The sequence below is a fragment of the Coenobita brevimanus genome, chromosome 93 (assembly GCF_032717465.1).
Source record: "Coenobita brevimanus isolate Jiangsu-jjx chromosome 93, ASM3271746v2, whole genome shotgun sequence".
NCBI lineage: Eukaryota > Metazoa > Arthropoda > Malacostraca > Decapoda > Coenobitidae > Coenobita > Coenobita brevimanus.
Genome location: NC_137046.1, coordinates 30,322,117 through 30,449,006, shown reverse-complemented (window position 1 = coordinate 30,449,006; position 126,890 = coordinate 30,322,117). Strand labels below are relative to the sequence as shown.

Sequence of the window (126,890 nt, the reverse complement as noted above, 5' to 3'; positions counted from 1 at the left end):
GTGGAAAATAGTTTTATAAGTTACTTCAAGTGACAGTGGATAACAGTGTAAATAAAATAGAAATTCATAATTTTTCCTTTCAGGTTACACTGTGATAGTCTCTATTCTCCTTTCACACTTTCCTGTAAAATGTCCACGCCAGTTTTTCTATATGGCGTGGTGTTCTTTCTGACTTTTTCCTGCCGGCTTCGGCTGGAGGGATTGAAGGGCAGGGGAGAGCCTTCTTCTTTGCTATCCTTATCTCATTCTAGTAGTTCAGTTACTCTTCTAGGAGCTGCCTAGCATGGGCCAACCGGCCTACTGCAGTTATCCTCTCTTCTTATGTTCTTATGTAAATAAAATAGAGAACGTAAATAGAAATGTAAATGAGTGGTATTATAAAGAATACGAGTATATATACTAGAAGTAATGAAAGTGAAAGTTTCACTCCAGCATGTATGAATACTATGAGTTAAGAGAGTGAAGGTGAAAGTGACATTCACTCTCAATGCTAGTAGACAGGACGAGAAAGTGAATGCTACGTATTTTACTGAAAGAAATTGAATCCCTACAGTGACAATAAACTACTATTACTGAAGGAAACTTATGGATAAAGACTGTAAATATATATAAGTGTTATATAGTAACAGAAATATAAAGTGTGTTTTTATGAATGTAATAGTGAAATGCGTGGCTTTAACAGACACACATACGGTACTCCGGAATATTCCGGAGAATACCATAGTATCCCCCACAACGAGGCGAAGCAGAAACAACGGAGTTCGCCCACAAGAATGCCGACACCCCCACTCGGACCCCACGGGGTAGCCGCCACTAGCCACCACCATTCCGGGCAACAACGACGCATGTCAGCCCGGGCCGTGCGCCCCTGTGACATTCAACCACCACGCCGCCGCCACCGTAGGCGAAAGACACTACCTTCGCGTGGCGGAATCACCGAGTTAGCTAGGGGTGGAGTCAGAAACTATACTCCAGGCAGCGCCCCTAAGGTAGAGATGATCTATGGTCGCTCTAATAGTGTCAAGGTAGAGACGATCTATGGTCGCTCCCATCAAAACCCGGTAGAGACGATCTATGGTCGCTCCCATAAAAATCAGGTAGAGACGATCAATGGTTGCTCCCTGAAAGCTCAGGTAGAGACGATCGACGGTCGCTCCCTCAGCACTCCGGTAGAGATGATCAATGGTCGCTCCCATAAAAAAAAGATAGAGACGATCTATGGTCGCTCGCCTAAAAATCAGGTAGAGACGATCAATGGTCGCTCCCTGAAAGCTCAGGTAGAGACGATCAACGGTCGCTCCCTCAGCACTCCGGTAGAGACGATCGATGGTCGCTCCCAGGGTATAGTAAGGAGGAAAGACCTCCCTGTTTCCCCCAGCCTCTGTTCCCTGCGCGAGGCCCTTGAGAAGACCCACCTGTCGGGCCCCCGTGACAGCCGCTGCCGCAGTCCTCCCCTGTCGGCGCCCCTGCTCATACGAGACCGCAGTCCGTCGCCTCTTCCGGCCCGCCCTAGGACACCCGGGCGAGACCTCACCACGCCCCCGCGACGCCGGGACCTGACCCAGAGGTTCCTAGCCCTCTTCGGCCCCAGTCCCAAGGGCCTTACACCGGAGCCCGGTCCGGAAACCCCCGGACGTGAGAGGACGCCCTAGCGAGTCGCCCCGTGCCCTCCCGGCTCGCCCTACCCTGACGACGCCCTCAGTCCGACCGGATCATCACTGAGGTAACCGTGTTTCTCTCCACGAGAAATACGAGTGATCCTGTAATAATCGTGAAGTAGGTTAAGTGTGACTCCTTTCCTCTTAGAATAAGACTAGTGCAGTAATTTCATGTAATTTCCATTGGGGTAAACCAGGACATAATACTCCGTTAAAGGGCGAGAATGTGGGTAGAGACCTCAAGTGAAAATACGTGCGAGTGTCATCCCGAAGTTTTCTAAGGACTTCTCTCTAGAGCCCGAAGAAAGACTAACACATTATTGGAGTGCTATTGGCTAAGCTCTGAGTAATATAGTGGAATAGAATTTACGAGGGTTCCGACTTTGTTACGCGTTGGGAAGTGCGAGTCTACATAACATACCGGGGAGATGTGTAATATAAAAGTCGTGCCGACAGAAACCTAGTGTCACCAAAACAACGAGGACAGCCAGTAATAACTATATTCCCCTGCTCCGCACGCTATCCCTAAAAACTCTCTCCATTCCTCACCCCCGCTCTTAAAGTCCAAATAAGAACCAGAGTTAATTGTCAAAGAATTCTTGCCAACAGAAAACACCTAAACTCCCTTGCTAATATCGGGCCTTATTAAATATTACCATAACTTCCCCCTCGGCGTTCTAAGTCACTCTCCGTGTCTCCCTACTTCCCCTCCTGGTAGATCACAACCCCCCCCCCTTCTCCCCTCACGCGCTCCGCGCGCACGGGTATTTACTGTACTCCTAGTACTAAGATTTGTTGTATTGTCATTAATATCTAGGAAGCTAGTATCCTGCGAGATACACAATATTTTAGATAAGGTTTTGTATTGCTCTATATTGTGATGTAATGTCTACTGAAATGTCTTGTGTCTGACTGAAATAATACACATGTATGGTGTTGCCGAAGGTTTTTATGTCCTGCCTCTCTTCATTGCACTAGCTCCGGTCTCGAAAGAGGACCCCGCTCCGTGTTGAGTTGAATTGGGACGAGAAGTCGAGCCAAATTCTACTCAGCATTACAAATAGACAACACTAGCGGCGAACGATTGGAAGTGGGATGGTCATACGCCGTCGTAATTTTCATTGCTTTCACAGTGTTTTTTTGGGGGAGTATGGATTCCAAACTATTTGAGAATCATAGATTAGTGTTTCTAGTGATAATATCAGGCTGTGGTAATCATATTACGAGTTGTCGGGAAGTGTAAAGTGGAGACTTCGTTACCCAACTTCAGAGGTCTCAAGTCCTACGGTACTAGAAGAAGGCTCAACAAACACCCAAGGAGAAAGCTGAAGGTATGTGCCATAAGTATATGTGATTTTAATATTCTAGGACTAATAACTGATTTTTGGCAAATATTTTTAGAGAGTCTGTCGGAGCACGAATATGCCCGCGGGAGCCGCAAGTCAAAGCAAAACAAGCCTGCGGTGTAAGGGTTAATAACTTATTTTCAGGGGGATCTATCAAAGTCTTTGTTCATTCAAGAGTGTAGGCATTGGATATTGTTTTCAAGTTGCACTTTTAGCCAATAATTAATGTGTTTCTACCTCGCTGTAGTCGACTTTGAATTACATTCTAGCGTCACCCATAGCTGTCGTCATTAATTTTCCTTGGTACTACAACATCCTGGGTACATTTTAAAACGACTCTGAAGAGGTACAAGTATATATTCATCTCAAATGACAATATCCAATGTGTTGTTCTGATCGGCCATAGTGGACGCAAACCGTGGGGAAAGATATGGCTGAGCCTCAACAGATGTCACTACATGTGCTGGCGAAGTGACCGAGATTAATTGGACCAACGGATAAATAACCAGTGGGAGAAGGAAGCAGCTCCATTATTTCTACGTTCTCCTTTGGTGGTGTACGAAAGCAAGCATATATATATATATATATATATATATATATATATATATATATATATATATATATATATATATATATATATATGGCAGCCTCTGTCAGAGATCTGTCTATCTTTCAATCTACTGAGGGCAGATGGGGTAAGGAAGGTGAGGTCACAGGGGAAAGGAATTACAGATCACGGCACAATGACGGAGGGAAAGGAAAGAAACAAGGGACAGGTGAAATGGGGAGTCCTTCAGGAGTGGGAAGGAATGTTGGGTAAGGAAATAGAGGTCACAGGGGAAAGGGATTGCAGATCCCAGCACAGGTGTGTGTGTGTGTGTGTGTGTGTGTGTGTGTGTGTGTGTGAGAGAGAGAGAGAATTTGTATCTGAATGTGTGTGTGTGTGTGTGTGTGTGTGTGTGTGTGTGTGTGTGCACAAGTGTTGTGTAAGTGGGTAAGAAGCTGGGTGAAGAGGGGATTGGGGATGGATCGGAAGGAAGAAGTATCCAAAACACATGTTCTCCAGTGCCAGAAAACATGCCAGGGTTATCAGGGAATGGGCAACGGCTGAGAAATCCAGTGATGTGACACGCATAATCTTGTCCAATAACAGTAAGAGCAACAACATTGCACGGTTTTTAAGAAAGGAACTGAGGTAGCTTTTAAGACATCGTAGACAGTGGGTGATCTGGTCAGACACAAGGTACGAACCAGCAACACAGGCGAGAGAGGTTGTTACTCCATTCCATGTGCAGAATGTGATAAGGTCTACAGTGGTAAAACAGGGCGTGATTTGGAAGAGAGAATAAAAAGATATATGTATGCAATGAACAGGTACAACACCAACAATGCTTGTGTAACACATATTTAATACAGGTCATGTAATGAAACAGGAAAATGCAAAAATTTTGTGCAAGGAAGCAGACTTGAAAAGACACAGATGTCTTTAGACAGCTGTTATAGTATGTTCCAGTACCATTGAACAGAACAACGGATCTTATCACCTATCGAATTCTGTGGTCAAGATATTGTCAATAGGAAATTTTCCTCACACTACCCTCCCTAAACTCAAAACAGCACCCCTCTTTCCTTCCCATCCATCCCCATCCCCTCTCTTCACCCAGCTTCTTACCCATCTACAAAACACGTGTGTGTGTGCGCGCACACACACACACACACACATACAAATTCTCTCTCTCACACACACACACACACACACACATACAAATTCTCTCTCTCTCTCTCTCTCTCACACACACACACACACACACGTGGAGGGATTCAACCGAGTAGGACGTGCTCCGTACCGAATCAACACGGCCAGTGGCATTACCTAAATTAGTATCTTTGCATGAGTCAAGCTCTGTACTAGGTCAGACTAAATGATTTTTCATTATTAAAAGGAAAAAAAATAAGTTTAAACAAGACTTGTTCAAACAGGAAAGAAAAACAAGATGAAAGAATAATGCTGAGTCATCTGAGGTTTGTTTAGACTACAACAACACGGGGATTGTAAGTATATACTTTGCACCTTTAGTATTGCAAAATGGATACATACTTTAGTAAAGCAAATTTGGAAAAGAAAAGGGATAAAAGTAAAAAGCAAAATGATGATTTCTACCAAGAACTGGTTGAAGTGGAGACTCACAATAGACTGGTTGAACGTGTAAACAAACTAGAAATGGCTTTCAAAAATGAAACTGATGAAATAAAGAAGCAGATGCACTTGAAAAAGGAAAAAATAGAAAAACTAGAAAGGGAGGCCAATAAGAAAGACACAACCATCCGTGAACTAACAGTGGAATTGAGTACACTTAGGAAGAAAGTGAGTGAAATGGCAAGTACAGTAGTCAATCACGAGAGTGTTATGGAAGATTTAAAAAATGACACTGTAATGCTGAGTTGAATTAGGCTCGACTTCTCGTACCAATTCAACTCAACGCGGAGCGGGGTCCTCTTTCGAGACCGGAGCTAGTGCAATAAAGAGAGCCAGGACATAAAAACCTTCGGCAACACCATACACGTATATTACTTCAGTCAGACACAGGACACTTCAGGAGACATTACATCACAATATAGAGCAATACAAAAACCTTATCTAAAATATTGTGTATCTCGCAGGATACTAGCTTCCTAGATACTAATGACAATACAACAAATCTTAGTACTAGGAGTGCAGTAAATACAGGTGCGCGCGGAGCGCGTGAGGAGGGAGGGGGGGGGGTTTGTGATCCACCAGGAGGAGGTAGGGGAGACACGGAGAGTGACTTAAAACGGCGAGGAGACAGTTATGGTAATATTTAAGGATGCCCGATATTAGCAAGGGAGTTTAGGTGTTTTCTGTTGGCGAAGATTCTTTGACAATTAACTCTGATTCTTACTTTGACTTTAAGAGCGGGAGCGAGGAATGGAGAGAGTTTTTAGGAATAGTGTGCGGAGGAGGGGAATATCGTTATTACTCGCCGTCCTTGTTGTTTTGGTGGAAATAGGTTTCTGTAGGCACAACTTATTCATTACACATCTCCTAGATATATTATGTAGACTCTCGCCTCACAACGCGTAACAAAGTCGGAACACTCTTAAATACTATTCCACCATATTACTCAGAGATTAGCCAATAGCACTCCAATAATATTTTAGTCTTTCTTCGGGCTCTAGGGATATGTCTTTAGAAAGCTTCGGGATGACACTCGCACGTATTTTCACTTGAGGTCTCAACCCACATTCTCGTCCTTCAACTGGGTATTATGTCCTGGTTGGTCCCAATGGAGATTACATAAAATTACTGCACCATACTTATTCTAAGAGAAAGGGAGTCACACTTAACCTACTTCACGATTGTTATAGGGTCACTCGTATTTCCTCATGAAGAGAAAAACGGACACATCGTCGGTGATCCGGTCGGACTGAGGGCGTCGTCAGGGTGGGGCGAGCCGAGAGGGCATGGGGCGGCTCGCGAGGGCGTCCTCTCACGTCCGGGGGTTTCTGGACTGGGCTCCGGTGTAAGGCCCTTAGGACTGGGGCCGAAGAGGTCTAGGAACCTTTGGGTCAGGTCCCGGCGTCGCGGGGGCGTGGTGAGGTCTCGCTCGGGTGTCCTAGGGCGGGCCGGAAGAGGCGACGGACTGCAGTCTCCCACGAGCAGGGGCGCCGTCAGGGGAGGACTGCGGCAGCGGCTGTCACGGGGGCCCGACAGGTGGGTCTTCTCAAAGGCCACGCGTAGGGAACAGAGGCCGGGGGAAACAGGGAGGTCTTTCCGAGAATTTCCGGAGTGAGACCCCTGGAGTTCAATCTCCGGCCGTGGAGACGTCTTTCTCCTCACTATACCCCGGGAGCGACCATCGATCGTCTCTACCGGAGTGCTGAGGGAGCGACCGTTGATTGTCTCTACCTGAGCTTTAGGGGAGCGACCATTGATCGTCTCTACCTGATTTTTAGGGGAGCGACCATAGATCGTCTCTACCTGGTTTTTAGGGGAGCGACCATTGATCGTCTCTACTGGAGTGCTGAGGGAGCGACCGTTGATCGTCTCTACCTGAGCTTTAAGGGAGCGACCATTGATCGTCTCTACCTGATCTTTAGGGGAGCGACCATAGATCGTCTCTACCTGGTTTTTAGGGGAGCGACCATTGATCGTCTCTACCGGAGTGCTGAGGGAGCGACCGTCGATCGTCTCTACCTGAGCTTTAGGGGAGCGACCATTGATCGTCTCTACCTGATTTTTAGGGGAGCGACCATAGATTGTCTCTACCTGGTTTTTAGGGGAGCGACCATTGATCGTCTCTACCTGAGCTTTAAGGGAGCGACCATTGATCGTCTCTACCTGATTTTTATGGGAGCGACTATAGATCGTCTCTACCAGAGTGCTGAGGGAGCGACCGTTGATCGTCTCTACCTGAGCTTTAGGGGAGCGACCATAGATCGTCTCTACCTGAGTTTTATGGGAGCGACCATAGATCGTCTCTACCGGGGTTTTATGGGAGCGACCATAGATCGTCTCTACCGGGTTTTTATGGGAGCGACCATAGATCGTCTCTACCTTTGCACTATCAGAGCGACCATAGATCATCTCTACCTGAGGGGCGCTGCCTGGAGTATAGTTTCTGACTCCACCCCTAGCTAACTTGGTGATTCCGCCACACGAAGGTAGTGTCTTTCGCCTACGGTGGCGGTGGCGTGGTGGTTGAGTGTCACAAGGGCGCACGGCACGGGCTGACGTACGCCGTTGTTGCCCGGAGTGGTGGTGGCTGGTGGCGGCTACCCAGTGGGGTCCGAGTGGGGGTGTCGGCATTCTTGAGGGTGAACTCCACTGCTCCTGGTCCGCCTCGATGTCGGGGATACTACGGTATTCTCCAGAATATTCCGGAGTATCATATGTGTATCTGTCAAAGCCACGCATTTCACCACCGTGTTCTTGAAAAAAGTCACGTCCCTGTGGCTGGAGGTGGAACGCTAGAGTGTTGGAGGTGGTGTAGACGGGCTGGAGGTGTCGGAGTGTGTGCTGCCAGGCAGCGGTGTAAGAATTTTCCTCTTGTGCTTGGTCATAGGTGAGGAAGAGGGCGGAGGGGGTGGTGGTGTGCTTGAGGATATTTAACAGGTGGTGGGGCCCGCAGAGCCGGTGGTTCTTGGCAAAGGAAGGGGCCCATACAGCTCGCTTAATCCTCATGTTGCTTGGTGTGGTAGTCGGTGTGGTTGGAGGTGGAATGCCAGACGGAGTGGGTGAAGGCCGGGTTTTGTGCGGTAGTAATGCGGCGTTGAGTCTCTGGGGAGTACAGGTAGGAGAGATTTGGGCCCGAGGAAGCTGGACAGTGTGAAGTCGCGGGGAGGTGGGTGGTGTAGGAGTGTTGGAATATCGGGCGGGTGGGCGTGAGAGGTGGCCCGAGCGGGTGGTGGTGGTGGTGAGGGTAGGGGTGGGGGGGAGGGGGGCGTTGGGTGTGGGCGTGTTGTCTTTCGCGCCGCGGGCGTGGTAGAACGTGGTATGGGTAGAGTGGGCGTACGGGTGGTGGGCAGGGGAAGGGGGGGAGAAGGGGGTGGTGGTGAAGGGGTGGCGGTGGTGCGGGTAGGGGTGGGGGGGAGGGGGGCGTTAGGTGTGGGCGTTTTGTCTTTCGTGCCGTGGGCGTGGTAGGACGTGGTATTGGTGGAGTGGGCGTCCGGGTGGTGGGCAGGGGAAGGGGGGTGGAAGAGGGTTGTGGCAAAGGGGTGGTGGTGTGGGCGGAAGGGGTGGTGATGGGCGGGGGGAGGGGGTGGCGGCAGGGGCCGGAGATGGGGGAGTGAGGACTGAGGGGCAAGCCACGGATGGGTGGGGCGAGGGGGAGGGGGGGTGGCTGGGGAGACGTCAGGTGAGGTGCCTGGGGCAGGAGAGGTGGAGGTGGTAGGGGGGGAGAGGGGGAAGGGGAGGAGGAGATGTAGCACTCATATGTGGTTGTAGAGGGTGGAGCGGGAGCCGTGGGGGGTTGGGAGGGTGGGGTCGGGGTGGGGGGAATGGGCGTGCGGAAGGGGCGCACGTGTCGGTTTCGGAGGGTACGGGGAGTGCCGTGGTAGTCCATGACCACCTGGTAAGGGTTGGGGATCTTGGTGATGGTGTGGGGGCCCGTGAAACGAGGGGCAAGTTTATGGGGAGTGGGGAGTTGGGCGATGACTACGGTGTCACCCTGCTTGTAGGGGTTGGCGGCTGTGTCGGGTCCAAGATCTAAGTTCCGCTGTAGGTGGTATACCCGCCTTTTTAGCAAGTGTAGCAGGCCCGTTGCAGGGGCGGGGGTGGGCGGCTGCAGGTGGTGGCGTAAAGGCAGTAGGAGGGGGGTTTCGCCAAAGATCCTTTCGTGGGGGGAAACCCCGTCCTCTTGGGGGCACGAATTCATGCCCCACTGGACGATTTTGACATGTGCTGGCCAATCGTTGTCTTTTGTAGCCTCGATTCTGGTCCGTAGCTGATTTGCCAATGTACGATGGCTGCGTTCACACACCGCGTTCCCTTGAGGCCAATATGGTGAGGAGTGGGAGATTTCGTATCCAAAAATCCTGGCCAGCTCTTCCCAGACTTTCCCGGAGAATTCGGGGGCATTGTCAGAATGGATGGCCTGGGGAATGCCAAAGTAGGGGAAAACGTGTCGGAGTAAAGCATCGGCGACAGCGACGGCGTGATGTTCTTTAGCAGGGCAGGCTATTATGAACTTGGAGTACGTGTCGACAAAAGTGATCACGTACTTATATCCCGATTTAGGAGGGAGAGGTCCTACCACGTCGACTGCTAGGAGCTGCCAGGGTTTGTGGGCGGTGATATGGCCAGAAAGCCCGGCGGTCCGGGTAATGTCTTTCCCGAGCGCGCAGGCGCGGCAAGCTTGAATAATTTCCTTGGCGAGGGTGGAGGGGTTCGGGGCCCAGTAGACGTCACTAAACACCTGTAGCAATTTTTTTGTGCCCAAATGGATGCCGTTGTGGGCGTGTAACTGGCGCAGGGTGTCATGTGCCGCATTGGGGGCCAAGAGGATGTGTCCAGACGGGGTTAAAAGGTGGTCACCCTGTCGGCACAATTTGGGATACAGGTAGGCTGGAATCCAGGGGGGGCGTTCTTTGTGGTGCCAGAGTTCTAGCAGGTCCTGGTCTGGTTGGATCGCGCGGATGGGAAGGCGGGAGAGGGCATCTGCGTTGGTGTGGAGCTTCCCGGGTCTGTACGAGATCTCGTATTGGAATTCCTCTAGGATGTCACGCCATCGGACGGTTTGAGCGTTCTGGGAGTCCGGTTGTTGCAGCCACTGGAGTGATTGGTGGTCGGTTATTATAGTGACTTGGGTCCCGGAAAGGTAAGCTCTAAAATATTGGAGGGACCAGATTATGCCGAGGCATTCTCGCTTGATGGCGGCATAATTTTTCTCGGCCGGGTTCAGTGTGCGGCTGGCACAAGCAATAATGTGGTCCTGACCGGCCTGTACCTGGGCTAGAACAGCGCCAATGGCGTCAAGGGAGACGTCCGTGTAGAGGCGAAAAGGGAGGGCATAGTCAGGGAAGGCCACGATGGGGGCCGAGATAAGCTTGTCTTTCAGCTGCTGGAAAGCGGTTCATCGGTCCTCTGTCCAGAGGAAAGGTTCCCCTTTCCTCATCAGATCGTGAAGAGGTTTAGCAATCTGTGCAAACCCCTTCACGAAGCGGCGGTAGTAGGATGCAAGCCCCAAAAAGGCACGGATGCCGTGGACATCCTGCGGAGGTGGTATGTCCGCTATGGCACGCAGCTTGTCGGGGTCTGGGGAAATTCCTGCTTGGGAAATGGTATGGCCTTGAAATGCGAAGGTTTTTGCAGCCAGGACACATTTGGCTGGATGTAACTTGAGGCCTGCCTGGCGAATTCAGGTGAAAACTCGGCGGAGGCGCTGCAAGTGATCGGCCCAGATTTGGCTAAAAACAATGACATCATCAAGGTAGGCCAAACATATCTCCCAAATGAGGCCGCTTAAAACAGATTCCATCAGCCTGGAAAACGTGGCAGGGGCATTGCAGAGGCCGAACGGCAGGACATTAAACTCATAATGTCGGCCATTACTGGTAGAGAAGGCTGTCTTGCCTCGATGATCCGGGTGGACTGGGACCTGCCAATATCCAGACTGGAGGTCAAGGGTAGAAAACCAAGACGCCCCGTATAGGGAGTCTAGGGAATCGTCGATGCGGGGAAGGGGAGTAGCATCCTTAATCGTGACGTCGTTCACACGGAGGTAATCGATGCAAAACCGCATCGTGCCGTCTTTTTTTTTTCACTAGAACGACGGGGGAGGACCACGGGCTGGTGGAGGGGGAAATAACACCCGCCTCTTCCATTTCGCGCACTTGGCGGTCCTCCTCTTCTCTCTGTCGGGGGTTCTTACGTCAGGAAGGCTGTCGTATCGGAGGGCCTGTCGTATGGATCTCGTGAGACAGGTACGTAGTGTGTCCTATATCTGCGGGCCCTGCCGCAAACAAATCCTGGAACTCCAGGAGGAGGCGGTGTAAGGCGTCTGTTGGTCGGAGAGATGGTCAGGGATGGGGGGAAGGGGGGCGGGGCGTTGGTGGGGGGACGGGATGCAGGGCTCAGCTTCTTCCATCTCTCCGATGATAAGCCCTTTGGGAAGGGTGAGAGGGGATGGTGCGAGATTGGCGATGCGAATGGCAGCGCGGTGGGGGGGGGAGAAAGGTAGGGGAAACGAGGCAGGCGGAAAGGGGTCCGACAGGGAGGAGGGGGGAGAACAAAACGGATGGGCCCGAGGGCCTGTTCAGGGGCACCCATGCCTCGTGGTGTGAGGGGATGGTAACGGCGGCGGAAATGGTGGCAGGGAAGGAGGGGGCAAGAGTGGGGTGGGGTGGCACGGGGGAAGGGGGAGGCGAAGAAGGGGAAAAGAAAGAGTGCGGGGAGGGGGGTTGTGTGGGTCCTCCGGCCGGGGCTGCGGCGTGCAGGTACAAACGGCTGGAGCTGAGCGGGGTGGAGGGTGGAACTGGAGTTGTCGGTTGCAACAGTCGATAGTGGCTCCGAGTTTTTGAAGTAGGTCCAGCCCTAAATATCCGTCATAGCTCCGGCAGGAGGAATAAAAAATGATGAAGGGGTGCTGGGCAGATACTGGCTGGTGGGTGTCGACCCATAGGGCCCGAGTCTCCCCACGGATGGGCAGGGGGCCATCCCCCGCATCTATAAGGTGGGTGGTAGTGGGGCGGAGCAGGCCAAACCGTGATTTGTAGCGGGAGAAATAATGGCTGTAAAGACAGGATCTGGCTGCTCCCGTATCAAGTAGTAGTCTGGCCTTCACGCCGTTGATTTTCATCTTGTGGTATACTGGGGGGCAATACTTAGGGGTGATGGCCCCCGCCACCGTGGGTTGGTGCGGGGGCAGGCCTAAAAATCCAGCTGGCTAGGGCTCTCGTGCTCCTGTTCCTGCTCTAATTCTCCTGGTGGGGGATCGTCCGCTGGCGCCAGCTCGTCCCCTGGGGCTTCGCCTTCTAGGGCGGAGACCTTACGTGAACCCGGGGTTGTGCTTTTGCGGCAAGCAGCTTTCAGCTGGCCCCGTATGTCATGAAGGGGGCAACGGGAGTTGCAGGCTGTGAATTCCCACGGGTTGATCAAAATTAAGTTTGGGTTTTCTCGCGGGGCGGGGTGCTGACGAGAGGGGTGCGCCCTGGGTGGGCTAGGCGTCGGGGTCGGGCTGGTGTGGGGCAGGGGCGGACGTGGTGTGGCTGGGGGAGCTGGGGGCCGGGTGGGGAATTTCTTGACAACATTAATTTGTTGTGGAGGAGGGCAGGCGGTCAGGAGGCGCCGTATCAGCTGTATATCCCTATCCATGTCTCCTGTCGGATCGTGGATAGTAAAGTGTTGCTTCACAACACTTGGGAGTACTCGGAGCAGAGTATTGAAGGTGTGCTGATCCCGGGTTTCTTCGTCTGTTTCCGGGTAGGCAGCAGTAATCAGGCTTCTTGTCTGCAACAGGGTATTATCTAAATCCCCGTCATAAGTAAAGCTATCCAATTTGGATAGAGCCACCACTTTCCCTAGTGATGGGGTGATGGCTTGGACTGCGAACTTGGTAAAGTTCTGCCAGGTGAGTTCTGGGACAATTTTTGGCGCAATATTCGCTGCTGCTTTACCCAGTAGTGGTAGTGTGACTGCAATTTTTTGTTGGTCATTATTGAAGCCAATATCTAGTAAGAGTTTAACTATTGCAAGATATGTGTGTATGTCATACTGGTCAGGGTCAAACTTGGGTAACTGGACGTGCGGTTTAGTTGCCATTTTTCCAAATATTTCCTATTTACCTCTCTTCTACGCTCGGATCTAGAACCACCGCTGGCCACCAGTGTAATGCTGAGTTGAATTAGGCTCGACTTCTCATACCAATTCAACTCAACGCGGAGCGGGGTCCTCTTTCGAGACCGGAGCTAGTGCAATAAAGAGAGGTAGGACATAAAAACCTTCGGCAACACCATACACGTATATTACTTCAGTCAGACACAGGACACTTCAGTAGACATTACATCACAATATAGAGCAATACAAAAACCTTATCTAAAATATTGTGTATCTCGCAGGATACTAGCTTCCTAGATACTAATGACAATACAACAAATCTTAGTACTAGGAGTGCAGTAAATACAGGTGCGCGCGGAGCGCGTGAGGAGGGAGGGGGGGGTTTGTGATCCACCAGGAGGAGGTAGGGGAGACACGGAGAGTGACTTAAAACGGCGAGGAGACAGTTATGGTAATATTTAAGGATGCCCGATATTAGCAAGGGAGTTTAGGTGTTTCTGTTGGCGAAGATTCTTTGACAATTAACTCTGATTCTTACTTTGACTTTAAGAGCGGGAGCGAGGAATGGAGAGAGTTTTTAGGAATAGTGTGCGGAGGAGGGGAATATCGTTATTACTCGCCGTCCTTGTTGTTTTGGTGGAAATAGGTTTCTGTAGGCACAACTTATTCATTACACATCTCCTAGATATGTTATATAGACTCTCGCCTCACATTGCGTAACGAAGTCGGAACACTCGTAAATACTATTCCACCATATTACTCAGAGATTAGCCAATAGCACTCCAATAATATTTTAGTCTTTCTTCGGGCTCTAGAGATATGTCTTTAGAAAGCTTCGGAATGACACTCGCACGTATTTTCACTTGAGGTCTCAACCCACATTCTCGTCCTTCAACTGGGTATTATGTCCTGGTTGGTCCCAATGGAGATTACATAAAATTACTGCACCATACTTATTCTAAGAGAAAGGGAGTCACACTTAACCTACTTCACGATTGTTATAGGGTCACTTGTATTTCCTCATGAAGAGAAACACGGACACATCGTCGGTGATCCGGTCGGACTGAGGGCGTCGTCAGGGTGGGGCGAGCCGAGAGGGCATGGGGCGGCTCGCGAGGGCGTCCTCTTACGTCCGGGGGTTTCTGGACTGGGCTCTGGTGTAAGGCCCTTAGGACTGGGGCCGAAGAGGTCTAGGAACCTCTGGGTCAGGTCCCGGCGTCGCGGGGGCGTGGTGAGGTCTCGCCCGGGTGTCCTAGGGCGGGCCGGAAGAGGCGACGGACTGCGGTCTACCACGAGCAGGGGCGCCGTCAGGGGAGGACTGCGGCAGCGGCTGTCACGGGGGCCTGACAGGTGGGTCTTCTCAAAGGCCACGCGTAGGGAACAGAGGCCGGGGGAAACAGGGAGGTCTTTCCGAGAATTTCCGGAGTGAGACCCCTGGAGTTCAACCTCCGGCCGTGGAGACGTCTTTCTCCTCACTATACCCTGGGAGTGACCATCGATCGTCTCTACCGGAGTGCTGAGGGAGCGACCGTTGATCGTCTCTACCTGAGCTTTAGGGGAGCAACCATTGATCGTCTCTACCTGATTTTTAGGGGAGCGACCATAGATCGTCTCTACTTGGTTTTTAGGGGAGCGACCATTGATCGTCTCTACCGGAGTGCTGAGGGAGCGACCGTTGATCGTCTCTACCGGAGTGCTGAGGGAGTGACCGTTGATCGTCTCTACCTGATCTTTAGGGGAGCGACCATAGATCGTCTCTACCTGATCTTTAGGGGAGCGACCATAGATCGTCTCTACCTGGTTTTTAGGGGAGCGACCATTGATCGTCTCTACCGGAGTACTGAGGGAGCGACCGTCGATCGTCTCTACCTGAGCTTTAGGGGAGCAACCATTGATCGTCTCTACCTGATTTTTAGGGGAGCGACCATAGATCGTCTCTACCCGGTTTTTAGGGGAGCGACCATTGATCGTCTCTACCGGAGTGCTGAGGGAGCGACCGTTGATCGTCTCTACCTGAGCTTTAAGGGAGCGACCATTGATCGTCTCTACCTGATTTTTATGGGAGCGACTATAGATCGTCTCTAACGGAGTGCTGAGGGAGCGACCGTTAATCGTCTCTACCTGAGCTTTAGGGGAGCGACCATAGATCGTCTGTACCTGAGTTTTATGGGAGCGACCATAGATCGTCTGTACCTGAGTTTTATGGGAGCGACCATAGATCGTCTCTACCGGGGGGCCACGGGAGCGACCATTGATCGTCTCTACCGGGGTTTTATGGGAGCGACCATAGATCGTCTCTACCGGGTTTTTATGGGAGCGACCATAGATCGTCTCTACCTTTGCACTATCAGAGCGACCATAGATCGTCTCTACCTGAGGGGCGCTGCCTGGAGTATAGTTTCTGACTCCACCCCTAGCTAACTCGGTGATTCCGCCACACGAAGGTAGTGTCTTTCGCCTACGGTGGCGGCGGCGTGGTGGTTGAGTGTCACAAGGGCGCACGGCCCGGGCTGACGTACGCCGTTGTTGCCCGGAGTGGTGGTGGCTGGCGGCGGCTACCCCGTGGGGTCCGAGTGGGGGTGTCGGCATTCTTGAGGGTGAACTCCACTGCTCCTGGTCCGCCTTGATGTCGGGGATACTACGGTATTCTCGGGAATATTCCGGAGTATCGTATGTGTATCTGTCAAAGCCACACATTTCATGCCCCAACCCCAGGCGTTCAGGGAAACTGAACTACTGTGCGGGCGGGGTAGTGATCGTCAGACCAGGGGTGGGACTGAAAAGAGTTCAGTCCCAGGTAACACTGTATTGACGGTCTTGTTACACCCTCTAGGGCAGGAGGCCCAAGGGCAGGAGGCCCAAGGCTACGGCCTAAAGAAAGAGAAAGTGATAGACACAGGCTACGGCCTGACAGAGTGTGTAGAGGGGAAGGTGACCCCAGGCTCCGCCTTAACACGCTGAGGAGAGAGAGTTACCTGTGTGCATCCCTCTCCATTTGCTCTTTGGCTACGGCCAGAATACGGTCCAGGGTAGAGAGACCCTGCTACCGTACGTGTAGCGCTACCCAATTACAGAAGCGGCGTCCCGGGGTCGGTATCTTGCCGCAACGGACGGGCGAACCAGTTCACCCGTTAGTCGCTTTCCGTACGGGCAGACACTCGGCTCCGGCCGGGGCACGTACCAGGGTGGAGAATTCCCTGAAGGTAGGATCTGTCCGTATTGGAGAGAGTGCGGCCTCTGAGCCCCTCACTCTGGCTTGTCTCCTACTGCGGGAGGAACACCATGCCGGCGGTACCTTGCCACGGTGAAAGGGCGACCTCGATCACCCTATAGGTTTCCCCCGTACGCCGGGCAAGTTCACGGCTACAGCCAAGGTGCACAATAGGGGAAGGAGAGCCCCGACTCAGACCTATAGACACACTCAGGGAACCACGAAGAGCGTGAGTCTCCCTTTAGCCTCTTTCCCTTTGGGGAGCCCTTCGTCGCCATCCAGGCTTATAGGCCCGGAGGAGACACTAGAGCGGTGGCAAGGCCCGATAACGGACTTACCGCCCACACCCGGGAGTTCTTTGTCCTTGCCGGAGCCCTGCAGGAGACGCTGCCGCAGCCCAGCCCTGACGGCGCCTCTCCCCCTGAGCACCCGCAGTCCCAGGACACCCAGGCCCGCCACCGCAGTCTACAACGACGGAGATCCAGGCTCCCTCACTCCCCGGAGGCAGAGGAAGCAGGCTCGACTGCTCCGGCTGTTCGGCCCTAGTCCCGAGGGCCCCCGATCAGGTCGAGGCCCCCAGACCACAGGGCCTCCCTGCACCCCACCAGCGCGGCCCTAAGAAAGGAGCCGCCCCTCAGGTCGAGGCCCCAGACAGGTGAGCCTCCCTGACAGTAAGTAACAGTGATCTGATAACCCAGGAAACAAGGGCAAGACAGTGACAGTGATCCAGAGTACAGTGACAGTACTTAAGCAGAAAATATATTAAACAGTGCAATCAGGGTAAGAAGTGTCAATTGGTAAATAATTCAGTCCCCCCCCGCATCAAGGAACCGGGGAGTTTTCTGTGAAACTGGAGGTAGGTGCGCGAGTGAGCCGAAAGGCAAGTGTATGTGTTCCCGCGACCAGGTGACAGTGTCGGGTGTCACTATCCGCACCCTACCTCTATTATAGTAATATCCCCGAAACAGACTCCCAATCTCATTGATCTAAAGTGAACCGCCCCAGTTTATTATTATCTTAAAGTGACATAATAATTAATTCAGACTAACAACCCCAGTTATGTAATTTCCATCCAAGTGACATTAAAGAATATCCACGATCTCCCTGTGCCACAGTGTTAATATATATGTGATCATTCTGTGCAGTTGAGTGTAATCCTGTATCTCTGTTCCCCTATATGCTAAATATCATTGTATGTACACTGTAATGAGTAGGACCTATGCAATAGATGTGATACGGTATGCTGTCTCTTTTTATGCCCTGTTCCTTTGTTAGTGCATTACATCCGGTCTAGTAAAAGGACCCCGTTCCAGTGCTCGTGTTTTTACGACGAGAAGTCGCCTTAAAAACACAGCATTACACTGGTGGTTCTAGATCCGAGTAACGCACGGAGGAACGCAAAAGGGAACTTACAATGGCAGCCAAACCACACATCCAATTGCCGAGGTTCAACCCGGACCAGTGCGACATAGATGTATATTTAGACATGGTCAAACCCCTCCTGGACATAGGGTTCGACTCAGACAGAGAAAAGATCGCAGTCACACTACCTAACCTGGGTAAAATAATCACTAGTGTCGCACCAAAAATCGTCCCAGAACTGTCATGGGACCAGTTCTCACAAATAGTGAGACAGGCATTCACGCCATCAATAGGCTGAGTTGTCGCTCTCTCTCAACTCGACGCCCTCACCTATGACGGAAACCTGGATGACACATTCTCCCAGGCTAGGCGCCTCGTCAGCGCTGCCTATCCTGAGGCACCACCAAATGCCCGGGATATCCATACATTCAATGCTCTATTGAGGATCCTCCCCAGCATAGTCAGGGAGCATTTCTCAATCTACGACCCGTCAGGGGACATGGAAAATGACCTACAACTCGTCCGACGTCTGCTCGCCGCCCACCCCACACCACAGCCACTCCACGCGGTGACACGTTTTCCAACAAAGCAACACCCCCCCTCCAAACCTAAGCTGCCACCTCACCAGCCAACTACTGAGCCGCCCCCCACAGTCCCTAGAGCTTACCCGCAGAGGAAGCGACCAAACCCCAGGGAACAAGGAAACCTCATCACTATTAACCCCTGGGAATTCACGGCTTGCAGTCGCATCTGCCCTCTACACGACATTAGGGAGCAGCTTAAAGCTAGCAGGCGCAGAACCTTTCAACAAGGGTGCAAGAAAGTCTCCTCCTTAGACTCCGCCGCCCCGGAAGACGACGCACCGTTCAAGTTTACTCGGGAACAGACGACGACGACCAAGAAGACACCACTCCACAACAGATGGATTTTTAGGCCCGCCCCCGCACCTCCCCACGGTGGCTGGGGCCACCTCACAGAACTACAGACCCCCAGTTTACGACAAGATTTGGCTAAACGGGGTCAAGGCACGTCTACTAGTGGATACGGGAGCAGCCAGATCGTGCCTCTACTCCCACTTCTACTCCCGCCACATGGGTGCATTCGGCCCTCTCTTCCCCACCTCAGCGAACCTCGTCGACGCGGGGGACAGCCCCCTGCCTATCCGTGGGGAAACTCGGGCCCTTCAAACCCACACCCATCAGCAAATATCCACTAGCCACCCATTCATCATATTGGACTCAACATGCAGTCAATATGATGGATATTTAGGGCTGGACCTCCTCCAGAAATTACACGCCACCATTGACTGCCATCAACGCCACCTCCACTTCAGACCAGCCCACCCCAACCAACCAGCAGTCAAGAAGAAAGAAGAAAAAAAAAAAAACACCATCGAAGGCACAACAAGAACACCCACCCCCACACACTACCATCAGACACTCACCTGTCCCACACCACAGACACACCTAAACCCAACCCAGCCTCTCACACCACTAGACCCCCCTCACCACCACCCACCACTCATCATCTGCATCCCTCCCCATCTTTTCCTGCCACTGTCGCCTCCTCTATCACCATTCCACCACACCATGAAGCTTGGGTAAACCTAAACAAACCTTCCCATACCTCCGTTCTCTTCTAACCATCCATCCCCACCAGACCACTCTCTCTTCCTGTCTAGTAAGCCCCACCTTCCTCCCCCCACATGCCCATGAAATCCGTATCGCCAACCTCGCTACTACACCACTAACCCTACCAAGAGGACTCATCATCGGCGATACTGAAGAAGCCGAACCATGCCAAACGCCACCCCCAGACCCGCCCACTCTCCCTGCCCTACCATCACACCTATCCCCGACCCAAACCAACAGCCTCCGACAACTCCTCCTGGATTTTCAAGACCTATTCTCCTCCGGCCCAGCCGACCTTGGCCATACCACCTATCTCAGCCATGAGATACACACAACCGGACCTCCAATTCGCCAACCATCGCAACAGAAGAATCCTAAGCAACGAGAGGAAGAAGACCGGCAGGTCCAGGACATGCTAGATGCCGGCATAATCTCCAACTCTTCTAGCCCATGGTCCTCTCCGGTGGTACTCGTAAGAAAAAAAGATGGGACAATGCGTTTCTGTGTTGACTACCGCCGAGTCAGTGATGTCACAATCAAAGACGCCACTCCCCTACCACGCATCGACGACTCACTTGACTCGTTACATGGCTCGACATGGTTCTCCACCTTAGACCTGCAGTCAGGTTACTGGCAAGTCCCTGTGCATCCCGACGACAAACACAAAACCGCCTTCTCCACATCAAATGGCAAACATTATGAATTCAATGTCCTCCCTTTCGGACTCTGCAACGCCCCTGCCACATTCTCCCATTTAATGGAGTCCGTCCTTAGTGGTTTAACTTGGGAGACTTGCTTGGCGTACCTCGACGACGTCATCATTTTTAGTCGTACATGGACCGACCACCTTCACCGCCTCAAGCAAGTGTTTCACCGCATACGCCAAGCAGGACTAAAACTGAAACCAACGAAATGCGTATTGGCGGAGAGATCCGTGTCTTTCCTGGGACATCTTATTAATGCCGAAGGCATCTCACCAGACCCAGATAAGCTTCGAGCCATCGCAGACATCCCACTACCCCACGACGTGCACAAAGTCAGGGCCTTCCTGGGGTTAACATCGTACTACAGGCGATTCGTCAAAGGATTCGCTGACATCACAAAACCCCTTCACGAGCTAACAATAAAAGGTGAACCTTTTGTGTGGACCGAGACAAGAAAAACGGCCTTTACCACCCTCAAATCAAAATTAACCACCGCCCCAGTAGTCGCGTTCCCAGACTACAACCTCCCATTCCGCCTGTATACTGATGTGTCCCTCATCGCCATAGGAGCTGTCCTTGCGCAAGTACAAAATGGGAGAGAACACATCATCTCCTGTGCCAGTCGCACCCTGAACACAGCAGAGCGAAACTACGCGGCCACAAAGCGTGAGTGCCTAGGGATCATCTGGTCCCTAGAATATTTCAAGTCCTACATCTCAGGCACCCACGTAGTAGTCATTACGGATCACCAATCCCTACAGTGGCTACGGCAGTCAAACACCAACAATGCCCAACTGATACGCTGGCGAGAAACCCTCGAAGAGTATGACTTCGAAATCACATACCGACCAGGCAAGCTACACACCAACGCCGATGCCCTATCCCGTCTCCCAATCAACGCCATCAAGACAGAACCCGACCTGGTCCAAATGTGGAACAATAAACAACGCCGAACCTGGATTCCACAGACCACATTCACCAAACTCCACCCACATGGCGAACATCTCTTTGACCCGAACGGACACATTGTCCTCAGCCCAGCTACGGCCCACGACACCATGCTCCACCTCCATGCCCACAACGGCATCCACCTGGGAACGAAGAAGCTGCTACAAGTCTTTAACGATATGTACTGGACCCCAAACCCATCCACCATCGCAAAGAAGATCATACAATCATGCCGAGCATGCGCCCTTGGGAAGGACATCACCCGAACACCAGGCCCTACAGGAAAAGTCACAGCACAAAAACCGTGGCAACTACTCTCCCTAGACGTCGTCGGCCCCCTCACACCAAAAGCAGGCTACAAGTACATAATTACCTTCGTGGATGTATATTCTAAGTTCATCATCGCCTGCCCCGCCAAGGATCACACCGCACTGTCATTCGCCGACGCCCTCACCAGACATGTTTTCCCTTATTTTGGGATTCCACAGGCCCTTCATTCGGATAATGCTCCAGAATTTATGGGAAAAATCTGGCAAGAACTAGCCAGCATATTCGGATACAACATCTCTCACTCATCCCCTTACTGGCCCCAAGGCAACAGCATATGCGAGAGAAGCCATCGCTCCCTTATGAATCACGTCCGCACACGCATTATGCAAACGGGGAACGAAGACTGGCCTGCACACGTCAAGATCATACAATGGGGGTTAAATACGTGCCCAAGAGAAGATGGAATAACCCCACACGAGAGAGTCTTCGGAGAACCACCCCTACTCCTGCCACTCCGCCACCACCTACAACCGCCCACTCCACCCTCCACCACCGACCCTCTCCACCACCTCAAACGCCGCCTCCACCACCTACACTCAAAACAAGACCTAGCACCTGACACAACCCACTCCAACCCATACACACCTGGCCAGTCTGTTGTGGTTGCAAACCTGCCTACCCCACCGAAGACCTCCCCCCGATTCAACGGACCTTACAAAATCGTGCGAGTACCCAACCCGTACCAAGTCACCGTGGATCAACAAGGACAACACCGCACATATAGAAACCGCCACGTGCGCCCCTTCAACCCACCCGACACCACCCACCCCCGCACTAAGCCTACCTCCACCCCGGCCCGCACACCTGGCCACCCTGACCTTTCTCAGCATCACCCCCCAGACTCCTACTACTACTCCTTCTCACCCCCCTCCTCAAACTCTCCAGCAACCAGCCCACCCCCCAATACACCACAACCACAGCCTGATACCACCACCACTACTTCACAACCAGACATTCACCTACCGAACATCCCTCCACCCACCACCTCTCAACCCACTCCACCCAGGCTGCCCTCATCACCACAGCCGCCCACCCCCCCCGAAAGTCACACCACCCCCACACCCACCACCGCCCTTCCTCATGACCACTCCCATTATACACGCCACACCGCACCACCAACCATCCCCCCCCCTCACCACCGTACACCCTCTCCGCCACCAAGCACTCAACCAGCCTCACCACCCACACCCACCATAACCACTACTACCACCAGATCAGGACGACTCTCACGCTCACCTGCAAGATACACCCCGACACCTCCACCCAGCACACACCCACCCCAAAACCCACCATCCCCACCCACCCCCAACACCTCCCCCATAACCCTACCCCTCCACCAAGCACGTTGGAACTTTCCCAACTCCGAATTCCCCAAAGGACAACGCTCCTCCCACCAAATTAGCCCAAATAAAAGCACCAACCTCCCATCACTCTCCAGCATTCAAATTTCATCTCCTCACCAGGCACCATTCCCCGAGATGAAGGTGACGAAAGTCCGATGGCAACCATACAACCACCCACCAACCAGAGTCAAGGCACCGACCACCTGCTACGCCTCCTACGCCGGACCAACCAACCGTCCTCCCTCCACTTCACGCTCAGCCCCCACCATGAGCCCAACCAATTCACCACTCACTGGGTCAACTTCACCCAACACCTTACCCCAGCCTACCAGACAGCCACCTCTACCACCTACCACCTCCAGTCACGGGTCTGTGACTTCAACGATGCGGAGGGTGGTAAAATGCCCGCCGTGCCCGCCGCAGGACCTCCCACCTCACCACCCCCCACACCACCACCGAGCCGCCACCCCACCACCACCCCAGGAGGACACACTGGTGAGGTTAGTAGTTCCGGGCAAGAGGGTCATCGGGGCATCCCGACCCTGAGCCCCTATTCCCCGCAAGTGCCCCAACCCCAGGCGTTCAGGGAAACTGAACTACTGTGCGGGCGGGGTAGTGATCGTCAGACCAGGGGTGGGACTGAAAAGAGTTCAGTCCCAGGTAACACCGTATTGACGATCTTGTTACACCCTCTAGGGCAGGAGGCCCAAGGGCAGGAGGCCCAAGGCTACGGCCTAAAGAAAGAGAAAGTGATAGACACAGGCTACAGCCTGACAGAGTGTGTAGAGGGGAAGGTGACCCCAGGCTCCGGCCTTAACACGCTGAGGAGAGAGAGCTACCTGTGTGCATCCCTCTCCAGTTGCTCTTTGGCTACGGCCAGAATACGGTCCAGGGTAGAGAGACCCTGCTACCGTACGTGTAGCGCTACCCAATTACAGAAGCGGCGTCCCGGGGTCGGTATCTTGCCGCAACGGACGGGCAAACCAGTTCACCCGTTAGTCACTTTCCGTACGGGCAGACACTCGGCTCCGGCCGGGGCACGTACCAGGGTGGAGAATTCCCTGAAGGTAGGATCTGTCCGTATTGGAGAGAGTGCGGCCTCTGAGCCCCTCACTCCGGCTTGTCTCCTACTGCGGGAGGAACACCACGCCGGCGGTACCTTGCCACGGTGAAAGGGCGACCTCGATCACCCTATAGGTGTCCCCCGTACGCCGGGCAAGTTCACGGCTACAGCCAAGGTGCACAATAGGGGAAGGAGAGCCCCGACTCGGACCTATAGACACACTCAGGGAACCACGAAGAGCGTGAGTCTCCCTTTAGCCTCTTTCCCTTTGGGGAGCCCTTCGTCGCCATCCAGGCTTATAGGCCCGGAGGAGACACTAGAGTGGTGGCAAGGCCCGATAACGGACTTACCGCCCACACCCGGGAGTTCTTTGTCCTTGCCGGAGCCCTGCAGGAGACGCTGCCACAGCCCAGCCCTGACGGCGCCTCTTCCCCTGAGCACCTGCAGTCCCAGGACACCCAGGCCCGCCACCGCAGTCTACAACGACGGAGATCCAGGCTCCCTCACTCCCAGGAGGCAGAGGAAGCAGGCCCGACTGCTCCGGCTGTTCGGCCCTAGTCCCGAGGGCCCCCGATCAGGTCGAGGCCCCCAGACCACAGGGCTTCCCTGCACCCCACCAGCGCGGCCCTAAGAAAGGAGCCGCCCCTCAGGTCGAGGCCCCAGACAGGTGAGCCTCCCTGACAGTAACAGTGATCTGATAACCCAGGAAACAAGGGTAAGACAGTGACAGTGACAGTGATCCAGAGTACAGTGACAGTACTTACGCAGAAAATATATTAAACAGTGCAATCAGGGTAAGAAGTGTCAATTGGTAAATAATTCAGTCCCCCCCCGCATCAAGGAACCGGGGAGTTTTCTGTGAAACTGGAGGTAGGTGCGCGAGTGAGCCGAAAGGCAAGTGTATGTGTTCCCGCGACCAGGTGACAGTGTCGGGTGTCACTATCCGCACCCTACCTCTATTATAGTAATATCCCCGAAACAGACTCCCAATCTCATTGATCTAAAGTGAACCGCCCCAGTTTATTATTATCTTAAAGTGACATAATAATTAATTCAGACTAACAACCCCAGTTATGTAATTTCCATTCAAGTGACATTAAAGAATATCCACGATCTCCCTGTGCCACAGTGTTAATATATATGTGATCATTCTGTGCAGTTGAGTGTAATCCTGTATCTCTGTTCCCCTATATGCTAAATATCATTGTATGTACACTGTAATGAGTAGGACTTAAGCAATAGATGTGATACGGTATACTGTCTCTTTTTATGCCCTGTTCCTTTGTTAGTGCATTACATCCGGTCTAGTAAAAGGACCCCGTTCCAGTGCTCGTGTTTTTACGACGAGAAGTCGCCTTAAAAACACAGCATTACACAGCCCTTGAGTGTCCAGGTTTCTCTGTCCATGACTGTACTTGCTAAAGAAACTGGTATGTAAATAAATGACGGGGAATCGTCCTGACGGCGAATTGTCTTGTTATTGTTGAAACCACTGTATGCTACGTGGGAGATCCATAATCCCTAATAAATATCCCACATGCAGATTTGGTTCCTTCAACAGACCCGGCACAGTACATGTGCGTACAGACTGCTATAGATGGACTTAAATGGAGAAATGAATTCCCCGAGCTAGACAACTAAGGCCATATAGCCCCGCTGGGGTTACAGGAGGGAGCTACCCCTCCCGGCAACGGTAGCCCGGGCGAGGCTCGAACTTGCGACCTCCCAATCACAAGCTCGGCGCGCTATCACTGTGCTACCGCGTCCCCCATAGATGGACTTAAGGCACTTTTAACCTAAAGCACATGTCTATTTTTGTTTAGCAGAAAAATAAACAAATTGGCAATACTGATATCCAAACGCGCATGATATTCTTTTGGCACAATTTTTATCCTAAAGCACATCTTAGTTTGCACGCTGTGAGGTAGGGGTCTACTCTGGGGGTGAAGCCCACACTAGTTCAACGACTCCATTGCGTTTATTATTTTAGTTGTGTAACGCTTGAGTTTGTTTGGTGCAGTGACGTCAATAAATACGTCATGTCCAGTCGGTAAGATTGGCAGTCAACACGTTGGCGCGGGCAGCCACAGGGCTTTAGACATCATACAGTAGGTGTACCTCTTTTTCCTATCATGAGTTGTTAAAGGGAGAGGCTGTTGGTGTAGGGTGAGGGATTGCATTATTTACTGATGGAGTTAAGTGTTTGTGTATGCAGTCACAGTATGCCTACAAGCCACACTAACATTGTAGTCGTGATTTTTTTTTTTTTTTTTTTTATAAAATTAATCTGGCACTTCATTCAGACAAGAGCATCATCATCACTATACTGTAGTGTTTTATTTAAAACTAATATTTAATAGTAGCCTATAGCTCATTTCAGGAAAGCACCATCTCTGACAGATGGAGCCAGTTAACCCCATCACTCTCAAGATGTATTTCACATTTTAATTAAAACTAATACTGTAAGTCTGTGTTCTGCCATTCCCTGTGTGAAACCACATATCCACTCACCTACCAATAAAATCCACCACTCCTCTGCCCACCCCTCCTACCGTACCCACCTAATAATCCTGCCCAGCCACATACCCACCCATCCTTCTCATCTCTTCAGGCTTATTGAATTTGATGGAAATGTAGTTTAGATTCATGTGTTGCAAAAAGTTTGAAATGCAGTATCATGTGTGAACACTGTTGGCAGAGTTTTTATTTATTTACTTGAATATACAATATAAACTGAGGAATAAGGTGCGTTTGTTCCCATTACAGGAAAACAGTCACCACACCTCTTAAGATAAAGTAGCAAGTATGAGTGAAGATGAATCACCTGCTAAAAACACCAAAGTGGAGAATGCCACCAGCAGCACCTCAGGCTTACAAATCCTCACGCTCAATACTAACAAGGCTGGAATGGATGGTGAGTTCTTTACAGCTTGTTATTCCTCCTCCTCCTCCTCCTCCTCCTCCCTCCTCCTCCTCCTCCTCCTCCTCCTCCTCCTGGTCCTCGTCCTCCTCCTCTTCTGTTCTTTCCCTGGCCCCCCTCCCCCGTCTCTCTCTCTCTCTCTCTCTCTCTCTGTCCTTGATACGAGACAGTGGATTATGATCAACGGAATTTCTTCTGATTGGGTTTCAGTCACTTCTGGAATTCCACCAGGGGCAGTTGTTGGTCCATTCGTGTTCATCATGTACTGTACAGTATTTCAGTGTCATAGATGTTGGCTTGTTAAGTGTGGTCTTAAAGTTTGAGATGACATCAAACTTGGAGCTAATATGAGTAGTCCTGAAGGGATTGAGAAACTCCAGGCAAACTTATGTAGGCAAGGGAAATTGTCTGAAACATGGCAAATACCATTTAACTTGGTGAGATGCAGGGTGATGCATATTAGCCATGTAAATCCCGGGTCGGATTACAGTAATGTCTCGATTATCTGGATGACCACTACCCAGACCATCCATTACCCGGACGCTGTGATCCGGCTGTTCCAAACCGTTATTCGTACATTTTTTCCACTATCAGGACAAAATGCTTGCATCTGTTTGGAAATTATGGTCGTTCAAAAAATTTTCGCGTGGATGGGCAAGGATAGACTGGTGGCGCCGCTATGTTGGACTGGTTAGTTCCCTACGTCTGTCAGAGGCCCCCTCTCCCCTCCCGCCTCGCTTATTCTCAGTTCCCATGGTAGCTTTCGTGGTGGTTCCCTACCTGCTCGAGGCCGTTTTATTTTTTGCATGCCTCTTCCTAGGGTGTGTGATGATGTCCCCTCCACCAGGGAAGAGGAAGAGGAGAGTGTTGACTTTGGAGAAGAAGCGTGAGATCCTGAGTAAGATTGATGCGGGATGGTTCACTTTCCACATCCTTAAGGAGTACGACCTGGCCCGCTCAACCTTACATGGCACCAGGAAAGCCCATGACAAACTCACCTAGTACATGGCAGACTTTGGCCAGAAGAACAGATGCAATACCAAACGGAAGACTGTGTTTGCCCCGGCATACCAAAGTTGACCATTCAACATTGATCTGGTGCTAGCAACAATGGGCTGCAGGTGTGCTAGTGAGAGGCACTGAGTTGAAGGTGCTGTCGAGAAGTTCACCCACCTTCACAACGTCCCAGACTTTAAGGCATCCGAAGGTTGGTTGTTCAGGTTCAAGCTTCGACATGGCCTTACCAATCTTAAGACCCATGGCGGAGCTTTGAATGCTAGTGAGGAGGGAGTGGAGGGATTTCGGCAGAGTTTGTTAGGCATGATTGAGAAGGAGGGCCTCACTCTTGGTCAAGTCTGTGATGCTGACAAAAGTGACCTCTTTTATTGCTCAGTGTCCACCAAGTCTCTGGTAGATGAGAAGTGTGTGCCTGGCCACAAGTTGTTTAAGGATTGGGTATCTGTTTTGTGCTGTGCTTATTCTAACGGGTCTCATCGACTGAAACCATTATTGTTGGGCATGCAAAACAGTCCCATTGTGTTGGCCCAGCATCAGTCATCAATTTGATGACATGGCTGCTGACCTCAACAATGCCTTTGATGTTGTAGCTCATGACATTATCTCCACATCCTACCCACGTGGCCCCTTCAGCCAGAGGTCCGAGCAGAGTGGGAATAGGGGAAGAGAAGGTATAGAAAGGAGGATCGAAGAATAAAGAGGAAGTGGAGTAGACAGCACCATGGCCAAGGACAGGGAGCAGTGCCAGTTACTCAAAGCAGTGTATAAAACTGTTCAACATAAGCATTGTGCAGAGGTCAGGGCGTGGGCACACAAAGCATAGGACCAAGCAGCACGGGATCAGGCAGAGGAAGCTAGAAGACAACTAGGGTTGGAGAGGATTGAAAAGGAAGAAAGTGAAATACTGTGAGGGGCAAAATGAATGAGGAAATAGTGAGAGAAGGAGGACTCTTAGATGATGGATAGAGAATGCATAGGGCATGGAGTTACGTGAGAGAGCCTTGAGGTGCCTGTGGTGATGAACTACCAGCTGCGAGGGTTAATGTACTCACCATGTACCTTTGGGGCAGACACTCATGGGGTAGGGCTGAAGTGATTAGTGGCTTAGGGATAAGGCACTTCCCGTTGCAAGTGTATATATGCATGCTTATAAGGGTGATGCAGGCAGGAAAAACTAGTAACTGGTCCTAATTGGACATAGGCACAGCCAGTCTGCCTGGGAGACAGACAGAGATGCGATAATGGGCATCGCGGTCATGGTGAGTTGAGAATCATGCGAAAAAGCAAGGTAAAGTACCATAAGTGTGACGTAAAGCGCCAATAAGACTTCCGCTCGGATCCAGCAATAATAATTTTGCTGTGTTTGCCCCTGATTGTGGGGTGAAGTTAGTAGTATAAGTATCTTAAATATAAGTCTTATAGTGTAAAGTGATCATTACATACTCGACAAGTGAATTATTAAGCACCTGGATCGTACATTAAGTGGTCAAATTAAGCTTGTGTATTAAGTGACAGCATATTGGTATTAACTTAGCTGACTTATGTAACTTGTTTGTTAAGCCGTGTAAATGCTCTGTATACAGTTATTCCTATTAAAGTAAAGATAGTCTTTGTGTTTTACAACCTTTGTGTGTGGAACGGCCATTTGTTGTAGTCTGGGAGGTAATTGAGGCAGAAAGAGACAGTATCTTGTTGCCCTAGCTTTAATGTTACACGCTCTCTCTGAACTTGTCTCCGCAGTCCCCACTGCCATTGTCCACACTACCACTATCGATTGATGACAGTCATTCATCATGCTTAATGAGACTGAGTGTCACGTATACCATTGGTTTCTTACGGAGTGTAGGATACGTCAGTTGTCATCATGGGCTATTGGATGTCCTTCCTGTTGTGTGGTACCATTGTGTGAAGGCCTGGTTTACCTGCAAGATCTTCACAGACTGGTTCCACAGACATTTTGTCAAAGAGGTAATCCATTATCAAATGGAGGAACTTGGAATCCTTTGTGGCCAGGTAAAGGCTCTTTTTCTCCTGGACAATGCCCCTATGCATCCTTCCGAGAAAGAATTGGTTGCAGATGATGGCCACATTAGGTGCATTGGACCAGGGTGTGATCGTGGCCACAAAGAGCCTGTACCAACGGAGCTTCCTCGATGAGGTGATGATTGATATTGTTGTCGAGGACAAGGATGAGCAGAGTCGGGGGCTAGACATGCGAGGGCAGAGAACACTGGAAAACCTTCGGTGCTACAACCTTCAGTCTGCTGTGTACAACTGGGCATGTACATGGAAGGAAGTCTCCGTGAAAACCCTTGAAGTGGTCAGTCTTGTCTCCTTCAGGAACATGAGAGCGGACACAACTTTCTGGGCTTTGACTTCCACACTCACCTTCATTTTGCAGGCGAGACTGTGGATGTTGATGACATGTGAGATTGATTAGACGACGATGGGGGCGATCCTGGCTATCAGGTTATGTCTGACTTGGAGATCACCACATCTGTTGCAGCTGCCCAGCCAGAAGAGAGTGATGACAATGTGGATGACCCAGAGTGCAGTACTCCAGCCATCACTTGCCTGAGCACATACCGGGCATATTGCCAGCAGGTGCTTGAGTATACTGAGCACCTGGAATGTGACAGAGAGATGGTGCCTCTTCACCTTGTGGAGGATCCACGTTTTGTGCGGGAGAGATTTATCTGATGCCTGTATCATCTCCTATCACACGTCCAAGATTGACTCCTTTTTCAGGCCTCTGACCCCTGCCCAGTCCACCTCTGCTCTGCCACCGTCATGGCATCAATCCACCCCTTCAATGACAGAGCCTCAACCTAGCACGTCGTCAGCTATTGTGTCTCCTCTGGACTTGAGTTTGTGGTTTTCTCCAGAGTCACCTGAAGTAGGCAGTCCATCACCATGTCCCACAGCTGCTCCCCTGGGCCAACTGCCGAAGATCCACCTTGACTCTGACATGGACTAAGCTCTTCAGACTAAGTCACTAGACCACATGGGATGTACTGTGCAGTGCAACAGCTTTGCCAGCTGCAGTACAACGGTAAGAGTCAAGGAGGTAGTGGGTTATTCAGCATGATGCCCAGTGAGGAATTGTGAGTGTTTATAATGATTTTATGCTAGCTTACTGTACCCTACCATGATTTTGTTCTATTTTACCATTATGTTTTGTGTGCCCATTGCATTTTCTTGTGTAGATGGGTTTCTATGTTACTGTAGGGCATGGCCCTGCCGTGGTAATTGCTTGTCTGTGGTTGATGAGTCTGCTTTGCCATGATAACTGCTTGACTATGGTTTATAGGTCTGCTTGACCAGGTAGAGTAGTGTTGAACGATGTACTGTAGCTAGTGACCTTTTGCACTGGATTTCAAAGTTAGGTCATGTACGAATGGAGGTCAGGGGAGAAGTCCATTATCCAGACGGTCCATTACTTGGATATGCCTTTGGCTCCGTTACGTCAGAGAATTGAGGGATTACTCTATTCATTTTGGGGGAGAGCCTTGAGAATGACTGATTTGGGAAAGGACTTAGGTGTATTGATCAGTAGTGACCTAAAGTATTCCGAACAGTGCATTGAATTAGACAAAAAGGCCCAGAAATTTGTAGGGTACATCCAGAAGCAGTTTCATTGTTGGAGTATAGAGTTAGTTCTTACACTCTGTAACTCCTTATTATGACTACTTCTGGAGTATGCATTGCAGCCCTTGTCAACTATGCTTAGGAAAGAGATAGATCAACTTGAAAGAGCACATAGTCACCACAGTTGTTAATAGCACTGTGGTAGGTAGTTGAAAAGAAACCTCAATAGAATCTTATTCACGCTAGAATGAGTACAAATGAGGCGTCACATGGAGTAGTCAGACAAGCGACAGTTTTTAAAAACTGCAGAAATTGAGTTAGAAGTTTTGCAGACATCAAACATCAATAACTTTGTTAGTAATCAGGTATTAACTTCATTTTTTTTTTTTTAAGCTTAGCTCAAGCTGAAAGTGACCCATATGATGCATTTTAAATAATGGGTTGAAAATTAGCATTAGTATTAGTAAGGTACAAATTTTTTAAGTATTAGAAGTATTAGTGGCAGAATTTGTTGTTTTTTTAGGAATATTAGTATTAGCTGTAGCAGTTGATTTTTCATGTAGTAGTAGTAGGAGTTGTTGTGGTTTTTGTTTTTGTTGTTGATGTTGTTATTGTAACTGTGACAGACTTATTTTAGTAGTAGTAGTAGTAGTAGTAGCAGCAGCAGCAGTAGTAGTATAGTAGTGGTGGTTGTAGTAGGAGGAGAAGGAGGAGAAAAACACTGATTCACACTCATAACAACCCATAAACAATTCCCTCAATGTTCAACAATCCTTAACAGTAGTATTATTACTTAGTAGTATCAGTATTAGTAGTGGTAATAGTAGGTCTATCTATCTATCTATTGCCAGATGCCTCAATCCCGTTTGGGGTGGCCACAAACAAATCGCCTCCAAGTCGCCCTGTCCCCTGCCATTTCACTCCCCTGCTCCCAACTCACACCCACCTCTCTCATATACCTCTCCACCCCATCCCTCCATCTCATCCTCGGCCTCCCCCTCCGTCTTCCCCCCTCCACCTCACTCACATACACTCTCTTCATCAGTCTTTCACCCTACATCCTCTCCAGATGGCCAAACCACCTCAGTGTGTTCCTCATAACGCTTCCTATCACATCTGCATCCACACCACAACGCTCCTTTATATCCTCATTTCTCAGCCTGTCTCTCCATGTGACTCCACAAGCTCCTCTTAAATAACTCATATCCACTGGTATCACTCTTGACTTGTGTCCTTCCAACAACGTCCAAGCTTCACTTTCATACGTTAGAGTTGGTATCACAATACTGTCATGTAGTAACGTTTTGACTTCCATGCTCACTTCCCTGTTTCTTATCACTGCTTTCAAAGAACCAGCAACCATTCTTCCCTGCTGTACCCTTTCAAGCACTTCATCCTCCAAACCTCCATCCTTACTCATCGCACTACCCAAGTACTTAAACGTACTCACATTTTCCAGTTCCTCACTATCCAACCTCGCTGTACATTCACTGACTTCACCTATCTCAAAGACCATCACTTTACTCTTCCCTACATTCTCCTTTAGATTCCGTTTCTTACACACTCTCCCAAACTCATCCACCAAGCCTTGCAGCTCCCCTTCACTCAACAACACAGTATCATCTGCAAACAACAGTACAGGGAGTTTCCAAACACTATCCTCTCTCACCAGGGGCACTCCAACATCCACTACCCTACCTTGTACCTCTTTTATTACCCCATCCATGTACAGATTGAACAACCATGGAGACATGACACATCCCTGTTTCACCAAAAGTGAGAGTTCACTGTGGAGTATTTTTTATAAGAAGAAAATGGAGGAATTACTTGGAGAGGAATAAGGTGACTTTAGAGGGGAGGGGGTGCATAGAGTGGATACAGTAATTTCTCACATAACACCATATTTGTTTTCCAGACAAAATGCATTAAATGAATTTCATAGTGAGTGAGGGTTATGCTGGAGCAAGATTCTGAGATATTGAAAAATAACATTCAAGGCTGCAAATATTTATCAAAAAGGATTTTATGTTGTGAATGACTGTATTAATGCTCAGTTATTGTTAAAATTCATAAGCAGGTTGAAGACCCTGGGGGTAGGGGGGTTTCAAGAATACTCCCCCAGTATCCCTGCTTGTCGTACGAGGCGACTAAAAGGGTTGGTGGTGGGTTAGTGCCCCACCCCGTAAAAAGAACTAACTAAAAAAGCAAATAAAGCGCCTCGGACCCGGACGGACCATACGTTGACGACTAAGGAACGGACAAAGGACATTCTGAGGGTGGCAACATGGAATGTGAGAGGAGTGAATGATGAAGTGAAAGAGAGAGAGATTGTCCAGGTGCTTGAGGATGCAAAAGTGGATATATGTGGATTGACTGAAACTAAATGGAAAGGTGAAAGGATGAGAGAATGGGAATACGGTGTAGGTATATGTGCGGGAGTCAGCGAGAATGAGAGGGCAAGAGAGGGAGTATGTCTGATGATAAGCAAGAAGTGGAAGGAGAATATAAGAGAGTATGGAACAGTGGGTGCAAGAATTGTATGGGTGAGGATGAAAGTAGGTATACAAGCATGGGCGATTGTATGTGTGTATGCTCCAACAGAGGATCGAGTGGCAAGAATGAAAGATGAGTTTTGGGCGAGAGTAGAAGCATGTATGGACAAGTTTGAGAGGAGCGAGAGAGTGCTGTTGATTGGAGACATGAATGGCAAAGTTGGGAATGTACGAGTGGATGGAGTGGTTGGTCAGTGGGGTGTGCCAGCTGAAGTAGATGGGAATGGTAGTGCTTTGGTGGACATCTGTGCTGGTAAGGGGTTGGCAATAGCCAACACCTACTTTCGTCATAAGATGATCCACTGGTATACATGGAGAGTAATGAGGAGGATGGATGGTGAACTTGTTGAACGAAAGGCAATGATAGACTACGTGTGTGTGGATGAGCGAATGAGAAGACAAGTGTTGGATGCAAGGGTGTGGAGAGGGTGGGGGAATGGAGTCTCGAACCATCACTTAGTGATGGCCAAGGTAGAGCTGCAAAGAAAGTGGTTGAGGAGACGAAGGGGAAGACAGGAGGAAGCAGCTCCTGTGAGAAGAGTGGAGAAATTGCAAGATAGTGAGAAAATGACAGAGTATAAGAGCATAGTGGAAGAAAGATTGGGAAGGTATGAGCTAGAGCAGATGGAAGGGGTGGAAGACGTATGTAAGATATTCACGGAAGAGATAAGCGCAGCGTGTGAGGCGGTTTGTGGAGTGAGGAGGAGATGCAAGGGTGTGCAAGGGACAGCATGGTGGAATGATGAGGTGAAACGAGCTGTGGAACAAAAGAAGAAGGCATATGGTGATTGGTTGGCGAGTAGAGGTAGGGAAGAAGATGAGAGAGAGAAGAGAGAAGTATATGTGAGCAGGAGAAGGGAGGTTAAGAGACTGGTGAAGGAGAGTAAGAAGAAAGTGGATGAAGAGTTTGGGAGGAATCTGAGTGTGAAATGGAGGGAGAGTAAGAAATTGTTTTGGAAGGAGGTAAAGAAAGTAAGGCAGTGTGAAAGGGGAAATAGTAGGGGAGTGAAAGATAGGAATAATAGATTGTTGGTGGAGAAGAGAGAGAAATTGAGGAGATGGAAGGAGCACTTTGAGGATTTGTTGAATGTAGAGAGTGAGAGCAGTGTGAGTGTAAGTGGTTGGGGAATGACTGGGAGAAGAAGAGATGAGAGGAGGGAGGAAGAGATCAGTAGGTCGGAAGTAGTGGAAGCGATGAAGAAGATTAAGCTGGGAAAGGCCCCAGGAATTGATGGAGTGTGTGGTGAAATGCTTAGGTATGGGGGTGAGATTGTTGTGGAGTGGATATGGAAGTTGTGTAGATTGGCTTGGGAAGAGGGAAGGGTTCCAGAGGACTGGAAATCAGGTATAATTGTTCCTCTGTACAAAGGAAAAGGGGAGAGAGAAGTATGTGGTAACCATAGGGGTATTTGCCTTCTTAGTGTGACTGGTAAAATATATGGTAGAATACTCATTGATAGGGTTAGGCATATGACAGAGGAGCTAGTTGGAGAAGAACAAGGGGGATTTAGGAAGGGAAAAGGGTGTGTAGATCAGATATTTGTTCTAAGATGTTTAGTGGAGAAGTATCTAGAGAAGGGAAGGAAAGTGTATGCTGCCTTCATGGACTTGGAGAAAGCTTATGACAGAATAGATAGGCAAGGTATGTGGAAGGTATTAAGAATATATGGAGTGGAGGGGAAATTGTTGAGTGCTGTGAAGAGTATGTACGAGGGAGCTAGGGCTACGGTGCGAGTGGATGGTGAGCTGAGTGAGTTCTTTGATCTCAGTGTGGGACTGAAACAGGAGTGTGTGATGTCTCCATGGCTGTTTAATATATATATGGTTGGGGTTGTAAAGGAGGTGCAAGGTAGGGCAGTGGATGTGGGGCTGGCCCTAATGAATGAGGGTGAGATTTGGAAGCTTCCGGTGTTGCTGTTTGCTGATGATACAGTATTGTTGAGTGAAGATGAATGGGAGTTGCAAGGTTTGGTGAATGAATTTGGGACAGTGTGTAGGAGGAGGAAGCTGAAAGTTAATGTAAACAAAAGTAAAGTTATGGTGTTTGAGAGGAATGAAGTCACAGAGTGTGCAGTGAGGTTGGATGGTGAGGATATGGAGAATGTGAGTGCATTCAAGTACTTGGGTAGTGTGATGAGTAAGGATGGAACTTTGGGGGATGAAGTACGTGAAAGGGTACAGCAGGGAAGAAAGGTTGTTGGTACACTGAAAGCAGTGATGAGAAATAGGAAGGTGAGTATGGAAGTTAAGAAGTCACTGCATGATGGTATTGTGATCCCTACCCTGACGTATGGAAGCGAGGCGTGGACCTTGCAAGAGGGGAACAAGTCAAGAGTGAGAGCAGTGGAAATGAGTTACTTGAGAGGAGCATGTGGAGTGACGTGGAGGGACAGGTTAACAAATGAAGAAGTGAAGGAACGTTGTGGGGTAGATGTGGATGTGGTTGAAAAGATTAGGAGAAATACACTGAGGTGGTTTTGACATGTGGAGAGAATGGAGAATGAAAGACTGATTAAGAGGGTGTATGTAGGTGAGGTGGAGGGAGGGAGAGGGAGGGGTAGACCGAGGATGAGGTGGAGGGATGGAGTTGAGAGGTATATGAGGGAGGGGGGGGTGAGTTGGGGGGAGGGGAGTCAAATGGTGGGTGACAGAGTGACCTGGAGGCGTTTTGTCTGCGGCCACCCTTTGCGGGATTAGGGCGTCGGGCTATAGATAGATAGATAGATAGATAGACTTTTGGATAATGAGAAGAGGTATATATAACATGGGTTTTATTGGTTTATGTCAAGTGGTAACAAGAGGTTTACTGTTGTGTAACTTCGTCAAAGCGTATATCCACCTATACTGTAATCATTACACACTCCTAGCAGCACAATACTAGCAAAATAATTTTAATATTCAGTAACATGTGGGTGTAGGGTTATGTCAGGTGGCCATAAAGTTTTACTCATGTGTAAGTTTAGTCACCCCCCTCCCAAGTATCTGTCCATCCATCCATCATCTAATCCTATGCTGCCCCATGAGAAGTGTAGGAGCCCGGGGCAAGGCAGGTTGGTCCTGACATTTAAGATGAGATTGACCAACCTTACTCATCCCTAAGTGGCATTACGTGAGCAATAAGCCCCAGCCACCCCATGAATATAAACCTATACAGGGTCAGTCTGATTGGAGTGCTATAATTACCCACTAAACCACCAGGGACCATAATTTGGTTATATGGTTACCACCCAGAATAGTGAATGGTTTCCTGGTGTACAGAAAACCTTTTGGCTTGCCACTTGGTGTAGAGGCACCCATAGGCAGAAGGAAGAGGAAAGAGTGAAGGAAAGAAAGACAGAAGAGGGAGGGTAAAGTCATCCATAGTCAGAAGGAAGAGGAAAGAATGAAGGAAAGAAAGACTGAGGAAGAAGGAAGGAAGAGAGGAAAGGGCAGACACCCAAAGCAGCACTACATCGAGTGCCCCCACCTACCACTGATCCAGTAATTACTACAAACTGTACTTGAAGAAGCACAATACCTGCAGCAGAACTCAGAGGACACTCAGTAACATATGAGTTATAGGTGGTTATATCTAATGATCATAGTGTGCAGGGTTATCATTTGTTATTTTAGTCCCCCCCCCAAGCACATACCCAGTCATGCACTTACAGAAGCAGAGCACCTGCTAGTGGATTTGGACAACACTTACAATAAAACCTTGCTTTAACATACCTTGATAGACCAGATACTGAATAGGATATAACAGACACTATGAAGCTACCATACTTCCATCGGGTATAACGAATAAGTCCGTTAAATGGGGCACAGTGGGTTGCAGTGTATGTGCTTTATGAAAAAGTGCAAGGACAAAGATTGTGAAATAAACTGCAAAAAAGTTAAAATTATGGGCCAGGTTAGTGTAAAATGGGTATAGTTTTCATTTTTAGCATTAGAAAATGCTGTTGTACTTATTTATTTTCAAACTTGCATGAAATCTCATCTTGAGGGGGGGGGGGGATATCAGGTACTGTAAAACTGATTTTCAGCTTTATCGGATCAGGCTTCTCCCCAGTTAGTCCGTTATGGGGACGTTATATTGTAATAACTCCTGGGTTTTATGTGAGTATATTCAATGCCCCTAGTGCACAGGATTATCATGTGTTGCATTAGTAATCCCCAAAGTACATATCCAGTCATACCTACACACTTTTATACTGTTCAGTAACACGTGGATTATAGGAGGTTTTGTCTGGTGGTCATAGAGGGTTATTCTCAGATACAAAGGAATACAGTACTGATTCAGTTAAAGGGTTTAATGCAAAACATACAGTATGAGTATGCCATCTAGGAGTTGGCTTGGCATTTTCTTTGTACAGTATCTTGCACTTTCTCTTGTTAAAAAAACTTCTCATCTTTTTTTTTTTTTCTAGAGATTCAGAAAAATGGAAATGGATTAAGTTAAAGGGTTTTGGTGCAAAAATGGCAATTTGAGTAATTGAAAAAGTGAGCAGATGGAGAGGACACTTTAAGGAATTGTTGAACATACAGGATGGAAGTAATGCAAGTATAAGTGGCTGGGGAATGGCTGGGAGGAGGAGGGAGGTGAGAAGACAGGAAGAAATCAGTAGGATAGAAGTTGTGGAAGCAATGAAGAACGTTAAATTGGGGAAAACCCCAGGGATTGATGGAGTGTGTGGTGAAATGCTGAAGCATGGGGGAGAGATTGTAGTAGAATGGATGTGGAAGATGTGTAGATTAGCCTGGGAGGAAGGTAGAGTCCCAGAGGATTGGAAGTCAGATATAATTATTCCCTTGTACAAAGGAAAACGTTAAAAAGAAGTGTGTGGTAATCATAGGGGCATTTGTCTTCTTAGTATAATAGGAAAAGTGTATGGGAGGATACTTATTGACAGAGAGAAAGAACAGAGGAATTAGTTGGAGAAGAACAGGGAGGCTTTAGGAAGGGAAGAGGATGTGTAGATCAGATATTCATTCTTAGATCTTTAGTGGAAAAGTTTCTAGAGAAGGGAAAGAAGTTGTATGCGGCTTTCATGGATTTGGAGAAAGCATATGACAGGGTGGATAGACAAGGTTTGTGGAAAGTATTAAGAATATATGGAGTAGATGGGAAGTTGTTGAATGCTGTGAAGGGTATGTATGATGGTGCTAAGGCTGCAGTGTGTGTGGATGGTGAACTAAGTGAATTTTTCTCTTTGAAGGTTGAGTTGAAACAGGGATGTGTCATGTCTCCATGGTTGTTCAATCTGTACATGGATGGGGTAATAAAAGAGGTACAAGGTAGGGTAGTGGATGTTGGAGTGGCCCTGGTGAGAGAGGATAGTGTTTGGAAACTCCCTGTACTGTTGTTTGCAGATGATACTGTGTTGTTGATTGAAGATGAAGGGGAGCTGCAAGGCTTGGTGGATGAATTTAGGAGAGTGTGTAAGAAATAGAATCTAAAGGTGAATGTAGGGAAGAGTAAAGTGATGGTCTTTGAGGGAGGTGAAGTCAGTGAATGTACAGTGAGGTTGGATGGTGAGGAATTGGAAAATGTGAGTACGTTTAAGTACTTGGGTAGTGTGATGAGTAAGGATGGAGGTTTGGAAGGTGAAGTGCTTGAAAGGGTACAGCAGGGAAGAAAGGTTGCTGGTTCTTTGAAAGCAGTGATAAGAAGCAGGGAAGTGAGCATGGAAGTGAAAAAGTTACTACATGACAGTATTGTGATACCAACTCTAATGTATGGAAGTGAAGCTTGGACGTTGTTGGAAAGACACAAGTCAAGAGTGAGAGCAGTGGAAATGAGTTATTTAAGAGGAGCCTGTGGAGTCACATGGAGAGACAGGCTGACGAATGAGGATATAAAGGAGCATTGTGGTGGGGATGTGGATGTGATAGGAAGCGTTATGAGGAACACACTGAGGTGGTTTGGCCATGTGGAGAGGATGGAGGGTGAAAGACTGACGAAGAGAGTGTACGTGAGTGAGGTGGAGGGGGGAAGAGGGAGGGGGAGGCCGAGGATGAGATGGAGGGATGGGGTGGAGAGGTATATGAGAGAGGAGGATGTGAGTTGGGAGCAGGGCAGTGAAATGGCGGGGGACAAGGCGACGTGGAGGCGTTTTGTTTGTGGCCACCCCAAACAGGATTGAGGTGTCTGGCAATAGATAGATAGTTAGATAGATAGAAAATTCAGTCTTTTAATGTTCAGATGGTGGGTATTGGTGCTAGTGTCGGTGTATCTCCTTGGTCCTTGCCAAATGCTCAGTCACCAGGGATTGGTGCTAGTGTCAGTGTATCACCTTGGTCCTTATCAAATGTTCAGTCAGCAGGGATTGGTGCTAGTGTCGGTGGATCACCTCGGCCCTTAACTGCACATCCGGACTGTTTAAAAGTGAATAACAGTGTGTTAAATGAGATGTATTCTTATGTTGATTAACAGCTTCAATAATGAAAAGTATGTTAAATGAAAGCATGTTAAACAAGAAATTAGCACTACTGTATTTATTCTAAGATGTTTGTGAGAAAGTACAGTATTTGGTAATAGCATGTTAAATGAAATGTGTTGCTTTATTGATTAACAGCTTCATGATGAAAAATGTTTTAAATTAACAAATTAGCACTACTGTATTTGTTCTAAGATGTTAGTGAGAAAGTATAGTATTTAGAAAAGGAAAGGAAGTTGTATGCGGCATCATGCGTCAAGGGGAAGCATATGACGATAGATAGACAGGGAATTTTGTAGGTGCTGAAAATATATGGAGTAGATGGGAAATTATTGAATATTGTCAGGATTATGTATGAGGGCATAAGAGCAACCATGTGTTTGAAGGGTACTCTAAGTGAATGCTTTGTTCTGAATGTAGAATGAAGCAGGGATATGCCACTGTCTCCATGACTGTTTACTATATAGCAGTGGATATTGGAGTGTCCCTAGTGACAGAGGGTAGGGTTTGGAAATCGCCTGAACTGTTGTTTTCATGTCTCGGTGAATAAATGTGGAAGTATGCTTAAGAAAGGCAGTATGTAATTGAATGTAGCAAAGAATAAAGTTATGGTTGTAGAGAGGAATGAAGTCACAGAGTACATAGTGAAGTTGAATGATCAGGAAAGGGAGAATGTGAATGCATTCCAGTATTTAGGTAGTGCCATGAGCAAGGACAGAAGTTTAGAGAATGAATTACATGAAAGGGTACAGCTAGGAAGAAAGACTGCAGGTTAACTGCAAGCATTGGTAAGGAATACGGAAGTGAGCATATAAGTAAGGAAGTTACTGCAGGATAGTATTGTTATTCCCACTTTAATATTAGAAGTTAAGCTTGGTCGTGTAGAAATAACACAAGTCAAGGGTGAAAAGAGTGGGAATGAGGTATTTGAGAGTGGCATGTGGAATTACAAGGAGAGACAGACATATAAGTGAGGATTTATAATTGCTTGGCAGTACTGGGAAAAGTACCTTGAAATGTTATGGCCATGTGGAGAGAATGACAAATTAGAAATGGACTGGGAGAGTGTATGTGAGTGGAGTAGAGTTAGGGAGGGGAAGGGGGAAATAGAGGATGAGGTAGAGAGATGGGGTGGAGAGGCATACAAAGTGAGGAGGATGTGATTAGGAGAGAGGACAAGGTGACATGGTGGCGATTCATTTATGCCCGCCCCACATGGGATTAAAGGATCTGGATATAGGTAGATCGAAAGACCTTTGGTTTCTTTCTCATACACACAGTAAGTTACTTACTAACCTTTAATTCCTTTCTTAGGCCTGGACACAAACAAAATCAATGAAATTATAAGGAATGCCTCTGAGGGCTCGCGCTTCTACCTGCATAAGGAGAAGCGGCAACAGGAGCTGGATGTGAAGCTGGCACAGATGAAAGAAGCTGCTGGCAGTTACACTGAGGATCAGATCAAACGAGCCACTCAGCAGGTTAGCACTTTTACTGAAGCACATTTATACAACACAACTTTATATGCTTTAATACCCAAATTTTAGTGTCCTGTTCCTCTGTTAGTTCCACCAGATTATTTGCAGTACCTGTACTTTTATTGACGTATTTGCAGTACTGTTATTGACACAATGTAAATGTGTTCTGGTATTGATTTCTCCTACTGAACCTAACAATTTTTATGCATTGACAATGAAAGTTTTGAGAAGAAAAAGTCACTTTGGATTGTTAGGGCTATTGCTTTGCAGTAATACCTTGGTAAAACTTATAGATATAATTTCCATATTATAACTTGATGGTACTTAAAGTCCTCTCACGTGACTTCAGAAGTGGACTCCTGTGGGAGATGTTGTATGCTGATGATTTGGTGTTGATTGCAGAGACTGAAAGGGATGCACAGGAAAGATTTAGGAAATGGAGCTATGGTATAGGGCACAAGGGCTTAAGAGTAAATGCTGATAAAACGAAAGTGATGGTATATAGGTCTAGTGGCAGAACTGTCAGAGAAGAGGGAGAGTGGCCATATGTGATTTCCTACAAGAGCATGGGAAGTAATTCCATCTTGTGCAGTGTTTGTGATAAGTGTGTGTATAAGAGATGTAGTGGTATTAGAGGTAGACTGTGAGATAATGCTGATTTCATGTGTGCGGTGTATCAGGGAGAGCATGTGGAGATTCCCAGGCGTGAAAGGATTGAACTTGCTGGTGAGTCTCTTGAATGTGTAGAAGAGTTTTATGTGGGAGACATGTTATGTGCTGGAGGTGGGGCTGGAGCTAGCTCTGTGGCTAGAGTGAGGAGTGGTTGGAAGAAGTTCAGGGAGCTGTTGCCTCTCCTGACATTGAGAGGGTTCTCCCTCCGTGCTAAGGGATCTTTGTATGCGGCATGTGTTAGGAGTGTAATGCTGTATGGTAGTGATACCTGATCAGTAAAGAAAGAGGATATTCATAGGCTCAAATGTACAGAAATGACAATGATTAGGTGGATGTGCAGTGCATCCCTGAGTGTGAGGTCTGGGGGGACTAGGTTTACGATTGAAGATTTGAGGGGTAGGATGGAGACTGGAGTGTATTCATGTTATGATGAGGAGAGAGAGATTGAGATGATGTGGGCATGTGGGGATGATAATTGGGTGCAGAAAGTGACAAGTGTTAACGTTAGAGTTAGCGTTGTGAGAGGTAGATTGAAAAGGGCCTGGGACGAATCTGACCTTAGGGATAAGGGACTGAATAGGGAACCTGCCAGAGATCATCCGTATTAAATGCTCTCAACTCTCTAACTCAAATTCTTCTCGCTCCGTCTGGCACCTTGCCAAAAACCTTGCTAACAACTTTACCTTATCATCATTACCTCCTTTTTTCCACTCTGATGGTTCTGTAGCTATTTCTTCTACCGATAAAACAGATCTCTTTGCACAGACTTTCTCCTCCAATTCCACCTTAGACGATTCCAGTGCTGTTCCTCCATCACTTCCCCCCTCTGACTTCCTCATGGTTGATGTTAAAATTTCTTCAGCTGATGTATTTTCTGCCATCACTGGCCTCAATATTAACAAGGCGTATGGGCCTGATGGAGTCCTGTTGTCCTCAAGACCTGTGCTTCTATGCCTACACTCTACCTAGGTAAACTCTTTTGCCTTTGTCTGTCAACTTGTACCTTTCCTTCTTGCTGGAAGTTTGCTTTCATTCAGCCTGTCCCAAAGAAGGGTTACCATTCCCAGCCCTCTAACTATCATCCGATTGCTTTAACATCCTGTGTCTCAAAATTTTTTGAGTCAATTGTTAACAGAAAAATTTTATAGCATCTTTCCTATCACAACCTTCTTTCTGATCGTTAGCATGGGTTCCGTCAGGGACGCTCCACTGGCGATCTTCTCACCTACCTTCGAGACTCCTGGTCATCCTCCTTTCGGGACTTTGGCAAAATTTGCCATAGCACTTGACATCTCAAAGGCTTTCAGTCGAGTCTGGCATAAATCTTTAATTTCCAAACTGCCCTCTTATGGTTTCTATCCTTCTGTCTGTGCCTTTACCTCTAGCTTCCTTTGTGGTCATTCTGTAGCCGCTGTTGTAGACACCCATCGTTCTTCTCCTAGATCTATCAACAGTGGTGTTCCTCAGGGCTCTGTCCTATCACCAACTATCTTCCTTTTATTCATCATTGACTTTCCCGCAATGCCCATCTCAGCAGTTACTTCGACAAACAAGGGCTGAGGCTATGGCACACCTAATGTCTGACTTGGCTCGTATCTCTGACTGGGGTAGAAATAATCATGTTGTTTTTAATGCATCAAAGACTCAGTTTTTACACCTACCAACCAGACAAAATCTTCCACAGGAGTACCCATTAATGTTTAATAATATTCAGCTCAATCCTGCATCATCCTTGAACATGCTTGGGGTTTCATTCACTCAGGATTTCTCTTGGAAAGAACATAGTACATCTCTTGTAAAATTAGCTTCCAAGACATTAGATGTGCTAAGCCGACTCCGTTCCTTCTTTACCCCTGCACAGTTGTTGACTTTATACATGGGTTTAATTGCCCCTGTTTAGAGTACAACTCTCATGTGTGGGGAGGCTCCCCATATACAGCTTTTCTCAACAGGGTGGAGTCAAAGGATTTTTGTCCCATTAACTCTCCTCCTTTTACAGGCTCCCTGCAACCTCTGTCCCTTTGCTGCACTGTTGCATCTTTATCTCTTTTTTATTGCTACTTCAATGGTCACTGCTCCTCTGAACTGTCTGCTTGCATCCCTCCACCTCTACAATGGGTGCATAGCACTCACCTAGCAACAAACTCTCATCTCTTTTCTGTCCAACTCTCTAATGCAAGAGTTAATCATTACTTCCAGTCCTTCATTTATGCAACAGGTCAGCTCTGGAACTTTCTCCCTCTGTCTGTATTTCCTACTTCCTATGATCTCCAGTCTTTCAAACGCAGTGTGTCCAGGCATCTCGAAATGTATGAATCTTGAATTTGGCTTTTTTTTTTTTTTTTTTTTTTTTTTTTTTTTTGAAGGAACAGTATGTGGGCTCCTGGCCTTAGGTTCCTTCTTTCTTACATGAAGAAAAAAAGCAGAAAAAAAGAGCTTGGGGAGCCGCCATTAGGTGACCAAGGCCGATGCTTGCAAGCATGTTGGAGCCTTCAAAAATGAAATTAACAAAACTCATTATATCCTGTTTACATTCATATTTGGTAAACTTAATTCACATATACTGTAGGGTGCACAGAGTTTGTGCCTTGTGTGGCAAGAAGAGAAGGCATCATGAGACATGCAAGTCACAAGTTTCACTTTTATTCTCCCTCATGACACAAGTTTCACTTTTATTCTCCCCCCCCCCCACACACACACACAAGAAAAGTTTGGGTAAACCATCTAGAAGAACACAATATGATAACAGAAAGGCAGTTTGGTTTCAGAAAGGGAAAATCATGTGTTACTAAGTAATCCCCCCACTATCCGTTGTAATATAGCCAAAGGCATGTCCGGAAAGTGGTCCCATCTGGATAGTGGGCCATAGCCTCCTGGACTTGTACTTATGGACCCTAACCTACTCTGACTCAGAAAAACACCTATACAACTCCCACTGGACATGCATAGCACCTATTTAAGACCCAAATCACACCAATAAAGGACATAAAAGACTTAAATAAATGCAAAAGAACCAGAGAATGAGGTTTTAGAGGTGAGTTTATACAATATTAAACATTTTAGGTACTTACAACAAGTGACTGGCTCCTGGGACTGGATTCACTAAGCATTTAAGGCGCCGGATCTCTTAACGGTGCCTAAAGATACGGTGCTGAGGCAGAATCAGTCATTCACTAAGCATGGGCGCCGCCATCTTGCACCAATATCTGGCGTCTGAAGTTAAGCACTTGGGGGACATACCTTAATCTACATCACGACCCGGAGTCAGTGTGTTTATCAAGTATGCAACCTCTTGCCTGTCGTTTGCCTTTGTCCCTCTTCACATCTAATGTGTCGTAAAAGCAGAAATTGAACAGACAGCAAGATAAAAGATGTGCCATAATTGTTTTTAGTGCTGCTAAGAACTCTGGCAATACTTATTTCTTTGCAAGGTAATATGAATGTTTCAAAAATAAACATGCCACCGGGAAAGCCTCCACTGGGGCCGCTTGGGCAGTCAGCTGCTGAAGTTTACTGTACAGCGATGGAGCTTGTGGCTATGGATTTAGCTCGCTGACGTTTATGTCGACAGAGAAGGTTCAGAGACCCGTTAGACCCTCTCCATGTGCCTGATGAGCATTTGCAACGTTATTATTGGTTTCCACGACATGAAATCGGACTTTTGGCAGTTTATGGGCTGATAATGGATGTGCTAAACAATGACGGTTTGATATACTAAGGTGATTAAACTTATATGAAGACAATAACTTTATTTCAGACATGGCAGTGGCAATAAGGTGTTAAACCTAACAAACAATACCTAAACAAAGCCTATGCGATACAAACCATTTCATGCATCAATATACTGGATAAGGTAACAAGGAAAATCAAAAGGAATGACTTCTTTAACCCCTTAACCGCGGGGCGTCACTTTTGTGATGCTTGGGAGCAAGAGATCATACCGCAGGGCATCACTTTTGTGATTCTGTGTTATTTTGAATTCGCCCGGGCGTTCAAGTGGTGGCTTGTATCATCTATCAGTACTGGCAATGTCCAACACTAGTCAGCACTCCTAATCTCATCTGTACTCCCATCCATTGTTGACAATTTAGCCATTTCTCCCCGTTCTTGACTCCCCTCCATTACCCTCTCGTCTCGCCTGCCTGGCCGTGCTACTCTAAGTAAATCTTCCCTGGAATTTTCCACTGATTTCATCCATTGAAATAAGGCCTATGCCCTATTCTTATACCAAATAATATATACCAAAAGGAAATAAGGTAAGTGATAGTGCCATACACCTGGAACTGGCTAATTATCACCTGACAACACCTCACGTGCACTCGTTTGCTAATTTTCGCTGTTTATTTCCCCTTGAAATATGCCGTATAATCTATTCTCGTAATAAAAATATATATAAGAAAGGAAGGGAGAAGCCTAAGTGATATTTACATTCACCTGGAACTACCTAATTTATTATGTATTGTCTACTGTAGATTTCCTGCCAATCATTTCATAGCGTATATATTAGCAGCTGTCACCCCGCTGACATTGGCAGCTCCCCTAGGCAGGCCACCACACTGTATTCAGTTTACTGTCGTCTTTCAAGGTGAAAGCATGTCGGATTCGCGCCTGCCCAATTCCTCCGCATTTTAGCCCCATGCAAAGGGCCCTGTGACCTCTACGCCCTACTAAACCTCGTGTGGAAAGAGGTAAAGGGCTAAGTGACTGCTGTGGAACGTGAACTGGCTAATTTGTCAATGAAAATGATAGACAGTGACTACGATCTATCTGGTGAGTAAAACAGTGCAAGTGGAAATGTAAATAATGTGTAAATAATGTGTAAACAGCAAGTGAAAGCAATGAATGTAAATATAAGTGAACAGTGGAAAATAGTTTAATGAGTTACTGCAAGCGACTGCATAACACAGTGTAAATAAAATAGAAATGTAAATAATGTAAATAAAATAGAGAATAGAATATAAATAGAAACGTAAATGAGTAGTAAAATAAGAATACGAGTATATATACTAGGAGTAATGAAAGTGAAAGTTTCACTCTAGCATGTATGAATACTATGAGTTATGAAAGTGAAAATGAAAGTGACAGATTCACTCTCAACGCTAGTACAGTATACAGGACGAGAAAGTGAATGCTACCTATTTTACTGAAAGAGAAATTGAATGCCTACAGTGACAATAAACTTCTATTACTGAAGGAAACTTATGGATAAAGACTGTAGATATATATAAGTGTTATATAGTAATAGAAATATAAACTGTGAATGTTTCTATGAATAATAAATGACAGAACACCATCGGCGAACGATCGCAAGTGGGAAGGTCATACGCCCTCATAATTTTCATTGCTTTCACAGTGTTTTTTTTTTTTTGGAGTATGGATTCCAAACTATTTGAGAGTCATAGAATAGTGTTTCTAGTGAAAATATCAGGCTGTGATAATCATATTACGGGTTGTCGGGAAGTGTAAAGTGGAGACTTCGTTACCCAACTTCAGAGGTCTCCACAAGTCCTACGGTACTCGACGAAGGCTCAACAAACATCCCAGGAGAAACCTGAAGGTATGTGCCATATGCATATGTAATTATAATATTCTAGGACTAATAACTGATTTTTGGCAAATATTTTTAGAGATTCCGTCGGAGCGCGAATATGCCTGCGAGACACGCAAGTCAGGCAAAAACAACCCCGTGGTTTAGGGGTAAACAATATGAATGCTCAACATTAGACCAAAGCAAAATTATTACTGATTTATGGGATCAGTTTTATCCTTTGGGATATAGGAAGTTTTTCTAAGGTAATTGCTTACAATACCGTATGATTCTTAGTCATTAATGCCAAAAACATAACCCACCTCCCTCCCCCCTAAAAAGTGAAATGACTTCTTAGTTTTAGACTTTTATGATCAAGGTAACCAAAGTGTTATAATCAAACCCTACCTCTACCAGTAACGCCTCGTGAATGGGTTAGGTTTGTTTAATATGGTAATTTAGAGCAAACAGCTTACATCCTCACAGGCACTATGTAACTGACAACAGAAATATGCATTTTTTTTTTTTTTTTTTTTTTTTTTTTTTTTTTTTAATACCTAAAGGTTTCTTTGCCTGCCTCATTGCCTTGGCTGCCTTCCCCTTAACTTTTGATCTGAAATCACGAAATTTCTTCCTCACTTCATTGCTCTCTCTTTTCACTCTGCTAACACTATTTACCCTATAGGTAATAGTTTCCCATGCTAGCATCTTTGCTTTTTTTGTAATTTCTAGTGAGGAAAAAAAAATTGTTTTTGTTTTGGAGACTTCATTAATCAAAACTAAGAGGGTAAATATTTCCTTTATTGTCATTTTCTATTTTTGGTGTTTGTTTTTTTTCCCATTTGAGTTATTATTTTTTTTATAGCTCACCTGAGTGTTTTGAGGCCTCATTTGATGTGCAAATGAATAATAACCATAATATGACTATGACAATATGATTGGATTTATTAGTAATTGTGGAAGGAAACAGCCTACTCTAAGTGTTTAACTAAACCTAACCTAACCTAGCTTAACCGTACCTAATAATTTAATCTACCTTGACCTAACCTAACCCAACCCAACCCAACCCAGCCTAACCTAACCTAACCCAGCATCCAGTTGGGAAGTTGGGAAATGAAATCCTTTCAGTATGTTGAGCAAGATTCGGTAATATTCATTTGCACACAATAAAACACATACAGGCTTACACTATATGATAGCACAAATCCACTGGGTATGGTAAGATTGCACGCTAAAGAAACGGCTAGTAAAGGAAAGAAATACCACTGAGAGTTCGTCACTTGAAAGGTTAGGACCTTTCTCATTTTGTTCTGCTGGACTTGGAATTTTTATTTCCACTATATATTTCGCTAAAAGAACTTATGTCGAGTTAGTTTCTGATGTCAATTCCTTCTGTTGGATTGAGGACTGTGTTTTGTGTGTTGTGCATGCTCTCCCCTCTGCGCTTGTGTTTACATTAGGGAGACAAACAGCTGATATGAGGGTTCACTCTGTGATCGGTTGATCATGACAAAGCCTTACTTGTAAGATTCTCTGTCATTGGCTGAGCAGAAATCAGCTGATGACGGCCGATTTAAGGCACGTATAACTTACGACCCGGGTACGGCGCCGTAAAAAATCTTAGTGAATACCAAACTCTGGTGAGAGATGTGGCACCACAGGAGTGGGTAATCTGAGGTGCCAGATCTTGCTCAGGCACCTGAAATTACGACCATGTTAGTGAATCCAGCCCCTGGACTGGTACTTATGGACCCTAACCTAGCCTGACTCAGAAAAACACCTCCCTACTGCACATGCATAGCACCTAAGACCCTGTTCACATCAATAAGGGACATAAATGAGTGAAATGAGGTTTTAGAGGTAAGTATGGAAAATACAGTACAATATGAAACATTCTGGGTACTTACAATAAGTCCCTGGCCATCTCGAAGAATAACCCACCTCCTCTCAGACTCTGACAGTAAAAAGGAGTACCTGAAGCACCTGCAGTACACTGTACATGAAGTCTTGCACTGAACTTAGTCATTTGCACTCAGAATTCCATTTTCTTAATACTACGCACTCTAGTCTTACTTGCGCTCCATTGCACCTTAATGAAATAAGTGTTGCACTCTGCACTTAAGTCTTTGCACTCCTAAATCCATTTGCTTAACATTATACACTAGTCTAATTTGCGCTCCACTGAACGTCAATAAAATCAGTGTTGCACTCTGCACTTTAGTCTTTGCACTCATTGTTCTAATTTCTTAACACTATGCACTGTTTTCTTCACTGCACAACACTGTAAATTCCTGTGTGGTCTAGTGGAGAGTTCTTGCCGTTTAATCACTGTCAGAGTCAGAGAGTAGCTGATACAGGTGGCCTAGTGGTGCGTCGCTGGGTCGTGGTGATGGAGTACCCACTGCATATGACTCTGAAAACAGGTGCAAACTCATGTCCAGTGGTGTCTCCACCGTGCCTGATGTGCTGGGCTGTGGCTCGGAGGATGAGGGCCTGTCTTGGGGAAGCAATGGAGTGGAGCCAGGGCTGGGCACAACAGGGGTCACGGGTCTGAAAAAGCTGTCAGTGGTTGATTGACCCAAGGAATGACGATTTTGGCAATTAATGATGCGCTGCCTGAAAGCGCGCACTTTCTCCACAAGTCCCAAGGGCCCCATCTCCCTGTCGCAGTCCGGGTATTCCAGGTAAAGAACGAACTCTACGTGTTACCGGAGTGCGCTCAGCTTGGGGATGGCTGGAGTAGTGTCACACTGAGAGGAGTCCGCATCATCATCACCGTCCTCATCAGAATCTTCAAGCTGGGTACTGACACCTGCAACTGAAGATGCGATCTCGATATCAGACATGGTCTGATACCCAGGATCGCCCTTGTCGTCATCCAACCACTCATGCACTTCGTCCACATCAACATCGTCACCATGCACACGTAGACGTGCATGGAAGTCATCCACGTCAAAACCTAGGAAATCGTGCTCCACATCCGTTCCGAGAAGCACACGAGACCAACCATTTTCTAGAGTCTTGACAGGGACTTCCTTCCATGCACTGGCCCAGTTGTAGATGGCAGACTTGATGTTGTAGCGGCGAAGGTTTTCCAAAGTCCGCTGGCCTCACGTGTCCCGTCGCTGCCTGCACTTGTCCTCGTCCTCGAGAACAACCATCACCTCGTCCAAAAACTTCCTTCAGTACAGCCTCTTTGTTGCCACGATCACTAATTGGTCCATTGGTTGGATGAGAGCAGTCGTATTAGGTGGCAGAAACATGCACGTAATGCGCCCATTCTCAGCCACCAAGTCCTTGTCACACGGGTGACCAGGTGCATTGTCGAGGGAAAGGAGGGCCTTTACCTGGTCGCGCGGGATTCCCAGTTTCTCTGTCTGGTAATGGATGACCTCCTTGATGAAAAGACGGTGGAACCAGTCTTTGAAGGTGTGGGCAGTGAACCATGCCTTCAAAGAATGGTACCAAACAACAGGAAGGACATCCATCCCCCCACGAAGACACCGAGGCTGCTTTGTACGGCCAACAATAATGGGCTTAAGCTGGTGCATGCCGTTAGATTGGCACAACACAAAGCAGGTATCCATTACATGGAGAGCTTGCGGACAGGTACACGCTTCTCCGTCTCCTCATCTAGAACGTTCGTTGGCAAAGGGCGAAAGAATAAACCAGTTTTGTCAGTGTTGTAGACTTGACCGAGAGTGAGGCCCTCCCTGTCAATCAAGCGCTTCACCTTGTGCCGAAACTCCCCTATTCCATCCTCGTTAGCGTCCAAAGCTTCGCCATGGGCCTTACAGTTGGTAAGGTAATGTCGTAACTTGAATGCGGAGCCAGCTCTTGGATGCCTTGAAGTCTAGGGCATTGTGAAGCCTTGCGAACTTCTCAGCACCAGCCTTCAGGTCCGTGCCACACACCAGCACACCAGCAGCACGTTGCTGTTGATACCAAATCAACGTGGAGCGGTCGACTTCTGCATACCGGGGAGTAAACATCATCTTTCTCTCCACGTTACGTTTATTCTTCGACGAAAAGTCAGCCGTGTACTGCATGAGTTTGTCGCGGGATCTCTTGATATCAAACAAAGTAGATCGGGGGCAGGTTGAACTCATGAAGGATGCGAGAGGTTGACCATCCCGCATCCACCTTGTCCAATATCTCCCTCTTCTTCTCCAGAGTCAAAACCACTCTCTTCCTCTCCTCAGGCAGCAGGGCCATCATCACACACACTAACAAGAGGCAGGAGAGCAGCAGCAGAGCCTGCAGCAGGTAGGGCACCACCACAAAAGCGAGCACGTGGGCGGCCATGATCACGAGCTTGCACTCACAAGAGATGGGCAGTAAGTGGGGAGGATGCAGGGGCACTCTAGCCAACAGCAGCGGAACTATGCACCAAAACACAGCTGGTCCGTGCCGTGGGGCCCCGAGTTCAAATTACGGGGGGGGGGGGTGTCGGATTTTTTTCGAATGTTTTGCGATATTTGGCTCATTTTGGGAGTATTGGATCCCGGGACCAAAATATCTGGTAAGTGGGGATGTCAGGAAAGTGGGCGTCTGGATAGTACGGGGATTACTGTAGTTGCAGCACACGACTCTGAGGTTGTCATTATCATACCCTGGCAACGTACCATTCAAAACTGCGTCCAATTTCGTATCATATTTTACACGAATCATATTGTTATGCACGAATATATTATACATGAATATTATTATACACAAACATAATGTACATGAACCACATGCATCTCATAATATACACCGCTCGCTGGTGCAGCGGTAACGTTCCCGCTTGCCAACTGGTGGACGGGAGTTCGCGCCTCGCTCAGGTTGCGAAAAGTTTCACTGACGAAGTGGATGGTTACTGTCCCCCTTGAGCAAGGGGACGGGTGTGTGCATGTATGAAGGTCACAGCCTTGCTCTTAGATTGGACTATATGAGCTCTCAGCTCCCTTCCGGGAGGGTAAAAGCTGACGATCACGACCATCAAGTGATCCTGACTGACCCGGTGATTTTTTTTTTTTTTTTTTTAAATAACAGAACGGAGGAAGGAAAAACAAATGGGGGAAAAAAAAAAATAATCCATACACCAAATTACTGGTGTCCTCCATTCATAAAATATCTGTAACAGTTAGACTTGAACAGTTGTGGGTTGAAATTTGGAGGAAAACAACTCTGGGGAAGCGAGTTCCAGAGAGATGCAGTTTGGGGAATGAAAGAATTCTGATAGGCAGAAGTTCTGCAATATGGTTGAGTGACATTCCAGTCATGAGCGCTACCAGATGCCCGTGTAGCACGAGGGAAGGCATGGAGAGGTGGCACCATGGATGCAACTTCGTCTGAGCATTTGCCAAAAAAAATCTGTAAAATAATGCAAGGGAGGCAACATTCCTTCTTACTTGCAGGGGAGGTAGTTTATATGTAATGGCAGGGTTGTTAATGATTCTAACAGCTTTATTCTGAATTTTATCTAGTTGTCTTAATGCAACCTCTCCACAACCATTCCACAAGGGTGAGCAATATTCAAGCTGAGAGCGCACATGACTCTTATAAATTATAGCTAACTGCTCATCGGCGAAGAAGTTACGGACTCTGTACAATAATCCAAGTTTCTTTGAGGCGGTTTTAGCAAGTGATCTGACATGAGAGGTCCAGCTGAGGGCACTGTTAAGTGAGACACCAAGAATTTCAGTACTTTTGGAGATGGGAATATTAGTAGCACTGAAGGTAATGTACGAATCTGGCAATATCTGTCTATTAGTAAACTGTATATATTTAGTTTTACTAGCATTAAAAGAGACAAGGTTGTTTTGTCCCCATTCACTGATTGTAGCTAGATCTTGATTTATGGAGATGGCTGTACTGAGTTGAGAGGTAGAGATATTAGACTTTGTAAATGGATGTCTGAGTGTGAATGAACTATGTAGTGTTGAGTCATCTGCATATGAGTGAACAGGATTGTGAGTGACAGATAAGAGATCATTAATATGAACCAGGAATAGGGTTGGGGCCAGAACTGATCCCTGCGGCACGCCGGCGTTAATTGAGTGGAAATTCGAATATACATCATCTACTTTTACTCTTATTTTCCTGTCACTAAGATAAGAAGAAATCAAAGGAACAAAAGACGTTAGTCCATAGCAAGGGAGTTTGGACAGCAGGGAACGGTGCCATACTCTGTCGAAAGCTTTAGAGATATCAAGAGCTACTGCATGAGTTTCTCCAAAAAGATCAATTGCTTGATGGATGGTATGAGTTAAGAGATTGAGTATGTCAATGGTGGATCTTTCGTGGCGAAAACCGTATTGTCTATCACTAATTAAGTTGTTGGATTCAAGATGTTTAACAATATGCTTATTAATTAAAGTTTCAAATACCTTACCAAGAGAAGATGTGACAGCTATTGGTCTGTAATTGGAGGGGTCAGACGAACTTCCTTTCTTCGGAACTGGGTGGATATTGGCTTCTTTCCATGAATTTGGGAATAAAGAAGTACGTATGCATAGTCTGAATAATTTGGCTAGGACAGAGGGAAGTTCAGGGGAACACTTTTTCAAAACTATTGGCGGAATTCCATCTGGGCCTGGAGCTTTGTTGGTAGGTAAATTGTCTAGGATGGATTTTACGAATCTTGTCTGTAGTTTAAGTGGGGCAATTTCGGGAGAATCAAGTTCCAGTACTGAGACATTCTGGCTGGTATCATCTATGGTAGAGTTTCTTGCAAAGGTACTAGGAAAGATATCTGCTTTCCCACGTGGGTCATTTGTAATATTGCCATCTGAAGATTTTAGTGGGGGAATGGAAGATGACTTGTTAAAGTTATTATTGAAAGAATTAAGAGTTGACCAGAATATTCTATTGTCATTAGGGTTGTTAAGTAGTTTTGATGCATGCTTTTGAAGAAAGTTTGATTTAGATAGATTTAATACAGCTTTTGCATGATTTCTAGCAATTTTAAATTGGGAGAGTGATTCAGATGTTTTTGATTTTAAGTAAGAGTTATATGCTAATGACTTTTGAGCTGTTGCTCTGGCACAATTGCCATCAAACCATTTTGGAGAGTTTGATCTTTTAGTGAATTGTTGACTTGGTATGAATAAATCCATACCAGCTAGTATTAAGTTGCAAATGTGGGACTGGGTAGAATTGGGATCACTAGAGAAGAAAGACTGCCATGGAACATCAGCAAGATAATTTCTAAATCCATCCCAGTCTGCCCTGTCAAAGTACCCAGTGAATTACGAAATCTGTCGCACGTTTGAATGGTAGGTTGCCAGGGCATGATAATAACAACCTCAGAGTCGTGCACGGCGACTATAATCTATTAAGCTATTATGACAGAGTTGCAGAAACATTGCAGAAAAGAGAAGAGTGGGTGGACAGTATCTATCTAGGTTTCAAGAAACCGTTTGACAGAGTACCGCACCAAAGACTTTTATGGAAACTGTACCATCAAGGAGGAATCCAAGGCAGACTGTTGTGTTGGATGTAAGATTTTCTCAGAAAAAGGGAAATGAGAACAGTGTTAAGGGGAAGTTACTCATCATGGAGGGAAGTGACTAGCGGAGTTCCACAGGGCTTGGTGCTGACACCAGTTATGTTTTTAGTGTTTATAAATCACATAGACAGTAACATTGGAAATGAAACTGATCTAAATATGTTTGCTGATGATGCAAAAATACAGATGAGAATAACTAGCGCAGACTTGTAGAGAGTTACAAGAAGAATTCAATAAACTTCATGAATGGAGTAATAATGGCAAATGGAATTCAATGTAGACATGTGTCATTTAATCAAGTTTGGGATTATAAGTTAGGAAGTAAAACCCTACACATATCAAAAAGAGAGAAGGACCTGCTGTAGGTGTAATTTTCAATAACATACTATCTCTGGCTGATCACATCAGTGAGAAGGTACGGAATACGTTTACACTGCTTGCAAATATGAGAATAGCATTCACATACATAAATGAAGACATGCTGAGAAAGATAACATCATTCATCAGACCAGCCCTGGAGTATGCATCAATAGTCTGGAATCCTCATCTCAAGAAACACATAGATTGAAAAATTTCAAAGGGCCTCTACAAGATGGGTACCAAGCTTAAGGGATCTAAGCTACGAAGAAAGAAAAACTGAATCTGCCAACACTGCAGGAGAGAAAGGAAAGAGGAGACATGATTATGCTGTATAAATGCATATCAGGGAAGGAGAAAATAGACATAAATGAGTCAAAGGCTTTTCGTCTCATTAACCCTCCTCCTCTTACTGACTCCCTTCAACCTCTGTCTCTTCGCCGCACTGTTGCATCTTTATCTCTTTTCTATCGCTACTTTAATGGTCACTGCTCCTCTGAACTGTCTGCTTGCATTCCTCCACCTCTACGACGGGCGCGTAGCACCCGTCTGGCAGCAAACTCTCATCCCTTTTCTGTCCAACTCTCTAATGCAAGAGTTAACCGTTACTCCCAGTCTTTCATTTATGCAACAGGTCAGCTCTGGAACTGTCTCCCTCTGTATTTCCTGCTGCCTATGATCTCCAGTCTTTCAAACGTAGTGTGTCCAGGCATCTCAAAATGGTCGGATCTTGAATTTGGCTCTCTATTGTATTTTGTTTTTCTCTTGGAGGGAACTGTTACTGCGGGCTTATGGCCTTTGGTTCCTTCTTCCTTGCATAAAAAATATATATATATATATATATATATATATATATATATAACCTGTGGGGAAACATCAGCAAGAGGACACTGCAAAAAACTGCATAAAAAGAGAGGTGATAAGGACGTAATGAAATTTAGTTTCCCAGATAGGGCAGTTGATCATTGGAATGCATAACTAAATGAAAGTGTGTGTGCCAAAACAATTCATAAATTTAAGGATATGTATGATAAAAGTGATTTAATACTCGGGACAGTACGAGCTTGACTCATTCCTGTAAAGATACAGTTAGGTAAGAACTAAGAACACACACACACACACACACACACACACACACACACACACACACACACACACACACACATTTTGGTCATTGTTCTGAAGTCTGTCTGTATTCCTACATGATACTACTGACTCTGTACTTTTTTTGGCTGAAACAATGTTTTGCTCTTGTTTTGTGACCACCTCAATATAGTACACAGGAACACACCAAGGAAATATCACCAATGATGTTTGGAGACTCTGGCATCTTTGTCGATTTGATGGCATCAAACTGACGAACCTGGGGATGGGCACACTTTTCAAAAGTAGATTTTAAATTTGTCTGAGACTGTTTCAGATATTTATTGTGTTATGGTGTTTCACAAACTAATTATAGGTATTACATCCAAGTGGGGGCACTCACCATCCACTCATTTGATGTAATGCTGCTTTGGGTGTCTGCCCTTTCCTCTGCTTTCCTTCCTTCCTCTTCTGTCATCCTTTCCTTTATTCTTTCCTCTTCTGCCTATGGGTAACTTTGTGCTCTCCCTTCTGTCTTTCTTTCCTTCATTCTTTCCTCTTCCTTCTGCCTGTGGGTGACTCTACACTGTGTGACAAGCCAAATGGTTTCCTGTACACTGGGAAACCATTTACTATGCTGGGCGGCAACCATATAACCAAATTATGATGCCTGGTGGTTTAGTGGATAATTAAGGCACTCCAATCAGATTGAGCCTATTTAGGTTTATATCCAAGGGGCAGTTGGGGTTTATTGCTTACATAATGCCACTCAGGGATGAGTGAGGTGGGTCACTCTCATCTTAAATGTCAGGACCAATTTGCCTAGCCTTGGGGTCTTTCGCTCCTCATGGGGCAACATTGGATTGGATGATGGGTAGATGAATGCATCCCAAATCAGGCCAGCATTTCAAATTAACATCCATGTGTTTATTATACTTGCAGTTAAAGAGCATAAGGGGGATATAAAACTATAATGAGCTTTCTTTTACCAAAATTCTCCTAATACTGTACTGAGAGCTAATCAGCTACAGGGGTTGAACACAGGTAGGCTTCAGCTGCAAAGTTCAGGTAAATGGATTAGACTATTCTCAACACCCAAAATATATATAACATCATCATGTGTGTCGTCTGGCTTTTCTCCCTCATAACCCCTAAAGACTGCAATTCTCCCACCCTCTCTAACACCAGAACCGCATTTAGAGTTTGATTTTTGACCTTTCATTAAGGTAAATTTTGATCTTATGGATTTCAAGAGCTTGATTTAACACACCAGTAAAGTATACAGTATTTCACTCAATGTCTAATGGTTAATGCACCATCAGCCGTCAAGGAACGTGAAAAATAAAAATTGTTACCCCTCGCATACAAAGAGAGAAAATGAAATTGCACCAAAGTATATTTTGGTCTCATAGATTTGATGAGCTTGATTTTACACACCAGAAAGTGTACATATCTCTCTCGTATGTCTAATGGTTACCACACTGTCAACTGTTAAAAATGAATACTCGTGAAGGCACCCCTCACTATGAGTGAGAATGGGACGACATAAGGGGGAATAGGGAGTGTGGGGGAGGGGGAGAAAGGGAGGGAATATGCCTGCCACACAAAGTCAATATTGTCTAGAGGGGGTATGGTGGATGATTTGGGTGGGAGGAGACATTGAGGACAGGGCCCAATGGAGGAGAGGGAGGTGGAGAAATGACGGGGAGGAATTGTACTTTCCATTGGCTTGGCTCCATAAATGTCATCAAAGAGACAGGGATTTTGTGTTAGTTTTTGGTAGCTTGTGTATGATCAGTGATGATAGGACTCTACATACCAAGGCCCGAACACATCAGTAGATGTGATGAAGTAGGATTCAGAAAACAAGCAAAAAGAAGTAACAAAATTGGAAGAACTGTCTTTAATATGTCTAGTGAAACAGGCACTCACTTATTCACACATCCCTCGCAGTCCCGGAGACCTGACTTAACCTCTGAAATACCACACACTTTATCACACATCATTCAAGGTCTCAGAAACCTGATCCCATCTCATAGGCTCAGACAGTGTTTATATTTTTGGGATATTTTCCCTTGAGAGTAAATGTAGAAAAGAGTAAAGTGGTGGTTATTGAGAGAGAAGGTGACTCCCAGTGCAATGTAACAGTGAATGGAGAGAGACTGGAATTGGTGAGAGAGTTCAAATACCTGGGAACAGTGATAGAAAAGAGAGGAAAATGTGCAAAAGAAGTTGACAGTAGAGTGACACAAGGAAGAAAAGTAGCTGGTGCAATGAAGGCCTTGATAAGAAACAGAGGCTTGAGTGTTGCAGGTGCACAAGGCTTACATGAAGGAGTGTTAGTGCCAACTTTAACATATGGATGTGAGACTATGATGTGGCATGAAAATGAAAAGTCAAGAGTAAGAGCAGTGGAGATGGGACTGCTGAGGAATGTATGTGGAGTACAGAGGGTGGATAGGATGCGAAATAATGTGATTCTTGAAAGATGCGGAGTGAGGAAGTCTGTGGACACCAGAATTGAAGAGAGTGTACTGAGATGGTATGGTCATGTGGAGAGAATGGATAACAATAGAGTGGTGAAGAAGGTATATCTGAGTGAATTTGAAGGAGGGAGGAGGCGAGGTAGGCCAAGGAGAAGGTGGAGAGATATGGTGGATGAATGTGTGAGGAAGAGAGGTTTGGAAGTTGGTGAGGCTAAGGAACTGATAGGAGATCGAGCTGGCTGGATGAATTTTGTGAGGAGATATGCACGATCAGGGATTTTTGTCACCCCTTTTTAACCCGCCCCGTCCCGTCGACGTATGGGTACGTTGCAACATTTTGCATTTGCCAGTCCCGACGACGTACTGGTACGTCGTGCAATTGCAAGGTCCCTAATTTGCACAATTTTCAATTTTCGCGCGTGATTTTTCGTACATATACACGGGACACCTTCCTCTATTCCTCTACAAGATGCCAAGCAGGGACAATGCCTTACACCGCATAACCTCCCCCTTCCCCCCCTCACCCCATTGTCTCGGCAGTTCACCTGTTACCAGTGACCTGGCCAGTAAAGACATTCAGGGCCAGAGTGATTCCCCAATCGATGACAATGTGGAGGACAAAGTTTACATAGCATTAGAGGAAGAAACAGTCAGAAATAATGATCAGGTAATGTGGCAAAAGAAGGTCAGGTATGGTGATGAGTTAGTGAGTGAAACAATGCTTATAATGCCTATATTACTGTTTGAAAAATGATATACTCTCGTACTACATATAAATTCGTTCCAAGTAAATAAATAAATACCGTTTATGAGGGGTCTGAAATAGTTACCCTCCCATAGAACTCGTTTTCTTTGGTGCCAGCCTGTTAGAAATCCCAGTCAGGTAAGGAGGTACTGGTACCTGTATCGAGTATTTTAAACCTCAGGTGAGCGATTTCTCTATGAATTTTCGGTTTCTCACCAAAAGCGGAGAGTTTAGCCAAAAATTTTTTTTTCTGAAAATACCTCAGGATTGGGGGGTGTCAGAGGTGCGAAATAGCTCGGGACGTGACGAGTTAACGTGGCAGCGTCTGGATTGACTCTTGTCGGATACGATATGTGAAGCTACAGAACGTGGTGAATGTTTTTGGCGTATCCGATAGAGCCAGGATTCCGTGGGCTTGAATGATGAGTGAATGGAAGTGTGGCCCATTGAATTGGGCAATTTTGGGCTGTCTGGACATTGCTACCCCTCACCCTGCCCTTGGGTGGGAAAGGAGGTCCGGATGATGATGATGAAATATACTTTGTATACATCTGTTAGACAGAGTACCTGTGTCAATTATCAAGGGTGCCAGACCTTTGCCATGCTGTCCTCTGTACCAGTCAGCTTGATCTGTCTTATCCTTAACATCGTCAGCTTCCATATCTCACCGTCACACACACTCAATTGTTATTAATTCACCATCTTGGCTTACCATACCTCCTCCTATCTTCAGACTCGCTCACAGTTGTTCTTTTTACCATCCTGTCTGTGACCATACCATCTAAGCACACTCTTCTGCCATATTATATGAGGTGCTACCCAAAAGTTCCTGTAATTTGATTAGAGAGAGCCAGCCATTTGCAGTTTTGCCTTTTGCTGCTAGGAGGAGTCAGCAGCACCCCTTTTCGTCAGTGTGTCAGTGTCTGTGAGCGGACGTTTCGTTGAGCTACGCTTACTATTGTAACGTGGTGTGTAGGTGGTTTGGTGGTTTTGCAATGGCGGACCAATGGTGCAGCAATGTCAAGTTGATGTTGATCGTTTTCATTGATGTCTAAGGGATTGTTCACAAGGGATTCGTCTCACCCAGTCCATCTGTCAGCGGAAAGTTTTACTGTGAATTTTTGCAGTGTCTGAGGGAGAACATCTTCCACAAACATCCAGAACAGTGAAAGAACAAGGACTGGTTCCTGCATCATGACATCGCCCCCGCCCACACAACAATTGTTGTTCGGCAGTTCCTGGCGTTCACTAACACGGTAGACATTCCTCACCCGCCCTATTCGCTGACCTTGCCCCCTGTGACTTTTTCCTGTTTCCCAAGCTGAAATTACAACTAAAATGACATCGATTTGACCCGATTGAGGATATCTAGACAGAATCGCTTGAGGTGCTGAAGACCATCATGCCTGAAGCCTTCCAGGGATGCATGGACTCATGGAAAAAATGCTGGGACCACTGTATACATGCCCAAGGGGACTACTTCGAAGGTGACAGTGAGAACTAGGAGGTAAGATGACTTATTTTCCTACGGTATTCAAAGTACTTTAACTTTTGGGTAGCACCTCGTATACAGGCATCCTTACTCCACATCTTACACCTATATCATTGTTTTTTATCCAGTCCTCATGCAGCACTCCACATGTATATCCCTCAGTAATTCCACTTCCACTGCTCTTACTCCTTTTGCACTCATGCCATGTCAAAATCTCACATTTGTATGTTAATATGGGGAATTTCATACCTTCATGAATCCCCTTGCAGTGTCCCCACACATAGCTCACCTCTCCTACAAACATAAGACATTGTCATAAGGCTGTAAGAACTAAACATTGTGATCAACAACAAAATTAGTTCAAAGAAAATAGAAAATTGAAAGCCCTTTGAAATAACACTTATTTACTCCACGTGTTCCACTCAGCTCTATAAAATACTTGACTATATCACTAAATCACAAACATGTGGTTTCAAGACCAGTGCTGCCATCACCTCCAACACCCAACACATCTATCTATCTATCTATCTATAGCCCGATGCCCTAATCCCGCAAAGGGTGGCTGCAGACAAAACGCCTCCAAGTCACTCTGTCACCCACCATTTGACTACCCTCCCCCCAACTCACCCCCCCCTCCCTCATATACCTCTCAACTCCATCCCTCCACCTCATCCTCAGTCTACCCCTCCCTCTCCCTCCCTCCACCTCACCTACATACACCCTCTTAGTCAGTCTTTCATTCTCCATTCTCTCCACATTCTCCCAACACATACCTTTCCAGAAAAGGACAAACAAGCATAATGATAAGCAACTACGTAAACAAAGTCCCTTAACACTAACACTCACCGAGCCTGAAAAATAACCCTCTCAGCATAAGCAATCCTTTCCACTCGATCGCAGTGCAACCCCATTCACTTCAGAACAAACATGTAACATTATCAAGAAAACAAAGAACTACTAGCACAAGGCCAGATGGTGTCAGCAACCTACATTACAATGCATCCAGGTCCTCACAAACATCACCAACTACTCATATGCACAATGTAACCTGCCAGTATTTGGAAACATGAAACAGTCATCACAGTACTTAAACCACCTCCTGCACATAACATGCCCCCAAATGAGAAAACTCCTCCACACACTCAGGAGACTACAGCAAGATCAATCCTTTTCTTGCCTGACAGGCTCAATGTGCTTTCTCTGACACTCTGTGCTTGTGATGTGTAGGAAGCAAGCAGGGCATATGTAGTATGTTTGAGACCCAGTATTGTTCTCGATGTTTCCAGGTAGTGTGAAAAGCAGGGAAATGACTGCCAAAGTTGTCTCCAACACACCATGGTTGTGATATGTTGGAAGCAAACAGGGCATATTTATTGTGTCTGGGGCCCAGAATTGCTCTTGATGTCTCCAGCTAGTGCAAAAAGAAGGAAAATGACTTCCAGAGAGCAATTTCCCATTGTGTCAAAAATAGCATAGGGAGTAGCCACCCCCACAAGGGAAACAGTGCCTTACCAAACTTAACCGGGGTTCTCCTTGCTGGACACAGGGCAGGGTGAGGAGGTTGTGTTCCCATGCAGGAGTCGCATCTGCTTCTGTTCTGCTGGGGCAATGGGAGCACCATAGGAAGGCTCCTCTCAACTACATTTGTGGTTGCGAAAATATTTTATTAAAATATCTAATATACTATAACACTAGCTGTGTGTGTGTGTGTGTGTGTGTATTTTGGGCAGCCAAAACTACACATTCAAATTGCACAAAAATTGCAAAAAATTTGGTGATGTGAAAAAACTTGGTACCATCATGATTGAAAAATTTTACTATATTTAATGAGCGATCGCATTTTGACCAAAAAACGCCGCTTTCAGTGCCCGGCATAGGATCTCCGTAGAATTTTTTGCCCACAGCTACAGCAGTGCGAGGGGCTCGAAGGGTCCACGAACATTTGTATTATACTGAAGTAGTTAACGCTGATTCCTAAAGAAATACCTATATGCACAGATGCAGACACATGAAACAGAGATGCAGTAAAACCTCAATATAATGGACTTAAATAGACTGGAATTCTCTTTTATCAGAATTAAGAAGTTACTGATCTGAATTCCTATTTATTGGAAAAAGTCTGATAAAGCCAGAAGCAGTCCAGACTGTCTGACCACTTCAACTATGTTCACCACAGTAAGGTAAATAAAAGACATGTTTGTCAGTGTACAGTTCATTATTATTATATACTGTATATTATTATGGACAGAGGGATGGCGTTGGTAATGAATGGTGATAGATGGAAAATCTCAAATTTGTTGTATGCTGATGATGCAGTATTGCTTGCAGGTACCGGACAAGAACTTGGTTGGCCAGTGCAGAGTTTGGCTGATGTCTGTGAGCTTCGTGCCGTGAGAGTAAATGTAGAGAAGAGTAAAGTGTTGGTTATTGAGAGAGAAGGTGACTCCCAGTGTGATGTCACAGTGAATGGAGAGAGACTGGAATTGTTGAGAGAGTTCAAATACTTGGGTACAGTGATAGAAAAGAGAGGAAAATGTTCAAAAGAAGTTGAAAGTAGAGTGACACAAAGAAGAAAAGTAGCTGGTGCAATGAAGGCCTTGATAAGAAACAGAGGCTTGAGTGTTGCAGCTGCATGAGGCTTACGTGAGGGAGTGTTAGTGCCAGCTTTAACATATGGATGTGAGACTATGGTGTGGCATGAAAATGAAAAGTCAAGAGTAGGAGCAGTGGAGATGGGACTGCTGAGGAATGTATGTGGAGTACAGAGGGTGGATAGGATACGAAGTAATGTGATCCGTGAAAGGTGTGGAGTGAGGAAGTCTGTGGACACCAGAATCGAAGAGAGTGTCTTGAGATGGTATGGTCATGTGGAAAGAGTGGATAACAATAGAGAGGTGAAAAAAGTATACCTGAGTGAATTTGAAGGATGGAGGAGGTGAGGTAGGCCAAGGAGAAGATGGAGAGATATGGTGGAGGAGTGTTTGAGGAAGAGAGGTTTGGAAGTCGGTGAGGCTAGGGAACTGACAGATTGAGCTGGCTGGATGAATGTTGTGAGGAGAAGTGCATGATCAGGGATTTTGGCACCCCTTGTGAGCATGGCAGCGTCTGGATTGACTCAATTGGATACGTTTGTATGAAGTTGCAGAATGTGGTGAATGTTTTTGGCGTTATCCAGTAGAGCCAGGATTCTGGGGGCTTGAATGATGAGTGAATGGAAGTGTGGCCTATTTGGATTGGGCAAGTTTGTGCTGTCTTGTACATGTCTACCCCTCATCCTGCCCTTGGGTGGGAAAGGAGGTCCGGATGATGATGATGATGATGATGATGATGATATTATACCATTTTAATTATTGTAGTGAATGTATAATACAGTGCAGTACTGCAGTGTTAGTGAAAACAGTTTAAAAACAGTTGGTGTGATTCGGACTAATGTCTGATATATCGGAAAAAATCCTGGTTAGCAGGAGGAAGTCCAGATGTCGCTTTTATCGGAATTCCACTTTTTTCGGAATGGCTTGGGCCCCAATTAGTCCGTTATAGTGAGGTCCTACTGTACTGTCTTAACCCATATACATATGTAAGGGTTGATTTCTTACTGATGGGTTACAATGGGGAGTGTGATGTAGTATTAGCAAATGGGGTTAAATGGGTGTGATGGTGCTACCACTCTCCCACTGTCCAAACTTCAACTCAGAAATGACCCAGTTTGTGTGTGTGTGGGGGGGGGGATGCTAAGATAGTGTCTCATGTGTCTGCACTTATACCATCAAAAAGAAAACTTTTCTGCTCTTTGTAGTGTGACACTGTATGACTCATGAATCTGGAATTCAGAATTACCAGCATTACCAACTGAACACAAGTTCAGTGTTGTAGATTGCTTCAAAAATTTAAACCAATGGGTGTAGAAAATATTTTTGTCTAGGGTACATTACCTTGTACAATCACACCTCGCTGTACAAGGTGAAAACCCATCGTATAGCAATTTGTTGTATGGTAAGGTTGATATAACATGGGTTCAGTGGGGATAGGGAGAGGGCCTATGACCACATAACCTAAAATCTTAAAAAAGATTAAACTTTTAGGCATGCCCTAGGTGCCCTCAGTGGCACCACACTTTCCACTAGTGGTAGCATCCTTGCCAGACATGATTTCCATGTCACAAGTTTCAGCATTTCACACAAAATAGCTATCTTTTCACTTAATATTGCACACTGTACTGTTTGTTATGCACTTGAACAGTTATTTGGTGATACCATTGGTGTTTCAATGACTTTTCAGACATGATCTGGAGTGAAAGGGAGACGATCACAGGAAATATAAATATTGGGCACTTATCCTGGCTCAAACAGCTGACTGGGAGGCACCATGTATGCATGAGAGATGATTTCCAAGTCACGAGCTTCAGTATTTCACACTAAAACGTTATCACTTCACTTACTGTCACACATTGCAAAGTTTGTTTTGCACCTGCACTGATATTTGGTGATAGCAGTGGTGTTTCAGTGGCCTTTCACACATGAAATGGAATGAAAGGTAGTTGATCACAGTGAATGTAAACACTGGTTAGCCATCTTGGCTCAAACATCTGACTGTCAGTTTGCATGGGAGGCACCACTTATCGACAGGATTGTTGTATGCAACCACCAGAATTGTCATTCTAGTGAATTTGTAATAATTTCACCTTCATCGTAGCAAAACTGGCAGTAACTTTTAGTTCATTGTTTTAGTGATTAAGCACATGGCAAACAATCGTATAGCAGGCCTGACTGTACCGGTATTTATTAATTGTTCTGTTAAAATTGTAATGTATTTAGTTATATGCAACCTCATTGCAAACTGAGGAGTACCATTACAGTGAGTTGTGATTTTGCAGGCAAATTTTTGTAATCACAAGCATGAACTGAACAATTAGAGTTCATGTAATACATGTTATGGAAGCATTCGGATAATGTAGGTATCCTAATAATATTGTATCAGATGGACGAAATGGTGCTTGAACTGGAATCTGAGCGTGACCTGAGGCGCACCGTTGTACACGTTGATATGGACATGTTCTATGCTGCCGTTGAGATGCGGGATGATCCTTCTCTTAGGTGGGTTACAGTTTCATTTGCCTCAACCTTGTAGGTGTTGTATGCACACTAATATGGGTAATGTCATGATCCGGCTTAGAGAAAGTAGTGAGCTGTAGCATAATTCCAGAATGCCAAATATGTAATTTTCTAATGCCAAAAGTCTCATTGTTCTATCTGTTCAAAGTTCTTATCTGTTCACATCAATAATTATGCTTTATGTTTTGCTCCTTTGGTTATTGTAGCACCCAGAAAAGCGGCTTTCAGCTGTTGTGATGGTATTTACTATGGGTAAGGGGACAATCTTCATATAGTCATAAAGTGAAGAAGAGATTTGCATGAAATCTTCTGTGCTTAGTAGAATAATATGGAGGTCACTGATGTTCCTTCACAGACTGAGTCTTTGCTGTCACCCTTGGGCATCATAGAAGTAGATCACAGACATTTTGTATATTATTCATTATTTGCAGACTGGGTTGCAGCCCTTTGATGCCTAGATAGCCAACATAGTTAATCAACCTTTAGTCCATGTACCTCCATTCTGTTGACTGTGTCTGTTTTGTTCATTAGAGCTCCCTCAAAAGGATAACATGTCTATCTTAAGTCTGGATCCTGTCTGCTGTAAAGTTTGCTGGCCTAAGATGAGTAATCTTCAGTAATGTAAAACATACACATCACAGACCGAGGAAATGGATCCAGTCTTTGGTCTTATTTTCAAACACAGGTCCCTAATCTTGGTTGGTGCTCACCATCTGTCATACCTTATGCTGCTACCTCAAGGACCTTCCCAAAATGGAATCAGGTAATCTGTGTTCTTTGCCATAAGCAGTTTATAACCATCATTTGGCTGGTGACCACATTGTATTGCTGAACTTGAGTTTGAGACTGTGTTTATTATGGACTTCTAGGGGAGACTTGGAACCACTCCATGTATACTGTATTGTGCAGTTCATCTGACTAATTCCTACCCTATATTCAGATCATAAGAAATGAATTCAGCCAACTGGCTGCTATACCACCCTTGTTCCTCTGTGTTATATATAATATTATATATATATATATATATATATATATATATATATATATATATATATATATGTGTATATATATATATATATATATATATATATATATATATATATATATATATATATATATATATATATATATATATATATATATACAGTACTCGTCAAAATTATTCAGCGTTGTCTGCCGGGCACGCAATACGTATGGCCAAAAAAGAATCACCCATTTTTGGGGGTAAAAATTGAGCCACAAGTTTGCGCTGCGAGCATGACGTTACGGTAGCCTGAGGCCTTCCGACGTGCTGGTTGGTTCCTGCCTCAGTCGCCCATGGGCTGCCTGAGAGAGAGGAACTCCACCGAGTGTCCCTCTCAAATTGCGCGATTTTTTACCGAGTGTCCCGCAGTGTTTTGGGGTTCACCACTTTGTTATGGCACCTACCCGTGAACTATCGAGTGAAATCATATCCCAGATCATTGCTCTAAAGGAGGCAGGCCACCAGACAAAGGAAATTAGTGACTTGGTTGGTGTGGCACGATCGACAGTGCGTCATTGGTGTGCGCGGTTTCGGTTGGAAAACAGTGGTGAAGTTCCCACAAAGAAACCGAGGTCTGGTAGGCCTAGGAAAACTTCCCCAAGGTCTGTTAATGTTTTAAAACGTGCAGTGGAGTTTAATCCTTGTGTGAGTGCAAGGAAAATTAAGGAGAGCAACCCGGAAGTGTTTGGTGAGGTGTCTGTGAGAACAGTGTCTCGTAGGGTGCATGAGCTTGGTTACACAAGTCATAGGCCTGTGAAAAAGCCTCTTCTCACCAAGAGCCAGAGAATTTGTAGGCTTGCCTTTGCTAATAAATATCTAAACTGGGATGAGGAGCAATGGTTGTCAGTGTTGTGGTCTGATGAGGCAACGTTTAGTGTTACCTGTAACAGAGGAGCACGTGTGTATCGATGCAAAGGTAGTGACCCACTTGACCCACGGTATGTAGAAAGCACAGTTAAACATCCTGATTCACTCATGGTGTGGGCTTGTTTCTCGGGTCAAGGTTTGGGGAAGCTTGTTGTGCTTTCCAAGAATGTTAGAGTGAATCAGGATGTTTACCTGGAGCTTCTGTGTGATCATTTACCAGACTCATTCGAGCTAACAGGTGCATGAGCGTTTCAGCAGGACGGTGCACCTGCTCACAAGGTCAAATCGGTCACCAATTGGCTTCGTGACTGCGAGGTATCATTCATGACAGACTGGCCAGGAAATAGCCCAGACCTCAACCTGATTGAAAACCTCTGGTACCTCGTAAAGAAGAGTCTCCAAGGGAAGGACGTTAGCTCTCTGCCTAAGCTGGAAGCTGCCATTCGTGACTCCTGGGACAAAATACCCCTCCAGCACCTCAGGAGCCTCGCCCTTTCACTTCCAAGACATCTCAGGTCTGTGAAGAAACGTAAAGGCTACCCTACGAAGCACTAAAGGTAAATAAAATGCATTATTTATATGTTTTTTCAATGTTGAAAGGTTTGTTTCTTAGGAGGGACGCAGGGCGCTCAATAATTCTGACGAGCACTGTATATATATATATATATATATATATATATACACAGGTAACTCGCACGGAACACGATCTCACGGAACGCGCTCGCAATTATACACGGTAAGAGCTGGGATACATATAAGACAGTGTAAGATTAAAAAACCATTATGAAAACTACAAATTAACGCAGGAGAGGCCTTTGAAAGATCAAATCCTCGAACGTCACCGCAGCGCGCGGTTTGTTTTGATTACGTGACGATCTAGGCGGGAACTTATTCAGTGAGTGAGACATTCCCGAGTACAGTAGCACAGTATTTGTAAGTTAAATATTTAGAGTACTGTACTGTTCTGGTAAGTTTATGTGCAACTTAAAGTACTATTAAATAACGTTAAAGCAAGAAATAAAGTCTCATAACCAGTTTACCTGATAGGCGTCAGAATATTGCCTTTTTTATTTGTTCGTTTTTTCCACAGTACTGTACAGTATTTGTAAGTTAAATATTTACTGTTCTCGTATGTACTGTACTTGTAAGCACTTAAATAAAGTTAAATAATTAAATAAAGCCTTGTAACCAGTTAACCCGAATTATATGATTACCCATGATCGGCGTCAGAATATTGAATCCCGGAAAGAAAGTATCAGGAAAAAAAGTAACAGTAAAAAACGTAAGGGAAAGAGCTAATCTAACCTAACCTAACCTATAATCTAACCTAACCTAACCTGACCTAATCTAGGAAAAGTTGTTACTTTTTGACTGTTACTTTTTTTCCTGATACTTTCTTTCCGATTCCCCGGAATATTGCCTTTTTTGTTTGTTCGTTAAACTCTTACTGTACTGCTTTTCTACAGTACTGTATTTGTAAGTTAAATATTTACTGTTCTGGTATGTACTTGTAAGCAATTAAAGCATTAAATAAAGCCTTGTAACCAGTTAACCTGATTTATATGATTACCCATGATCGGCATCGGAATATTGCCATTTTTGTTTGTTCGTTAAAGACTTATAATAAGAGAAAAATACAGTACATTTTTGTCTTGGTATCTTTACCTATTTGCTCAGGTTTGCTGTAATGGTTTGGATCATTTGATACAATGCAACTTGTAGAAAACTGTGAAAACTTTCGGGAAGTGAACGAAAATCTGGGACATGAGACTGACCTTGACTTCACCCTCTCATGTATCATCTGTCAGTTCACCACCTGCTATCGTGATGAGTGGATGTACAATTTTTTCGCTCGTGGCCATGCCTAACCACACATAGTTACACCCATGATCACGACCCAGACAGAAAATACAACCTTTTTCCTCCCTTGCAAAACACAAACAACCTCCCTGTTTACGAGACAGCAATATATATTGCGAAAATAACAAGGTAAAATGATAAAGATGAACGTAAAATGATAGAGAAAGATGAACATGTTTTGACGGAAGAAGTACGTTTTCCCTGTCTGTAAACGTATTTATTTCTGCTTTGTATCTGTATTCATAATAATTAGACTTATTGTTAGTTCTGAAACTGCAATACGATTCTATTTTTAGCCATTCTCGTGGTGTGGGAGCTGGAAGTTGTGACACAACTTCCTTATTGCTAATCGGACTGACCCTCCACTTTATTCTCCCGTGGCAGAGTATAGCCTTGGAGGACGTGCAGTTTTCTCATTTAGGACTGAAAATTCAACTCTTTCGCTCCCTTTTCCAAGTATGGGCAGAACGATAACGTAAAAAATAACTCGAAACTACCATAAACATATATCAAAAAGGTGAAAATGTATTCATAACATTTTTTTTTTTTTTCCAGCCATTCCTAACAGATTATGTACTGAAATCCTTCGATATCACAGTACTGCATTTCTAAGTTAAATATGTACTGTTCTGGTATGTACTTGTAAGTTAAAGCACTGGTACCAGTTAACCTGATTTATATGATTACCTATGATCGGCGTTGGAATGTTTCCTTGTGTTTACGTACAGTATTTGTGTGTTGAAGTTTTGCTCTGGAGTAATGTATTTGTGAGTTATAACATTAAATAAACCTTCTAACCACTTAAAGTGCTTTCTCGTGATTACCAGTGACAGATAACAGCAAAACAACACATTTGGGGGGTCTAGGGAGCAAAATACGGAGTAGTTTAAATATACGCGATTTCGCACAAAACACGGCACGGTAGGAACGAAACCCACATGTTCCGTGCGAGTTACCTGTATATATATATATCTATATATATCTATACATATACAGTACCCTTGCGTCCAGCACGGTAATATTGTCATGCATGGGTCATGTGTTGGACCAAAAACGTGTTGGACTAACAATAGAGCTTATGGGGAAAAATGAATTATGTCAGCAACCCTAGGAAAAGTCACCCTAAATACCTACCATATACCTATACATATATTGGTACTATTGTAATTATAATAAATGGTACTGTACTGTGAATGATAACTAACCTTTTAGGATAGTGTTGGTGGGCTTGCTGGGAATGGAAGTTGGTATCCAAGGCTGTAGGTAGTCCTACTGGGTCCCCGGAGGATGGCTGCTGGCATCACTAGCGGGTAATGGCTGTTGCTCCTCCTCAACCTCCCTCATAAATCCTTCGAAATCACACTCAGAATCACTATCTTCGTCCACAGCCATGGAAGGTCCTGCTTCTGCCTGTCCTAGCACTGTAATCCTCGGCAAAGTGCATGCTTCTCACACTGTTGCCAGAGCCCCGTCTCGTGACTGTGGAAAGTGATCGCTGTCGCTGACTCGGTAGAGAATAAGGAGAAGCAACTTTGTTTATAAACTGGTACATACGCCGATGAGAAGGGTTTCAAAACGATGGATATTTATTCCAAAATATTAATATGTATTCAGTGTCAGGCTAAATGTTCAATGCTGTAGTACAATACATTCTCTGTCGAGTCGCCTGGGTTTTGGTCACACTGTTTTGCCCGTCGTATCCTCGGCAGGAATCCATCCAGATGAATTCCAAATGCCCGTGGTATCGTCGGCAATTTTACCACATTACCGTTCCGATTTACCATCGTATCCTCGGCAAACCTGGTATGAAGTGCCGTGTGATAGCCTTCGGCTGCCAGGATCTTGTCTTGGTTTTTTATTATGGTCCTCACGTTGGCTTCATTCATGTTGTAGGCCTTGGCAATGTCAACTTTCCTCTCCCCTTTCTTTTTCCTCTCGATGCTTTCTAGCTTGGTGGCCTGAGGGAGGTGCCAACGCTTCTTGGGGTTCTCAGAAGGCTTCCTAGGCATCGTGAGCAGGGTAAAATGCAGTAACAGGGGCAGAAAATGCAGCAAGAAAAAGCACCTTCCAATGCAATTTATGCGACTGAGTGGCGCTGTGGCGGGAGAAATTTAAACAAAACATCACGTGACAGCAGAAGCGTCTTTAATTGGGCTGCATCACGATCACGTCACGATAGCGGGGGCGGGGGGGGGGAAGGCTACTTGATCAGAAGTTTTCATTGGCTATCATCATCATGGGAATGTCCAGTATGACTGTGTTGGACCGGGGGTGATCGTGCTAGAGGTGAACTCTGCGGATTTCGCCCACTTCTCGGAGCTCTGTGTGTGTTATGCTAATACACTCCTGTTGCAGTAATTAAATCGTATTAAATAATACTAATTATTTGTTCTCCATGCTGGACGTGAATCGTGCTGGACTAACGCGTGTTGGACGCGAGGGTACTGTATATATATATATATATATATATATATATATACTGTATATACACTCACTCAAATTGACTTTGGACCTACACACACAATTGCTATGGGAGAGTTGTCTGTCTTTGCTTTGTGTTTCCACCTCTACCAAGTGAATTTTTTGGGCAAGAAGTAACTGACAACTCCTCTGGTGTTGGTGGGAGCTGGTGAAACACTCAGCACGTCAGTGCTTACCCAGAAGCAAGAGTGGGAGTATGTGTTCCCGTCGCTCTGAGCTTACACCTCCCTCTTTTTTCATATGCATTACTGTTTGCTCTGTTATTTTCCTAGAGTCGAGTTGTCATGTTTGGAAAGTACTGCTCAAGGGATGAGAGGGTCCGTATCACTGCATGGAGGCAGGATAATGACCTTATTAAGACGATTTGTGAACGTTCTGGACGCTCAAAGTTAACCATCATGAAGATTCTTGCTGCAGCGCGCCGCCTGCCACCTGATGTCGTACCAGAGCACAAGCATGGCGGTGGAAAGTAGAGGACGGCTTCCAGAGGTACAGAAACGCTTCTGAAGGGGGAAGTAGTAAAGAATCCTCGACTGACAGCAGCAGAATTGAAGAGAATGCATCCCCAGTTGTTACAAGATGTCTCAATTCGAACTATCCAACACCGCTTGCAGAAGGAGCTGGGTTTGCCAAGCCGCACCGCACCCAAGAAACTGCTTCTCACTGAGTGCATGAAGAAGCAGCGCATTCAGTTTGCCAAGAAATATGCACACTGGACATCGGATGAGTGGAGAAAAGTTATGTTTTCTGATGAAAGCACATTTCATGTGTTTCAGGTGCGTTCTGCCAAGGTTCGTTGCCCTGCCTCCCGTAGTCAATATGACTGTGCTTACACAGTACCAGCTGTTAAGCACCCACAATCAGTAATGGTATGGGGGTGTTCCTCAGGTGAAATGGGAAGGGGAGGCCTCTGCTTTCTTCCTAAGAACTTGATGATGAATGGTGGCCTGTACATTCAAGTTCTGAAAGATCATGTGAAACATAAATTAATTGCAAATAAGTCAGTAATTGTCATGGTTGGAAAAGAATTATATCGCATATATCTCCACTACATACAGGAAAAATAAGAGTCACAACTGGCATGAGGGTTATCGACTTGTGAAATAAAGTAGCGAGTTTTACGTTATTCCGGCTTACTTCGCTGATTCTCTAAAGATGCTATTTTCATAAACTTTCTCAACAGTACACAGCAGAGACTAATCACTCAGGTGTGCTGACTTGTTGATACTGTTGGCCTCTGAGAAAGTGTCCTTACCCCTGACAGCCGATAATTAATACTAATAAAGACAGATTCTTGCTGGTGCCAACTCATGGCTGCCACAAACAGATTTATGAATTAATATGAAAGGACTGGCTTAACTACCAGTTGTGATTGATATAGGAAGTTTGTGCAAACTGGGAGTAGCAAACTAAAGTAAGTACAGTATGGAGAAATGAAACACAATTCATACATTTAATCAGGCCCAAAGAAAAGAACTAATTTTTAATAATTACAAACAAAATAAATTCTTACGTTAGAAGATAACTTAAACAAGTAATCACTCACTCACATCAGACAACTAGTTAATACTTTTCAGCCTAGAAAACACAGAAAGAAACACTCTTCAGCCTGGAAAACACTGTGGAGAAAATAGAGTCATGGCTGCAAAGAGACTGGGTGGCACTGCTACTTAGGCCCCTGCAGTGCACACTGCTGGTGTCCACTGTTGCTGATCACCAATTCTGTGGTGAGATGCAGGAGTCGTAGAACTGCTAGAGACTGGGTGATAAGCTGCAAGATGGGGTCATCACTGCTCAGCACTGTTCTTGAGATCCTCTTCCCGTGGCAGCACTACACCAACTGACTAATGTTCTCATGCCAGCCACAAAGCAATACAGTACATGATCACTGGAAGTAGGCGTGGCTTAGCTTAACGGCTAAAGAGGCAGGGCAGAGGAACGATGAATACACAGAAGTATCTCTCAGTAATGTGCCAAGGGCGTGCATAAAAAGAATCACTAGTGAAACAATAATGAACATTTTGAGAACAATCCCGATTGGAGCACTGTCGGGACGGTTAGCTGAGTGAATTTTTCTGGGTTTTTCATGAATGCATCTTGTATTCCCATAATAATACAATGTCATGAATTTGTATAAAAGAACAATTTGGCGAATTCATGACGAGCCTCAAGTGATATTCCCTCAAGCCTGCAATCTGCAGCTGGGTGCAGGCTTGGAGGGAACTCTCTGTATGCACACATGAGAATAGTTGGAACAAGCTCCTCAAAGGTGAAGAGGCCATTGCTGACTTTACCGGCTCAGAACTCAGGACTTTGTTTGGCGTATGGAAGCAGCAGGAGAACAGATAACTGAGAATGCGATCCACCCAGAGGTACATGAGGGAGACCCCAAGTACCAGACTCTGTCCAGTAGGGATATGGTGGAGTTGGTGACTGCACGGAGCACCAAGCATGAAGAGGAGGACAATGATGACGAATTGGCAGAAATCCTGAGGTTCCAGCAGGTTTGCGATGCAGTGAATGTCCTCGACTACTGCGAGCATCCTGATTGGCAGTCCATCTTTGTCGATGCCATGGCCTCAGGTGGAGTCAAAACAGTGAGAATGTGATGAAGCTGCAGTCGAGAAGGATCCCCAGGCAGTCCTCCACTACGTCCTTTTTCCATCCCCTGACACCTACCACTCCATCGCCACAGCTCTCGGCCTCCTTACATCGTCCTCTGCTGCCCCAACCATCATCCTCTTCATACTGGCATCTGTCACCCAAGCCTTCTACTTCCTGACATTGGCGCTATTTACCCCAACCAGGCACCACCACGGTCACTTCTTCATCTCGACCAAGCACCTCGGCCATGGCGCCACCATCAGACCCACCGACTGTTTTGACTCCACCTGAGGTCTCATCTCAGTCAGAGGCCTCATTGGAGCTCCACCTGACTCCCTCTGCCAATGCATCTCCACTACCTACTCCAGCACCCTTGGCAGAGATCAAGCCTGAGGTGTTTAAGCTGGAGTAATCTTTGGGGGAGACATTTGCCACTAGACCACATGGGATTATGTGTACTGTATATACAGTACAGTAAATTAATGCACAGTTTGCAATGCTACCCTCCATCAATTCCAACACTTGTTGAGTACATACAGTAGTACGCTCAGTACAGTACAGTACTGTATTACTGTTCTATATCATTACTGTATTGTTTTTAAATGCTTAGTTTTCATCTTTTACTCATGATAAAGTTATTAGGATAGAGGGTCGAGACGGATAGAATTACAACATCCTGTTCTAAGCCGACTGTTGTGCCAGATATGGAATATCTGGCATTTCACATTATTCAGTGTAGGGTTTGGCTGAATTACAACTGATAAATGAGAGTTTACTGTTTTACTAGAGTCTCCTATTAGAGATCAGCAGTCACAATGGGGAGAGGGCAATTTTAGGCCTGGTTGGAGTAAAAAGGGTAGGAAACACATGTATTATACACTGTACCTGTTTAGTTGGATGTACACTGCCACTTTTTTTGTAAGCTGTACACTGAGTTAACTCATTCATCCTGAGGTGCTGGATGAAGGAAGGAAGAATGAAGAAGTAGCACCAAGCCAACATATGACTACTTATATGTCACTATAGGCTGTAGGAGTAGAGGGAAAATAAAGGCTGGAAGGAACACAGAAATATCAAGGAGAGGTAGAACAGAGAAGCTGAAGAAGACAGTAAAGAGAGAAAGAGTGGAAACAAAATGGCCTGTTTTAGTTGCCTCTTGTAACAGACAGGGATTCTGGGGAAATATTCTTTCCCTCCTTCACCTGGGGGTAGGTAGCATCAATCTTCTTAGTCAGCCTCTACAGAGCCTCAGGATCCAGCATTACAGCCTCCAGGAGTTGCCAGGGGATCGGGTCCTGGAGGCAGTACTGCTGGCTCCTGAGGCTATGTGAAGGCTGGCTGAAGAGATTGATGCCACGGATCTGCACAGTGGAGATCTTTAAGTCTGCACAGAACCTCTTGGCAACAGGAGAGGGCACAAGCTTGACCACAACCTTCTCTTACTCCCTCCCCCCCTCCCCTGCTCTGCAACACCCAATGCATATCTTACACAACATTAACGTTCTTCAAATAAACATAGTTGGTATAAACACCAAAAAACAACAACTCACACAATTCATCAAACAACAAAACATACACATTGCCATCTTACAAGAAACAAAACTACGCATAACACAAAAACACATACACTTTATAATTTCACCACCATCAGACATGACCAGGCGAACGGTGATGGCAGTGGACTCATCACCCTGGTACACTAATCCATCATCTTTACAGATACTAGTGCACACACAAAACCACTTCTCCCCTCACATGACACCACAACAGAAATACAATCAATTTAATCTGTGGATTGCGCAATTACCTTTTTTTATGGCACCCCTTGGTGTGCAAAGAGAGAAGTTTTTTTTTTTTTTTACTTGAAGATAAACATCCAGGCATCAGCTGGTAAAAAAAAAAAAAAAAAAATCTCTCTTTCCATCTTTGTGTAGGGCGATGCGCAAGTTTATGCAGGGGAGTAGTGAAAAAAAAAAAAATGTTTTTGTTTATTAGAAATTTGAAGATAAACATCCAGGGCATCATCTGGTGAAAAGAAAAAAAATCACTTTCTCTCCGTCATTGGTAGCGCCATACGTAAGTTTGCATAGGGGTGGAGTAGTTAGTGGTGATGCACGGCAGGCACAGCCTGAATTGTGTATTGCAACACGACGCTACCCAAACTGAGCTGTGGCTTGCAATCCATGGGTTAAATACACACTGGTAACATATCATACATAACAGTCGTCAACACATACATTCCCCTCCCTCTCAATCATCCCCCACAGTACCACACAATTACAGTAACCCCTCCAATATCCGGATCAATAGAGCCATCGGTTTCGTCCGGATATTGGGCCCCAGCTTATGGACTTGTACTTATGGACCCTAACTCAGAGAAACACCTATACAACTCCCTCCGGACATGCATAGCACCTATTTAACACCCAAATCACACCAATAAGGCACATAAATGACTGAAATGAATGCAAAAGAAACATAAAATGTGGGTTTAGAAGTATGTTCATACATTAATAAACATTCTGGTACTTATGGACTCTAACCGAACCTAACTCTGAAAAACACATTCCTACTGCACATGCATGAGGTAAGTATAGTATGGAAAAAAGTACAGTATGACACATTCTGGTAAGTATAGTATGGAAAAAAGTACAATATGAAACATTCTGGCTACTTACAGCAAGTCCCTGGCCACCTTGATGAATAACCGCCTCCTCTCGGACTCTGACAGTAAGAATGATTTCCTGAAGCACTTGCAGTACACTCTTCCTGAAGTCTTGCACTGAACTTAGTCAGTAACACACAGAAGTCCGTTCTCTTCACAGTGTTCACTTTAGTCCAAATAATGTTCCATTAAATTTTAGTGTTGCACATTAACTTTTCCCAAGTTTTTTTTATTTTCCAAAGCCAAAACAAAGAAGGTTAGTTACGTTAAATTTTGTTTCCACTGAGTCTTTTCTCTCATTTCGAAAACCTTAACACAACACACCGTTTTTTTCACTGCACAACACTCAAAATTCCCGTGTGGTTTAGTGGAGAAGTTCTTGCTGTTTATTCACTGTCAGAGTCCGAGAGTATCACTGGCAGGCGACCAAGGGGTGCATCGGTGGGTCGTGGTGATGGCGTACCGACTACAGAAGACTCTGAAGATAGCCGCAAACTCACATCGAGCGGTGACTCCACTGTAGCTGATGTGCTGGGCTGTGGCTCGGAGCATGAGGGCCTGTCTTGGGGAGGCAATGGAGTGGAACCAGGGCTTGGCACAGTGGGGGGTCACGGGCCTGAAAAAACTGTCAATCGTTGACTGACGCAAGGACCGACGATTCTGGCGATTGATGATGCGCTGCCGGAAAGCACGCACTTCCTCCACGAGTCCCAAGGGCCCCATCTCCCTGTCGCAGTCCGGGTGTTCCAGGTAGTCTAGGACGAACTCTAGATGTTCCCGGAGTGCGCTCAGCTTGGGGATGGCTGGAGTAGTGTCCTGCTGAGAGGAGTCCGCATCATCATCGCCTTCGTCGTCGGAATCTTCAAGTTCGGGACTGACACCAGCAACCGAAGACGCGATCTTGATATCAGACAACGTCTGATACCCAGGATCGCCCTCGTCGTCGTCCAACCACTCACGAACATCGTCCACATCAACATCGTCGCCGTGAGTACGTAGCCGTGCATGGAAGTCATCCACGTCAAACCCTAGGAAATCGTACTCCACATCTGTTCCGAGAAGCAGACGAGACCAACCATTTTCAAGAGTTTTCACAGGGACTTCCTTCCATGCACTAGCCCAGTTGTACAGCGCAGACTTGATGTTGTAGCGGCGAAGGTTTTCCAAAGTCCGCTTGCCTCGAGTGTCACGTCCTTCCCTGCGCTCGTCCTCGTCCTCGAGAACAACCATCACCTCGTCCAGGAACTTCCGACGGTACAGGCGCTTTGTTGCCACGATCACTCCTTGGTCCATGGGTTGAATGAGAGCAGTCATATTAGGTGGCAGAAACATGCACCTAATACGGCCATTCTCAGCAACCAAGTCCTTGTCGCACGGGTGGGCAGGTGCATTGTCGAGGAGAAGGAGAGCCTTTACCTGGTCGCGAGGAATTCCCAGTGTCTTCGTCTGGTACTGGATGACCTCCTTGACGAAGTGACGGTGAAACCAGTCTTTGAAAATCACAGCTGTGAACCATGCTTTCAAAGAATGGTACCATACGACAGGAAGGACATCCATCACCCCACGAAGGCACCGAGGCTGCTTTGCACGGCCAACAATAACGGGCTTAAGCCGGTGCATGCCGTTAGCACTGGCACAACACAAAGCAGATATCCGTTCCTTAGAAAGCTTGCGGCCAGGTACACGCTTCTCCGTCTCATCGGCTAGAGTGTTCATTGGCACCGAGCGATAGAATAGGCCAGTTTCGTCAGCGTTATAGACTTGACCGAGAGTGAGGCCCTCCCTGTCGATCAAGCCTTTCACCTTGTGCTGAAACTCGTCCACTCCATCCTCGTTAGCGTCCAATGCTTCGCCATGTGCTTTACGGTTAGTAAGGCCATGTCGCAACTTGAACGCGAAGAGCCAACCCTCGGATGACTTGAAGTCTAGGGCGTCGTGAAGCCTTGCAAACTTCTCAGCAGCAGCCTTCAGCTCCGTTCCACGTACCATCACACCAGCTGCACGTTGCTGTCAATACCAAATCAACGTGGAGCGGTCGATTTCTGCATACTTGGGGGTAAACATAACCATCCTCTCCACGTTGTGTTTGCTTCTCGACGAGAAGTCAGCCGTGTACTGCATGAGCTTGTCTCGGGAACGCTTGATATCGAACAAAGTCGACCGGGCCAGGTTGAACTCGCAGAGAATGCGTGAAGAAGACCAACCCGCATCAACTTTCTCCAATATCTCCCGTTTCTTCTCCAGAGTCAACACCACTCTCTTCCTTTTCTCAGGAGGCGGGGCCATCATCACACACACTAAGAGGAGGGCAGAGAGCAGCAGGAGGCCTTGCAGCAAGTACGGCACCACCACAAAAGCGAGCACGTGGGCAGCCATGGCGAAGAGCGTAGGTCCAGTCGCGGTGAGAGACAGGCGGGAAGTGGGGAGGATGCAGCGGCGCTTTATTGGACGTCGGAGGAATGACGAACCAAAACAATGCTCTCACGCGGCGCGCGCGGCAAGTTCAAATTACGGACGGCAAATAATCGATTTTTTTTATAATTTTTTTGGATTTTCGGACCATTTTGGGAATGTTTGATCCCAGGACGATAAGGTTCGGTTAGTGGGGATGTTCGGTTATTGGGCGTCCGGATATTAGAGTGATTACTGTACTCTCCTGAAAAACACCACATCACTAACATACCCATCATCCTGGGTGATGATTTCAATATCAAGGTGTCGGCCTGGCATGTCAACAACCCTGACGCAGACAGACGGTTGGTACTGCAATCCCAAACAGATAATCTTTTCATCCTCAACGATCTCCATCAACATACTCATATCCCACACCAAGCCCTCTTCCTCCCATCATCCCCAGACATCACCTTTTGCTCCCCAAACCTTGCCCCCACAACATCCTGGAGAGTGGTCAGAACCCTTGGTTTTGACCACCTCCCAGTCATCATCACTACCAAAACCAGAATCACCCCAGCTGGCCACAGACACACATACACTAATTATAACAGAGCCAACTGGAAGGCCTTCACAACTGAAACAGAATAACACTTTGAAACATTAAACAGTATGCCCATCACAAACATCAACACTGCCGTGCACATTTTCATTACAGGTATTCAAAATACTGACAAAGACACATCCCTAGAAGCAACAGAAAGAGACACAATCCCAACTTCACACCAGAAATTCAAGGCCTCATCATTCAACTCAACATTCTACAACACTCCCCAATACCCCATAAACAAGACACCATTCAATAAATACATGAACTCAATACTCAAGTAAACAATAAATTATCAGAGCAGCAGACATTAAATTGGAATAATTATCCCCAAACACTCCTTCACAAAACAAACATCAGCAAACTCTACAAAACACTAAACAGCATGATACTTTCCAACAGCAACACTACACAATTGCACACTGCCATCATAACAACAGACACCATACCCCCAAACAGACAACAAGCAGACACTCTCATCAATCATTTTTCACACGTCATATCATCTAAACCCCCATTACAATGACCGACATGTCATCCTCCGCAAGAGACAGTTCCTTACAGACCCAGACTTCGCACCCATCACATACAACCAGACGAAGGAAATCATTAGCAGCCGTGAGCACTCATCTGTCTGTGGCCCAGACAACATAAGCAACATACGGCACATCTTGGACCAAAAGGCATACAAGCACTCGCCAATTTATCAAACTACAGCTACTCACACAACATAATACCCAACATGTGGAAGCATAGTACCATCATCACTATCCCCAAACCCAACAAAGATTCCACGTTACCATCCTCACACTGCTCCATCACACACCTTTGCATCCCTTCCAAAGTCACTGAATGACTGGTATTACAATTAGTAACACCTCACATCCTCCTAGCCCCATCACAACATGGTTTTAGGCTGCTATACTCCACAAACACTCTTCTTACAGACCTTACACAAAGAGTTTTTGATGGCATTAGTTCAGCTAGGCCACCACACAAAACACTTTAAGTCACAGTATACATTAGCAAAGCTTTGATGCCATCCCCTGCCACAACCTCACAAAGTATTAAACACAGACATGCACAATAACACAAAAAGATGGCTGGCAAACTATTTAGCAGGCAGATGTGCAAATGCAACATTTGCCGGTCAGTCATCGAACATCAGAAACTTCACAAACAGGGTCCCTCAGGGATCTGTTTTGTCCCCCACACTCTTTATCCAATACATCCATGACATACCCACACCCCTCACACCACAGATACACATAGCATCCTATGCAGATGGCATAACACGTACATGTACACACCGAAACACAAATACAGCCACACATCCTCCAACCCTACCTCAACACACAACACGAATGGTCCACCACAGACAGATTCACAATAGCCTCTGCCAAATCTAGAGTGACCTTTCTCACAAACTGGACAGCAGAACATAGCCACATTCCACACCTCACCATAAACAACACTCCCCTACCACACACACACACACACACACACACACACACACACACACACACACACACACACACACACACACACACAGGGAAGATACAATTTTGGGAAAGCAAATACAGGATTGAGAAACTTTTTTGAAATTGCGGATTGGAGAAAATTCAGAGAAACAAGAGAGATACAGAGGAAGTGGGATATCTTTCTAGACCTCTATAATTTGGGTGTGGAAAAATTTGTACCAAGAGTAAGAGGGAAAGAAAACAGGAAAAAGGAGTGGTTTAATAGAAGGTGTATGATAGCAAAAAAAGAGAGAGATAAGGCGTGGAACAATTGGAGAAAGAGAGGTAACGACAGAACAAAGGAAGACTATAAAAGAACAAGAAATGAATACACAAGAATACGTAGAGAAGAAGAAAGGAATTTTGAAAAAGGTATAATTGACAAATGCAAGGATGATCCCAAACTGTTTTATAGATTTGTTAATGGCAAACTGAAACAAAAGGAAGGAATCACCAAACTGAAAGTAGAAGGAGAGGTCTTTAAGGATGCGGCAATGCAAGCAGAAATAATGAACAAACGTTTCCAGTCAGTTTTCACTAAAGAAATGGAGCTTGTGGAAGGGGAGGGAGTGATTAGAAATGTTCCAGTGATGAAAGATATAAAAGTGGAGGTACAGGAAGTGTATAAATTACTGGAAACTCAAGATGTAAGGAAAGCCCCAGGACCTGATGGAATTTCTAATTGGGTACTGAAGGAATGCAGAGAACAACTGGCGGATAAAATTCACAGCTTAATTGTATGCTCACTGGAAGAGGGGAAAGTGCCAAAAGAATGGAAGAGGGCAAATGTGGTACCAATTTACAAGGGAGGAAACAGGGAAGAACCCCTGAATTATAGACCAGTGTCTCTAACCAGCATGGTCGCAAAATTGTGTGAGAGAAATCCTGAAAGACAGATGGATAAAATATCTGGAAGAGATGAATATTTTGGCTGAATGTCAGTTTGGATTCAGAAGTGGAAGGTCATGTGTTCCTAACTTGTTGAGCTTTTACTCAAGAGCGATTGATGTGGTACAGGAGAGAGATGGTTGGGTGGATTGTGTGTACTTAGACTTAGAGAAGGCCTTTGACAAGGTACCTCATAAGAGACTAATGTGGAAACTAGAATATATAGGAGGACTAAAGGGGAAACTTCTGGAATGGATGAGAGACTTTTTGAGAGACAGACAAATGAGGACAGTAATAAAGGAAAAGATGTCTGGATGGAGGGAAGTAACAAGTGGAGTCCCTCAAGGCTCAGTGTTGGCGCCAGTAATGTTCCTGATTTACGTAAATGATATGGTAGATGGAGTGAACAGTTATGCAAGTCTGTTTGCTGATGATGTAAAGATCTTGAGGAAGACAGAGGTTGAGGAGGATTGTAAAATACTGCAGGAGGATTTGGATAGGATACACAATTGGAGCTGGACGTGGGAAATGAAATTTAATGTAAAGAAATGTAAAATATTGGAAATGGGTAAAAGTACCAGGAGACCATCACTGAATTATTTTTTGGGTAATGAATTAATCACAAAAAGGAGAGAAGAGAAAGATTTGGGAGTGCTGGTCCAAGATAGTTTGTCACCAGAAAAGCACATTAACAAGATAGTTGGAGAGACTTATAAACCCTTGACTAACATAAGAGTAGCATTTCATTATATGGATGAGGAAATGATGAAAAAATTGATAGTGGCCATGATCCGCCCCAGGTTAGAATATGCAGCGGTAGTGTGGTCCCCACACAAAAAGAAAGATATAAACAAGATTGAGAGAATACAAAGAACAGCAACCAAGATGGTCCCCAGTCTGACAGACCTGTCATACAGAGAGAGGCTGGAAAAACTGGATTTGCCTTCGTTAGAGGAAAGGAGAAAGAGGGGAGACATGATTGCGGTGTTCAGGACCATGGTGGGAGTAGATAAAATTGACAAAGAAGATCTGTTTGTATGGGATAAGAGAGCAACAAGAGGACACGGAATGAAATTGAAAAAGTCAAGCTGCTTGAAGAATATCAAGAAATATAGCTTTCCTTACAGAAGTATAGACTTATGGAATAGCCTGGACAAAGAGATCGTCCAGTCTAAAAACTTAAACGAGTTTAAAGTTAAATTCGACTTATTGAGAAACAGCGACGGAAACCCACGAGCATGGTACATTCCGTGTATATCACAATTAGGTATATTAGGTAAATACTTAAATATTTGGAACGACTTAGACAAAGAGGTGGTGCATGAGAAAAACATTCATGTGTGTAAAGGTAGACTTGATAAATGTAGATATGGAGACAGGACAACACGAGCATTGCTCAATTCCTGTATACTACAAATAGGTAAATACAAATAGGTAAATACACACACACACACACACACACACACACACACACACACACACACACACACACACACACATTAAATCCTTGGTGTAACATACAGTACATCAATGTCACTTAAATAGTGCAACACAAACATTGAAAATAAATTAACACCAAGACTCAGCACCCTAAGGTCACTTGCCCGTACAACATTCAGACACAACAAAGAAACCACTACCACAGTATACAAACAATATATACGTTCATTGATGAGCTATGCAAGCCCTGCTTGGGCTTCTAACCTCACCGAAACACATTATAGCATCCTACAGACCATACAGTATAAAGCCTTAAAATTAATCACAGGCTGCACAGCTATTACACCTACAGACCACCAACACCAAGAAATCAAAGTCCTCAAAGTCAATGATCATTTAGACATAAGAGAGACACAAATTCTTACTGCAGCCTTCACAAACCCATGCCATCCACTACACTACATGGCAGCACATCCACACACACACCAAGGAACGTCAAAATGACACTCAGCACACGATATCATACACAAGTACCATCATCTCTCCCCACTCGCCCGCCTCAAACCAGCTTCCAGAAGCATATCCATGCTCATATCACTTGCCACTCCATTCATTCACTCAAAGACATCACACAGCTGCATGCATGGCCGCCTGATATCCACCCTTCTGAATCCTACCTCCCTTGTGAGGACAGGGTCCACCTGGCCAGGCTGAGATGTGGGTATCATCCAACCCTCTTGAGCTGTCAGAAGAGGCTGGATGACTGTCGCTGATGCATGTCCAGGATTCAACAAAGCACCCCATACTATTAAGCTCATTATGGAAGACTGCATTGTACCCAATCGCCTATGCCAGCAACACAACATACATTCCGTGAGAGCTCTGTAAGAAAGCCAGGTCTCTGCTTTGGCCTTCCTAAGGGACTTGGCTGTTCAGCCAGACTGCCTAAGGAACAACTACTGCTACTACTACTATTACTACTACTACTACTACTGCTACTACTACTACTATTACTACAACTACTACTGCTATTACTACTACTACTACTACTACTACCACCACTACTACTACCACTACTACTACTGCTGCTGCCGCCGCCCCTCCTCCTCCTCCTCCTCCTCCTTCTCCTGCTGCTGCTGCCGCCGCCGCCGCCCCTCCTGCTGCTGCTGCTGCCGCTGCCGCCGCCCCTCCTGCTGCTGCTGCTGCCACTGCCGCTGCTGCATTAACTCAGCTGATGAGTCACATGTCCTCATAATGTTGAGCCGGAGTTTCCCCAGTTTTGTCAGTCATAGCCAGGATTGTGTCTGCAGCATCATTAGCTGCAACTTGAGGTGGTCCAGGTGCCTCCCATTCCTTCTCTTCATCTTCCTACTTTGCTGATGTCTTGTAGTTCTGCCACTATCTCCCAGCCACACAAGCATCCTCATCCAGCCATCCTTGCAGCTCCTTCTCAGCAAGGTAGAGTAGATTGTAGCACCAGTCTTGCAGGGCGGTACTCCCAAGGTGGATGGAAAGCTGATGACAGGGAGACCTGGAGCTTGCATTTCATCAGCCCTCGGGATTGTTTTTTGACCATCCCCCTTTGCCAAACTTTTTCAGTGTTTCAATTAGAGAGTAGGTCAGCATGCTCTACAGAACAAGTTCCTCTAACTGTCAACACCAAACTTCATGCATATTACACACTACATTTCGTATTCAAAATTTTTTTGAAAAAGGCATCTCAACACTGAGCCTTGGAGTCCCAGGGGGAGGGGAAGACCATTAAAACCCCCCACCATCCGCCCCTTTCCTGGTGTCAACCAAGTGAGATGCCTGGAACCACTGTCTGACTCTTTTCTTCATTTATGCAACATGCGTGGTCTTTCCTCTAACTTTCTGTCTGTAGAACACCACCTCTCCTCTAAACCTCACCTTCCCTTCCTCGCCCAGACTCAACTGTCTGGAGACAACTGAGTAGCAAACATATCTCTGTATCCTCATACTTTCTTTATACTCATTTCAAAGACCATGGTAGCTGTTGTGTACATGTATATGTACATAATAATATATCTTGCTCTCATGTTCATGAACTTAAAACAACACTCTGTCACTCTTCATGATGAGTACCCTATAGCAGTTCATACACTGCAAATGACCCTTTCTTTTGGCCAGTGATGTTTAGGGAGACTGTGTGTGTACTATTTAATGTTTGGTATGCTCAGGAGGGAGTAAAAAATTTTTAAGAGGGTCAGAGGGTGGACTTTGGGAAGATCTTGGGACATTTTCAGACCCATTTGTCCTTATAACAATTTGTTTCAGTGTGCTCATCTGCGCAGTTTCCATTTCCCTTGCTCCTCATTTCTTCACTGAAAACTGACCATATGTTCCAAACGAATTTAGCTATGATGACTAAGTGCCCAGAAAGCATTCCTTCTTGCAGTCAAGGTGCTACAGATGCAAGAAAAATATTTACTGTAGAGGAAAAAGTAAAAATATTGGATGAAGTAGTATGTGGTGTGGGAGTTTAATGCAAACGAGAGGAGAATTTCATTCGTACAATGAGTAAAATTAATCATCTGTGCTTTTGATGTAGATAGCCTCATAGTTAAAAAGTGATAAAGGCTCTAATATGTTAATGATGAGGAGCAGGAAATTCATGAATTTGCACATTTAGTGTGAAAAAGTATTTTTTGACTGACTTGTTACGAGCTGACGGACTGGGAGTTAGAAAAATTCAGCTCCTGCTGTATGTGAAAAGTTTACATGTTGACATAAGAAGTTAGGTAAGATAGTTATGTGAATTTATTTCTTGTAAGTTATGTTTTCAAATAAATTTATACTGCTTGGTTTACCATTTTATTATTCAGGGTTACTGCACTCATGTTTACCATTGACGGTGTGTGCAGTCACGTGTCAGAGTTTGGAGTTTGTAGACATGGATGCAATCCAGTGGCATTTCTTGGGGATCTTTATGTATACAGGTATAATTTAGGAAACCATCAGGTTTCCAGAACGTAAACCCCTATTAGACATGTAAATATATGTCACAGTGTAGCACAGACAAAGTTTAGCACGAGGTTCCGCACATATAGGTATTCTAATATATAAGGTTCTCCAGTATACTGTACTGATGAAAACAGTGGGCATTCACATGCATGAAAAGTTATGGGTAAGTACTGTGTATTCAGACTACCCATCCACTGATTCTAAGTGCTTACAGAGAAAGTGAAAAATACAATAATGATCAGGTATCTGCCTATAAAGTGCAGCAAATTTAAGCATGTGGCACGTGAAAAGTACTAGGTCAGCTGTTCCAAGAGATGCCTGATAGACAGACGTATTTGGTAGCTGGGTTTGAATGGCCCTGATCTAACCTGAAATGACATGATTAGGTAGAAATGGATATGAGGAACTTCATTGTTTCAAAAGTGGCACTGACGAACCTGACAATGTAAATTGACACTTAAGGACCCGATTGAATCTGAAGTGGTACTGATGGACCAGATTGTATCTGAAGTGATGCTGATGGACCTGATTGGATCTTAAAGGTCCTGCATTGCCCTTAGAGGAGGTATAATTGATCTGACTGAGTCAAACTAGTTGTGAAGGACCTGAATAAGCATTGAGTATTGAGTATTCTGCATGGCCTTGAACCAACTTTAATAGAATAAGTGACATGAATAGATTTTAAATGGATCCTAATGATCCTGAAGTAACCTTTATTGACTAAAATTGACTAGAGTGGACTGAACTGACTAAAAGGGACTTTGATTGCTCTGACCAGATCTGTTGGCTGTTTGACATTTCATAATGGCATTACCAGGTGACAGTTGTGCTGGCATAATGTAGGTAAGTGATGAATGAACCCACTTGGTATATTTCAGATTTGTTATTGGCATGAAAATAATTTCTTTAAAAATTGCCCTATTTGATTGTCAACCCTGTGGTATTGCAGGAACAAGCCAATGGCAGTGGGTGGTCCAGGAATGCTGAGCACCAGCAACTATGCCGCCCGGAGATACGGTGTTCGTGCCGCCATGCCAGGGTTTATTGGAAAGAAGCTGTGCCCAGAGCTTGTCATTGTGCCACCACATTTTGACAAATACAGGGCAGTGAGTCGCCAGGTGCAAGAAGTGTTTGCCGAGTATGACCCAAACTTTTCTGCCATGTCCTTGGATGAAGCATACCTAGACATTACTGACTATCTCCACAACAGCATTCAGGCTCTCCAACATGAATCAGAAGGTTGGTGTTTGTTGTATAATTTTGTGTTCATCATCATCGTTGTCATCGTCAGTCATCATCATTAATCATATCTGATGCTTTGTTCCCTTCCTCAGGCAAGGATAAATATTCAGAATACCTTCAAAGTCTGCTTTATCCATACATGTTTTTCTTACATTTTCAGTCTCTCCCCTTTACATTTTTCTCAATACTGTATTGATCCATTCTCATTTTTCTTATTAGGTTAGTTGTCTTTTTTTCCAACGTTATATCCAGTTTCGCATTTATAGCCTTAGACACCATGATTCACAGACTTACATAGACACCTTGTTTGTATGCATTCTTTGAAAATATCCCTACCTTTTCATAGTACAGATATTTCTGTTTGGCCTTTCAACATCTCACATAATTGACACATTTCCATACCAAAGTTTAGATGCCTATATACCATTACATATGTCATCTGTTTTCCACATGTCCTCGTATGTTATGAAAAATGTTGGTGTTTTGTGGATCAGATATTGGTAATAAGACATATATTGAGAAAGCATGTGAGAAAGAATGTGAAGTATTTACGGTATTTGTGGACCTGCAGAAAGTTTAAATTAAAATGAATAGTGAATAATTATTGAAGGGATGCCATTGTCTCGGTACTAGTTGATAGCTGCCTGTAAACTAAAGCTGGTGGACTTGTAATGAATTTCTTTTCATTGGAGGTCAACAGTAAAGTGAATGAAACACTGAATAATCATTTGGTGGTCTAATACTGCTTAGTGTTTGTCGAAGTCAAAGCAAATGGTCTGTAGAATAACTGTGACAGGTCTCTTTCCTCTGGAGAACTTAGACATCATTCCCGACATTTTGAACAAGAAGCTTGTGAATAGTGGTTGTAACCTCAAGTTTATCTTCACAAGAGTTGAAATTTACATTAAAATTACTGCCTTAAAGATGTCCCTAGAAGTGCGCATTTCCTTTCTAGAACAAGACAATTACATCAGTATTGGTGTAACAAAATGCCAGGCCCCTGACAGATTCTAGGTTACTCAGTGTCATTACTGCCTTGGGTTTTGGTCACGCATCTGCCACTGGTACCAGAAAGAGTGATTAACCTATGTGTGTTTTTTATGCTGGAGGCCATAAATCTAAGGATTGTAATAATGAAGACTCTCCCAAATGTGTAAATTGCTCTGCGATTAGTTCTCCAATAAAAGATCAGTCAGTTGTCCATTTTGCTTGTAGTAGACATTGCCCAATTATGATTTTCCAGAGGAAAAAGATTACCAGTAATTGAAAAAAACAACTTTGCTCAAGCAGCTGGTAACATCCCCCCCCCACACAGCCAGTTAAAAGTTGAGCTTCTAAACATTCATTCCATTCTTAACAAGATGGATTGCATTTATGAAATGTACCATGACATTTGTGTCTGACTAAAATTAAGTTTTACAAATCTGGCATTATTATTGCTTGCAGTGCTTTACCCAAGACACATTCTGTAATAAGTTTTCCAAAGCCTGCTCCTGACCGTCTGGATGGAGTTGTACACCTCGTTTACTCCACTGAACTTATGAATGTTTCTCACACAAAGTATGACTTTGTTCCTGTTTTGTTTGAATTCATGGCAGCAAACCATTGGAATTGCAACTGTTCATTGGTAAGACCACTGAACTACTGACTAAGATTCATGGAACAGTTTGGTAAGTTGTGTGAAGCATTTTCTCATAAACCTGGGGAACTGCATGTTTGTGGTGATTTTGGTCATTGGATGGACAACCCACTGTTGAAATCTTTTTTTCTGTATTCCTTGGATCGATTGATCGAGAATTATTTACCCAGGTAATGTGTCTCACTCAAATTACAATTGATCACAGGGCATGTCCATGATTTGAATTTGGCCCCCCTGGCTGCAGCCACATATTAGATGACTCTGATACAGTTAACTCTTCAGCCTTTGCTTATGCTTTGATCATTTTTGGTTTTGAAATCCCTAATTTCTTTTAATAGGAAGGTTATTAGGTTCGGAAATTTTCAGAGCACAGACCACCATTTGATCTGTCCTGAAGTAGATCTTCTTTTAAACTGTTTTCGATCTTTCATCTGATGATTCTGAAGTCAGTCTTTGATCATCATTGTTGTGAAGTTGTCATAGTGCACTATAATTACATGTGGTTTGATTCAACTATTAATTCTCTCAATAGACAGCATAAGCATGCAGAATGTAAATGGTACTTGCAACAAACCAACTGACTTTCTTTATATTGTGTGGCTGTTGAGGAGCTATGTCCACTCTGTAAGAGCCGAAAAGGCAAGATATTATCAAGTAAAGCTAATTTATGTGACAGTATAAAAAAACTGACTGCACCTGTGAATAACTTGCTAGGTTAGAAGAAAATTGTGAAACCAGCTTCTGTGTTTGTTACTTGACTGGCTTCCAGTTTTGTTTCATTCATCACAACTAAGATGTCTGATAAGAAATGAATTACAGGTAGATAATGCTCCCATCAGTTATGAATTCTCAGTTGAGTCCAGTCATGTTCCGCGGCAGGTCATTTGCTTTCATCATTTCATCCACTGGACATGAATAAAGTTAAAGGCCATATCAGTGACCTAATTAAAATATTTTGTCCACTGGATCTGCATAATTCATATCTTCTGGCAGTTGCTGTTCTTCCGTGCATTTTATCTGTATCACTCAACAGACATGTTCCACTGTTGATTTTGCTTTAAGTTGCCTTTGCATGCAGTTCTTTTTTTCTTATTTTTGATCTATCTATCCATAGCCAGATGCCATAATTCTGTAAGGGGTGTTTTATGGGGAGGGGCACTAACCCTCTGCCAACCCACTTGTTAACACTAGGGAACATGATATGTGTTAGTTATATGGTTACCACCCACCTTTGTAACTGGCTTACAGGAAACCATTAGGCTTGTCAATAAATTTGAAGCTGTCTGAAAAGGAAAGGAGAGTAATAAAATGTGATAGGAAAGATGGGAGAATAGGAAGAGAAGGAGGGCAGACACAGATAAAAGAATGATAAAAGTGAAGGAAGAAGTAGGCAGCATTACACCAGGTGAGTGGATGATGGTCACCACCACATCCCACTAACTTGATGAATGTATGGTATCACAGATATTTTGTAAAATTGTGTGTAGATTGTACTGTAATGTTAAATTTTGTATTTTTAATGGGCACAATATTCAACAGACCTAGATATGGGGAGTATGGCCAGTGCTGTGGTGGCAGAGATGAGGGAGAAAATCTACACAAAGACTCAGCTGACAGCCAGTGCAGGTTTGTTGACATGTGTAAAGTGTGAGGTAAATTTTTAACCCATAAATGGCAGCCATCATTGAATGACGCTTTACCGTAGCATGGCCAGTGGCATCAAATTAACACTATCTGTAAAAACTGCGAACACTCATGGAAAAGGACAAAGGAGATGCTGACACTGACCTACTCTACCTTCCAAACCATTCAGGCGGTCAGTACATCTCGCAAATCAGCCATGAGTGGACGTCTGTCTCTTGCTTCCCTCAAGACCAGCACCACCTCACACTGCCAACCTCTGTGGTCACACCAGGGCCTCACAAGCCCAGAAATCAGGGCTGAACTCTTCAAGGATGGGGAGAGTGATGACGACTTCAGTGAATGTGATGAAGACTGAGCAAGCAGCATTGATGACCCCTCTGGCAATGAAACAGACGAGTGGTACCAGAGTCTAACTGCAGAGGACAATGATGATGATGACTCCGAGGATGAGGCCATTGCTTCACCTCCCTCTTGTTGCAAGATTGACAAAATTGTGTGTAAAGAACTATTTCTTAAGTACTGTATATGTTAGTGGTAATGTAGTAAGTATTACTAAGGAAGTACACTATAGTAGTGTAAGATTAACTAAGAAAGTTTGTGTTAGTGTAAGAAAGAATAAGAAAGTTGAGAAAAGACAGAAAGTGAGTTTCTCAGACAGTGACTGCTTATCAAAGTTTGCTTTTGACCTGGGAAGAGATGGGAGAGAGACAAGCACCCCTCACTCTCGCAGCCCACTCTACAATGCACAACCCACAACCCTACAAGCATAAAAGGTAAGTTGTTTTTTTCCATTACACGTTTTATATGTGTACCAAACGAAACAACAATCTTACAAAAACACGGGCATTTAATTTCTCCCATAATTAATTAATAGCACGGTAATACCACTCAATTGCATGAGAGAAACTGTGGGAAATGGGTGCACTTTGGTATTGGATTTCCAGATAAAACTCGTGTGTGATGCTTATGTCGGTCACTGATTGGCTTCCTCGACCCGACCCAACCCACGTGATCCCTGTACCCTCTGCCACAGCCTGCTGCCTACCTCGCTGCCTCAGTGTTGTGCGAACGGTTGCTGCGATGAGAAGTTTATTTGTTTATTTCCTTACTCCTCGTTTCCCCTCAGAACTGAGCACGTGGTTCCAAACTGACTTTATTATGCCTAAGCACCCTGAAAGTGCTATGAACACAAGAAAAACATTTATTCTAAATGAAAATGTAAATTGTTGGACAATATTGGAACTTAAATGCAAACGATTAGACAGATAAAATGAGTCGGGATGTTTACGATGTGGATAGTTTTCTTTGTTGGAAAAAAAAGTTAATGATGAAGGAGCAGTAAAATTCGTGTATTCGTCTATAGTGCTACGAGAGAGAGAGAGAGATAGAGAAGGCTTTGTTCTCGATCTTTGTTATGAACTGACTGTCTTTGGTTGAGAAAATTTGGATCTTATGATACGTGAAGACACTACGTGTTGACATAAAGAGTTAGGTAAGATAATTATGTGAGCCGAGTTCTTGTGAATTATATTGTCATACAAATTATACTCTTTGGCTGATTTATTTATTTTTCATGATTACTGCATTCGTGTGTACAGTCACTACTCGTTATACATTGATCTGCTATACGATAATTCGGTACAACAATAACAGAAAAGTTCCACCCCAAAATTCGATTTACAATGAATTTCCTGCTATAACGATATTACCCTTGGAAAATTTCATACAAAGCGCCAGGCACACACAAGGTGACTGTCACTTCTCTTAGGCAAGATGGTGGCCCCAGTGTGCAGAGCATTGTTTTGGTTCAGTTGCGGCCCCGCCACTCCTTCAAGGCCCTGTCTTTTCCACTCGTTCACATGTGCCTCCCTGCTATCGTCACCTCTCAGCCAAGCATCATACTATGGTAGGCCTATACATCGTGTAGCACCAGGCCAGTGTTACGCAAGTGTGATTGTTGTGTTGTTGCAACTATCTACTGTACATGAGTAACGCTGGCTGTATTGGTGTGATTGTGTTTGTTTTGGTCTTGGAGACAACTTGGACTGACATAGAAAGTGATTAAGGTGGATTGTCATTTTTGTTTCAGTCTTGGGTAGGTGGCTTTGGGAAGCTGAGTTGACGTAACCCCCCTTTTATAATGTATTTCAATCTCCCGATTTATGATAAACTCGTTATACGTTAAGGTATGACCTGACGTAACCCCATCTTATAATGAGTAGTGACTGTATTGAGAAGTGTGATACGCAGTCACTCCATTCTGACGACTTCTTTATATCTTTTTTTCTCTTTATTGTTGATGACTAATGGCTTTCAAAAAGTTTCACACTGCATTTTTTCTCTTCTTCTTTTTTTTTATGAGCACTGAAAATGATTCGTGACAAAATATGCTTGATGCAGGGTGGCCATAATTATCCCGCTGTGTGCCGGTGGTTTTTAGCCCTATGGGTCACCCCAGTGCTGGCCATTTTTCGACCTCTCTCTCTCTCTCTCTCTCTTTTGGCTAAATTGATAGATTTTGATGTGGAGACAATGAATTTCGCCATTAAAATGCTCACTGACGCTCGGAAATGAGTTTTATTGAGTCGTGCACACTCATGTACAGGTATAGCCGCTCTCTCATGCTCATCATGTATGTGAGAGTAAGCTGTTTTCTATGTAAGGTATACTCAGGTATTTATGCTGGGAAGGTATAGCAATGTTCAGTACACTTTTCTGATTACCTATTATGTCAGCATCTATCACAATTTGCATGTCTTTCTCACTGCGAATGCATTAGTTTACACTTGAAGATAGGTACAACCTGACTTCATTACATACAGTCCTGGCATTTACAAGAAGGTATTTACAACTTGGCTTCACTATATAGTCCTTACACTTACGAGAAAATACTTACAACTTACACATACATGAAAATATTTACAGATTGCCTTCATTATGTACAGCACTGGGTGCGGCACACAGTCAGAGTGGGGCAGAGCGAGCGTGAGATGGGGAGCTTTTTTATGGGGAGTATTATGGGTCAAAACTAATCATTTAGGTTAGGTCAGAATGCAGCAGCTATGCACTGATGCGTCCAGTCGGTGAGATTGTATGTAAACACACTGTCTTTAGTGCCTTAAAGCAGATGTATTTGTAATATTCTATGTTAAATATATTTTTAATGAAAAATACGAGGCTCCTAGAACCTAACCCTCCATTTTACATGTAAATATATGTCACGTTTTAGTGCGAAGTTGATTTTGCATGAGGTTCTGCATAACCTAGCTTGTGTTGTATGAAGACTTAATACAGTACATTATTAAGTAAAAAATTTGTGTAATACGTAATGTTAATATGTGCCATATTGTATTATGAATGAATGAAAAGTGATCCATTCAGAAAAATTTCAGTTTAAACATGAAATTAAGTGTCTTAGGGGTCCCACCCAAAAATCCATGAAATCTGATAATCCGAATGATTCTCGGTTCACTGCCATTCGAATTAATGGACTTTTACTGTATATATATGTATATATACAGGTAACTGTATATACAATATATTGTTATGTAGCTGACAGTGAGATACGACACGGCTCACCTGACCATCCACTGGTGCCTGTTCGAAACCCGTATCTCCCTCCTCCATTCGCAACCTCAGAATGCATTTGGAAAAGAGACTGAATGAGTGGACCATGTTATGGCACACGTCTGCGATGTCGTCAGGTGTTGAGGGTCCAGGACTTCGGAGGTTCAGATTCATTCGAATTCTGAACAGCTTTGTAGAGGAAGCTGGTGAGGAGGGAGTGAACAGAACTACCTTGGACTGTGAAGGGGGAAGGTGACGAGGGCTGGTCTGTGGTCGGCGGAGCCGGGTTGTGGTTGTACACCTGTATATATCTGTATTTGTGAGGGATGTTATCTGCAGACTCATATAGCAGAACTATGTGTATTTCTGTGTTATTATCATTAGGGTGTTCATTATTTGGTGTGTAATGTGGTTCATACTCTATTGTGGTACATTGTTTTGGTGAATGTAAATACAAGTTTTAGGGAATGCAGAATTTTAGACTCTCTACCTTACTCCACAGTATGCAAATCCATTCAAGAAGACTGTTTCTAACATACATGGTGATACATGAGAATCATGAGTGATAGAAGAATTATGATACAGGGTAACCTCAGAGAAAGGAAACAAAAGGATTACAGACCATTTATGACACGAAATACCAACTCTTGTGGGTTCTGTCACGCACCCTGTTCGGGATCAGTCGGTGTCACTGCCCAGAACTAAAGCTACGTGACAATATATATGTTAGTATGGTATATTATTGCCCTTTTGCATAGTTTTCATTGATGTCTTTGTAGTCATTTTGTGAATTTTTCCACAGTTCTTAAGGAATCACAGGTTGGGTTTAGGGAGCTAAAAATTACATTTTCAGGTGTGCCAGATGATTCTCTTCAAATTGGTAAAGAAAAAATTTGACTTTCGAAACTTGATCAGCTAGTCAGGTCAGGTGCGGGTAAGGGGATGAGTCTGTTATGATGTGGCAGGGGTAAACCAGCTCTGCTGTCGGGCCCTGCTGCAGATGTCACTGATTGCATTGCGCAGTTGACCCTTGTGCGGTGTGGTGCGGTGAGGATCTGTCAGTTCTCCCCTTGGGGCTAAGATGCGAATGAATGTGTTTGAATGGATGAGTAAATGGGGAGTGTGTCGTCCTGTCTCGGCTACCTCCCTTTCCTTGGGGTAAGCAGCCTAGGCATATAGATAGATAGATAAAAACTTGAAAAAATGGCCCAAGGGTTGGCCAGGGGACCCTGTAAATTCTGAAGGCACAGTCATTAAGGGGTTAATGAAAAATGTATCTCACTGCTGCTCAGGCATATTTTTTCACCCCAGAGATGATTATCTGAGCATTGATTGGAGGAACCTATCCATATATGTTAAGTTTCAGCTTTATTGATGAGATTTGGTTGAAATACTTTTTAATGTTATGGCCTCATAATTCCACTGGATTATTGTTTCAAAGTTAGGTGTTTACCTGTAATTTATGTTATTGTACACCTTGAAATAGTAATATGGGATTGGCTGATAGAAAGTTAGTTGGTCGTTAAGATAGCTCTGTTATCATTAACCCTTTAACTGCGGGCTTATTTCGCTTTTTCTTGCGGCACCCGCAGGCGTATTCGTGCTCCGACAGACTCTCTAAAAATATTTGTTAGAAATCAGTTATTAGTCCTAGAATATGAAAATCACATATGCCTATGGCACATACCTTCAGCTTTCTCCTGGGGTGTTTGTTGAGCCTTCATCGAGTACCGTAGGACTTGAGACCTCTGAAGTTGGGTAACGAAGTCTGCACTTTACACTTCACGACAACCTGTAATATGATTACCACAGCCTGATATTATCACTAGAAACACTTTTCTATGATTCTCAAATAGTTTGAAATCCATATTCAAAAAAAAAAAAAAAAACTCTGTGAAAGCAATGAAAATTACGAGGGCATATGACCTTCCCACTTGCGCTAGTTCGCCGCTGGTGTTGTCATTTATTATTCATAAAAACACTCACAGTTTATATTTCTATTACTATATAACACTTATATATATCTACAGTCTTTATCCATAAGTTTCCTTCAGTAATAGTAGTTTATTGTCACTGTAGGCATTCAATTTCTTTCAGTAAAATACGTAGCATTCACTTTCTCGTCCTGTATACTAGCATTGAGAGTGAATGTCACTTTCACCTTCACTCTCATAACTCATAGTATTCATACATGCTAGAGTGAAACTTTCACTTTCATTATTCCTAGTATATATACTCGTATTCTTATAATACTACTCATTTACATTTCTATTTACGTTCTCTATTTTATTTACTTTATTTACATTTCTGTTTTATTTACACTGTGTTATGCACTGTCACTTGAAGTAACTTATAAAACTATTTTCCACTGTTCACTTATACAGTAACCCCTCCAATATCCGGATCAATAGAGCCATCGGTAGGTTTGGTTATTGGTTTCGTCCGGATATTGGGCCCCAGCTTATGGACTTGTACTTATGGACCCTAACTCAGAGAAACACCTATACAACTCCCTCTGGACATGCATAGCACCTATTTAAGACCCAAATCACACCAATAAGGCACATAAATTACTGAAATAAATGCAAAAGAAACATAAAATGAGGGTTTAGAAGTATATTCATACATTAATAAACATTCTGGTACTTATGGACCCTAACCTAGCCTAACTCTGAAAAACACATTCCTACTGCACATGCATGAGGTAAGTATAGTATGGAAAAAAGTACAGTATGAAACATTCTGGTAAGTATAGTATGGAAAAAAGTACAATATGAAACATTCTGGCTATTTACAGCAAGTCCCTGGCCACCTCGATGAATAACCGCCTCCTCTCGGACTCTGACAGTAAGAACGATTTCCTGAAGCACTTGCAGTACACTCTTCCTGAAGTCTTGCACTGAACTTAGTCAATAACACACAGAAGTCCGTTCTCTTCACAGTGTTCACTTTAGTCCAAATAATGTTCCAGTTAACTTTAGTGTTGCACATTAACTTTTCCCAATCTTTTCAAAATTTCTAAAGCCAAAACAAAGAAGGTTAGTTACGTTAAATTTTGTTTCCACTGAGTCTTTTCTCTCATTTCGAAAACCTTAACACAACACACCGTTTTTTTCACTGCACAACACTCAAAATTCCCGTGTGGTCTAGTGGAGGAGTTCTTGCTGTTTATTCACTGTCAGAGTCCGAGAGTATCACTGGCAGGCGACCAAGGGGTGCATCGGTGGGTCGAGGTGATGGCGTACCGACTACAGAAGACTCTGAAGATAGCCGCAAACTCACATCGAGCGGTGACTCCACTGTAGCTGATGTGCTGGGCTGTGGCTCGGAGCATGAGGGCCTGTCTTGGGGAGGCAACGGAGTGGAACCAGGGCTTGCCACAGCGGGGGTCACGGGCCTGAAAAAACTGTCAATCGTTGACTGACGCAAGGACCGACGATTCTGGCGATTGATGATGCGCTGCCGGAAAGCACGCACTTCCTCCACGAGTCCCAAGGGCCCCATCTCCCTGTCGCAGTCCGGGTGTTCCAGGTAGTCTAGGACGAACTCTAGATGTTCCCGGGGTGCGCTCAGCTTGGGGATGGCTGGAGTAGTGTCCTGCTGAGAGGAGTCCGCATCATCATCGCCTTCGTCGTCGGAATCTTCAAGTTCGGGACTGACACCAGCAACCGAAGACGCGATCTCGATATCAGACAACGTCTGATACCCAGGATCGCCCTCGTCGTCGTCCAACCACTCACGAACATTGTCCACATCAACATCGTCGCCGTGCGTATGTAGCCGTGCATGGAAGTCATCCACGTCAAACCCTAGGAAATCGTACTCCACATCTGTTCCGAGAAGCAGACGAGACCAACCAATTTCAAGAGTTTTCACAGGGACTTCCTTCCATGCACTAGCCCAGTTGTACAGCGCAGACTTGATGTTGTAGTGGCGAAGGTTTTCCAAAGTCCGCTTGCCTCGAGTGTCACGTCCTTCCCTGCGCTCGTCCTCGTCCTTGAGAACAACCATCACCTCGTCCAGGAACTTCCGACGGTACAGGCGCTTTGTTGCCACGATCACTCCTTGGTCCATGGGTTGAATGAGAGCAGTCGTATTAGGTGGCAGAAACATGCACCTAATACGGCCATTCTCAGCAACCAAGTCCTTGTCGCACGGGTGGGCAGGTGCATTGTCGAGGAGAAGGAGAGCCTTTACCTGGTCGCGAGGAATTCCCAGTGTCTTCGTCTGGTACTGGATGACCTCCTTGACAAAGTGACGGTGAAACCAGTCTTTGAAAATCACAGCTGTGAACCATGCTTTCAAAGAATGGTACCATACGACAGGAAGGACATCCATCACCCCACGAAGGCACCGAGGCTGCTTTGCACGGCCAACAATAACGGGCTTAAGCCGGTGCATGCCGTTAGCACTGGCACAACACAAAGCAGATATCCGTTCCTTAGAAAGCTTGCGGCCAGGTACACGCTTCTCCGTCTCATCGGCTAGAGTGTTCGTTGGCACCGAGCGATAGAATAGGCCAGTTTCGTCAGCGTTATAGACTTGACCGAGAGTGAGGCCCTCCCTGTCGATCAAGCCTTTCACCTTGTGCCGAAACTCGTCCACTCCATCCTCGTTAGCGTCCAATGCTTCGCCATGTGCTTTACGGTTAGTAAGGCCATGTCGCAACTTGAATGCGAAGAGCCAACCCTCGGATGCCTTGAAGTCTAGGGCGTCGTGAAGCCTTGCAAACTTCTCAGCAGCAGCCTTCAGCTCCGTTCCACGTACCATCACACCAGCTGCACGTTGCTGTCGGTACCAAATCAACGTGGATCGGTCGATTTCTGCAAACTTGGGGGTAAACATAACCTTCCTTTCCACGTTGCGTTTGCTTCTCGACGAGAAGTCAGCCATGTACTGCATGAGTTTGTCTCGGGAACGTTTGATATCGAACAAAGTCGACCGGGCCAGGTTGAACTCGCGGAGAATGCGTGAAGAAGACCAACCCGCATCAACTTTCTCCAATATCTCCCGTTTCTTCTCCAGAGTCAACACCACTCTCTTCCTTTTCTCAGGAGGCGGGGCCATCATCACACACACTAAGAGGAGGGCAGAGAGCAGCAGGAGGCCTTGCAGCAAGTACGGCACCACCACAAAAGCGAGCACGTGGGCAGCCATTGCGAAGAGCATAGGTCCAGTCGCGGTGAGAGACAGGCGGGAAGTGGGGAGGATGCAGCGGCGCTCTATCGGACGTCGGAGGAATGACGAACCAAAACAATGCTCTCCCGCGGCGCGCACGGCAAGTTCAAATTACGGACGGCAAAAAATCGATTTTTTTTTTTAATTTTTTTGGGATTTTCGGACCATTTTGGGAATGTTTGATCCCAGGTCGATAAGGTTCGGTTAGTGGGGATGTTCGGTTATTGGGCGTCCGGATATTAGAGTGATTACTGTATTTACATTCATTTCTTCACTTGCTCTTTACACATTATTTACAATTCTACTTGCACTGTTTTACTCAACAGAAAGATCATAGTCACTCTCTTTCAATTGTCAGCCCTTTACCTCTTTCCACACGAGGTTTAGTAGGGGGTAAAGGTCATAGGGCCCTTTGCATGGGGCCAAAAAGCGGCCGAAGTTAGCAGGAGCGAACTGACATACCTTCACCTTGGAAGATGACAGTGAACTGATAGGGGTGGGCCGGGGTGGCCTAACTAGGGAAATGCATTACTGCAAACGTCAGCCTCTTGAGAGCTGCTAATATATAGCAGTGAAATGATTGGCAGGAAATCTAGACAATACATTAAAATTAGGTAGTTCCAGGTGAATGTAAATATGACTGAGGCTTCTCCCTTCCCTCCTTATATATATTTTTAGTATGAGAATAGATTATACGGCATATTTTAAGGGGAAATAAACAGCGAAAAATAGCGAATGAGTGCACGTGAGGTGTTGTCAGGTGATAATTAGCCAATTCCAGGTGTATGGCACTCTCACTTACCTTATTTCCTTTTGGTATATATTATTTGGTATAAGAATAGGGCATAGGGCTTATTTCAATGGATGAAATCAGTGGAAAATTCCAGGGAAGATTTACTTAGCGTAGCACTAGCCGGGCAGGCGAGAGGAGGGGGTAATGGAGGGAAGGTAGGGAGGGGAGTCAAGAGGGGGGAGAAATGGCTAAATTGTCAACAATGGATGGGAGTACAGATGAGATTAGGAGTGCTGACTAGTGTTGGACATTGGCAGTACTGATAGATGATACATGCTACCACTTGAAAGCCCAGGCGAATTCAAAATAACACAGAATCACAAAAGTGACGCCCCGCGGTATGATCCCTTGCTCCGAAGCGTCACGAAAGTGACACCCCACGGTTAAAGGGTTAAGATAGCTATATTACCGGTACTTATGTTGTGTTGACCATATCAGTATTGTGGATTCCTTTCTTCACCAGGTATTGCTCCAAACACTCGGTTGGCCAAGGTCTGCAGTGACATGAACAAGCCCAATGGTCAGTTTTACCTACCCCCTGATCTAGAACGCATTCAGAGTTTTATTGCAACACTTCCTATCCGCAAGGTATGTTAGTCTTAATTAAAGCATTTGGATACATTCACACTTGATTTTGATCCCATGGATAGAAATGTTTAGTGAAAAGATTGGGTAACTTAAAGAGTTTATGTGTTTTATTTCAGAGCTTTGCAAGTTATCGCTTGCCATGGCTCATAAACTGTACAGAAGTGCTAAGAAGATGAAATAAATACAGAGTGTCAACAGAAACTATTCCTTTCCAGAGATACTTATGTTAAGCAGTGTAATCACAATCATGATCTGATTATTCAGTATGTCTGAACATATTGCTTCTGAAAAGGTCATGTTCAAAATAAAAGACTGTTTATGAGTTGGCCTGGTGTTTAAAGTAAGACTATTTACTAGATAATTTTTGCATTTGAGAACTGGATGGACTGAAAATGGCCGTTTAACCTAGTGTATGCCGGAATACATACACACACATTACATATTATATATATATATATATATATATATATATATATATATATAATGGAGAGAGTTTTAGAAGGTATGATTAGAGAAAGAGTGAATATTGATGAAATGCAGTTTGGGTTTATGCCAGGTAGGAGGACCACTGATGCCATATTCATTGTTCGACAGCTTCAGGAAAAATATATTGGTAGGAGAAGGGATCTCTATTTTGTTTTTGTTGATTTGGAAAAGGCCTTTGACAGAGTCCCTAGAGAGGTGGTGAAGTGGTCAATGAGAAAGCTTGGCTTGGAGGAGTGCTGGTTAGGGTGGTTATGGTTATGTATGTGGGTGCTCGCACCCAGGTAAGAGTGAATGGAGATTTGAGTGATGAGTTTGCCGTGAATGTTGGTGTGCATCATGGGTCAGTTTTGAGTCCTATGTTGTTTATCATGGTACTTGAAGCCCTCTCACATGACTTTAGAAACGGACTCCTGTGGGAGATGTTGTATGCTGATGATTTGGTGTTGATTATAGAGAACGAAAGGGAGGCGGAGGAAAGGTTTAGGAAGTGGAGAGATGGTATGGGGCACAAGGGCTTAAGGGTAAATGCAGATAAAACAAAAGTGATGATATCTAAAGTTGGTGGTGGTACTGTCAAAGACGAGGGAGAGTGGCCATGTGCAGTTTGCCACAAGGGAACAGACTGGGACGAAGCGGAGGTAGCTGCTTGCCTCTTCGTATATGAAAGTGGTGCTGCGGTCGGTCACGTGCCAAATTTGAAACAGTTTCTTTTAGTGCTTTTCATACCATTGAAGCATATGCCTTTCATATTGGGGAATTTGTCCTATATTTTTCAATTTCGTACCTTTGAATTTTTCTGTCTTGGGGGTTTGTATATCGGGGACTCCCTATACTGTGTATATCTATCTATCTGTATATCTATCTATGTATATATCTATCTATCTATACATATACACACATATATATATATATATATATATATATATATATATATATTACGTGCACACATATACTGTATATGTATACACACACACACACACACACACACACACACACACACATACATATATATATATATATATATATATAGATACATATATATATATATATATATATATATATATAGATATATATATATACATATTCCCAGAAGCCTCAATCCTGTTCGGGGTGGTCACAAACAAATCGCCTCCACGTCATTGTCCCCTACCATTTCATTGCCCCGCACCCAACTCACACCCCCCTCTCTCATATACCTCTCCACCCCATCCCTCCATCTCATCCTCGGCCTCCGTCTCCCTCTTTCCCCCTCCACCTCACTCACATACACTCTCTTCGTCAGTCTTTCACCCTCCATCCTCTCCACGTGGCCAAACAACCTCAGTGTATTCCTCCAAACACTTCCTATCACATCCACATCCACACCACAACGCTTCTTTATATCCTCATTTGTCAGCCTGTCTCTCCATGTGACTCCATAGGCTCCTCTTAAATAACTCATTTCCACTGCTCTCACTCTTGACTTGTGTCCTTCCAACAGCGTCCAAGCTTCACTTCCATACGTTAGAATTGGTATCACAGTACTGTCATGTAGTAACTTTTTTACTTCCACACTCACTTCCCTGCGTCTTATCACTGCTTTCAAGGAACCAGCAACCTTTCTTCCCTGCTGTACCCTTTCAAGCACTTCACCCTTCAAACCTCCATCCTTACTCATCACACTACCCAAGTACTTAAACGTACTCACATTTTCCAATTCCTCACCATCTAATCTTGCTCTACATTCACTGACTTCACCTCTCTCAAAGACCATCACTTTACTCTTCCCTACATTCACCTTTAGGTTCCGTTTCTTACACACTCTCCCAAACTCATCCACCAAGCCTTGCAGTTCTCCTTCGTCTTCACTCAACAACACAGTATCATCTGCAAACAACAGTACAGAGAGTTTCCAAACACTACCCTCTCTCACCAGGGCCACTCCAACATCCGCTACCCTACCTTGTACCTCTTTTATTACCCCATCCATGTACAGATTGAACAACCATGGAGACATGACACATCCCTGTTTCAACCCAACCTTCAAAGAGAAAAATTCCCTCAGTTCACCATATATATATATATATATATAAAGAAGCTGTGCCTTGGCACTGCTTCTTGTTTGTTTTGTGTGACTTTATATTCTCTCTGCATGAATCATGCTGATAACTCTATGTGCAATCAAACAACTTGTGAACAAACCCAGCTGGGTCAAGCGTATCAGAGAAGAGTGGACTGAAGCAATTTCTGGTGTACAGATGTATGAGTGTTTTGCAGATTTTCACTCATAGATATTAGACTGATGAATAGAATTGAGTAGGGATAGTGAGAGGTGAATATGTACAGGAGGTTATAGAAACCCACCTTGTTCAGGGTCAAATAAAGGAGCTGAAGGATGGTGATAAGTGTAGTCTTTCAGTGTATGAATGTAACACAGATTTTCACTATTTTAGTTGTTATAATCAGTAATAGTAAAACTATTGGTTGACAAATAGTACTAAATGGAGATATTGCAAGGTGAGTATGCATTTGGGTGAATGGAGCTATATCAAGCTAAAGTTGTAGTGGGTGTTGGTTGAGTCAAAAACTTTTTTCCCTTGTCTTGCCCTTCCAAAATTGGGGTGTGTCTTACACGGTGCAGCATCTTCTCTTCTGAGAAATATGGTAGTCAGTATCAGCTTTATGGTGACACTAGGCAACAATTTAGTTTGAAGGTAATATACTAAAGCAGTTTTTTGAGATATGTTGTCTTTTCCATTTTTTAAAATATAGTTTTGACACATTAATTTTTAAAGACCCAGGTGAATATGTGTGGTTACTTGAAGCCACCATTCAGTTGTTCATTAACATAATGTTTATAAAATTTTCATCTTTCTCTTCAGGTGAGTGGCATTGGGAATGTGACTGAGCAGCACCTAAATGCCTTGGGAATCACCCAGTGCTCACACCTCATGGAGAAGCGGGGACTTCTTAAGCTCCTCTTCTCAGATACCAGTATCCACACTTTCATGAGTGTAGCACTAGGCCTTGGTCACACCAGCCTCTCTGCCTGGACAGAAAAAGAACGAAAGTCGATAAGCACAGAGACCACATTCAAAGGAACCTCAGATAGATTAACCCTCTTCAAGCTGACAGAGGACCTGTGTCAGGAGTTGGCTGATGAAATGGAACAGAAGGGCATTGTTGGGAAGGTGTTCACTCTCAAGATAAAGACCACTGATTTTCAGGTCAGGAGTCGAGCACAGACTCTGGGTGAGGTGACTCATGACCCAGAGATCCTGGCCACCACAGCTCATCGCCTTCTCCTCCATGAAATGAATACATCTGATGGTCCCCTGTCCCTTCGCTTGCTTGGAGTGCGCATGTCATCCCTCATGAATGCTGCAGATATGGGACCTAATCGCCAGGCCACCCTGAGGCAAATGTTTTCAAAGGTTGCTCAGAGTCGAGTCAGCTTATCTGATGCTGTCACTGGAAATGAAAATTTGCATCATTCCAAGGAACAGAGTAGATGTATGGTAAGCACAGAGGAGCTTCCAGCTTACTTACATGGAAGTGATGAACCATCAGTGGGAAGTGTACAGCCAGAGTCTTCGGAAAAAACAAAATATAAGTCTTTGGGAAAAAGCAGAAGTAAAAATCATGTAAAAATGAAAAATTTGTTAATAGATCAGTTTCTTTCCAAAGTCAGTGAGAATTATGGTGCAAGAGAAATGGAGCAGTATGAATGTTCCGTTTGTGGCAAATTGGTGAAAGTAAAAAATTTGACTGAGTTCAACAATCACCTGGATTTTTGTCTTGAAAACAGTGCATCGTGTGATTCAGATCTAGATACCAGTATCACTGATGTGAAAAAAGCAAAGTCTCAAAATGCCCACAGTGATGATTATAACATTAAATGGAAACCAGTGAATAAGCATACCGAGTATCAAAATATTCAGTCACATAAGGATACTAATACTCACAGGATACCTACAGAAAGTGTTACTAATGTTAGAAGTACAAGCTCTGAATGCTCAAGCTCCAGCCAAGGTTACTTGTGTCCAGTGTGTGACCAGAGGAATTTCAGTGATTATGATTTGTTAAACAAGCATGTTGATGAATGCCTAAATAAATCGGCCTTCAGCCAGATGCAGCGAGAAATGGATGTCCAGTTCAGAAGATCAGAGAAGGGCATTAATGAAATGTTACAAAAAAGCCTTAATGCAGAACCAGTAGATATCTCTCAGCCTTCTAGCAGTATTAAGAGGAAGGGAAGCAGTAGAAGCAAGAAAACTGAAAAGGTGAAAAAGGTTTGTAACACACTTGATAGGTATCTCTCATAGTATTCATGAAAATAGTTTTATAGTATTGTAGTCTTGTATTGTATCATTCTTATAGCTGATGTAGTGTAAATGGTGTTCATACTAAAACAATGCTTCTTAGTTTAGATGCCTAGCCATTTATCCACCAACACTATCAGTACTCTCTCTCCAGTAATGTCAGATATACCAGTAATATAGAATGCATTTATCATCATCTTTCATCATTATCCAACCCTGTTCCGCTCCATCAGGAGGATAGGGACCAAGAGCTAAGCTGCTCACCCCCCATATTTAAAATGAGAATACTGAACCACACTCAGCCCTGAGTGGCATTATGTGAGCAATAAATCCCAGGCATCCTTCAGGTGTAATCCCTTATGGGCCCCTCCGACTTCAGTGCTATTCCAGTACCCATTAAACCACCAGGTGATACTGGTATGAAATTATGAACTGATCCTTTTGATGTGATGATCAGTAAGGTTTTGTACCAGATAAATGGTTAAAAAGTGTGATGATGTATATCTGTAAAGTGTAAAGGCAAGGGTGATGTACCAGAATGAATTAATTAAAGATGCCAGAAACTCTTAGACCATACAATGAACATTTTGGAAAGAGCATTCAAGCATGATCTGGGAGATAATGAGCTTAAATGAGACTGCTTGGTTTCATGATGGTCAGAGGACCTACAGATGTTATCCTTACTGTAAGACATCTCCAAGGGAAGATTTTGGTCAAGAGTGAATGACAGTCTTTGTGGACTGTGAGAAGGCCTTTGACAGAGTACCCAGAAGGGTAATATGGTGGAGTGTGAAGAAGTTAGAAGTTTTTTAAATGGATTGTGAGTGGTCATGAAACTGCAAAGGAACTAAAACTGAAGTAAAAAGTGAGTGGTGATATATCATCATCATCATCCGGACCTCCTTTCCCACCCGAGGGCAGGATGAGGATTAAAAATATTCAGACAGCCTAAATTTGTGCAGTCCAGTGGGCCATGCTTCCATTCACCCATCTTTCAAGCCCCCAGGGAACCTGGCTCTATCTGATTCATACATACATACATATATAATCATCATCATCATCATCCAGACCTCCTTTCCCACCCTAGGGCAGGGTGAGGAGTAGCAATGTCCAGACAGCTCAAATTTGCCCAATCCATTGGGCCAAGTTTCCACTCACTTATCATTTAGATACACCAAAAACATTCACCACGTTCTGTGGCTTCACATAAACGTATCTGATTGAGTCAGTCCAGACACTGCCATGTTAAAATGGGGTGCCAAATCCCTGATCATGCACTTCTCACAACATTCATCCAGCCAGCTCGATCTCGCGTCATTTCCCTAGCCTCACTGACTTCTAAACCTCTCTTCCACACACACTCATCCACCAGATCTCTTCACCTTCTCCTTGGCCTACCTTGCCTCCTCCCTCCTTCAAATTTGCTCAGATGTACCTTTTTCTCCACTATTGTTATCCATTCTCTCCACATGACCATACCATCTCAGTACACTCTCTCCAATTCTGGTGTCCACCGACTTCCTCACTCCACATCTTTCACTGATCACATTATTTCGTATCCTATCCATCCTCTGTACTCCACATACATTCCTCAGCAGTCCCATCTCCACTGCTGTTACTCTTGACTTTTCATTTTCATGCCACACCATAGTCTCACATCCATATGTTACAGTTGGCACTAACACTCCCTCATGTACTCGTAAGCCTTGTGCAGCTGCAGCACTCAAGCCTCTGTTTCTTATCAAGGCCTTCATTGCACCAGCTACTTTTTTTCCTTGTGTCACTGTGCTTTCAACTTCTCTTGGACATTTTCCTCTTTTTTCTGTCATTGTAAACAGGTATTTGAACTCTTTCGTCAGTTCCAGTCTCTCTTCATTCACTGTGACATCACACTTGGAATCACCTTCTCTCTCAATAACCATCACTTTACTCTTCTACATTTACTCTCAAGGCAGGACGCTCACAGACATCAGCAAAACTCTGCACTAGCCTTCCAGGTTCTTGTCCAGTACTTGCAAGCAGTACTGCATCATCAGTATACAACAGATTTGAGATATTTCATCCATCACCATTCATTACCAGTGCCATCCCTCTCACCATTACTCTTGTTTTTATTTCTCTCATCACCCCATCCATATATGTATTGAACAACCTTGGGGACATCAAACAACCTTATCGCACACCCACACTGATCGTGAACCATTCACATAGATGCCCATTAACCCTTACACATGCTTCACTACCATCATAAAAGTTCTTGACAGCACCTAGCAGCTTACCATCTACACCGTACATGCGCAAAACTTTCCACAAACCTTCTCTGTCCACTTTGCTGTATGCTTTTTCCAGATCCATGAATGAAATAAACACTGTATGGTCCTTCTCACAAGTCTTCTATCTGTCTCACTGCAGATATTTGATCCACACATCCTCTGCCACTCCTAAAGTCACCCTGTTCATCACTCACTAGGACTTCTGATATCTGTCTTACTTTCTCTGTAATCATTTTTCCATATACCATCCCTTCCACACTCAATAAACTTATGCCACGATAATTCTTGCACTCACTTTGCTCACCTTTATTTTTGTACAGGGGTACAATCACAGCCTTTTTCCACTCTGCTGGCACAGTTTCACTCATCCATGCCTTCTTACATATCTCCAACAAGCACTTCATTCCACTCACTCCATTACACTTAAGCATCTCTGCATACACCTCATCAACCCCAGCTGCTTTCCCATTTTTCAGCCGCTTCACAGCACTCTTCACCTGTGCGAGTGTCACGTCTCCTGGCACTGCATTCCTTCTCTTCACACCCCAAAAACCAATCACGTTTACAGTCGGTCTGCTGTCTCTGTTCCCATTCATCAGGCTTTCAAAATATTCTTTCCATCTGGTCCTTACTTCATCCCCGTCAAATTTCTTTCTGCTTTCACTTCTACATTTCCATACCTCTTTCCAGAATAACTTTCTATTTTCAGAGTAGTTCGCATTCATTTTTTTTCCCTAGATCATCATTTACCTCCTCCTTTTCACTCCTCACCAGCCTCTTTATGTGGAAATGAGTTATTTTACCCCTCCGTGGCCACCAGCATCGAATGACGTTTAGCCGATAGTTGGCCGCAGGTGTCGTTTGAGCGCGGCCTGTAAAAAACTGCAAAAATTTTGGGGAAGTGAACGAACGTTCTGAATGTCTTCACCCTGACCTACACTACACTCCCATACACCCCATCAAACAGTTCAGAGCCTGTTGCTGTAATGAGTGGATTTTCGATTTTTTCGTACCTGGCCATGCCTAAACAAGCAAAACTACACTCATTATCTCGACCCAGGCAGAACATATCATCTTTGTCCTCTCTTGTAAAACATACACAACCACCTGTTTACAATTATGAAGTAATACAGGCACAAACAAAAAAGACGTGATAAGTGAAAAATAGATTTTTTTTTCTTGGTATCTTTACCTGTTTGCTCAGGTTTGTTGTAATAGTTTGGATCATTAGATGCAGTGCAACTTGTAGAAAACTGAAAACTTTTGGAAAGTGAACGAAAATCTGGGACATGAGACTGACCTTGACTTACCCTTTCACGTATCATCTGTCAGTTCACCACCTGCTGTCGTGACGGGTGGATGTACGATTTTTTCGCTTGTGGCCATGCCTAAAAACACAGTTACACCCATAATCTCAACCCAGACAGAAAATACAATCTTTTCCTCCCTTGCAAAACACACACAACCACCTTGTTTACGAGACAGCAATATATGTTGCGAAAATAACAAGGTAAAATGATAAAGATGAACGTAAAATGAAAAGATGAACATGTTATTACGAATAAAAAAAAAGTTTTTCCCTGTCTGTAACCGTATTTATTTCTGCTTCGTCTCTGTATTCATAATAATTAGACTTATCCTTAGTTCTGAAACTGCATTATGATTCTATTTTTAGCCATGCTCGTGGTGTGGGAGATCGAAGTTACAACTCAACTTCCGTATTGGTAATCGGATCTGACCCTCCACTTTGTTCTCCCGTGGCAGAGACTAGCCTCGGATGATGCGCAATTTTCTCATTTAGGACTGAAAATTCAACCCTTTCGCTCCCTTTTTCAAGCATGGACACAACGATAATGTAGAAAATAACTCAGAACTACCATAAACATATTTTAAATCATTCATCATCATCATCCAGACCTCCTTTCCCACCCAAGAGCAGGGTGAGGAGTAGCAGTGTCCAGACAGCCCAAAATTGCCCAATCCAGTGGGCCACGCTTCCATTCACTCATCATTCAAGCCCCTGGAATCCTGGCTTAATTGGATACGCCAAAAACATTCACCACGTTCTGTAGCTTCACATAATCGTATCCGACAGAGCCAATCCAGACGCTGCCACGTTAAAAAGTGGTGCCAAAAATCCCTGATCATGAACTTCTCCTCACAAAATTCATCCAGCCAACTCGATCTCCTGTCAGTTCCCTAGCCTCACTGACTTCCAAACCTCTTTTCCTCACACATTCATCCACCATCTCTCTCCACCTTCTCCTTGGCCTACCTCGCCTTCTCCCTTCTTCAAATTCACTCAGGTATACCTTTTATATCAAAAAGGTGAAAAAGTATTCATAACAATTTTTTTTCCAGCCATTCCTAACATATTATGTACTGAAATCACTTGATATCATAATATCTCATATATGCGCAACATTTCAGCACCATTCGCATTGTTTTGGGAGGTAAAAAAAAAAAAAAATAATAACCACCTGCCTAGGTGCGTTGGAACAGCGCCCTTGGGCGGCAGATATCGGTTGCTGATATTTTTTGAACTTCCACACTCCATTGCAAGCCACAGAATGGGTCTAGGAAGCTGAGATTTGCATTGTTAGGTACATCTGAACTTTCTCTTCAATATGGCAAGAAAAAAAATCAATTTTCAAAACTTCAAAAAATGGCCTCGGCATCGGCCTGGCGTGCACGGAAAATTACGGGCCTTCGGCCACAGAGAGGTTAAGAGGAGCCTGTGGAGTCACATGGAGAGACATGCTGACAAATGAAGATATAAAGGAGCATTGTGATGTGGATGTGGATGTGATTGGAAGCGTTAGGAGGAACACACTGAGATGGTTTGGCCATGTGGAGAGGATGGTGAGAGACTGATGAGGAGAGTGTTTGTGAGTGAGGTGGAGGAGGGGAGAGGGAGGGTGAGGCCAAGGATGTGATGGAGGGATGGAGTGGAGAGTGAGAGAGGGGGGTGTGAGTTGGGAGCAGGGCGGTGAAATGGCGAGGGACAGGGCGACGTGGAGGCGATTTGTTTGTGGCCACCCCTTATGGGATTAAGGTGTCTGGCAATAGATAGATAGGTAGATAGTATAGCTTCACATACACCTTTCTGGTAGAGTCAGCCCGAACGTTGTCACGTTAAAATGAGGTGTCTACTCCCTGGTTATGTGCTTCTCCGCACAAAACTCATCGAGCCAGCTCAGTCTCTTGTCAGTCCCTTAGCTTCACCAGCTTCCATACTTTTATTCCTCACACACTTATCCACCATATCCCGCCACCTTCTTCTTGGCCCACCTCACCTCCTTCCTCCTCCTGATTTGCTCAGATATACATTTTTTACCACTCCTTTGTCATCCATTCACTCTACATGATCAAACCATCTTATTACACTCTCTTCTATTCTGGTGGCCACAGACTTGCTCACTCCATATCTTTCATGAATCACATTATTCCATATCCTATCCACTGTCTGTTCTCCACATACATTCCTCAGTAGTCCCATCCCCACTACTCTTACTCTTGACTTTTCATTATCATGTCACACCGTAGTCTCACATCTGTATGTTAAAGTTGGCATTAACACTTCTTCATGTAAGCCATGTGCAGTTGCAACACTCAAGCCTCTGTTTTTTTTTTATTAAGGCCTTCATGGCACCAGCTACTTTTCTTCTTTGTGTCACTCTACACTTCTTTTGCACATTTTCTTCTCATTTCTGTCACTGTACCCAGGTATTTGAACTCTCACCAGTTCCAGTCTCTCTCCATTCACTGTGACATCACATTGGGAGTCACCTTCTCTCTCAGTAACCATCGCTTTACTGTTTTCTACATTTACTTTCGAGGGACGATGCTCACAGACATCAGCAAAATTTTGCACTAGTCTACCAAACTCATGTCTGGTATGTGCAAGTAGCATTGCATCATCAGCGTACAAGAATTTGAGATACAGTATTCCATCTATCACCATTCATTGCCAACACCATCTCTCTCACCATTACTTGTGTTTTTACTTCTCTCCTCACCCCGTCCTTGTATATATTGAACAACCAGGGGGACATCACACAAGCTTGTTGCACACCCACATTGATCGTGAACCAATCACTTCAGTGCCTATTTACCCTTACACATGCCACAATACCATCATAAAAACTCTTGACGACACCTAGAAGCTTACCACCTACATGCAAAACCTTCCAGAATCCTTCTCTGTCAACTTTGTTGTATGCTTTTTTTCAGATCCATAAATTCCATGAACACCTTATTGTCCTTCTCACATGCCTTCTCCACTATCTGTCTTACTTCAGATATTTGATCCACACATCCTATCCCACTCCTTAAGCCTCCCTGTTCTTCACTCACTAGGACTTCTGATTTCTCTTTTACTTTATAATAATTCTTCCATATTCCTTCCCTACCACACTCAGTAGACTTATGCCACGGTAATTCTTGTACTCATTTCGCTCACCTTTATTTTTGTACAGGGATACAATCATAGCTTTTTTTCCCATTCTGCTGGCACAGTTTCACTCATCCATGCCTCCTTACATATCTCCAACATCAGTGGTGTTCTCCTGGAGTGTGGGAAGGAATATAGCAATTGGGGTGATGTTGTCTGTTCAAGGGATGAAGGAAGACTAGCTCCAAGACCAGAATTAGAAGTCTCTGGAATAAGTTTAGAGAACTCTTTTCTCCCCAGACAGTGAGAGAACTCTCACTTCACACAGTGGGAAAGTTATATGTTACCTCTTGTGAGAAGTTTGATTTATGGCAGTGAAATATATCCAGTAAAGGAGATGAATCTTAACTGATTGAGAAAATTAAGATCAAGGTGATTAATGTATGAGTATATCTATCTATATACCTAGGCTGCTTCCCCCAAGGAAAGGGAGGTAGCGGAGACAGGACGACACACTCCCCATTTACTCATCCATTCAAACACATTCATTCGCATTTTAGCCCCAAAGGGGAGAACGGACAGATCCTTACCACACCACACCGCACAAGGGTCAACTGCGCAATGCAATCAGTGACATCCGCAGCAGGGCCCGACAGCAGAGCTGGTTTACCCCTGCCACTTCATAACAGACCCATCCCCTTACCTGCACCTGACCTGACTAGCTGATCAGACCAAATGCGGGAGAATATCCCCTCAGGGCTGCGTCATCACTTATTCATTCACAATTTCTCTCCATTTATTTCTGTCACGCACAGCCACTCTTCCTTGCTCAACAGACATCCCTCTCGCATCCAGCGCTCTCTTCACACTGTCCATCCATCCTATTCGTGGTCTTCCTCTCAGCCTTACACCTCTCACATCAGATCTAGTTATCTTTTTCACCAATCTCTCATTATCCATTCTCTCCATATGCCCAAACCATCGCAACACCCTCTGCTCAACTCTACCAGCCATCTCTTGAACAACTCTAGTTCTCCTTCGCACTTCATCATTTCGCACTTGATCCATGCGCGTCACTCCACACATACTCCTCAGACACCTCAACTCCATTACATTCAAACTTTTCCTCTCTGCTATATATACCCATATTCCGTGTTTCAGCCCCATTTAACGCAGTCGGTACCACAACACCCTCATACAGCCTTCTCTTTACATCCATTCTAAGCAAACGACATCTAAACACTTTTTTCATTCCTCCCAGCACCTTTCCTACTTCATTTATTCTAAACTTCACTTCTGCATCTATTCTTCCATCCACAGCAACATGTGACCCTAGATATTTAAAATACTCTACCTCCAAGCAACTCGCCATTCAGAACTATATTCATCCCCCTACCATCTACCAACCTCGTACACTTCATCACTTTACTCTTATTCTCATTTACTTTCAATTTCCGCCTTTCACACACCCTTCCAAACTCCTCTACCGACAGTCTTAATCTCTCTTCTGAATCAGCCACCAGTGCAGTATCATCTGCAAACAGCAGTTGCTTCAGATTCCACTCTCCACCATCAACATTCACCAGACTCAGACCTCCACCTAAAACTCTTGCATTCACCTCCCTTACAACACCATCCATGTAAATGTTAAACAACCAAGGCGACATCACACATCCCTGTCACAGCCCCACTCTCACGGGAAACCAATCACTGACAATATTTCCCACTCTTACACACGCTCTACTGTTTACATAAAAACTTTTCACCCCTTTTAGTAACCTACCATCAAGTCCATACAATCTTAAAACAGTCCACAAAGCCTCCCTATCAATTCTAACATACGCTTTCTCTAAATCCATAAATGCCCAAAACACATCCTTGCCTTTCGCTAAATACTTTTCACACACTTGTCTCACAGCAAACACCTGATCCACGCATCCCCTCCCTCTCCTAAAGCCACACTGCTCATCACCAATCACTCCCTCTGTACCCTCTCAAACTCTCATAATTAACACTCTACCATACACCTTACCTACAACACTCAACAGACTTATACCCCTAAAGCTAGTACATTCATACTAATCACCCTTGCCTTTATACAACGGGACCACACAAGCACTTGCCCAGTCAATTGGTGTGCGTATATAAATGAGTAATACCTCCTTGAGGGACATGTTGGACAGTGCAGCATTAAGGGATTGTTTTGATGTAAAGTATATTTGTGATATGTTGTGAATGGGATAGCTGCTATAGTTTGGACATGAGGAACGAATGACAGAGGTTAACTGGGTAAGGAGGATTATCATCATCATCATCTAACCCAGTGTTGCCTCTTGAGGAGCATAGGAGCTTGGGGCTAGGCAAGTTGGTTGTGATGTGACATTTAAGATGAGAGTGACCAGCTCACTCCCTGAGTGGCATTGCATGGGCAAGTAAGCCCAACCACCCCTTGGATATAAACCTGCACAGGCTCCATCCAGCTGGAGTGCCTTAATTACCCACTAAACTTGTAGGCACTATAATCCGGTTATATGGTTACCATCCAGTGTAGTAAATGGTTTCCTGTTGTACGGGAAACCATTTGGCTTGTCATTCAGTGTAGAGTGAATATTTAAGGCAAAGTGCTAAGGGGGAGACCTAAGCAGATCAGGGGTAAGGTCATACCAAAAAAACTCACAATAAACTGACTTGCCAAAGATACAGCAAAAGATTCAACAGCCTGAAGAACAGCTATCAGTTGACCAGAGCAGTCACATTCTAAAATGTTCATGGCTGTAAGAACTTAATGTGGACTCATGAAAAGTTTGAACCTCAAAATGTGAGGTACGGTATGTGCTAGCAAAGCAATAGCTAGACATTTACATATCTAATTACTGTTTGTGAAAGGATGGCTTTATGGGAGAGGAAGGGTTGGGGGAGCAGATGGTTCTTAACCCTCTCCTTTCCATTCCCACCGCTCTCATACATCAGTAACATGTAGGTGAGGATCTCACTGTTGCATTGCTAGTATTTCTTTCACAGTCTGAGGTTTGAAGTGGTGAGTGTATGGTGGAGAACTTTTCCTTGTGTGTACACATCATGCTTATTCTCATTGTGAGATTGTACTAATGTGATTATATAGACTTAAAAATACCTGTAATAAATTTTATTCTAAATACAATATATATAATTTTACAGAATTTTAATATTATATATTTACTGTATAACAGTTCATATATTGTTTCTGCTGTAATGCATATTTTTCCTTTTTTGCTCACAGTGGAAACACCCATTAGGAAAGAGGGGCATGCTTTCTTAACACAGTGCCTGGTATTTAGTGATCAGGGAAAACACATCTTAGAACAGAAGGGCTGAGACAAACTGTGTGAAGAATACTACATGCTGTAAAAGGCAGAAAGACCTCTCCCAAGGTTTCTCGTGAAATTCAACACTTCCTATCAGTGTGGGTAGGTGTTGTCTCTCTGCATTGTCCCAGGTGTGAGACCACCAGTGCACCATACTGTACTTTCATAGCGCAGGTGAGAACTAATTTAACCCGTCATGTCCCGACCACTTTCACACCTCCGACACCCCTCAGTCCCGACCATTTTTGGAAAAATGTTTTTTTTTTGGCTAAAACCTCCGCTTTTGGTGAGAAACATCGAAAATTCATAGAGAAATCGCTCACCTGAGGTTTAAAATACTCGATACAGGTAGGAGTACCGCCTTACCTTACAGGGTTTTCTATCAGGCTGGCTGCAAAGAAAACGAGTTCTGTGGGAGGATAACTATTCCACACCACTCCTAAACGGTATTTATTCATTTGGTACGAATTTATATGTAGTACGAGAGTATATTGGTTTTCAAACAGTAATATAGGCATTATAAGCATTGTTTCACTCACTAACTCATCACCATTCCTGACCTTCTTTTGCCACATTACCTGATCATCATTTCTGACTATTTTTTCCTCTAATGCTATGTAAACCTTGTCCTCCACATTGTCATCGATTGGGGAATCACTCTGGCCCTGAATGTCTTTATTTGCCAGGTCACTGGTAACAGGTGAATTGCCGAGACAATGGCCACAAACAAATCGCGTCCAAGTCGCCCTGTCCCCCGCCATTTCACTTCCCTGCTCCCAACTCACATCCCCCTCTCTCATATACCTCTCCACCCCATCCCTCCATCTCATCCTCGGCCTCCCCCTCCCTCTTCCCCCCTCCACCTCACTCACATACACTCTCTTCGTCAGTCTTTCACCCTCCATCCTCTCCACATGGCCAAACCACCTCAGTGTGTTCCTCATAACGCTTCCTATCATATATATATATATATATATATATATATTTCAAGACTTCATGACACACACACACACACACACACACACACACACACACACACACAAAGAGAGAGAAAAAGTAACCGGTATACAGCCTATCATGGTTATTATGAATATGCTAATAGTGTAATAAGGATAATTACAATTTCAATTAAGTAAAATAAAAAAAATTGAAAGCAGTAGGCCTGTTCTATGCCCCTGCGACCCATCATAGTTCCTTTCGCGACCCATAGTTTGAGAATCACACACACACATATACTGTACAGTAAAACCTCAATATAACGGACTTCAATAGACCGGAATTCGCTTTTATCGGACTTGAGGAGCTACTGGACTAAATTCCTATATATTGGAAAAAGTCCGATAAAGCCAGAAGCAGTCCGGACTGCCTGACCACTTCAGGTATGTTTATCAGAATAAGGTAACTAAAAGACATGTATATCACTGTACAGTACAGTATTATTATATATACTATACCATTTGATTAATGTAGTGAAGTTATAACACAGTACAGTACTGCAGTGGTAGTGAAAACAGTTAAAAAACTGTTCATGAGATCTGGACTGTTGTCTGATATATCGGAAAAAGTCCAGGTTAGCAGGGGGAAGTCCGGATGTCGCTTTTATCGGAATTTCACGTTTTTCGGAATGGCTAGTGTCCTAATTAGTCCATTATAGTGAGGTTTTACTGTGTATATATATATATATATATATATATATATATATATATATATATACTGTATATATATATATATATATATATATATATATATATATATATATATATATATATATATATACTGTATATATATATATATATATATATATATATATATATATATATATATATATATATATATATATATATATATATATATATATATGTATATATATATATATATATATATATATATATATATATATGGTACCCTCGCGTCCAACACGTGTTAGTCCAGCACGATTCACATCCAGCACGGAGAGCAAATAATTGGTATTATTTAATACGATTTAATTACTGCAACACAAGTGTGTTAGCATAACACGCATAGAGCTCGGAGAAGTGGGCGAAATCCGCAGAGTTCACCTCTAGCACGATCACCCCCGGTCCAACACGGTCATACTGGACATTCTCATGATGATGATAGCCAATGAAAACTTCTGATCAAGTAGCCTTCCCCGCCCGCTATCGTGACGTGATCGTGATGCCGCCCAATTAAAAACGCTTCTGCTGTCACATGATGTTTTCTTTAAATTTCTCCCGCCACAGCGCCACTCAGTTGCATAATTCGCATTGGAAGGTGCTATTTTCTTGCTTCATTTTCTGCCCCTGTTACTGCATTTTACCCTGCTCACGATGCCTAGGAAGCCTTCTGAGAACCCCAAGAAGCGTCGGCACCTCCCTCAGGCCACCAAGCTAGAAAACATCGAGAGGAAGAAGCAAGGGGAGAGGAGAGTTGACATTGCCAAGGCCTACGACATGAATGAAGCCAACGTGAGGACCATAATAAAAAACCAAGACAAGATCCTGGCAGCCGAAGGCTATCACACGGCACTTCATACCAGGTTTGCCGAGGATACAATGGTAAATCGGAACGGTAACGGGGTAAAGTTGCCGACGATACCACCGGCATTTGGAATTCATCTGGATGGATTCCTGCCGAGGATACGACGGGCAAAACAGTGTGACCAAAACCCGGGCGACTCGACAGAGAATGTATCGTACTACAGCATTGAACATTTAGCCTGACACTGAATACATATTAATATTTTAGAATAAATATCAATTGTTTTGAAACCCTTCTCATCGGCGTGTGTACCAGTTTATAAACAAAGTTGCTTCTCCTTATTCTCTACCGAGTCAGCGACAGCGATCACTTTCCACAGTCACGAGACGGGGCTCTGGCAACAGTGTGAGAAGCATGCCCTTTGCCGAGGATACGAGGAATGTGTGTGATAACGTCCAAGTTTTGTTCCACTTAAATCTTCCTTGGCCGTTCATGATACGAGGTACCGTGTAATACCTTACAGAGTGCTAGGACAGGCAGAAGCAGGACCTTCCATGGCTGTGGACGAAGATAGTGATTCTAAGTGTGATTTTGAAGGATTTATGAGGGAGGTCGAGGAGGTGCAGCAGCTATTACCCGCTAGTGACGCCAGCAGCCATCCTCCGGGGACCCAGTAGGACTACCTACAGCCTTGGATACCACCTTCCATTCCCAGTAAGCCCACCAACACTATCCTAAAAGGTTAGTTATCATTCATAGAACAGTACCATTTATTATAATTACAATAGTACCAATATATGTATAGGTATATGGTAGGTATTTAGTGTGACTTTTCCTAGGGTTGCTGACATAATTCATTTTCCCCATAAGCTCTATTGTTTGTCCAACACGTGACCCATGCATGACAATATTACTGTGTTGGACGCGAGGGTACTGTATATATATATATATATATATATACAGTAATCCCTCTAATATCCGGACGCCCAATAACCGAACATCCCCACTAACCGAACCTTATCGTCCTGGGATCAAACATTCCCAAAATGGTCCTAAAATCCAAAAAAATTGGAAAAAAAAATCGATTTTTTGCCGTCCGTAATTTGAACTTGCCGCGCGCGCCGCGTGAGAGCATTGTTTTGGTTCGTCATTCCTCCGACGTCCGATAGAGCGCCGCTGCATCCTCCCCACTTCCCGCCTGTCTCTCACCGCGACAAGACCTACGCTCTTCGTCATGGCTGCCCACGTGCTCGCTTTTGTGGTGGTGCCGTACTTGCTGCAAGGCCTCCCTGCTGCTCTCTGCCCTACTCTTAGTGTGTGTGATGATGGCCCCGCCTCCTGAGAAAAGGAAGAGAGTGGTGTTGACTCTGGAGAAGAAACGGGAGATATTGGAGAAGGTTGATGCGGGTTGGTCTTCCTCTCGCATTCTCCGCGAGTTCAACCTGGCCCGGTCGACTTTGTTTGATATCAAGCGTTCCCGAGACAAGCTCATGCAGTACACGGCTGACTTCTCGTCGAGAAGCAAACGCAACGTGGAGAGGAAGGTTATGTTTACTCCCAAGTATGCAGAGATCGACCGCTCCACGTTGATTTGGTATCGACAGCAACGTGCAGCTGGTGTGATGGTACGTGGAACGGAGCTGAAGGCTGCTGCTGAGAAGTTTGCAAGGCTTCACGACGCCCTAGACTTCAAGGCATCCGAGGGTTGGCTCTTCGCTTTCAAGTTGCGACATGGCCTTACTAACCGTAAAGCACATGGCGAAGCATTGGACGCTAACGAGGATAGAGTGGACGAGTTTCGGCACAAGGTGAAAGGCTTGATCGACAGGGAGGGCCTCACTCTCGGTCAAGTCTATAACGCTGACGAAACTGGCCTATTCTATCGCTTGGTGCCAACGAACACTCTCGCCGATGAGACGGAGAAGCGTGTACCTGGCCGCAAGCTTTCTAAGGAACGGATATCTGCTTTGTGTTGTGCCAATGCTAACGGCATGCACCGGCTTAAGCCCGTTATTGTTGGCCGTGCAAAGCAGCCTCGGTGCCTTCGTGGGGTGATGGATGTCCTTCCTGTCGTATGGTACCATTCTTTGAAAGCATGGTTCACAGCTGTGATTTTCAAAGACTGGTTTCACCATCACTTCGTCAAGGAGGTCATACATTACCAGACGAAGACACTGGGAATTCCTCGCGACCAGGTAAAGGCTCTCCTTCTCCTCGACAATGCACCTGCCCACCCGTGCGACAAGGACTTGGTTGCTGAGAATGGCCATATTAGGGTGCATGTTTCTGCCACCTAATACGACTGCTCTCATTCAACCAATGGACCAAGGAGTGATCGTGGCAACAAAGCGCCTGTACCGTCGGAAGTTCCTGGACGAGGTGATGGTGGTTCTCGAGGACGAGGACGAGCGCAGGGAAGGACGTGACACTCGAGGCAAGCGGACTTTGGAAAACCTTCGCCGCTACAACATCAAGTCTGCGCTGTACAACTGGGCTAGTGCATGGAAGGAAGTCCCTGTGAAAACTCTTGAAAATGGTTGGTCTCGTCTGCTTCTCGGAACAGATGTGGAGTACGATTTCCTAGGGTTTGACGTGGATGACTTCCATGCACGGCGCCGTACGCACGGCGACGATGTTGATGGGGACGATGTTCGTGAGTGGTTGGACGACGACGAGGGCGATCCTGGGTATCAGACGTTGTCTGATATCGAGATCGCGTCTTCGGTTGCTGGTGTCAGTCCCGAACTTGAAAGATTCCGACGACGAAGGCGATGATGATGCAGACTCCGCCCAGCAGGACACTACTCCAGCCATCCCCAAGCTGAGCGCACTCCGGGAACATCTAGAGTTCGTCCTAGACTACCTGGAACACCCGGACTGCGACAGGGAGATGGGGCCCTTGGGACTCGTGGAGGAAGTGCGTGCTTTCCGGCAGCGCATCATCAATCGCCAGAATCGTCGGTCCTTGCGTCAGTCAACAATTGACAGTTTTTTCAGGCCCGTGACCCCCGCTGTGCCAAGCCCTGGTTCCACTCCGTTGCCTCCCCAAGACAGGCCCTCATGCTCCGAGCCACAGCCCAGCACATCAGCTACAGTGGAGTCACCGCTCGACGTGAGTTTGCGGCTGTCTTCAGAGTCTTCTGTAGTCGGTACGCCATCACCACTACCCACCGATGCACCCCTTGGACGCTTGCCAGTGATACTCTCGGGCTCTGACAGTGAATAAACAGCAAGAACTTCTCCACTAGACCACACGGGAATTTTGAGTGTTGTGCAGTGGAAAAAACGGTGTGTTGTGTTAAGGTTTTCAAGTTGGGAGAAAAGACTAAGTAGAAAAGAAATTTAACGTAACTAACCTTCTTTGTTTTGGCTTTGGAAACTTAAAAAAACTTGGGAAAAGTTAATGTGCAACACTTAAATTTAATGGAACATTATTTGGACTAAAGTGAACACTGTGAAAAGAACGGACTTCTGTGTGTTAGTGACTAAGTTCAGTGCAAGACTTCAGGAAGAGTGTAGTGCAAGTGCTTCAGGAAATCGTTCTTACTGTCAGAGTCCGAGAGGAGGCGGTTATTCATCGAGGTGGCCAGGGACTTGCTGTAAGTAGCCAAAATGTTTCATGTTGTACTATTTTCCATACTATATTTACCAGAATGTTTCATATTGTATTTTTCCCATACTATACTTACCAGAAAGTGTCATACTGTACTTCTTTCCATACTAAACTTACCTCATGCATGTGCAGTAGGAATGTGTTTTTCAGAGTTCGGTTAGGTTCGGTTAGAGTCCATAAGTACCAGAATGTTTATTAATGTATGAACATACTTCTAAACCCACATTTTATGTGTCTATTGCATTTATTTCAGTCATTTATGTGCCTTATTGGTGTGATTTGGGTGTTAAATAGGTGCTATGCATGTCCGGAGGGGAGTTGTATAGGTGTTTCTCTGTGTTAGGGTCCGTAAGTACAAGTCCATAAGCTGGGGCCCAATATCCGGGACAAAACCAATATCCGAACCTACCGATGGCTCTATTGATCCGGATATTTGAGTGATTACTGTATATATATATATATACATATATATATATATATATATATATATATATATATATATATATACATATATATATATATATATATATATATATACATATATATATATAGTGAAATAGTGTGTATATATATATATATATATATATATATATATATATATATATATAAATGATCCACAGGTATACATGGCGAGTGATGAGAAGGGTGGGTGGTGAACTGAATGAAAGAAAGGCAATGGTTGATTATGTGTGTGTGGATGAAAGGATGCGAAGATGTGTAAAGGATGCAAGAGTGTATAGAGGTTGGGGAAGTGGACTTTCTGACCACTACTTGGTGGTGGCCAGAATTAGGATGCAAGTAAGATGGAGGAAAAGAAGAAGGGAAAGACGAGAGGAAGGAGTAGTTGCAAGGAGAGTGGAAAGGTTACAAGAGGATGAGAAAAAGGCAGAGTATAAGAGAGAAGTGGAGGAACGATTGGGCAAATATGAATTGGAGCAGATGGGAGACGTGGAAGGTATGTGTAAGATATTTACAGAAGAAATATGTGCAGCATGTGATGTGGTGTGTGGAAGGAAGAGAAGATGGAGGGGGGTGCAAGGAACAGCGTGGTGGACTGAAGAGGTGAAACAGGCTGTGGCACAAAAGAAGAAAGCATACAATGAATGGATGAGAAATAGGGGCGTGGAAGAAGTTGAGAGGCGGAAGAGAGCGTTATATGTGGAAAGGAAGAGAGAGGTGAAAAGATTAGTAAGAGAGAGTAAGAAGAGAGTGGATGAGGAATTTGGAAGGAATTTGAGTGTAAAGTGGAGAGACTGTAAGAAAATGTTCTGGAGAGAAGTGAAAAGAGTAAGGCTGGGTGGAAGTGAAGTTAGCAGGGGAGTGAAAGATAAAAATGGTAGATTACTAGTAAAGAAGGGAGAAAAAGTGAGCAGATGGAGAGAACACTTTAAGGAATTGTTGAACGTAGAGGATGGAAGTAATGCGAGTATAAGTGGCTGGGGAATGGCTGGGAGAAGGAGGGAGATGAGAAGACAGGAAGAAATCAATAGGATAGAAGTTGTGGAAGCAATGAAGAAAGTTAAATCGGGGAAAGCCCCAGGAATTGATGGAGTGTGTGGTGAAATGCTGAAGCATGGGGGAGAGATAGTAGTAGAATGGATGTGGAAGATGTGCAGATTGGCGTGGGAGGAAGGTAGAGTCCCGGAGGATTGGAAGTCAGGTATAATTATTCCCTTGTACAAAGGAAAAGGGGAAAAAGAAGTGTGTGGTAATCATAGAGGCATTTGTCTTCTTAGTATAATAGGAAAAGTTTATGGTAGGATACTTATAGACAGAGTTAAGAAGAGAAGAACAGAGAAATTAGTTGGAGAAGAACAGGGAGGCTTTAGGAAGGGAAGAGGTTGTGTAGATCAGATATTCATTCTTAGATCTATAGTGGAAAAGTTTCTAGAGAAGGGAAAGAAGTTGTATGCGGCTTCTCATGCGGATTTGGAGAAAGCAATATGACAGGGTGGATAGACAAGATTGTGGAAAGTGTTAAGAATATATGGAGTAGATGGGAAGTTGTTGAATGCTGTAGAAACATGTACAATGGTGCAAAAGGTTGCAGTGAAAGGGTGTGGATGGTGAACTAAGTGAATTTTTCTCTTTGAAAGTTGGTTTTGAAACAGGGATGTGTCATGTCTCCATGGTTGTTCAATCTGTACATGGATGGGGTAAATAAAAGAGGTACAAAGGTAGGGTAGTGATGTTGGAAAGGCCCTGGTGAGAGAGGATAGTGTTTTAAACTCCCTGTACTGTTGTTTACAGATGATATCACTGTGTTGTTGAGTGAAGACGAGTGGGGAGCTGCAGAGGTTTTGGTGGATGAGTTTGAGAGTGTGTAAGAGAAAACGTGAACCTAAAGGTGAATGTAGGGGAAGAGTAAAGTGATGGTCTTTGAGAGGTGGAAGTTAGTGTTAATGTACAGCGAGGTTGGATGGTGAGGAATTAGAAAATGTGAGTACGTTTAAGTATTTGGGTAGTGTGATGAGTAAGATGAGGGTGGAGGTTTGGTGAAGTGCTTGAAGAAAGGGTACAGCAGGGAAGAAAGGTTGCTGGTTCCTTAGAAAGCAATGATAAGGAAAACAGAAGGTGGAGCATGGAAGTGAAAAAGTTACTACATGACGGTTGTATTGTGATGCCAACTCTAACTGCTACTGAGTAGCAAGCTTGGACATTGTTGGAAGGACACAAGTCAAGAGTGACAGCAGTGGAAATGGAGTTATTTGAGAGGGTAGCTCCTGGTCACGTGGAGAGACAGGCTGACGAATGAGGAGTATAAAGGAGCGTTTGTTGTGGTGTTGGATGTGGGGATGTGATAGGAAGCGTTATGAGGAACACACTGAGGTGGTTTGGCCATGTGGAGAGGATGAGAGGGTGAAAAGACTGGCGAAGAGAGTGTATATGAGTGAGGTGGAGGGGGAAGAGAGGGAGGGGGAGGCCGAGGGATGAGATGGAGGGATGGGGTGGAGAGGTATATGAGAGAGGAGGGTGTGAGTTGGGAGCAGGGAAGACAGTGAAATAGGGGGACGAGAGGCTGTACTTGGAGGCGGTTGTTTGTGACCACCCCAAAGCGGGATTAGAGGCGTCTGGCAATAGATATATATATATATATATATATATATATATATATATATATATATACACATATATATATACACATATATATATATATATATACAATTATTTTATATTTTTTTATATT

General features: G+C 44.7%; 1 protein-coding gene across 1 annotated transcript; it reads left to right on the top strand.

Moving 5' to 3' along the window:
* Positions 1–26,746: 26,746 nt before the first annotated feature.
* Positions 26,747–107,602, top strand: LOC145412392 (DNA polymerase kappa-like). The gene is made up of 7 exons (XM_080282281.1): positions 26,747–26,804; positions 41,701–41,867; positions 66,696–66,811; positions 89,111–89,400; positions 92,582–92,668; positions 102,688–102,812; positions 106,160–107,602. The coding sequence occupies exons 1-7, from the start codon at positions 26,798–26,800 to the stop codon at positions 107,600–107,602; spliced, it is 2,235 nt and encodes a 744-aa protein (XP_080138407.1). The 5' UTR covers positions 26,747–26,797.
* The last annotated feature ends 19,288 nt before the right edge of the window (positions 107,603–126,890 follow it).

Excerpts from the sequence above, each read along its gene's own strand:
- LOC145412392 (XM_080282281.1), top strand. Across the intron at positions 66,812-89,110 it reads CGGGATGATCCTTCTCTTAG|GAACAAGCCAATGGCAGTGG; the intron begins GTGGGTTACAGT and ends GTGGTATTGCAG. Across the intron at positions 89,401-92,581 it reads TCTCCAACATGAATCAGAAG|ACCTAGATATGGGGAGTATG; the intron begins GTTGGTGTTTGT and ends AATATTCAACAG.